The sequence below is a fragment of the Dunckerocampus dactyliophorus genome, chromosome 13, assembly GCF_027744805.1.
Source record: "Dunckerocampus dactyliophorus isolate RoL2022-P2 chromosome 13, RoL_Ddac_1.1, whole genome shotgun sequence".
NCBI classification, from domain to species: Eukaryota; Metazoa; Chordata; class Actinopteri; order Syngnathiformes; family Syngnathidae; genus Dunckerocampus; species Dunckerocampus dactyliophorus.
The window spans coordinates 8,001,619-8,145,797 of record NC_072831.1 but is presented as its reverse complement, the minus strand read 5'-3'; the positions used below and the strand labels follow the sequence as shown (position 1 = coordinate 8,145,797).

Genomic DNA, 144,179 nt, shown 5'->3' with positions numbered 1-144,179 from the left:
CATCATTGTCCCCTTCATGGAGTTCCTGCTTCCTGTCGTTCTCAAGCTCTTCCCCAACATGCTGCCGTCCACCTTCGAGACACAGTCAAAGAAGGTACTCTGAATAGAACTACAAGTACAGAGTTGGATCTCCCATATAATGTCTTAAGAATCAGTTTGATCCATTTTCATGACATGAACTCTTGCTTGACGAGGTGCTCAGACTGTTGACGAGCTTTAGTCCAATTAGTTGTCTAATCTTTGTTGAACCCCATGACCTTTTGTTTTCGTGCGTCTGAATAATAACACGGAATGTAGGTTTACAACTTGCACATTATGTTAGTGATATTAAACATTGCCTGAACTCATGTATAAAGGAAGATGGCCATCAAAGCATGCTAAAACGGTACTCAGTGAGCAGACTGATCGACACCAAATTGTACACCTACATAGCCATCTTCTTACTGGGCTGCATTTTGTCATTTAGATCCCTGCATTATATGCAGAAATTTTAACATAATAATGACTCTGTTGTGGTTCTGTCAGATAATGTAGTCAGTCTGGCCATGATTCAAAATTGTAAACTTTTAAACTGTTACAGGAGGAGAGGTTGAAAAAGGAGCTGCGGGTCAAACTGGAGATGGCCAAGTTCTTACAGGACACAATCGAGGAGATCGCTCTGAGGAACAAGGCAGCCCAAGGCAACGTGACTGAAGAGTTCTCCACCTTTTTTCAGAAGGTCTGAGAATGTGCTGGAATGTGGCTAAAACGGGCAGACTGCTGCCCTCTGGTGGCGTTTAATATACTTAATATAATTGTCCAGTACAAGATTGTTGCGTTAGATCAGGAGTCCTCAATTACCGTAATTTCTAGTGTATAAGCCACTACTTTTTTCTTCAACTTTAAACCCTGCGGTTTGTACAGTGGTGCGGCTGGTTTATGGCCATGTTCTAATCTCATGACATCTCCTTTACTTCAGAACTACTACTAATCGGTTAAATACTTTGGTTCCTGTTAAAGAAAGAGCTACTGTTTCCTCACTGACTCGCGAGCGTTATTTAACAGTATTTAAACTATATATATATATGTGTATATATATATATATATTTATATTTATAAGGGAACTCACAACAAGCTTGTCAACCCAGTGGATCACGGTGCTTAGAAAGAACGCAAAAATTATCATGCAGCAACTTAACACTCAATATACAAGACAAGTAGCAATACGAGTTTAGAATAAAAAACAACAACTATTTTAACTTCTTCCCAGCAAGGCAGTTCATTGGCCATGGGTGTCGGAGCGCTCAAATGATTCATTCAGCGGTCTGTGTCTGCCAGCGGGAGCTCCAGAGGGAGCCAATCAAGCCCTCTGGTGGACATTTTATGACAGACGGACAGACAGCCAATATTAAATTTAGTGGGTGTGGCTTAAACACCAGTGCATCTTATACACAGGAAAGTCTGGTACATTTCTCCAAGGGTCAGGCGCTATCATAAAATTGTGCAATCGTAAAAAAAAAAAAAAAAAAAAAATTAACGCATGCGTATCATTTCAAGTCACACCTCTCTGTTTTGATCGCAGACAGAAGCATAGTGTAGTGTCCCCACACAGTCACACAGAGTCTGACGCTTTTTTGTAATTTTATTCTGACCTCTACACAGCAGTGCAATCCCAACACCATATATGCATCTCCAACTCATAAACACGTCTCTAGTCCTCTACGGAAGGACACTTCCTCATTGTCACTAGACGAGTGCGAGATGCATTCTTGGACACTCCGGAAATCACAATAATGTTTTTATAATGCGTGTATGTCTGGGCTAAATAAACAGAAAGACAAAGAAAAACAATAAGTGGATGTTCTTGTGACTCACTAACGTAACTCTTACTGCAGAAGTACAATTAGATGCATTTAACTATGCTCGGAAATCCCAGAAAATACATCCACTGTACACTCAAAACATGGCAATTCAACTTAAATTACGTGGTGTTTTTGAATGCAACCCTTCATAGCTCATAATAACACGGTTAAAGTATGATTCAAATGTTTAATACTATATAATTATAATACCATAATACAATATATATGCGTGTGTGTGTGTCAGTGTTAACAGACTCATATTACTTGTACTGCAGCAAGCCACTAAACTCCTAGAGGCCTGCACGGGTGCAATTTAAAAATCCAAAGCCACCACAGCCCTCAATAATCAGGGGGAATGGAGAGATGGACTGCACCAAAGTTGTGATGTTTTTTCTTAAAGTGCCTCCAAACAAAGGAAACAAATCGGCATTCCCTCTGCATTTTTGGTAAATGCTTATTTTGTAGTCCAGTTGCTGTTAAAAGTCCAACTTCCAGTGTTCTTTTTCCTTTGTTTTTTTGATAGCACCATATTTGTTAAATGTGAGCATTCTTCTTCTACTGCAGAGCTTAGGAAGTACTGTATGAATGAGCACTTTCTCGTGGGACTGAATGGTTTGCATTGTTTGGTTGATGTTTGGTGGGCTAAATGAAAAGCTTTGGCGGCCGGATGTGGTCTGCTGGCTGCCTATTGCAAACCACTGTGTTAGATTATCCAAAGAGTGCGTTTCTAAATCTTTTCACTCTTCCAGATCCGAAACTCAGGAGAACGTCCCAGCAATGAGCAGATCTTGCGTTTCTCCAAACTCTTTGAGGATGAGCTGACTCTGGACAACCTGACGCGACCCCAGCTGGTGGCGCTCTGCCGCCTCCTGGAGCTCCAGTCCATTGGGACCAACAACTTCCTGCGCTTCCAGCTCATCATGAAGCTGAGGAACATCCGTGCCGATGACAAGGTGGACAACTTTGTGCATTTAAGTTTTAATTGTCTGTTTAATGAAGTGAGTTTGTTAGTGTAAACTTGGTGTTCCTTCTTCTAGCTGATAGCGGAGGAGGGCGTGGAGAGCCTCAATGTGAATGAGGTGCAGGCTGCATGTCGGGTTCGAGGGATGAGATCTCTCGGTGTCACAGAGGATAGACTCCGGGAGCAGCTCAGCCAGGTAACAGCAGACTGCATTTATTGATATCCCACAATGATACACTGGATTTGTAGTGGCTGAGCTGCATCTGTGTTTTCTAGTGGCTGGAGCTGCATCTCACCCAGCAGATTCCCACCTCCCTGCTGCTGCTCTCTCGAGCCATGTACCTCCCTGACACCCTGTCCCCTGCCGACCAGCTGAAGACCACCCTGCAGACACTTCCTGAGATGGCGGTATGAACAGTATGACGTCAAAACATGTCTTTAGCAGTAAATCAAAAGAACGGCTTCAGGGTTCAGTCTTGACTGTGCTGCTGTTTGTCACCAGACGAAGGAGGCTCAGTTAATGGTGGCCGAAATGGAGTTGTCTAAAGTGGACAATAAGACCAAAGTGGAGACCACGCTGCAGGAGGAAGCGGCCATACGTCAGGACAACAAGGACAGGGAGATGGAGAGACTGGCTGATGCTGCTGAGAAGGCTGCCAGAGTATGCATACTTCACTTCAAACCGCTTGCTAGTTCTAGACACAAAAACATGTACAGTAGCGATACATGCGTCAAATCAAAGTCAAGCTGCAATGATTAAATTGATTAATTTGATTACTTTGATTAGAAAAAAGCTTTGATTTCTATTCTGTTGCTTTGATTTGTTGAATGGGCGTAACTAATACAAATTGATAAAATCCTGACAGCACGGAGTGGCCGTAACTTAAAATATGTGGATATTGATTCCGCACGGCTGGGAACAGTGTGCGGCAGAGAGTGGTGATGGAGAGAGGCGGCTCAAACGGAAACAGCGACGAGGGGGAAAGAGACGAAAGGGCCCAAAGGAAATGACAGAAGCTGTCAAAAGTCTGGGATCATTTCAAACTCAAAAAGACAGACAACGTAATGCAATGTTTGCAATGTGGAACCGGCATTCCACAACAGTATTACATCGAAGCTGCAGCATATTACCAGAAAGCACCCCGTGTATTTACAGAGCAAACAACGAGAAACAATATATTTTTCATCATTAATGCTGTCATGTTAGAAGTGCAATTTTAATATTGATGATTTGCATTTACAGTATAAGAAAAAACAATAACTAGTTTCTCTATATTACACATTGAGGCTATGAAGGAGTGGTCAGACGAGCTATTGAGAACCACTCCACTATCATATAATATGAGTCTATTAACACTGACAAAGGCTAAAAAAAAAAAATACATTGTCAATTTTTTTTCTGTTTGTTTTTTTAACAATACCATTTGGTCCTCATGTTGTCTGCCAAGAAAAATTCTGGCCCTTGGAAAAATGTAATTGAGGACCCATGCTATAAAATGTGTTTTATCTCATTACTCGATTAATCGTGCATAATAATCTATAGATTACAAAGACATCAAAGTCATGACGTAGTACAAGCAGAAGCACAAATTTCCTTCATTGGCCCATGCAACAGACACCAGTGGATGTCCACTTGTTGCTCTCTCCTGCATGCGGGATGATTGCTAACTTTCATTGTTCTCTGCAGGACGACGAGTTGGAGCAGGAGGCCGAGCGAAGCAGACACCTCCAAGTAACATCTCAGGCTGCCCATTCCGACATGCTCAGGGACACAGCGCCGGTCGTTGAAGGAGTTAAAGTGAGTACAAATGGGGATAATTTTTCATAATCACTATTACTACAGTCATCTTTCTTTGTCCCTCTATTATGTAGTAGGGATGGGTATTAATAGGTTTTAATTGGGTTTGATACCGGTGCCCGACCCGTTACTTTTAAAAACGAAAACATCAATTTTGGCCAAAAGTAGTGCCTATTTATTATTTTGGAATTGCAAGTTGAACAGAACAGTAATTTCAGTACTTTAATAATAAAATTAAAATATATAAAAAAATGATAACTAATAATAATAATACAATTGTCAGTAAACAATATGTCATCATTATTACAGCAAAACCAGCAGCAATATAGAACACAGGGAATGGGCCAAAAACCCCTTGCTTGTGTTTCTGCTTGTGACGTTCAGAATTCCTTTGTTCGTGAATGCACCTCATTCGCCGTGACCATGACTGGTTGACATTGTAACGACCCAGAGGTTATGTCTAGTGTTTGGAGTTCTGTGTTGTCCGACTGTGGCCGTGACAGCAACAGCTAGTTGTTGCGGGAACAGCTCGAGTTGTTGCTGATGTTGCTTTGGTGTGGTTAAGGCCAACAGTTCCAGTTTTGCTCAATAAAGACATTGTTGATCAACCACCTACTTGTTCTCCTTACAGCGTCTGGGTAGACGCTACAATAATGAGGAAGTGTTGTGTTGCTGTTGTGGACACTGGAAATATGTGTGCGGTGTTGGAATTGAGCACTGCTGTTGGCATATTAAGGTATAAATCAAATTTAAAAAAAGCGTCAGACTCCGTGTTGCTCTGTCAAGACTGACAAGATGTTACTTGCACAAAATCACCTGGAAGCACTTGTTGCAGGTGGGTGAGACTGCGTACATTTAATGTAGCACCGAAATGCGGCACCGATAGCTATGTAGTTTTTTTTGGTTACTGCCGTTAATATTGGCACTGGTGCCAGTATGAAACTGAGTTTCGGAACCCATCGGAACCCATATTAGTAGCATGTATTTAACAATATGAAGTATGTCAGAAAAGTTCCATGACTGTTGACGATGGCGTTCTTGGCTTTGAGGGGCACCGTCCACTGCAGTTTCTTGCCACAAGGCTGGATTATTAACCAGTTTTGTCTGCAAAAAAATCCTGCAGCGTTGTCTCAGGACAACTCGTAGCTGCTTCACCTCAACACCATGCCTGCTCGTGAGCATCCGATGGTTCCTGGCTGAGTAGGACATCACCATGCTGGAGGAACCTGCCTACTCACCTGACCAAGCTCCACGGGGACATCAAGGGGACCTGTTTTGAAGACATGGATGACATCAAAATGGCCGTGACAAGGGAGCTGCGAAGGATGCATGAAGGCGTGGAAGAGAAGGCGGGGAAAGTGTGTGTAACTCCAGGGGGAAACTTAATACGCTGGTTTGGATTTGAAATATGTCTTTTGTGACACAAGTCCTGGAACTTTTCTGACACACCTCGTACATAGTGTCTCATTTTTTATGCGTTTCATGATGGCATGTCAGCTATCTTGTCTGCTTTAGCGACTCGCCTGTCACTTTTTCACGCTGTTACTTCTTCTTCTGCACCACACAGTATGAACAGTGGCAGACATTCCTGCGCTATCAGGTTAGCCTTGACAATGTTTCCTCCTCCTCCCAAGTTGTCTTCAAGGCCATGCTCGTGCTGGACCCAAATGACTCCCACACAGTCCTTCTTCTTCGTAGGCTTCCTGGCATTTGGTACAACCTTCTGAGATGTACAGTGGTGATTCAGCATTCATGACCCTGCAAATTTGTGGATTTTTTGCAACAAAAAAAAGAAGTTGTTTTTGTTTCCTTTCTCAGAAAAAAAGGCAGTTTTTGTTCCACAGAAAACACATCTCATTCACCATTAGTCAGTGATAATTTATAAATACAGTACATGTAAAATGTACAGCATATATGTGCGCAAATGTATGAGATGCAAAAGTGAAACTTGTACACCATGACCGTGATTCCATCTGTTCATGCATCATCTGACATTATCAGTCATTAGGTGTGAGTACCTGTACATGTTATAGTTTAAAATGCATTTAATAAGTGCGTGAGGCATATTGACAAGAGAAGGGGAGCAATTACAACAGTCACTCTTATTGTGAGCCATGTGTCAAAAATAGACAGGTTTATTTGTGTATTTTCCATATTGGAGAAAAGCGGGGATCTGCTGTACGCACCTATCTGGTGCTCTAAGAAGGTTATTAATGCTGATGCTAGCTATGACGTAGTACATCTAAGTTCATATTACATTCCTTTCCTTTCCAGTCCTTTCTCTTCCCTCTTCCCTTCTCTTCTCTTCTGTAATGATGTGTTGTTTGACCCCACCCACCTGGCTGCAGGTTTCTCACTTAGGCAAAACACAATGTAATCTGTGGATGTTTGAGGATAGTGGCAGCGGTAGGAATGTAAGAGAGAACGTGTTCTGGTGTGACCTTGGCCCCCATGGGCACTCTAGGCACAATGGATGGCACATTATTGAGAGAAGGAGAAGAGGTCTTCAGTACAGCCTAAAAGTTTTAAGGGTAGATGAGGATAGTGACAGAGCAGAAAGGTAAGAAAGAACATGATGTTACCATAGAGAGCTCAGTAATGATGTTTATGCTAAATATCAGTAAAGTAATCATTGCAGGTTTGAAGAAAAGTATAACTGGACCTTTTTCCTAAGTGATGGATTAAAAATAATCTCAAAAATACATAAGACTGTTTTTCACAAAAAAGATAAGATGCCAACTGTAGACCACTGAAAAGAACCTTGGTGGACTGCTTCAAGTCCATTCACTTTGCTGGTGCTGAGTTTGTTGTTCATTGTTTATGTTGCCTTTTCTTCTGTTAAAGGGTGAAGAGATCACCAAAGAGGAGATCGACATGATCAGCGACGCCTGCTCCAAGCTGAAGGAGCAGAAGAAGCTGCTGACTCTGGAGAAAGAGGAGTTGGAGGAGCTCAAGGATGACGTCCAGGAATACAACGAGGTTTGACAGTATTATATCGTGTTCTCTGCTTTGATGTCAAAACCCTCTGGCGCTCACCCAGCTATCCTTCCTTTGTCTGCAGGACCTGGAGGAGATCAAGAAGGAGCTCTCCAAGACAGGCCAAGAGAAGGCGGTGCAGGAGTCCAAGGCCAGCCAGCGTCTGTCCAAGAGAGTCAACCGCATGATAGGACGCATCGACAACATCATCCTGGAGCTGGAGAAGGACAAGGTGATCCTGGACGGACAGATGGACAGCGGAACCACTCCACCTGTCGGGTAAGAGACAGAACTTAGCTCATTATTAGCATTCATCAGTCAGACGTCGTCATTAAATGTGGCTTGCAGAACTGTTTTTCATCCTCATCATCATCGTGCTTGCATGGTAAAATGCTGGTGGAGATCAACGGAAATCTTGCAAATTGTTAATCTACCACGTTAATTAAATCCCTAATCCCTAATTGATTGATTCCAAACTTTCCAGATTGTTCTTGACTAAGTATAGAGATGCTTCCAGGTAAGCTAAAGTGCAGTAAACCACCTTTGTGCTGCTTGTGCTAACATGGCATCATGGTTGTCTGCTGTGACTGTGCTGTAAAAGTTCCGTCTTGCTTTCAAAATGCCACAGTCTCGCAAAATCTTTGATTTGTTTTATGAAATGACATCCCATGGATCAGAGATGTAGGAAAGCACCAATCATATGATGCTGCTAATGATTTTTAGCATGAATTAGCACGCAGGAAGCTTCTGGAAGCTTGCTGGGAAACGTATGATTGGTGTGATCGGGGGTGTCCGAACACAGCATGCTGATGCCCAGACAAAAACAAACCTCTCCACCACCTTTTACACACCGCCAAAGCCGGTAACCCGTTTCCTGTATACAGTCTCTTCTACACCTTCAGGGAGAACCTCATCAGCATTGACGAGCTCATTGGCGTCATGCGGCAGATCCAGAACATTCCAGAGCACAAGCTACAGAGCATCGCAGAGGCGCTCGATGACAACAAGGACGGCAAGATCGACATCGACGACGTCATTAAAGTACGTCCACTTGTTTCACTTCCATTGGATAACCGCTATCATTACAATAACACAAAAACATGTACAGGAGGTCCTCGGCCTATGAACGATTTCCATTCCTACGACGGTAATGTAAGAACTTCTACCTAAATAACAGCTAAATGAACACCTAAGTGACTAACGCTATTAGTGGTTTGGTCTGTGGCATATCAGAAAAGAGGCAAAAAGTCAAAGCTGAAGTGTATGAATATCTTGTTTTGTCTAAAACATGAGGATTTTTGCCTCTCATCCGAGCAGGTGTCATCAGTTCATGCTCAAAGACTACTGTAGGTGGGACGCATGGTTATCAGAAAAGTCTGCCTCATGCTTGGGAGAGATATGAAGGGAAAAAAGTTAACTAAAAAGAACGAAAGTGACGTTGTCCTTCCTCAAAGTAGCGACACGCGACGACGAAACATAACACGAGGACTGCCTGTAACCATTTTTTTCCTCACTAAATTGTGTTGCATTTGCCAAGGAAGAAACATTTTGGTGTGAATCCAGGATTAAAAAAAAAATCTATCATTGTGAAAGCTACAATCTATTGATGACGACAGCCATGTTTTCTTCTCTGTTGTCAAACACTACTGAATGCACTTTACCGGAAACGGTACCGACTTCTTAAGTTTCAACCAGGTTTAACCCACGTGTGTTTCGTCCAACAGGTGGTGGAGCTGATCGACAAGGAGGACATCGACATCTCCACCTCACAGGTGGCCGACATCATGGTGATGCTGCAGAAGGAGGAGAAGCTGATCGAGAAGGAGAAGGCCAAAGACAAGACGGAAAAAGAGCAGGCGGCCAAGCTGAACGGCTAGTGGTGCTGACGCCATCAGGAAGCAGTTAAACTGATAAGTGGTGAAAGCAAAAAAAAAAAAAAAAGGCAGAATGTAACAAAAAAATGCTTTCTGAAATGTTCTTTCACCACAAACTGACCTCGTGTAAATTCAACAAAAACAGACCTATTGCCTTTAAAAGGCAGCAAATAATGGACGTGATCACGTTAAATACACTTCAGTCTGGTGTTATTATTTATTGGACCAGGGGACACGGTCATCCCCAGCATGAAAACTAAGCAGGAACAATAGAGAACAAATGAATGAATGAATGGTGGTGCACTTAGATAAGTACAACTGTCTTGTACGTAATTATGACGCGTATCACTGGATGTTTCCACCAAAGACACTTACCAGCGTATGACTGTCACGTAGACAATGGCTTAAAGAGACGTTAACATCATTTCATTTTTCTACTGCGTCATCTCAGTTTGTTTGCTGATTACAGCCGCTCTCACCATTTCATAATCACACAAACTACTTTGGCTAGCAGCCAGACAGCTGTCAATCACTTCCCTGCTGTGGTGGAGGGTGTTCGCTCATTGACTTTCTGCGCAGGGGTTTGTTTCAGTGGCCTTAGTGGGGGACATCTTTCAGTTTATTTGGATGAGCGCTAGAGGGCAATCAAGAGGTTTTCTCCTCCGGCTGGAACTTGAAAGTTTCAGTTGAGCTAACTTTCATCAGCAGCTTGGATGAAATTCAGTGTGATGGTGATGGCTTACTTTGCAAACCATGTACTATTTGACTAATATTGACAATATAGTAGATCCCCACTTTTTGCAGGGGCTACATCCCAGGACCACCTGCGAACGGTAAAAAAACGTGTCTACTTTGATACTGCGTGCCTGTTGTAATTCCAGCACCGACTTACCGTCATATATTAACTTGGAATGCAAGTTTTGCAGACCAGATTGATTGTCAAAGCGAGTGTTTCCATAGCCGTCGCACAGCATGCAACTTTGGTGCGTTCAAGGACCGCCGAACAAAGTGAAAAATCTCTACACTTGACTAAAAAAAAGCATCAGTAAAGCAGTTGTGAATGTGCGGGGATCCACTGTATTTTGTGTCCGCTTGTCGGAGGAGCAGTCTCTGTTCCACTTGGCAGAGGGTGCCAGTGTTTACGGCCCAAAGGCTTCAGGCTGCATCCTGCACAGTAACAGCACCTAGGGTTCAGAGGTCAGAGGAAGGAATCACACAGTGTGTAGATGTCATTTTCACTTGATTTCCAGCATTAGTTTGAGCAAATTATGATACTTTTTTAGGTAGCCAAGTAAATGCACTATTTGATTACTGGGATGTGTTGGCAACCGTCCTCAATGTTGTACCATTGGGACAACGCACTGAGCATATAGGCATTTTTTTGGGTGGGGTGGGGGAATTTTTGCTTTCATTTCTTTCTTTCTCAGTGGCGTCAGAGGTGCTTTGTTTGGATTCACATAGTCGTTATTATGAAATATTTTGTGGGCACACGTGACCTATAGCAGCAGCTCTTCTTGTCACCAGATAAATAGAAGAATATTTATTTTTTCTGGTAGAAATGGACTTTAGAAAAGGCAGCTGGAGGCAGACAGGAAATGAACGAGCAGCTAAGGTCACTTGCTTTAGGATACTTGAAAAGAAAGGAGAGATCACAATCACAGTGCAAGCATCGTGTCACAGTGAGTAGTGATGGTTGATTGAATATTTGACGGCTGGTTGATTGTCACCACGTTGATTGTATTGCCACTAAACTGCTAAAAATTAACCAAAAAAAAGTGTGATGATAAAAAGAGCATTAGAATAAATCTTTAGATCCTATTAAAACCAAAAAATATATAGTAGCCATGTTTTTTTGCAGCACAATTTAGACTCTTTATTTTTGAATAATTGTTATTTATTTAACCTTTTTTTTCCTGATGCAAATTTGGTGATTTTAATTTTTGTTTTGAAGAAATTGAGCAGGTTCGAGTTTTAGTTGAGAATGGATGAAAAGCTTCAGTTTTCCCCCAATCAGAGTCATGTCATTGTACAGAAGGGAGCAAGACAAAGTGGAATAAACAGCTGAAGATCCTGGGGTTCTTTGTTTCTTTTTTTTGCCATCTTTTCTTTCTTCATGCTTTCTTTATCTTCACTCTGTCATCTTTCTGTTGCACCTTCATTCACGGCACCTGGCACCTGGTGATCACAGAGGAAGATTGGTCTTCTGGGGCCGAATCTAGTTCTCCGGACATGGAATATCACATTATGACCCAACATAGTCGGACTCACCTCGACCCACAGCTGGTGACTCCATAGTTCTTCTGAGAGACTTCAATGGCCATGTGGGCAATGACAATGGGAGCTGGGGGGCGTGACTGGGAGGAACGGCCTCCCTTATCTCAACCCGTGTGGTGTAATGTTGTTGGACTTCTTTGCGAACCACAGTTTGTCTATAACAAACACCTCACCTGGACTCACCCTAAGAGATGGTGAGGAGCTCGGTCATCCGGGAGGAACTCAGAGTAGAGCCGCTGAGCCAGTTGAGGTGGCTCAGGCATCTAGTGCGGATGCCTCCTGGACGCCTCCCTGGTCAGGTGTTCTGGGCCAGTCTGGCCTGTTTGCAAAAAAGATCAATTATTCTTGATTAATTCATCCCTTTTTAAAATATTGTCATGCTTTATGGTAGAAGTGGGCTAACAAATAGAAATGTTATACAAATTTAAACTGGAATGTTTTTTAAACAAAATATAGCATGTAATGTCATGGGGACGCAAATGGCGCCAAATTGTAGGAATGATCCAGTTGTCAACATAGACCACCAACGGCGATGGAGAAGGTGAACTTGGCTGCGAGCTGCAGCCTGTAATTGGCAACCACTTTGCTCCCGCCTCCTTCCTTCATCGCTGACAATCAAAAGACGTCTGCACCTTACTTCACTGGGTAGGCGGGGCTTGTCCGGTGCGTCCTGTCTGAGGCGTTTGGGCCTCTGGGTGAACACATTTGATGTCAGGAAGCGTCTCCTTGAGGGCCTTTGTGGTTAGAAGATGATGTGATGATGAGGTGCTGACTGAGGATGAGAGCGAGGAAACAAATAGATAATTTTTACACTTTAGGCATCCTTTTTATCTGAAGAAGATGACGACTGCTTCATTGCCTGCAGGCTCTTACTCACTGTTAATTATGTAGTAATTAAAGTTATTTGACATTAATATTATTTCCTGTCATTTCACCTAGCATTAGATGAGTAGTTTTTCTACTTAAATAATTTTATCCTTGGGATATATCCTTTAAAGTTACTGTAAAGTCAACTAGTATGTGTTGTAATATATGTTATACCTTTATTTACAGTTTAAATACATTTACAATATTTATTTTAACACGCAACTGTCATGAAAACATTGAGCTAGTATCGGTATATTGTTTCACATCTGGATCATCTCCGAGTGTGATTGCCTCCATTTGTATAAAACATCTGTTTTATTTTTTTAATCACATTAAACAATGCTGTAACATCTCCTTTGGTGGTTTTCAGTGTATTTACGTTAATATTGTTCACAGTATTGTTAGGTTTTTGAAGGCATTTTATGTAATGTTTTTTTCACGTCCGAATGGGATAAATGTGGAATTACATTTTTGGTAGTACACACGCCAAACCACCAGAGGGCAGTATCTTAGCTATAACGTTTCAAACAACAACTACCATAGCTGGATTTATACGGCGAAACTGACACTTTATGACCCAAGATCTCATTTAAATATGGTTTGTGAGTTAAATAGGCCAGATAGTATTTATTATTTACATTATTTTACCAGGCCGCACGGTGGTCTAGTGGTTAGCATGTTGGCCACACAGCCACAGTCTGGAGACCAAAATTAAATCTACATTGTCTATAGGTATGAATGTGAGTGTGAATGGTTGTTTGTCTATATGTGCCCTGCGATTGGCTGGCGACCAGTCCAGGGTGTACCCTGCCTGTCGCCCGAAGTCAGTTGGGATAGGCTCCAGCATACCCCCGCGACCCTAATGAGGAGAAGCGGCATAAAAAATGGATGGATGGATTATTTTACAAAACAGTTTCACCACCGTGACTCACTATCGCCTTCAGTGGAACAAATTGGTACTACAAAGTGCACATAGCAGTGTGTTCATTTCCCCCGACGTTATGATGTAAATGTTTGAATAATGCAAACTGCAGCAATCATGACTATCAGTAACTCAAAGATGTAAATATTACCATCACTGGTATGTTGCCTTCCACACAGTTGTTGAGATTCTTGTGGTTGCATTTAAATTACACCATAAGAGGATATTTGTTTTTCCTGGAGTATTAATAAGAAAGCAAAACATCTCACAAACTCCCTAAATGAGAACAAACTGTTGTCTGCTGTAGTGTGATGAAGACAAATACTGTCTCAATAAATGTTTATGACAAAATAACTCCATTAAATCTCTGCAACACAGCTCTTGATACACTTCATTTTATGATTTATTTGACGGATATATTTAATATTGAACATGTTCAACTGATGTCTACGATGTGTAAAAAAAATGAAGAAAAACTTTACCGAGTTAATAATGCTCAAATTTGAGAGCTGTTTCTACTATTTTGGAATGTCTAAATGTTAATTGTACTTGTAAATTAGAGAAGAATTCAACTGAGTTCTTCATTTTTTTAATGACTCGTGGAAACTATTATAAATTCAATCGCAACAAATAGAATTTGAACGTTCTGCAGCTTTACCACAAGAGGGCAGCACAGGACCGCTTTCAAATGACTGCGTATCTACGTTAATAGAAACAACAAATGGCATCTAAAACTCGATCCTGTTTACGTTTCTAACGCTCGCATGACGTCAGTAGAAAGGAAAATAAAAGAAAACACGATGTAAAACGTCTTAATTCATTTAAATACGGAAACACACGATATAGTTTGTTAAAACAACACATGCAGTCATCTGTGTTTAGTGCCAATGAAAACAAGGCTCATCTTGTTTTGTTAGGAATTTGCCGCTCCTGAAGAGTCCGACCTGTAATGTTGGTACACTTTAGCGGCTGGCATCCTCAGCTGGCGTCAGTGAGCGGCCTGGCTCTCCACCAGAGGCCACCCAGCTTCTGTAGGCCCTCCAAAGACTCAGCGTTAAGGGGAGAAGGGGTGGGGTGGGGTTGAGGTTAAGATGATGAATGTGCTGCTGAAGCAGGCCGCCAACACGGCCCGCAGCCACCGAGTGTACATTTTTAAGAGGTAATAAAACTCCCTGAGGGCCCAATGGGGCCGTCTGTGCTCCGCTCGGTGTACTTTCCATTCACACTTTGTTGAGATGTTGTCCAACCGCAGCCGCTGGAGCCTGCAGGTCAGTGAAGGCAGCACTGTGCTCACCGCCATGTTGCCTTGGAGGCGCTGTGAAAGATGTTCCTGTGGATTTCAACTCTGAAGAGGTCATTCCACCAAGCAGTACACTTTGGTACTGTATTTTAATTCTTATATTGTCACCAGTGATGTGGGGGTACCAAAATAAGTGTGCAGCACTACTTCCAAGAAGGTACCACCCTCAGTAGTGGGGTACCAAATCAACACACTCCACTTTGCCTGTTACTCTACTGAAGGGTGCCAAAAAGTGCTACCACAAGCTAATCTTCTTATAGCTCCTAATTGAGATGTTTGCAGCATCCTCTGACGGGCATTTCATGTTCTTGGAGGGTTCTGGTCTCTGCTGGACTAAACACCAAAAGAACAAGCTCTAAAAAAGGCAGTAAAATACCCATTGTCATATATTCAGGTAACAATGTTGATATGTATAATGACATACCGCTGCTAAAATGTCTCATGTCCTTCGCCACAGGCCGGCCACATACCGGCTAGAGGACGTGCTAACAGGCCTGTGTCAAAGCAGCACGGCAGGAGAACAAGACGCCGTCCCTCTCCAAGACAACTCTTGACGGGTCAGAGACGTCCAACTGTGCCGGCGCTCAATAGAAGCATTGACCGGAACACTTCCCGGAGGAGACGCGAGGACATGAAGACGAGAGGGTGCACGGAAGGAGACCGAGTCAGCCAAATAAGTCAATGATGACACACTGCTGATGCTAAAAAGCTTTCATTTGTGTTGTGCCGCTGCTCACTTCCTGCTAACGAGCCTTGCTGAAAGGATGCAAGCTTGTTAGGTTTTGTCGCTCCGTTCTTTTACCACTGGATCGCTCTTTGAATAATTCCATGGATGATTTCTCACGGCTGTTAGAGGACGGGAAGGAGGCAGAGGGGAGGCAATCCAGCAAAGGAAATGTTTCACCTAGGGGTGTCCAGAGTGCGGCCTGGGGGGCATTTTTGGCCCTCAGCTCATTCTATTGGCCCTCGGCATACTGTAAAAATAAAATGACATATTATTAATAAGATGTTTGTTCAGAAAGCTTAGCATGTATTCACCTACACTGGATAGCATTTAGCATCTTTAATGTAAAAAATGTATCAAAGTTTGGACACCTTTGATTTAAGCTTTTACCGCGCGTACAAGAGGAGGAAAACCACCTCCAACTGTGACGTGATGGTGAGGGCTGCTGTTGCTTAGCAACCCGCCGGTGCTGATGTTGGCGGGGATGAAAACACAGCTGCATTTTTAAAAAAAATGTTAAGATTCCAAAAGTTGAATAAAGTTTGATAATGTGGTGCGCTGCCACATATGGTCATGTTGTTTACACGTTTTATTTACTGTAGCTCACTTCCTGACCTTCCGTACCGTATGCTGAAGACAATACACATCTCACCGTGAACATTGTTGGTGCACTAGCGTGGCTATGAGTCACAGCAAACAGACTTCACTGCGATATAGCTAATATAAAACCCTACAACGTCACAGTACAGTTCAGGAATGTAGATTCCCCTCGCTAGCGAGTGATTTGCAAATCCAACTTACAATTAACAGGCTCATGTGGTTGCTACCTAATCATTGTCTGAGGGTTTAGGGTTAGGGTTTAGGGTTTCGGGTTGGGGACAGTGAGGAGTGTCGGCCGTCATGCCAAGCACAGTGCAGAATGAATCCTTGAGTAAAACGGCAGTGTTCCTTGTAATGCAGCTTGTACAGTAAAAAAAAAACAACCAAAAAACGAGGCCTCGATTATAAATTAGGTCACGTTGGTGCGAGGAGAGATTGCAATTTTTTTGTGCAGCCGTACTTCATGTATACATGCATACATAGTACATACAAGTGTTTGCCCCCTTCCTGGTTTCCTTTTTTTTTGCCGCCACACTTAAATGTTTCAGACCATCAAACAAATTGTAAAAAGTCATATTTTTAAAAATATTATGACTTAAACCTTTAAATCTTTTCTCTTTGGTATTTCAACTTTATGCTACTAAAATGGCGTTCTTTTTCTGCATAATATTACGTTATTCTCGTGAAACGATAACTTTTCGTTCGTTAGATTACAACTTTTTTCTCTTAATATTTTGAGTCTATCCTTTTAAAATTACTGATGACTTTTCTATTTTTGCTGTTGCTGTTTTTTTAAATTTATTTTCTTGTTAAATTATACTGCACTGCTGGCCACTCCCCCCACAGGTACTGAACATGTACCTGTAGATGAATAAATATGTAGAGAGTAGCCTGCAGTGACATCTTCTTTAATGCTAAGTCAGCCTCTCCTTCATCTGCTGCTCTGCCCAGGGAGGACAATGATGAGGGAAGACCCAGATGACATGTACAGATCACAAGGAACCTTTGAGGACACCCTCTATCCTTAAAGGACAACTAGGACCTCAATCTGCTGCATTCTATTAGAACACCGGCTATGAATGAGACTGAGTTTAAAGTAACCCTGGTGTCACCTTCATAACCTTCTAGTATATTCCAGCTGTTGGCTCGCTTGCTGCTGATGTCACAGCTTTTTGGGGTGGTTGGGATCAGGGGGTGTCCTGGTCAGGATTGGGTGTGGGGAGCGTGGTGCACAGCTGGGCAGCTGTCGGGGGGGATCGGTCCCTCAGGTCCTTTCTAAAGAGGGCGCCCACTTGAAGTCCTTGAGGACAAAGTGGACAAACACTGCAGTCGTTTAGTTTAAGTGTAAACTAGTAAGTGCTTCCTGCTTCTGAACGGTAAAGTGGATCACAGTCTTCTGGCAGGGGTCCAGTTTGACAGCATCTTTCATAGAGTGTCAAGTGAAAAAGAGTCCACTCACAACTTGAATGACAGCTGTGTTAGCACAGCTGTGGGCCCAAATTCATAATGTGAAATATGTGCAAGTCACTGGGGGGTCGAGCATGGGATCCAACGTGTGAGAATGTGAGGAGGTGAAGAGGAAGTCGAGATTACGTCCATGAAGCAGTCTCATTATGTAATCTTAGAGGAGCACAAAACAATCACTGGTCCAGAATCATTCCTGGAATCTTACACGGGACAACATGGCATCCAACGTTGCACCCGCCCAGCAGCTGTCGCCTGGGTCCGACCCGCGTGCTCGCTGATGAGGTGCTGCATTGTCGGGGCGAGTGAAACGCAAAACCCCTAAAATGTAACATCCCAGCATTAGCACAAAGGCCTTTTCGCTGCAAACTCTGTCCAAAGAAGCAGAAGACAGCAGCATTCAAGAGCTGCAGCCAAGCTGTGGTTTGTTGCGTTCTTACGACCCTGCTGGACTCAAAAGTATGGTCCGTTTACATGCACTAAAAAAGAATTTACAAAAAATTGCTCGAATTGGCGTAAAAGTAGCTTTTAAACACCATGTAAACACTTAATTAGATGGTGTTTGGCTTTTTCAAAGTCAGATTAACATTCCTACAGTAGGCTATGCGATTGGAAACTACTTCTCTCTGTGCTACTGGATCGGAGCTGGCGTTCTGCGCACGCACCAGTCCCCACAGCGGGATGCGACCCAAAATGAATCGTGGCCATGTGGGGTCATGATTGTGTAGAAACTGCTAAATGTTCACTGTACGCACATTGCTAGTAGCTGTTCAAGCTAATGCGTGTAAATGTTCAGTGGTTGTTGCTTGTAGCTGTTCATGCTAACATGTGTCCAGGTGGATGGAATTTTAGCTGTGATCTAAATTGTTACCAGGTAGCTCATGAATGTGGAGAAAAACAGACAACTGTGTCTACCGTTAGTGGCTATTAAATATACTACATATACTCTAGTACAGTACATATGAATGGCTATTAAATATACTAGATACAGTACAGTACATATGAATGGAGGAAGCCGATTGGTCGTACTCTGTGATGTAAAAAGTAGCCATCTCACGGTGGCGACCTGTATTGTTTCTGTGCAAACTGCTAGCCATCCAGTTTAAGATGTCCATGATATATTGAATAAAGGGCAATAGTTGTGCCTGGCAGGTAATTGTTTTGCGTCATCATGTCATGGAGACATAGAATTCCTTCTCATGCACATTTGCAGCTGAGACATGGAGACGCTGTTGCCAGGTCTCGCGAGAGAAACAAGTAACTAGCTCTCTGAAAACAAACCCAAAACCACAGCCCGAAACAACGGGAACTTGGGAATTTGCAAGCATGTGTACAAAAAAACGCGCTCAAAGTGGCTGCTAATAGGCAAATCTGGCAAAGCTGGCCAAGCTGCTATGTTTTAAATGTGACGTAACAGGTCAACTAGAAAAGCCTTACTCTTACCCGTGCTAAAAAAGATGGCTAAAAAGTGCCATCTAGCACTTTGGGAGGCACACAGCCTGGCCAATAATCGTAATGGTTATAAACAGGGATCTCACGCTGAGGTGTGAAAAATGGAGAAACCAAATTATTTTAGTAATGTGAGCAATTTAGTGCATGGAAACGTACTAACATATAGATGAGTCAGCAAAGGACTGAAGCTCTAACTTTTAACTCTATCATCTTAGGCTGGGCTTGAGGATAGGGTTTGGGTTAAGGTTAGGCTCAAACTAGAGCTAGGTTTAGAGTTAATAAGGCTAGAGATGGGGTTTGGGTTAGGATGAAACTAGAGCTAGGTTTAGAGTTAATAAGGCTAGAGATCGGGTTTGGGTTAGGGTGAAACTAGAGCTAGGTTTAGAGTGAGGGCTAGAGATGGGGTTTGGGTTAGGGTCAAACTAGAGCTAGGTTTAGAGTTAAGGCTAGAGATGGGGTTTGGGTTAAGGTTAGGATCAAACTAGAGCTAGGTTTAGAGTTAAGGCTAGAGATGGGGTTTGGGTTAGGATCAAACTAGAGCTAGGTTTAGAGCGAGGGCTAGAGATGGGGTTTGTGTTAAGGTTAGGGTGAAACTAGAGCTAGGTTTAGAGTTAAAGCTAGAGATGGGGTTTGGGTTAGGGTGAAACTAGAGCTAGGTTTAGAGCGAGGGCTAGAGATGGGGTTTGTGCTAGGGTGAGGGTTTGTGTTTGGAATAGAGCTAGGTTTAGGGTTTGGGTTTGAGTTTGGGTTAGTCTGTATGGTCCGCCCCTGCACACGAGTGACTCTTAAAGCATCAGGGGGTGGGGCATAGCCCCTAGCTGAACTCCGTAACACTAGGGTTAGGGATAGAGCTACGGTTAGAGTTTGGATTACGTACTCAAGTATTTTCTTTCATGCCCCCACTGGGGGACAGAAATGTTTTCGCGCCCCCCCCCCCATATGAAATACTATTGAGAAACTGCTAATATTTATTTATTTATCGGTACTGTACAGACTGAACTCGAAACTGAAACCAGCAAAACGCAAAAAAATGGAGAGCAGTGACGCATACAAGCGTATTCACGAGTCAAATTGCATGCTGAGTACGTCACATTCAGACATGTTGGCAGGACTGCACTAATATTGAAAGTCCTCCTTGCCCCCCTCCACTCTGTTAATGTAAACCCTGCCCTGCAGCTCCACGGCTGTGTGACCCCCTCCCTTCAGCTGTCCTCCTAATGATATAGCTAATGAGACTTTTGGTAGGTCTCACTGTCACTGTGGGACCGTGCGAGTTCCCACGTGTTCCAGTATAGCAGCAAGACTGTGACGCCTGTCATACATGTCATCAGGCGGTGCAGGGGGGCCGCTAGTGGCGTGACGAGGCAGTAGGGTAGCGATTAGCCGTGAAATGGAGCAACATTTAAATTCATGAGAGGACGAGCACTTGAAAGGATGGCCTGGGTCAAGTCATCACTTCTTTGCCTCAGGTTCTGCACAATGTCACGGCACATAAGGGAAGATTGGACCTTTTCTCCTCGCTGCACCTCAAATCTCACGTGAGGCTTGTCAGTGCAAAAGGGGAGTCGTTTATAAAAATATATTTATTGTTGTGGTTTATTTATTTATGTATTGCATAGCAAAGTGACACTGAAGCATCTCCACGAGCCAACATTCCTTAGGAACGTTACTTCATGGTCTTAAAATGCCTTCTTTTCTGGTTTAGACGAGAAGAATGTTGCCCTCTAGTGGACACAACTCTCTCAGCAGCCCGAGAGCAGGATAGCCTCACCTGTCTTTCATGTCCTTTGATTTGCATATGCAACCATCTCAATATATGCTACCAGCCAAGACATTCAAGTCCAGTAATGACAAACAATGCAACAACATGAAAATAAAAAAAACATGAGTTCTCCCTCATTAGCTATTATATCCTATTTTTGTGCCCTGGAGGCTTCAAGTTTTAGCACTTTTAGTCTATTTTAATCATCCTCAAACTGTAACAAGCTCAAACCACTGGTAAACATGACAAGTGAACACCTTTCTCTTTCTTTCAAACAAACGTGATGTATTTGTTGACTATGATAAGGGTAACGTCATTCAATTGTCTTTTTTAAAAAATTCGATAAGAAGCGGAAGAGAAGAAGCTAACACGCAGCTCTTAGAACAGAACCCTCGAATGACAAAATCAATAGGCTGACGAGTGTCATCTCTTGGAGCAGGAGTTGTAATAAAAGTGAAGATCAAAACATACATCTAGCTGCTCTTCATCCTGGAGGTGCTGCAGTAGGACGAGCCTCACGTGGAAGAGCACGCCCCCTCTCCCAGCCATCTTGCTGTCAAGGTTGAATCAGGTCATGGAGCTAGCAGTGTATTAAGTCACACACCTGCAGGGGGTGCAGTGGAAAATAAAAGAAGGGTGGATTTAAGTACAGAATTGCCAGCATTTTGCCATGTTGCAATTGGTTAAGAGATGTTGGTAAACACACTAATCCTAAACATACACATTATCAATGTAGAATATATTGAAAATGACCTTAGTAGGCATATATACACTACCTCAGCCCTCAACCATTTGTATTACACTGCATCTTTTCAAGGGAAAATACTAAAAATGAAGCTTGGGAAATACTTTAGAGTACTCAGTGTACAGCTGGTATAGAAAGTGTCATTTATGCAGTAATATCCCTTCAGAGTAGTTGAATGGTTTACTTGTATTCAGCATAAATTATTAAAACTGCAAAAGTCTTTCTTGTATTTTTTGAGATTTTAACATTTTAGGAATGCAGGTGTACTTTGTTAATAAATAATAACGCCTGTTTTGCAATTGTTTGTGTGCCATGTTGGTAAGATGCTGTTCTCAGTCTTTGTTGTTTAGATTTTTTAAATTAACGACTTATTCTTCAACAAATTTCCTTATTATAATTACACAGAGGGAATATCACAACCTTTGATAGCAACGTTCACTTTCTACTTCAATTTTATTGCAACTTCCATTGCCTTTTTTGGGGAAAACTCAAAAGAGGCCTGTGAGATCCTGTGGGATCAATTTTCAAAACTGTGCTCTGCCCTTGAGTTTCATATTTTGTTAGCGTTATCATGATTTTGTTAGATTTGTTGAACCCCTGTGCTTTTTGGGATTCATAAAATAAAAAAAAAATCACAAGCTAATGAAATATTATTGAAAAAAAATAAACAACTTTGGAACAAAGCCGCCATCAAATCACGGAACAATCACAAAAAAGCCAGCAAAATCCTGCAGGGACTGGATGCACATGCACACAGTGCTTATTTGTTTGACATATACTTTCATTTAGACTTAACCTTAACATTGAACACAATCCAGAATTGGAATTGGAGTTATTTTGCCGTAGCAAATAATGTACATAGAAATAATCTGTTCCAGGCTCAAACTGTGGCCATCACAAAAGCCTTATTACCTGCACAGGTAATGTTTAAGTCACACTGTAACATTCTCAACTGTCACACAAGTTAACCCCTGCTAATTCCAGAGTTTTGTGTGACTTTAAAGGCAGAATTTTAGAGGCTCCACTGTGTGTTACATCCAACTTGTGATTGGCAGTTTAGGCCAAAACATGAGACTCTCTGATGCTATCAGAAGATCTTGATCCTTTTTGTTTGATGTCGCATGGAGTGCTGTGGTTGTTATATTACACTTGGCTCATGTTGACACCTTCATCATTCTTTCCTTCCCACTTTGGAGCCAATGAGAACCATGAAAGCAGCCTTCTGTAACACACACACACACACACACACACACACACACACACACACACACACACACACACACACACACACACACACACATATTTAATCACACATTTGTTTCCCATTGGAGAGTCATGCTTTCATCAAATATGGAAATATCCATTCGGCAGTGTGTTGGTGTAACCACACCAGGCCAGGACCTCCAGATCCAGCATCTTCACCTCCAAGGTGGTCTGAGAACAACCGGTTTGCACAACCAAAGAATTTCTGCACAAACCTCATCTGCATGCCTGTCATCCTCATCGGGGTATCGACCTGACTGTAGTTTGTTGTAGTTTGAGTGGGCAAATGGTTGCATTTAATGGTGTCTGGCACTTTGGAGAAGTGTTCTCCACGGGTGAATCCCGGTTTTTCACTTTACGGGGCGGATGGCAGACGGCGTGTATGGCGTCATGTGCGTGAGCAGCTTGCTGATGTCAACATTGTGGATGAGTGGTCCATTGTGGTGGTGGGGTTATGGTATGGGCAGGCGTATACTATGGACACCAAACACAGGTGCATTTTATTGATGTCATTTGGAACGCAGGGCCACACGGTGGTCTAGTGGTTAGCACGTTGGCCAATACAGGAACAGCCTGGAGATCGATTCTCCCCTGGGCATTTCTGTGGCATTTCTCCAGCCACTCCTCCCACATGCATGTTAGGTTAATTGGTGACTCTAAATTGTCCATAGGTATATGTGTCTATATGTGCCCTGCGATTGGCTGGCGGTGTACCCCGCCTGTCGCCCAAAGTCAGCTGGGATAGGCTCCAGCATGCCCCCGCGACCCTAATGAGGATGAAGCGGTATAGAAAATGGATGGATGGATTTGGAACGCACAGAGATACCGTGGTTAGATCCTGAGGCCCATCGCCACTCATCTACGACCATCACCTTATGCTGTAGCATGGTAATGCAGTGCCCCATGTTGCAAGGATCTGTACACAATTGCTGAAAGATGAAAACATCCCAGCTCTTGCATGGCCAGCATACCCACCTGACATGCCACCCATTGGGCATGTTTAGGATGCTCTGGATCATGTTCCAGTTCCTGCCAATATCCAGCAACTTTGCACAGCCATCGAAGAGTAGTGGACCAACATTCCACAGGCCAAAATCAACAACCCGATCAACTCTATGCGAAGGAGAAGTGACAGAGAGTGGTCTTTTAATGCGGCCAACCTTAGGCACACCTGTGCAATAATCATGCTGTCTAATCAGCATCTTTTGTCTACGTAGGAAACCTTTAGATCTTTGAGTTCAGCTCATGAAAGACGGGAGCAAAAACCAAAGTGTTGTGTTTGTACAGTATTTTTGTTGAGTGTATATATATGCTGTACTGTATATATTTTTAAATGTGCGTTTGGTCATTTTTGATGTGGAAATCTTTCATTTAAAGGAGCCAGAAAAAAGCAAGCAGGAAGTCTATTACTGTCTGGGCACATAGCTATACTATAATTATACATTTAATGTATGGCTCCATGCTACATGATAAACATCTACTGACCTTCCTATATTGCAGACGTGTACCACTTGAGGCTTTATTTAATTTAAACTGCTTACACACACGTGTGTGTGTGTGTGTGTGTGTGTGTGTGTGTGTGTGTGTGTGTGCATACGACATGTCACAACTATGCCGCCAGCCACAGTTGCGGCCGCTGTTGCCGGGTAAAAAAAAAAAGAAGAAAGAACGAAGGGAGTCATTTGATTTGGAAACACGTAAGTGTACATGCGATACTTTAATTACAGCATGTAGATGCTATACTGTGCCATTACAGCGCCAACCACGCCAGGCACCAAGAAAGCAACTAAATGTTGACTTTGTTTTGTTTCAACCACACTGCTGCTGCCAGGAGGAAATGAAACGAGACCTTTGCTATCACTCAGTGTACACAATATGCATTTATTCTAGTCTACGCATCAAAGGATGGACGTTTAGAGAAGAAGAAGAATATAGACAGGAAGTTATGTGAAGTAAGCAGACTCGCATTCAGAGGCATCCATACGCTAACTCCCTTCATAGAATCAAACTTTATTGTCACTGAACAAAGAAAATCAGTTTGGCATCTCTTCATAACTACCAGCATTGAAGATAAAAATGAAATATAAAATCCACAACTATTTACAAGTTGGCAATATGTCCATATTTGCCTATAAACAGTATAAATAGTAGTCCACTGTGTGGACAAATTAACACTGCTTCATTTCTTTTTAAACTTGTGTGGCACATAAAAATGTGTCTCAAAACACTGCCTGACACACTCTATGACACGGGAGTCCGCATCGATACGTTGACTGGCCCGACTTGGCTGTGGGCGCACTCTAGTGTCGTTTAATCTTCCGTGCACATCATCCATCAACATGCTGACAGCAGAGGAGACTTTAATTACTTCTCTCCGAGGACGTTATTTTAAATTATTAATTTGAAGAACGTGTAGGCGCAGTTTAAAATCAATCGATATAGATGTAACGCCTGTGAGACAGTGACCTTACTGCAGGTCGCCATTCTACTGAGGCTCAAAGTCAAATTTGCCCGGCAACAGCAAAGCAAGGACACGCCCATTTAGCACACCATTACTTAGATTGCGAGCTACCGGTCGATCGCAAAGGTAGTTTGGGTCGATCGCATAAATGTCACTTTGTAGATGTCATATGACATCAGTCAGCTGACATTAAGGTCCCCTCCTGATTCGCTCTTGCTCCCCAGTGGCAAAGATTAAGTGGTGAACAGACATCTCTAACTACACATGGAGACACAACACAACTTTCGTTATTATTCTGATTACGGATAAACTAACTCAGCGTATGATGCCTATTTCTATAGCAAAAGTTATCCGTTCACGTTTAGTTATGTAGAAAAAAAAGTGAATTGTTTGATGGCTTTGACTGGCGTCATGAACTCCACTATAGAAATGTGTGTTTTCTACAAGTATATTTGTGAAAGTATTATTCCATGATTAATTGGAAAATGTGCCCATTGCTGAAACCTTTTCAATATGTTGCCTTGACGTCGGCTGCATTGTCTTTTGCATAATCATTTTCATTTCTTGTATATCGGTAATGTTTGATAGCAAATGCTAACTGGATGTAACACATGAACTCTGTGTCTAATGAACGTACGTAGCTATTTTGACTGACTTAATACCGGTACTCATGCTATGAGCACAACTACTGCTAAATTGTGTGTAATTATCTTTATCGCCATATTGAATTAAATTGTGAATTAATTGTGAATATACATACTGGGGGGGATAATCAATTCTTAGATGCAACGTGATACAGACATTAACGATTATTAATCGATTCATAAATGTCAATAATTGATGCTGATGAAACAAAAACAACGGAACAAAAAGACAGAAAGCGGAAGTGCCGCCCGGACAGTTTATGGTGGTGCACCTACAGTAAGTGTAAGACGCTACCAGAATGGCTGAGCGTAAACTCCAACCCGCACCCGCTGGATTTAAAGTGAGCATCTGGAAGCACTTTGGCTGCCACGTAGTTGAAGGTAATAATGAGCTGGACAAGAGCCAGACAATATGCAAGCTTTATCATACAAGCTTATGATGAGAAACCACATAGCATGTTTCTACCCAAACCAGGAGGAAAAACAGCCAGCTGAAGCTGCTGCCAACCAGACAACCATCAAGTAGGTGATAACTAATTTTCCACCCAACTCGGAAAAGGTGAAGCAAATCACAAAGTTGCAACTTTTATTGCAAAGGATTTGTGGCCGTATTCGATTGTTGGGAAGCAGTGGTTTCGTGCTTTGTTGTGCACTTTGGAACCCAGATACAACGTCCAATCGCAACGTTATTTCACTGGCACTGCAACTGTGAATAAGGGCAGCCTAGTTTATTTGGTTATTTATAATATACTGACGTCTGCAAGCATTATTCTTGTAAGAGAGCTGCTGCTACAGTCATCCATATTTTGTCTGAAAGCTGTTTTCACTTTGCTATACAGCAAAAATGTTATTTTGTCAGAGATTCTATGCTCAGGATTTTAGTTTGAATGAAGAAGTCTACTATTTATTTGTGAATAATGGCAGATTTTTTTTTTTTATCTTGGTTACTCAGAATATGCTGAAGTGTTAGTTTTAAAACTTAAATTGTATACATGCTGCTACTGGTGCACTTCACTTTTCCTGCTGGTTCTGTGCAATGGGAAATATGTTGGTAGATGTAACCTTCCAATTATTAAAACATAACGGAAGCAAATGAATCTGTTTCATGTTTATTTTAATTGTGGATGGTTACAAATATGCTTTGTTTTAGTAGCACACAGTGAGGAAAATGAAATTATACATAGGAAAAAAATATGCACAAAACACAAAAAAACACAAAAAAAGATGCATCGAGATGCATTGATAATCGTTTTATCATTCGCATCTCAGGCCTCTGAATCGTAATCGAATCGGATTGTGACGTGTCCAGAGATTCCCAGCCATAATATATCATTTGTATGTTTTATAGTAAGAGATGGATCATGTCCATTTGTAACTTGCAGGCTGAAAAAGTGCGTATATATTTATAAATATCGGAAATGTATAGTATATATATATATTGTTTTTCTATTTATAGTAGGAGGTACATCTTTGGGACTTGGTCATTTTAAAAGCAATGGTGCGTTTGACCACAGAACTGTATTCTTTAGAGATATATCTTTTGCTTTTGTTTAAAACTGACAGTCTTTACTTTCACCGGTTGACATAGCAAACGCTAGCCAGTGCACATTAAGCTCTTTATTTGTCCACTTGCGTATTTGTAAGAATCACAGGTTGTGGTGAGAGGTTTATACGAGGGCGTGCCCTTTGACCCCCGCCACGTACTGTATCATGCCAAATCAATACGTCTCTGTCTCCATATACACATACAACACACAAACATTTACAACGTGTCAAAGTTTGAAGAATTGCTTGACGAGACACTTTTACCCTCTCGTCCCCGCGCAAAGACCACCCCTGTGAAGTCAAATCTTCCAGTCAGCCACCCACATGACAGCCTGCCGCCATTTTAACTGATGATGTAATCAAATGGAAACTACTTATTTGGTCCTGACTGTCCGTCATTCGTGGAGGTGAGCTGTCGTCTCCACAGTGGCATCAGAGTTTCACGAGACGGCTTTAAATTCCAACTCTGCTACCTCAATGTGTGTGTGTGTGTGTGTGTGTGTGTGTGTGTTGTTTATCTTGAAAGTGAAATGAAAGTCTTGTCTTTCCACATATGGGAGAGTTTTCCCCGACTTAATGACGCGGTAACAATCAAGTCCTTGAATGACGCACTCCATCATGTTTATTTGAAATGTTCTGGTCTTATCTACCAACTGACCTGTGACTCCGTTTGATTTTGTTGGTTTTTTTGGCCTCTATAAAGTCACGACATCACGCAAGGCAGAAATATAGACTTTTTTTTTTAAAACTCTTTGTTGCAACATTTGAACTCATTTCAAATAAATCTTGTTGTGCAGTAGAACCTGATTATTTCACTTATGTCCACAACTGCTTATGTTGACGTAGGTCAGCCGGTAGCCGGAGCCGGAGGGGGATCGTCACAACCAAAATGGAAACCAAAGCTAGCCATTGCTTGCACAAATACTTGCAACTTGGGCCACAGACATACTGTATGGAAAATGGCAATGATAAAGATTTTTGTTTGTTGACACGGTTTTCCTCCATTTGTGCATATTTTTATTTAGATTCTTGTTTTCATGTGACATTTTATACTCTTATCTAACAGAGCTGTGGTAGGAATTTTGTTGTTCGTCTTGACTACAGTGACAGCAAAGATTTCGTACCTGCATAAAAAGAAGAAATGTGTACATTTTGTTAGTTGCTGTGGCAGAATCCATGTTAACACTGCCAGGCTTCTGCAACGTTACCTCGATTTTTACTCTGAATTTATTCTAAAAGGTCTGATGAAAAACGAAACATAAAAAATCCGAGGCAATTTTTCCCAGAAGAAATAATGTAAATCCAATTAATCCTTTCCAGGCACACACATTTTATAGAGTCAATTCTAGTTTTACATGCAGAAAACAATGTGAAAAGATTTAAATGACGAATGGATGGGACTTATTGCTGATGTGGACTTACTGTACCATACATCTTGGTGAGATTGAATTCCTTAGGTTTTTCTTACCTTCTTAATCAAATTGCTGGCACTCCCAACTTTTTTTCGGCCCTACGGCGGGTTGTTTAGCAGTCACAGTAAAAAAAAAAAATCAAAACTGCACGGACAGTGAGGCAGCAACATGTAGGGTGCTTTGAATGGGCCTGAGGAAAACGGGAGGGTTGACAGGTATGAAGTGAGAGGTCGGTAAACAGGAAGTAAGATGTGAATAATCAGGAAGTCAGATGGAAACAGGAAGCAAGGTGGAAACAGGAAGTCCATTATGGGTAAACAGGAACACTGTCAGTAAATAGGATGTTAGATGCAGGCAAATAGCAAGTATAATGTGGATAAACAGGAAGTGTATGTAAGTAGAAAAAGGGGGTATACTGGGATGCGGTGTGTGTTGAGTGTAAAGCCGGGCTTGCGTGTACAACGAAGGTAGCTCTCTTTTAAAGCAGCTATATCACCATGGTAACTTAGGCTAATCTCATAACCTCGTCCCGACCAGGTTATGTCCAGATTTTCAGATTTTCGCTGTTTCACTGTGCAATTCATTCGGAAATGGCGTCACCATTTACTTGAGAACCTGGTGGACGAAATCGGCTTAGACCCTCACATCTTCATCCACTGTAGAACACATACGTAAACAAGATGACTGCGACGCTCGCGGCGGATGCATCTTCATCGCATACACAACAATGCACAGCTGATTAGCACCACGTCAGCGAAAGTAAATGATTTTTTCGAGGAGGCATTTTTGTCATGCAAATGTATTACTCTTTCGAACGCATATTGTTTTGAGAAGCCAAACTCTTTACTTAAGTTGGCCCAGCAACTGACCGGAACTACGTTTCTCATCACCGAAATGTGACCAGAACTGTGCTCACTCACGGGATGATGCACTACACTGCTGATGGGGATGTCATACAACTTCACGTCAAAAACTCCAAACTATCCATTTAACTTTGTCTGGGGAACTTGGGTTTTGTTGACCTGCCTCTTGAGCACAAAGCCCAGGTTTGTTGAGTCACTTTTTCAGTATACCCCCCAAGTGAGCTTTGGTAAGGTGAGAAAAGGGGTGAGAAACAGGAAGTATGCTGCTGCATACAGTATAGTATAAGTGAACAGGGAGTACAACGTAGGAAAACAGGTGGTCAAATTTGAGAATGCGTGTACTTAAGTACTGGCCGGGAGTTTTCCCATGTTTTTAAATATTCTAAAAAGGTGAAGATAGGTTGTGTAGTGTCGCACGCTGTCACAGTGTGAGTCCCTCAACAACATGGCGGGGGTCTATTCCCGCCGCTCTTCTCCGAGGAGCGCTGAAAGACGGATTGTTTTACACACACCTGCTCTGAAACGTCACTCTGCTGCACGCCTGTCTTGCTCTTAATCGCTGATTTGGCACACTTACCCGGCTCCACTTTCTCACACACGCGCACAAACACAAGCACGCGCACGCACGCCTGCGCACAAATACATTCGCATAGAAAATGTGACGGGCCTCAGTGGCCATCTTCACACTGAAATGACTTGAAATCACACCACGCTACATGAACTCCCAAAAAGCAGAGATGTGTAATTGTGTACTTTGGAAGGCTTTGTAGTTCTCTCTGCTCTGAAGGAAAACAATGAAAGGACTTACTTGGAGGCAAGGTGACGATCAAAAATGGCGTTTGAAGAGCTGGAGCCCGTGTGGACTTCCACAACACTTTGGAGACTTTTTGTCTTTTCTCACCTGCTAGCTAGCATGAGTCAGCAGCCTGGAGCTTCTAGTGTCGCCCTCTAGTGGCTGTAAACTGCAAGTGCCTTTTATAACTTCTAATAGTGTTCATAAATGAGGTTTACTATTTACATAAATGATTCCTACATTCAGCGGAGCCTCTAATGTACACATGGAAAGAGAAGGAAGGCGTGGGGGGGGTGTCACTGGGCAATGGAAAAGGTTCACCAGCACAAACAGAAACATTCATTTAGCAGCGAAAAACAAGTCCCCCTCACAGGACCTCCATCAATGGAGCACTTGAGTCCGCTGAGGAAGTTCCATGGAGGGGCAGGATGTTCCCCTCAGAACGCACTTGAGACGGGACCAGAGCCAACAGTCCCCTCCCCCAGCCTCTCTTTCTTTCTTAGCTAACATGCTAACAGATGCTATTTTTTAACCACAATTTATGTGCTTTAGTAATAATGGTATTATAGCAAACTGGCGGTTATCTATAGTGTTAGACTTTGTGATTTCTTAAGGCTGAGTCCTGCATGCGTCTTTTGTATTTTATTGATAATTGTGAAGTGATAGTAGTGGTATTAAAGGACAACTGCAATTTTTTGAGAATTTTCCTTCGCAAGTATGTGAGATGCAAACACACGTCTTTCCCTTCTCTGTGTGTTTTAATGAGAGAAAAACAGCTAGCACGAGGTACTGTAAAGCCTTCTAAAAAAACCTAAAAAAACCGCCAGCAATGTTCCATTTACATAATGTGTCCTGCATATTAACCAAGCTACAGCAACATTGCTATTGTAGGAGCTAACACCAAAGAACTACTTTTCTGACATAGTGACACAGCACCTTGCTCACAGCGGCGTTCACAATGCCACTACCGAGAGGTAACGTTAGCGACTGGATCTGCTGCTGCTGCTGCTTAATGCTAATCCTAAAGTTAATGCTAGGTTACAAATCACACCTTGCACGTGTATAGTAGAAGATTGTGGCAATAAGCTGAAAGGTTGGTGAACTTTGAGATTCCACACGCTGCCAAGACTGAAGACAGAAGCAGTGGATTCTGACTCTACACACATGGGCTCTACACACGGGAGGCGACGTCGCCTCTAGTCGATTCATTTTCAATGGACAGGGCGATTGCGAGTCTCCATCTCGCCAAGCGACATGCGAAATTCATGCATGTTCAATTTTGTGCCCATCATCCACAATCTTATGCGAGACACGAACTAGGGCTGGGCGATATATCGATACTGTTAAAATATCGATATATCGTTTAAGCACGATATCAAAAACAAACATATCGTTCATATCGATATAGACTGGATTTTCCGCTGCCCTCTTGTATGTTGGCGTGGATGTCTCACTCCTGTGTGTGCGTCAGCGCACCTAAGCGGAGGCAACGAGCGGCTGTGACCAGCTACACCGGTGCTAGTATTGAAGATAAACCTACATAAATGTAAATTAATGTAAACTTACCCAATATGTTTAGTCTGGTGCCAACAAGCTTTTTTCTTTATATCTTTATATTGTTTTTAGAAATGTCAAATGGGAAAAAATCTGACACGGCGAGTGTAGCCTTTTCCTCAATGTTTACCTGCGAGAGAGTATTGATTAGCATCCTGTCCGTTCACTGGTCAGTCAATGAAACGCCTGCTGATTGGTTCTCGTCTGGGCGACAGCGATGAAAAGTTGAACATTTTTCAAGCAAGCCAGCACGTGCACGATGACATGCACGAGCACAAACTTTCACACGCACGATTTGAGCACCACTAAAGGTTTGTTACAAAGAAGGTCGATGATTTTATTTTACTTTTTCATTACTTATTTCAAAAACAAAAAGAGAATGGACTTAATTTTAGCGGCTATTTTTCTATAAGAGAATGGCGTAGTGTTTCACTACAGCTGGATCTGCTCAGCAAGTAAAAATAATACGTAGTATTAATCGTCGGCTTTCACGAAGTCTGCCATGATGAGTAACAACACATGCTCTGTCAATGTTGCTAAGTAGTGTTCATTGCTTTGGGCTCTGTGAAATCAGTGCGCTAAGGAAGGACGTTCCGGTGATGCTTAAAATGACCAAAATATGGCAAAATACTGTGAGTATTACATGTTAATACAAAATATCATGAATGTGCCACAAGAGGTATATAAAACGATGAAACACGGTTGCGGGTTTTTGGAGGTGTTTCAGTAAAGGGCTTTATGGGTGGACCAGGTGAATCCCATTGCGTGCATTGTTAGCTGCCTCGTGCTGGCAGTTTTTCTCTATTTAGAACGCACAGAAAAGAGCAAGACGTGTGTTCATGCCTCACATAAGGATTGTGGACGATGGGCAAAGTTCCCAAAAAAGAAGAGCAATATTCCTTTAAGAGGTGGATCAAGAACCTACTGAAGGACCAGGTACCAAGTGCACCGCCCGACACTGTAAAAATGTCGTCCCTGTTGGCTCTTTTTGGCTGTCCAAATAAAAATAAAGCAAAAATAAAAATTCCAAATGTGGCGACACCACAAGCTAAGACGGGAGGCAAAGAAACATACAGTCATGGTGAAAATGATTAGACCACCCTTGTTTCTTGTTCATGTTAATGCCTGATACAACCAAAGGTACCTTTGTTTGGACAACGAGGAAAAGGCTTCTTGAGACGTCATCTGTACTTCTGTGTAGAAGGTGTCGGACGTTTCGCTCCTCATCCGAAGAGCTTCGTCAGCAAACTAATAAGTGCTGGTAGCTTAGGCCTTAAATACAGTAAGAGTGGGCGGAATTGGTGTGCCAACACCCTCCTCCTATTGGTTCGTTACACTAAGCCTGGGCGGAGCAGTGGTATAATCCTATCCTGTTATTCACACCTACGATAAAAGGGAAGTGTCGCTCCCTGAATTGGGTATGAACGACTCTGATACTGGCTTGTTAGCATCTATTGTTCTGGCTCGGCCCTGCCTTCACCTCATTTGCAAGACTAAGAGCTGTGGGTTTTGGTCTCAGTAACCTGCTGAACACAGGGTCCAAATTAAACCTCAAACCCCCATTCCGATTCAATGATGGGTTCTGTTGTTTGACAAAAATAGCTTCCTTTACTCCTCTTTCAAACCATCTGTTTTCTTTGGCCAAAATCTTAACCTCGCTGCCCTGAAAAGAGTGATTGGTAGCTTTCAGGTGTAGATGTACTGCTGATTGAGGACCACTAGCATTGTCCCTGCGATGTTGATAAAGCCTTTTTTGGAGCATTTGCTTAGTTTCCCCAATGTAGTGCTCTTTGCATTCCTCATCTTTACAGTGGATGGAATAGACCACATTGCTCTGTTTCTGGTTTGGAGCCTTGTCTTTAGGATGCACTAATTTTTGTCTCAGGGTATTTACTGGTTTGAAATAGGTAGGAATTTTGTGTTGCCATAAGATCCTCTGGAGTTTTTCGGAGACCCCCGCTACATAAGGGACTACCACTCCTCTCCTTTTTGCTTCTGTGGGCTTTTGGGTTTCTTTCCCTACTCTCTTCTTTTGACATTTGTTAAAAGCCCACCGTGGGTACCCACAGGTTGAGAGCGCTCTCTGGACATGTTGTGTCTCCTTTTTCTTTCCCTCAGCACTAGTTGGTATTTGTTCCGCTCTATGTTGGAGGGTCCTAATAACCCCTAGTTTATGTTGTAGTGGATGGTTTGATTCAAAAAGCAGGTATTGGTCAGTGTGTGTGGCCTTTCTAAAGACCTCTGTAAGTAGCTGTCTGTCCTTTCCTATAATTACCTTGCAGTCTAAGAAGGCTAGTTGGTTTTCTTTAGTGTCCTCGCGAGTAAATTTGATATTGGTGTCCACCGCATTGATGTGATCTGTGAAAGACTGAATTTCTTGTTTTTTGATTATGACAAAGGTGTCATCCACGTATCTAAACCAGTGCCTTGGTTTTGTCCCTGAGAAGGATGTGAGAGCCTGTTTCTCCATCTCTTCCATGTACAGATTCACCACTATGGGTGAGACTGGTGAGCCCATAGCACAACCATGAATTTGTCTGTAGAATTTCCCTCTAAACTGAAAATATGTGGTGTTAAGGCAAATTTCCAGTAATTGGCAGATGTGGTCAGCACTGAGTTTTGTTCTCCGATGCAGAGTTGAGTCCTCGAGCAGTCTCTTCCTCACCACCGAGACTGCTGCTGAGGTGGGGACAGATGTGAAAAGTGAAGTCACATCATAAGACACCAAAGTTTCCTCTGGCTCCAATCTGAGGTCTTTGATGCTCGCCACAAACCCTTTTGTGTTCTCTATATGATGATCAGTGTTGCCTACCAATGGGGATAAGACTGTTTTTACATATTTCGCTACATTGTACGTGGTAGAGTCAATGCTACAGACAATGGGTCTGAGGGGAAACCCTTCCTTGTGGATTTTTGGAAGGCCATAGATACATGGTACATAGATACAGAAGCAAAAAGGAGAGGAGTGGTAGTCCCTTATGTAGCGGGGGTCTCCGAAAAACTCCAGAGGATCTTATGGCAACACAAAATTCCTACCTATTTCAAACCAGTAAATACCCTGAGACAAAAATTAGTGCATCCTAAAGACAAGGCTCCAAACCAGAAACAGAGCAATGTGGTCTATTCCATCCACTGTAAAGATGAGGAATGCAAAGAGCACTACATTGGGGAAACTAAGCAAATGCTCCAAAAAAGGCTTTATCAACATCGCAGGGACAATGCTAGTGGTCCTCAATCAGCAGTACATCTACACCTGAAAGCTACCAATCACTCTTTTCAGGACAGCGAGGTTAAGATTTTGGCCAAAGAAAACAGATGGTTTGAAAGAGGAGTAAAGGAAGCTATTTTTGTCAAACAACAGAACCCATCATTGAATCGGAATGGGGGTTTGAGGTTTAATTTGGACCCTGTGTTCAGCAGGTTACTGAGACCAAAACCCACAGCTCTTAGTCTTGCAAATGAGGTGAAGGCAGGGCCGAGCCAGAACAATAGATGCTAACAAGCCAGTATCAGAGTCGTTCATACCCAATTCAGGGAGCGACACTTCCCTTTTATCGTAGGTGTGAATAACAGGATAGGATTATACCACTGCTCCGCCCAGGCTTAGTGTAACGAACCAATAGGAGGAGGGTGTTGGCACACCAATTCCGCCCACTCTTACTGTATTTAAGGCCTAAGCTACCAGCACTTATTAGTTTGCTGACGAAGCTCTTCGGATGAGGAGCGAAACGTCCGACACCTTCTACACAGAAGTACAGATGACGTCTCAAGAAGCCTTTTCCTCGATGGACAACTCCTGTACGACTGAGAGCCTACACAGACGCTTTGTTTGGACAAATATAACAATGACAACAAAAATAACTAAAATAACTAAAAATAGCTTTTTTGGCAGTACAATGCTATAGCTATTCATGTAAGAACTGAAGTGATTTTGGTTATTATCAAGAAAACCATGGAAGTTGCTAGATATCAGCTCTTAAATTAAACTCTTATGAGCTATATTTGTTATCATCACTACAGTATATTTGTCCAAACAAATGTACCTTTAGTTGTACCAGGCATTAAAATGGATCAATAAACTGTAGAAACAAGGGTGGTCTAATCATTTTTTCCATGACTGTATGTGTACTTCGTGTTATTTTGCTTTCAGTCTGATGCGCTCATTGTTGCTTGGCCGCACGGTGACTGAGTGGTTAGCATGCTGGCCACACAGTCAGGAGATCAGGAAGACCTGGGTTGGAATCTCCATTTGGACATTTCTGTGTGGAGTTTGCATGTTCTCCCCATGCGTGGGTTTTCTTCGGGTACTCCGGTTTCCTCCCACATTCCAAAAACATGCATGTTAGGTTAATTGGAGACTCGAAATTGGAAGTGAATGAATGTGAGTGTGAACGTTTGTCTATATGTGCCCTGCGATTGGCTAGCGACCAGTCCAGGGTGTACCCCGCCTCTCGCCCGAAGTCAGCTGGGATAGGCTCCAGCATACCCCCGCGACCCTAATGAAGAAAAGCGGCATAGAAAATAGATGGATGGATGGAAAAAGAGTCTCCATTCATATTACAACATATAAGATGTTTATTGAAAACAGCATAGTTCGTCAGAGAGAAGAAGATGCGTGACGTGAACGTGAACGTGGTGGAATGTTCCGGAGCCTCCATCATCATCATCATCCTCATCATCACAAGCGACATGTTATGAAACAAACGGTTAGTTCCGCTTCTCTATGTTAGACAGACGGGGGAAATCAAATAAATTATGTGGCTATTGTTGTTGTAGAACACCTGAAGTGGAATGCAAAATAAAAAAAAGAAATAGCTCATACGGCTACATAAAACTCTAAAAAAACAAAGTCTAATGTCTCTTATGTACATCAGCAAGCACGTTTCAAACTATAAATTAATCTGATGAAGAGAATACAAATCAATGCATGAGGAAGACAAAAATAAAAAAAGACAAAATTCCAGCATGGAAAATAAAAAGCAACAATAAAACAAGAAGTCATAAATGCTCTATGAGTCGTTTTTAAAAAGTGTGCATCACCCAAACGTAAACATATCAGACAAGTTGCGCTCATTTTCAAATTTTCTCACAAAAAAAACCCACATTCGTTCACATCGGGGTTGTAATGCTATGGTTTGCCTGCTAGCTTCTCGTGTTAGCATCCGATCTACAGCCAAATTGCCTATTTAGGATGAAAAACGTGACAACACCGACGATTCGTACAAATTCACTCAGAGTGCTAATTTTTTTTTTTTTTACGTTCGCTCTTGGTCGACACATCACGAGCATTCCGGAACATGCGCTAACAACGTCACGCACAAGTGAAAAACAACACATCCAGTTTGAAAGCGCCAGACAACAAATTAGCTTGAGTGAGCGTGGAGGATGCTGCAACAGTGGATGACAGATAGGGGGCAGTAACGAGTGAGGTGATCATCTGGCTCTTCTATCAACGAATGAAAAAACAAACAAACAAAAAAATCCCCCCCAAAAAAGCAGTTAGCTTGAATAAAAACGCTCTCACCATAGGGAAAGCTTTGACACAGCATGGAAGAATAAATAAAAATAAGCAACCCAACGTCTTTTTTTTCTTCACGTCTTTAAGTGCCTTTCATTCTGCTTCTTTTCCTTACATTCAAAACCAATCATTTGCTAGCGTTTTGCAGGAAGACTCGCTTGTTTAATACTACTATTTGATTTATTTAGTGATTCAAAAGTCTCCCAGCATGAATTAAATAAAAGTACTTTGCGAAAAAAGGGGGTACAATTCATTAAGTACTCACACAGTCTTGTTGGGAATTTTAGCAGCGCGTGAACACCACTTCTTTTCTCTTTTTTTGTTGTTGTTTTTTTTTACTTTTTGTCATCCCATGATGCTTTGCTGCACTTTCAGAGACGAAGCAGACTTTTAAGACTCTTTTGGCACCGTGACGGAATATTAATCATAATAATAACTTGCGAGACTTCATGTCATTTTTAATACTGAAGAGCAACGTGTTAGCTTCTTCACACACACAAACAAACGTCCACCTGCTGGCCACTGGAAGTATTGCTTTGTTGGACTGCTCAGGTGCAAAGCACGATGGGACTTTCGTGTTGCGTGAAGGTTCTCCACTTAAAGGCCTCTCAGGTTAATAAAAGTCTCTTGGCCAGCAAAGACTTGATGAACGTCTCTTCCGTATTGCAAAGCACAACGCCAGCTCGGCTAGCATGAGCCTTCACACTGGCGTTTTGAGCCAAAAGTAAGATGGCCGCCTTCTTGTCTTGTGGAACGTTCTGGCTTCTTCTCTTTATTTAAAACACACCAGACAGAAGCTAACCACCACAACGACTATGAGGGAGATACCGAAAAGAAAAACATACTACTACGAGAAGAAAGAGCGAGCATTATGAGTTTTTTTTTTTTTCTTTCGAATTTTCTTTCATAACTTTATTATTTCAGTACAACTTTAATATTTAATTTTTGGACTTTTTTCCAGCATTGTTCCGATTGTATTATTTGATCAAACTTTAGTTGATGTACTTTGTGACTTTTAATCTTAATGTTGGTATTTTATTTTTTTACACTTTTTTCCTGTAATTTAATAACTTTTTTCTCCGTCAACTTTTCCAAGTAACTTTTAAAGCCTGATCTTTTCTTTTCTTTTCTTTTTTATTATAATGTGACAATTTGATCTTTTCCATGTGTTTGTTGCAATTTAGCTTTTTTTCCATCTGACCTTTTCCAAGTGACTTTATGAAACTTTTTGATCTTTTTGCCGTGTTTAATGTAACTTTACCACTTTCTTCTCATTTTTTTTTTTACAACTTTTTATGACCTTTTTTCCTTGTAACATTTTTAAACGCGAAAAGATAAAACATTATTTTTGCCATTTTTATTGTAAATTTAAATGCTTTCTTCCCGTAAGCATTTTTGAATGCTTCTTTGGTAAATGTATCGCTTTGTTCACACGACTTCACTTTTTTATTGCTCCGACTTTCTTCTCTGAAAATGACATTTTTCTCATAGCTTTGAGTTTTTTTCTCATAATGTTCTGCCTGTTTCCTCGTCCCTGTCCTTTGTCATCTTTTCAGTGCGTAAAATAAGTTACAACATTGGAAATAAAATCACGTTCTTTCTTAATTAAGCAGACCTGGCCGTGTTCATCTATAAATATCTTTACAAATATACACCTTAATGAATCTATAAACCTTTTTTCAGCGTGGCCTTTTCGTGATTTTCCATGACAGTGTCGTCTAGATTGCTTCCGTCCAAAACAAAAACAAATTTTGTTGAAGGTAAATGACAATAAAACACTAATATTTGCATGTACTGTACGTATTTACAATAGATTCTTTTCTAAAGTGTGCTGGTCACCTCACACGTACGCGTGACGATGACGCTCGCTAGCGGCAGTTGAGGGACTTTGGAAGACTGTTGCCATGATGGATGTGACTTTACCCTGGCAGGAGAGCGTCCTAAACCTTTGGCACAGTCTCAAGACCGAAAGATTTTGTGCTTCCTGCTCCAGCATCCGGAAGCTTCTTTCCCAGTAGGCACAGAATGGTCCCCCCCCCCCCCACCCTCCCTCCTCAGATTGTCCATAAGAAAAGACTGGCCTGAATATAAAAATAGACTTTGTGAAAATCCTTCAAATTTCGTCCAGTTAAAGACTCGATTCCTTCGTCCCGCCTTCCCTCCAGCTGGGGTCTTACGTCCGAATGACGCCGTTGCTGGGAAGCTGCTTGGGAAGACAGGGCTCGTCTGGAAGCGGGTCATGGGCGAAGACGGAGTCGTCCCCCGAGGAGCAGGTGCTGCTGGAGTCCTGGCAGGTGGGCGAGTACTGCTCGAACGGCACCGACAGGTCCAGGTACTCCTGTGGCAGCACGGGACACAGGTCATAAGGGAAAAGTTGGACGTGTGTGTGTGTGTGTGTGCGTGTGTGTGCAGTCTTACATCAGTTGAGGTCATGGATAAAACACGGTCGTGGTCTTCTACCAGCTGCCTGAAGGTTGGCCTCTGAGACGGCACCGCATGCCAGCACTCCCTCATGATCATGTACCTGCAACACACACATTAGCACGTTAGCTTTAGCTCAACGCTGACCCAACAAAAGCGAGAAATGCATGATTTACACTAGACATACCCCACGAGACATCTACTTCAGTATGTGGAATCAAATGATGGAATGGATAGAGAAAGGAACTCAAACAAAGCACTAAGATGAGCGATTTCAAGAAACAGTACAAGCAGTTGATGTTTGCAAAATACAAGGAAGAAGAGTCTTGAACTTGTTCTGTCTATTTGTATTTATTATTATATTGATTATTATATATGATTATTATTTATTATGATTGCGAGAAAACCCTGACATTTTTATTACAACATTGATACTTTATCATTTTTGTGTGTATAAAAAAAAATCACATGAAATACAGGAAGTGAGGAAATGTACTCCAATAGATGTGGAACGGATGGGGGGTAGGATCAAATAAGCTTTGCTTCTTCCTGTTCCTGTTGGACATGTGGAACTGCAAATTGAACTATGTGATGTATTCCATTGAAACTTGTATGCACGTTCAAATAAAATTAAAGCATTACCAATTCAACCAGAGAGGAGTTGCTCTACCTAGCGGCCAAGTTGGTGAATTAGAGTTTCATCAACACGTCAACCCTCTGAGCAAAAAAAAAATAATAAATTCAGCAACAAGACTCTCAGTTCTGTTCCACAATGCTAATTGAGCTAATTTGTTAATCTTTTTTGTTTACCTTCCGATCACAAATGTAAAAGCCATGTATTTAGTAGGATTTCGTAAGAAACAAATTAACACAGGTGACACTGATATAAAAATCAATAAAACACTAATGACAATGAAACTGGCGTATCATTTTGGCGTGACATGGCAGATGATTCTTTTCTGGGGAACCCCCCAGCAACCTGTCAAGGAACCCTTGGCTGACCTCACTGTTGGGTTTGGAAAGTCATGTTATTTTTAAACCAACCAAACTTGATGCTATTCGAACTTTTTGTCCTCCTTTTTTCCAAATGAGAATCGATAAGCAGAATAATAAAAAACCTTATCAATTCCCACCCCTCACTATAGGTAATATCAATAAGTGTGAAGGCTAGGTCTTGTTTTTTTTATTATCATTCTTAACTCTTTTGAAAGTGTAAAAATAAGTTGGGCACATAAAACAAAGGTTTTCTCCGGGTACTCCGGTTTCCTCCCACATTCCAAAAACATGCATGTTAGGTTAATTGGTGACTCTAAATTGTCCATAGGTATGAATGTGAGTGTGAATGGTTGTTTGTCTATATGTGCCCTCTGATTGGCTGGCGAACAGTCCAGGGTGTACCCCGCCTCTCGCCCGACGTCAGCTGGGATAGGCTCCAGCATATCCTAGTGAGAATAAGCGGCATAGAAGATGGATGGATGGACATAAAACAAAGGTGTACTGAAATGTTGTGCACCTTAAATGCATTTAAAACTAACATTATGTTCTGTTTATGAATTGTACAACTTCAGGGGTGAGTTCAGAAGTTCAGTACAACCACAGCACAGACCCAAAAACTGTCCCTCTGGATTTCTGGAGGTCTTCCACCACCTCCACCTGCTATATCACTTACAGCTCATGTGTGCAGTTAGCAGGCTTGTCCATGCGGTGTCCCTCCTTCAGCAGCTTAAAGAGTTCCTCCACGGGGATGCCCGGGTACGGCGAGCCCCCAAGGGTGAAGATCTCCCACAGTAACACGCCGTAGGACCACCTGATGATAAACACAATACACATTAGAGGTCAAACCACAGTGAAGCCGCCTGCATCCCTCAGAGGACGACAATCAATACAAATATTGACCTTCAATAACTTACTGTGAAAGTCAACATGCTTCACACATTAGACACATAGAGGAACACTGCGGTGATGCTGTTGCAAAGACGCAGCTCTTGCTAGGTGACTGGATGTGTGTAAGAGTGTGAAGTTATAAGCTGAGTCATGTCTCCTTTCACTGTAAGTAGCCAAGTAAGTGCTGCATTATTCCTGAACGCCAGAGAGACGAAGGACGCTAACGAGATAATGTGCAGTCTATTAGCCTGCTGCGCTATTGTTGTGCTGCCCCCGTCCTCTCCTGGCGGCACTTTAATCTAATTATGCATGCTTGGGTCAAGAGAGGGCAGAGGACAGCAGCTACCGGGCCGAGTCCAAACAGAGGAGGGAGAAATGAAGACGTTAAAATTCAGGACATTGAGCTGCTGAATAAACAGCTAATCATCATCATCGTCATTATTATGTGCTGGAAGGAAGCCAGGGAGGTTTTTTTTTTAGGGTCACGCTGAGTTCACTCACATTTTTAGGAGGAATGAGCAAGTTTAAGTCAGTCTGATGTGAATATTTTCAAGCAAGCTGCTTGCTGCATGTAAATGGAGGCAAAGTAAATAAGAGAAATGACAATGGAGGTACTGTTTACTCTCAATGCTACTTTACACTCAAACAAGATTAATGATGTGGCTGATGGAGAAGACCAGCACCAATACTCTAGTATTGCACTATGGAGTTGTGTAAAGTTGAGTTTTTATTGGACGTAAGCAATTTGTGCATTTGTGTGAGGAGGGGGTGCGTGTTCTAAATAGATCAACACCCTATACATTTTACGACCTTTCCTGTTACGTTAACGTTTTTCCCTTCATGATGTCTCCCAAGCGTGAGGCAGACTCTTCTGAATGCAGTACATCAACAAAAAGGAAAGTGAAAGTGAAAAGTGAAGTGAAATTAGACTGTCAGAAAGTGGAGAAACACTAGTCCAAGCCGCTCAAACGTCGCAACAATCATGAAGGACAAAGATGGCACCTTTGAACATGTGACAGTATCTGCTCCTATGAAATGGATGATAACTAAGCAGTGTGGGCGTCTCATTATTGAGACTTCCTTCTCCCAAACAGCTTGTCTATCCCCTCCTTGCAACGCCTCTTCCAGTGTGCCAGACAACCACAGGAATAAAAGTAAGGAATTGTTCTCTTTTTTTATTACTTTCATTTTGTTCTTGTATTTGATCTTTTTACTGCAGTATTTTATATGTCCTTCATGCGTCCTGTGTACGATGTGAATGACCTAGGAGTAGGGATGTAGGAGTAGGATATCGGCCCACCGGTATTATCGGCCCGATATTGGCTTAAAAATGTAATATCGGTCAATACTGTTATAGGGATTTTTCCCTATAATGAAGCCGATAATAAACACAATGCTGTATATAGGCCTATGGGCTCCCACGGAAATGATAACCTCATCAAACCGCCTCTCAAGCGTGGAAACAAACGTGGGTGGCCAGTAGCAAGCTAGCTTGCTCCTTCCTTCCATCCATCTTCTAGATATGCCGACCTATCCTCACTAGTAGGAATGTTACAATTCCCGGAAGTAAGCGGCTGTAAAATCTGAGACTGTGTGTGCTCGCTCTATTAGGAGAGTCTGTGGGGACGTCCGTGAAAATGTCGCTTTTTCATATGATATCGGGTGTATTTTCATTCATATACATCTTTGTTAGGTAGACTATTTCTTCCTCTTCAATTTTGCATCGGATTTATACTGAGTGTTGGACCACATGTAGTCATCCAAGTGCTTTGAAAGTTAAGTCCAACTTTCAGCCTTTCAAATTCAGGGATCAGATCTTGAGGACAAGACAAAAGGTATGTAGGATATAAATTCACTGTAATGTAATTAAAATCTGATGGTGCGAAATATGTTAATTTTGGCACGGAATTACTGTGTACATGCAATTTGTAGTGTGCCGTGGAAACCAATGCAGCGTGCTGCTGCAAAGTGGCAGAGTGGTGGTCACTCCCCACTGGCCATCTAGACATTTCAGGTATCAACTTATTGCCACCCCATGTGAGTAATGGTCTCACCAAACGAAAAATTTCTGGCTCCGTCACTACTGCCGCACTAAGAGTGCTAGGACAACATGAAAATTATGACACTTGATTTTCGTCACTGGACTTGTTGATGAATGTAAAAACAAAAAAAAATGTAAATGGCTACTCTGTTGACTTTTAAAACAAATGTCACAGCCTAAGCCTAATCACAAGTATTTCTCAGATGTTGTACAGTGATTTTTACAGCCACGTTGAGAAGCTAATTGTTGATGCTGTATCCATTAGCTTAACAACAGATATGTGTTAATTTCACGACAGGATATATGTGATTTTACACATATCGGTATCGTCTGATATCGGTATCGGAAATTGAGAGTTGGACAATATCGGCATATCGGCTGTTGGCAAAAAAGCCAATATCGAACATCCCTACCTAGAAGTTAATTTAGGCATAAGTTCCCAGGGGAGTAGCGTGAAATGAAATGTATAAAAATAAAGAAGTGATAAAATGTTTACATCTTGCACATAATTGTTACATAATTGTGCACACAAGTATTAAGGTTTGAGTTTTAACATTTTGGATTGACTCAGAGCACCGTAGTTATTTAATAACATTCATTCTTGACTCATCATTGTGCACCCAGTGAAGTAAATAGGTACACTAATGTAAACCTTAAAAATTGTTTTTTAAGGATGTAAATATTTGCATTAATGTTGTAGTGTTGCCATTGTGTGCTATTATTCTGAACTTTAACAGCCACATTACAGCAATAACATCATCAGCTTTTTACCACCTAAAAAACATTGCCATAATGAAGGGAATAGTGTCTAAGCCAGATTTAGAGAGACTAATCCATGCCTTTGTCTCCAGCAGACTACTTTAACAGCCTTCTCACTGAGCTCTATAAAGGAGTTGTAAAACAGCTGCAGTACATCCAGAATGCTGCTGCTCGAGTCCTGACGAGAACCAGGAAATATGACCATATTAGTCCAGTACTCAGGTGTCTGCAATGGCTTCCTGTGCCAGAATAGACTTTAAAACAGCTCTGCTTGTGTACAAGTCCTGTCATGATCTTGCACCAAAGTACATCTCTGACATGTTCGAGCCACATAAACCATCTCGGGCTCTGAGAAGCTCAGGGAGTGGTCTCCTGTGGGTGCCCAGAGTCAGGACTATAACATGGTGAGGCTGCATTTCAGTTTTATGCTGCCAAAATCTTGAGCAGTCTTCCAGAAGATGTGCGACAATCCTCAACTTTGGCAATGTTCAAATCCAGGCTGAAAACACTTCTATTCAACTGTGCATATGACAACTGACTGTATTTTATCTGCACTCTTCAATTTGAATTCATTATTACTTTTGTTTGTTTTTCTGGAATGATTTTAATGAATTTAATGTAATGATTTTATAGTGATTTTATGTTTTATGGAATGATTTTATGTCGTGATTTTACCCTTCTTTTCTGTAAAGCACTTTGAATTACCAATTGCGCTCTATAAATAAACTTGCCTTGCCTCCTCTATTATTGTAGCGCCTTGATGAAAAAGCCTAGGGAGATAAAGGGAAGTCGGTGTGAGAGTGACCTGGCTGCAGAGGTTCTACGACTGCACACAGTAAGGTCTGGCTGCAGGATCCACTTTGTAAATGTAGAGCTGCTGAAAAAACACGGCGGCTTGATTCTCGTCTCAGCTTGTTCCCAGTCTGGTGTAATCACACGGGGGAGCCGCTGTTGACGGGGGCCCGTGTTTGCCTTGGATGGCTGTGCTGGGGGATACAGCGCTGAGGGGTGGGGGATTCCTTGCTACTACAAGACAACCTTCCTTTGTGACCTCCAACCTTAGTGAGCTGCGATAGAGCCACGGTGAGAGCCATGAGAGGTGCTTAAAGGTGTCTTTTTCTTTGAATCCTAATGGAAAAACACCCTGAGGGAAGGATGGGACTAAGTCTGCTGACCCTCTTATCTCCCCCTCTCTCTCGGGCCAGATTGGATTTGCGTTGTTAAAACATGGCTAAGACGCTGAGGCACCGCTGTGGTTCCGTCTCTCTGATGTCGTGTCGGAGATTACGAAACAAACGCGGCGAGGAATGCGGCGCTGCTGATACAGGAGGAGCTCGGGATCATGGTTTTCATTCCGTATTCACACGCGGGTGCTGAGCGTCTGACGCTAACATGCTCCGTCGTGAGATTTCAACAGCATACAGGAGCTCCACATGAGCGGACGGTCGGCATGCGACGCTTGGTTAGCAAAGGACACTCACACGTCGCTCTGGTGCGTGTAGACGCGGTCAAAGAGAGCCTCTGGAGCCATCCATTTCACGGGCAGACGGCCCTGCAACAACACAGACACAACAGCACCGCTTTGGTCAACACACAGCTGAGCCAGCACAAATATCATGTATGTACAATGGCGGCCATTTTGACTCCATCACTGATCCTCTCCCCAAAACCAAACACAACAAAAACACGTCCAACAACAATTCATGAGTTTACAACCTTTTGACCAGTATTTTTATAATGTGAATAAAAGAAAAAAACACTCACATTTGTGGTCTTTTTGTAGTAGTCTATATTGTGCACGTCTCTGGCGAGACCAAAGTCAGCAATCTTCATCACGTTGTCCTCTGTCACAAGGACGTTCCTGGCTGCCAGGTCTCTGTGGATACACTGGGGAAGTACAAACACATCAAACACATCAGGAATAGTAATTGTTCAGTGTGTTACATGTGAAAAGCATGGGGTTCTAAGGTTGTGCCTTGTGGAATTCCCAAAATAGAGATGTTGAAAGTTGCTAGTTGGTGCAGTTTACTGTAGAGTGTAAGGACAATTGGAAGTCCAGACACACACACGACTGACCTTCTGTGAGGCAAGGTACTCCATGCCTCGGGCCACCTGGTAGGCGCAGGACACGAGGTCTTTGAAGGTCAGCTGCTCGTCTGGGATTTTACACGTATCAAAGGAATAGTCCATGCCCGGTGGCCGGCGCGCCCGCAGGTACTCCCTCAGGTTGCCTTTGGAGGCGTACTCCACCAGGACGTACAGAGGACCTGCAGGCGCAACAAAGCACAGTCACTTCCGGGACACGTTGCACCACTAACATGCTAGCGACTTTGTTGTCTTCACTGCACTGTGGCCTCACCGTCCTGTGTGCAGGCTCCCAGCAGGTTGATGATGTTTTTGTGCTTTCCGATCATCTTCATCATCTCCATCTCAGACACCAGGTCTGACAGATCTTTATCTGTGGCATCATCTGAAAGACAGTAGACCGATCAGAGAAGAACAGAAGCAATACTAGCAAGCAAAACGTAAACACAGAAAAAAAACAAAATAACATCATCATCATGCGTCTTAACACCTTAAAAGCTCCCAAGTCCAATCAACAGTAAAATACCCCACAGGACTAATTGTTGGACTACTAGATGGGACGGGTATATTCTCATAGTGTAAACAGCAAGACTCAGTGGTTCAAAATCTATATCTTTCAGGTATTCAAAGGTAATATCAAAAGAAAATAGCAAAGTCAGGGTTGAGTAATCATCATAGACGTGGACTGGTTCTCACCTTTTAGCATCTTCACAGCAACAGTTAGCGGTTTGTTGGGCTTCTCCTTGTCGATGCCGATAGCCTCGGCCATCACCACCTGACCGAAGCAGCCCTCGCCCAGCGGTTTGCCCAAAGTGAGCCTGAAACACGAGCGAGCAAAAAACCTCACTACCTGGATGCAGCAATGGCCTACATGTTTGTACCCAATCTAAGGTCTAATGACAGGAAATATGCTGAAGGACAAGCTTACCGGGCACGAGGAAACTCCCACTTAGGGTCAGAGGGCAGCTCCAGCTCAGAGACGTTGGCCAACATGGGTCCGTCGCTTGACGACAGGCGGGCGATCCTGACCAGCGGCGTGTTGGAGTTCATGGAGGAGTTGGAATCCAAGGACACCTGCTTGGGTGCAAAACAAAAGAAGGTTGTTATCGTCTCTGAAAGGAAACAATGGCGCTTGAGAAAGGTCAAAGGGGGAGGACAGAGGACATGCATTCAAAGAAATTCATTGATATCTTCTGATAGTGACCTTAATAAAGTTTGGCTTTAATGTGATGGGATGTTTAGTTCTTCATGTTAGTTACTTCATTTTTCAAGGAGCAACTCTTGATAATCCTACCGCTCTATCAATAAGGTGACTATAAATACTGCAAAAGAGGGGGGTATGGATAGTCTCCAGCTTCTCGTGACCCTACACAAGGATATGCGGTAAAAACTGGATGGATGGAGAACAGCATGGAATGCAATGTAAACAATACTGAAACAATCTTGGATAACTAACATTTAATGGGTTTTTCCCTTTGCCCGTGTCCTGCCCCTCTACAAAGAACTGTGAAAATCAGTTATGTTGTTTTGGTAATGCTGCGTGCTAACAATGATAAAAACACTTAATGTTGTACTGTATAAATAGAGCCACGCTATTCGCGAACGTTAGTCCCAAAACAACTTGAGAATAGTGAAAGAGACGCCCATAAAAATGTCTATTTTTGACTGTAATGAAGCACTATGGCTCAGTCCTCCCCCTCCAAAACCTCCTATATTGAAAAAAAACCCCCTACCAATGAATGATAATGAAATATGACAGAACAAATGGAATCGGAGGTACGGTCCACCCTTTAGCCTGGTCGTTAGGTCAGCACTACAACCCCGTTTCTGTCTGTTATTGGGCCTCTTCCAGCAGCTCACAGTGGAAGACGGCTCTGCTGGGTCATCCTGCGAGCTTAGCAGCCTGGGAAGGCATTTCTCCGATACCCCATCTACATAATCCATACTGCTTGTCTGTTGCAATTCCACTTACCATCTTATAGTAACTTGTGTTCATCTTGCTGAAACTTATGAGGCCCGATTATAATGAAGTTGACAGTCGAAGCTAGTGCTTTCATAGCCAGGATGTCACGTTGTTAATCATCCATGTATGTTGTATTACTATCCTGTACATTTTATGCTTTGTTATCACGTATTTATAAATTATTACCAATTTAGGATGAATGAAATGTGTTTTCGGCAAAAAATGCTTTATTTTCAGAGAGAAAAAGCACAAATGAGTGGGTATTCCCCCAAATTGACTAAAATCCACAAATTTGCAGGGACAGGAATGCAAAAATCACAAATATGCGGGGATCCACTGCAGTAATAGTGAGAAATTGTCTTTGTACTTGTTATTTCTTTACACTAACATTAAACATCACTATGTCAGAGCTCCTTTCCAAACGCTAACACGAGTGGCGACTTCAACGAAGTGTGGAAGCTGGATGTAACAAAGACAAATGTAGGAAGAAGTGAAGAAGGAGCGATGGACGTCATCCATCAGCAAAGTCAGTTTCCTCTTCCTGCGAGCGCTGTGATGAATTGTGTTTGTGTGGACGCCTGGCAAACAACTTCTCCACTGGAGCAAAATGAGAAAAATGTTGTGAAGCTCCAGAGAGGGGAAAAAAAAAGAGACCGGCCCCAAATTTGGGAGGCATGAAAAGTAATATGTGATAGAAGATGCCAGCAGGTTTATGGGAGATTTAGTCGCTTATGAAAAAAGAAGGAGAGAAGCGGGAAATTAGTTTCACCAAAAGCGAGCAAAGATTACAGAAAAATGCAATAAGATCGTTGCCTTATAAGCACGGCCAGAGGAGAGATGTGAATTCTTGCTGCAGCAAGGAATCATTAGCAAAATCAACTTTTTGATGTGAGAGATTGTATTAGCTTGAAGGGCGAGGCAGGAAAGTCCACGCGTGTCTCTCAAAGTGTTCAAATGTTCATTAGTCAACCGTACTTGAACCTGCTTTTGACCTGAACTAAACCAACGTTTTTCTTGACGTTTCCGTGCAGCTGCTCCTTGTTTTTTTTTTTTTTTTTTTGAGGGCGGGGGTGTTTCTCTCCAAGTAGCCGAAGGGGCGAGTGAAACGTAAAACTAGCACTGACAGTCGGCGGAGGGCATAAATACCCCCCTGAGGTGCGAGCGCTCCAAGATAAATGTGAACACATGTCAGCAAACAGCAGAGAGATATAACAACCTTTGCTGCTTATTTATATTCTACACTGTTTCATTTTATTCATAATTCACTTTGGTTACTTAGGATTTTTCTCACAGCAGCAATTTTATGGCTTAATTTTACCGTTACAGATCCGATATATTGAAATATTAACAATATACAAGTTAACTAACACAAGATGCCTAAAAGGAACGCTAGACTATCTTGTATACTTTGGACCAACATCTTCATAGATTCAGCATTGAAATTCATGTATTATTCGCTTAGAAATTATACATTTATAAGGCAGGAAATAATATTCAATACGTTAAACATCAAAAGTGTAAATTAACACCACACAACTCACTATAAGGCAGTGCAACTATGTCACGTCTCCCAGCCAACTGACAAAAAACGTTGATGATACTAACTTTAGAATGAAAAGTGTCATGTATTTATTACGAGTAGTATTACAGTTATTTTTTAGAAGTTACTGGAGTAAAAATGTTTAATGCACTATAATAATTTTTCTCAGGCTATTTAGAAACCTTATAAAAAAACAAAAAATGTAAGTGCTGCATCCTTGAAAGTAAACATCTTAAAAAAAAAGAGTGAAGAGTAATAAAAACATCAGTGGTATTTGGGTATAAGTAATCATATTTGTGTCACATTTAGGGCAGGGTTTCCAAAGTACGGCTTGGGGCACATTTTCCACCTGAAACTTGTTTTTTAATTGGCTAGTGTTAATTCTAAAAATAAATCAGCACATTACAATGGATTATATATTACGACCACACTGAAAAATACAAAAGGTACCAAAGGTTGCCAGACATTATGAGAAAAAAGTTTAAATGTTAAATACGGAAGATCTCATACTTGTACAAATAGCAGTGTAAATCGGAATTGGCGTTTTGTGACATGTATTTTCTCACATACAACGGTTTTCAGTATTTCTTGAAATTCTGGCTTTTCAACTGTATTAAGATGACTTTCTGTGAACGCACACAATTTTTTGCTGTTTTTTTTGTATTTATTTTGTCGACCCAACGTCTCAAGTCATGTTGACTGTTGGGATGAAGGCTCTACATATCGATATGTAGTTTTTTTTCCCCAGATCGGAAAACTGGGTTAGGTGGATATGTTTGATGTGGGCAAATTTGTTTTGTTGCCTTTTATGTTGCTACCACTTTCAAATAAATTGACCAAATTGTTTGTGTTGATGGGCTCAGCTTGCTCATTATTAATATTGTCACACAGATGCTGTGGCATTTGGCTTTGCAAGCAACTTTTTCCCTCACGTTACCTTCCATTGCTCCTCACGAAGCTCCACGCTTTTGCTGTGTGTCAGTGTGTGTATGCTAGCGGCCCCGCCTCTCCCCACAGAGACAAAACGACTGTATGACTGACAAGAGGTCGCACTCTGTTTGCCGGTGAATATACAGTATGTATGAAGGGTATCAAGCGTCTGGGTGCTGAACCAATTCACAGAGTGAACACTCTTCCTGAATGAGGCCAGAGACGTGGAAAACAAACACGCATGCACATGGCAATATAGTATATGGAGACCAGCAAAATTATCTGGTTCATTTTCATTTATCGTTCATTTTTATCATCACAAGACAGTTTTTTTCTAAACAAACACCCCTAAAATACAGTAATGAAAACATGAAATACAAGAAGAAATGAAACAAATAAAAAACGAAAGAACAACTCCTAATGATTGCAGGGGGAGGGGTTTACAGGGTTGTGCAAATCTTGTATCTACTTTCTGTTACCTGTCTCTTGAGGGGGAACTTGGACAGCTTTTGGACGGGCGGCGTGGGCAGCGTCTTCTGCGTGGTCATCCTCATGCGACAAAGAACCACGATGACCACTGCCAGGATGAAGAGCACGCAGCCCGTTACGTAGATGAGGATGTCTGCATAATAGTCCTCTTTCTCCGGACTCACTGATTTTGTTTTGGGGAGATGGGAGAACAATTAGAGGTACTTTTACTGTGTAACATGCATTAATCCACATGTAAACAACACAACTAATAGCGCAGTGAAAAGAGACTTTATCTTGTAAAGTAGGTGGTGTTGGCCTGCAACAGGTAATTGCATCTGTGAGGTGTTTCTCTCCAGGGAGGCAATTATCATGGTGCACAACAAACACAATAGAAAACATCTTCACAGCAGCCTCATGGTCAAAGCGGTGTATTTGTCCAATTAGAGGAACAATAACACATGTACAGTACCTCACTAAAGTGAGTACACCCCTCACAATTTTGCTAATATTTAATAATATTTTTTTCATGGGACAACACTGAGACACGACACTTCAAAACAATGTAAAGCAGTCAGTGTACAACTTGCAAATTTACTGTCCCCTCAAAATAATGACAAACACAACCATTAATGTCTACACCGCTGGTAACAAAAGTCAGTACACCCTGAAGTGAAAATGTCCCAATTGGGCCCAGTTAGCCATTTTCCATCCCTGTTGTCATGTGACTCATTCGTGTCACAAGGTCTCAGGTGTGATGAGGGAGCAGGTGTGTTAAATTCCTGTTCATACTGGTCACTGGAAGTTCAACATGAAACCTCATGGCAGAAAACTCTGAGGATGTGAATAAAAGAATTGTTGCTCTACATAAAGATGTTTTAGACTATAAGAAGTTTGCCAACACCCTGAAACTGAGCTGCTGTGAAGCTCAGGTCAACTCCATGCCCAAGAGACTCAAGGCAGTGTTAAAACAATGGTGGTCACGCAAAATAGTCACACTTTTGGCCCAATTTGGACATTTTTACTTCATTTTTACTTTTGTTGCCAGTGGTTCAGACATTAATGGTTGTGTGTTGAGTTATTTTGAGGGGACCATAAATTTACACTGTTATCCAAGCTGTAGACTGACTGTCGTCCCATGAAAAGATGTCATAAAATATTTGCAGAAATGTGAGGTGTGTACTAACCTTAGTGAGGTACTGTATCTGTAAAGGTCTATACTACTACACATATTTGATCATTTTGAAACAAATTCTTTTACACTAACTTGTACAGCATTAGACATAGTCCACACATGGTTTGGACGTGTACCTGGGAGCACCGTGAGCCAAGCAGAGTGGTGAGCAAAGCCAATAGAGTTCCCTGCCAGGCAAGTGTACTCGCCCGCATCCTCAAAAGACACATTGGCCAAGAAGAGAACCTCTAGCTCCTTATCGGTAGTGTTAATACCGGCCGTCTGTGGAGGATGACAGAGGGACACCATGAAGGAGGGACAGAGAGCATGGACAGAACCCAAGAACCTTTAAAAAAAAAAAGACACCCTGCAGAAAATAAAGAGGAAAGCGGTCCAGAGAAGACACCCAAGCAGACCCTTGACCACATTGAGAGAGAAACATGAAACACACTGAAGAACAGCAACGCAAAACATGACTGATTCTACACCATCGCAACTCACTGTCACGTGTACGTGACATGAACAACATGATGCTTGCCGCTTTCTAACTGCAATTTGACTTTACAACACATGCTTTTACATCTACTCACAAAAAGCAGCTGTAATGTAAATTATACAACAGGTATTTGAGGAGAAATCGTGAATTTAGTGGCATAAATGGCAGCAAATTTCAAAATAAAATACTCTCAGAGTTTGTACAAATAATTTAAAGGGTCCTATCCTGCTCATTCCAGGGGCTTTTAAAATTATATTGGATCTCACTGGGACACTATACACGCGCTCAGATTTTGCAGTCTCCTCTACTCAGTTGCAATTGGCCAGGGGTTGAGGGTCAGGTCCGGTCCCCCATCAACCCGACAATATACGAGATTTAGGAGTGGCATAAAAATGAAACCAGTGATAACTTAAAAACGCACTAACGTCATGATATGGCATAACATATAAAACAAGAGTACAACATTGGCTTTTAAGGAGCATTTGGTGGACATTGGAATTTTATACAGCATTTACAAAGATTGTCAACTCACTAGCAGAACCAACCCAGCAGCTAATGAAATCATTGCGAGCAAAGCAGAGCCCAAGAGGAGCCCCCGCAGAGAGGACGAGACACAACAAGGTGAGCTCAGCCTTTTTACCTTCTTGGCGTATTTTGAGCCAGAACGCATTTTCCGACTTGCCTACAAAGTTAGTAGCACGGCACCAGTACTTGCCGGCGTCTTTGTCTGTCACATTGGACAGTTTGAGAGTGAGCCGGGCCTCAGTGTTCTGGCTGACAACACTCTGCAGAGGGAACAATGACACGATGGGCGTTTAAACATGCACGACACACACACACGCACACACACGCACATATGTATATTTCAGAATAGATCAGACATATTTCTTCTTGCTAAGCTAATTAGCACATGGCTGTTAGCAAATGTTACACATTCATTCTCCTTGTCTGGTGTAAATAAGTTCTTTGGTATTTTTGATGCTGTTATTCTCGTGTGCCGCAACTGTTGGGAAACGAGTATTTCTCCCATTGCGGAACTAATCAAGTCTTCTTCTTCTTTATGAAACGGCAAAAACAGGATTAGATACCTCAAATCAAATGAAAAAAATGCGTATTTTCGAATTAAAAGGCAATTTTTTTACCAAGCACTTTCTTTGTTAGACTTTACGTGTTAAGTGTTTTGGCAATTCTTATTATTGTGCTTATAGTATATAGGACGTTGGTCTACGAACACATTTTTTAATTTGTAATTTTTTTAGTTCAGTACATACTGTATAACATAAAATTAGCAAATTGGTCTAACATAATAAGAAAAAAATATCCTGTTAAAATAGGTATTTTGACCATGATTTCAGATATGTAATCTTGCTTAGATTGCTCTTTCTGCAGTGTATAAGAACATTCTATAAAAGAGAAAATATACACACAAAACATGATTTCCTTCAGTAAAATATCAACAGTATCTGTGCATTACTACACCTTTAGTATTGGATCTCTTGTATTGTATTGCATTGTATACCTAATTAAGTGGTCTGTGACTTTGTGTATGATCGAGTGTGTATATTTGCAAGCATCCCAACCAGTGTGTATGACTACACAAACACAGCACAGTGAAACCGTATGCGTGCATTGCAGCATTAAACACATTACAGAATGACGTTTTCTAGAAAGTGCTGTATAGAAAAACTCCTGATGAATAATTAAAAAGGCACAGAGCAGCAAACATTTTGTGTTTTCTCCTTTGCTCATGAACATTGAGGGCTGGGCTACAGACGCTGGGCAACTTGCTCATCATTAAACCCCCGTTTTTTTTTTTTAAACACCCCCGTCCCCTCCCCCAGCCATCAAAGAAGACCTCCTCCTCTTCCTCCCACCCTGGCCTCGACTTAACTATACAGTAGAGGCCGCACACGAGATGACGGCTCAATGAATGAACTGTAGTGCGCCACACACACAAACACAAACACAGACTCACGCGCACGCACACACATGCTAAATACTGTTTCAATTATGTAGTGTTCCAAAAGAGAGCGAGGAGACGCGGTTTTGGGTTGATAGGCTTCCCTCTCTCCTCCCTCCATTTTCCATCCTTCTCTTTTCTTCCCTTGCTATCACAGTTGGCATGCTCGCTACAGTCGCCCATGATATGGTGGTGGGAATCGCAACGATACCGTCAAAGATATTTAAACCACAATAACAGAAAGTATCACACTATGGTCAATTGAGGGAAAACTACAGTACAAAAATTCTTGCTTATTGGACAATATAATACACAGAAATGTCATACTGTAGTACTCTCCTCATTCTTAAAAGGTGGGGGCATATGTGAGCTGGAAGGTGCTTGTCACTGCCGTCCTTCCATGGAGCGGAAAAGTCAGTGGGTGTTTTTTGGACAGCAGCAAGTCAAATGAATTCAATATAATTTTATGCTCTGCTGAATGAATACATGACAGAATTTGATTGCCAAGATGGACGATTATAAATCCAAGCTCACCAGAAGGTGATCAGACTTTTACAACAAAGTATCCGAGCTTTTGCTGGAGAAAGATAGGGTGCATGTATTTCATATACAAATAAAAAGTAAGACCACAAATGCTTTTCAGTTAATAAAAAAAAATGAATGGGACTAAGAAGTATTTGAAAACAACATTTTTGACAAAAGTGAATTCTCATCTTTTTCCTGTTGTCCTCTTAATGAGCAACCTCTATTAACAGAAAAAATAACTCACAGCATCTCACTGGTAATATTGAATAATATACTGTAGCTATCTCTAAGGAATGAATTGTTTTTGGTCTCTGGGCCAAACTTTGGACACATGATTGAATCCACCATTAAGAATGGCTTCTGTGATTGTGTGAAATTGATTGATTGAGTGTAGGTCTGCTTGAGGTTTCCTGTCTAAAGAAGTTACAAGTTATGCTTTAAAAACTCTCCAGAAGCATTATCTGCTAAATCAAGCATTAATTTCATCAACCGGTCAAGGAGATGTCGTTGAATGCTCATCCCCTGCCAATATTTGTTGATATAGACTGTTTTGTCAATGTGTCAGCTGCAGATGTTTCACCTAAATCCAAACCTACATCTCCATCCTCCCTGCTCTCTGTCACACTTTTGTCTCTGCTGACTCTGCCCTTCCTCGTGCTCCTCCGCTCATTTTTTCCGTGGCTTTTTTGGGTTTCTCCTCCTCCTCCTGCTCATGAAACCACGCGACGCAGGACATCTGACGGCAGCGGCGGTTAGCAGAGGCCGTCTCTCTCCCTGCGCTGCCGCCACCGCAGCAGTTAACTTAGTCTAAACCAGATGTTTGTTTAATTCCCCTCGCTTGCTCGGCAGGCAGGCGGGTTTTTAAAAAAATAATAAAAAAAATGGAGGCGGCCGAATGAGAAAGTGTGGGAGTCTTTTCTCAAAAAACAAAAAAAACAAAAAAGAAAACACGCCTCCCAGCAGGGTTAGGGTGTTGTCCTCAGGGTGGTGAAGAAGTAATTTTGACTATTCTTGGTAAGACCTTCAAAAGTCCACAAGTTAAACACAGAGCACACACACACACGCACACACACACACACACACACACACACACACACACACACACATATGCACACAAGAGTAATGAATTCATATGTGGCTACACTGTCGATGTCATCACGACCTTGTCATTATATGTCATCTTGGCCCTGCAGACAGTTCATTAGCTGGGACAATTTAACGAGCAGTCAAACATAAACTGACTACATGAAGGGGCGGGAGCAGGGCGGCCATGGCGACTGGTTACCTTCAGGATGCTGACGTAGGGGACGCCGTCAGGGCCGTAGCGGCTGCCGTTGACCTCAATGTGTTTGAGCCACTGGATGTGCGGCTGAGCGTCGCTGTAGACTTTACAGTGGAACTCAACGTCGCTGCCCACCACCACCGTCTGATTGGCGGGGAGGCCGGCCTGCAGGATGGGCCTGTGAGGCGAGCGCTCTGAAATCAGACACAGCAGCTTTACAAATTAGCTGCTTTGCCCCCTATACAGGCTCTTATCGTTGTCGTTCGGCCCGACATAAAGACGTACCGAGCACATCCAGCTGGTAGGTGTGCGTGATGGTGCCGTACTTGTTGTGCACCACGCACGTGTAGTTCCCGCGGTCCGACGGCACGGCACTCTCCATCACCAGACTCCACTGCTGGTGCCTCAACTGAGAAAGAAAAAGCGTTGTCAAGTTAGCAATTGCTTAGCTTGTTGTCATGCATACATATGGATACATAAGGATCTGCTGTGTAGTCTTGGACCATTGTAAACCTAATGGACTTCACAAGCAGAAGGAGCAATTCATTCAAGCCTGGCTAGCATGATGAATCGATGGGCTACCATAGAACTTCAACATAAAAAGAGCGAGGCAAAGTTTCATGTAAGAACACTTTGAACCAGTTCAATCATTGTAAGAAATGGAGTGAGGTAAAGTTGGTCAAGTTTGCATGATGCATTGACGGACTAGCATATACAGTATTATAATGTACATATAATGTATGACACGCTCTCCCAACTTGCAAAGATATTAACAAAGACCTTCTATTCTATGTATATTTTGCAATTGTTGTGTGCATAGGTCGTATGTGAAATGGAAATTCCATGGTTGTAACTGTTACATTATTGAGTAGGGGTGTGACGATACACTCAGCTCACAAGACGAGACAATGCACGATACTGAGTTAGATGAGATGATAATTTAACATTAATTTGAAGAAAACTCCAATGACAAAATATAGGACTGGACAAACAGACTTTTTTTGAGTGACGAGTGACGCTGGGAGCACCGAGGTAGGTTGGACTGCAAAGTTTACAGTGTGTGTTCCAATCCTGCCTCAGGCACTGCCACTTACATTTTACGTGTATTCATTCACAGTAGCGATGCCATAGTTCACAGTTTGATAGACTTCTGGATGACCTGTTCCCGTGAGACATCTTTTCTCTAAACGACAAAATATCATCACGTGTAAAGCTTGTGAGACACTCCTATTATTGAGGTATAGTAATGATAAAATTAATCTTGGATAACGGTCCTTTCTTGATTGATCGTTTAATCCTGGATATTGAAAAAAAAAAGACAAAAAACCTGACAGGAATATCATGGTTGTACTGAGCGGCTCTGATATTAATTGTAATTTCATCCTGTAAAATTTGTAGTGGAAGTTATCAATGATGCCCTGTTGCAAAATACACACACCATTTCTGCTACACAGATAATATTAATGAAGTACAGGAACTAACTCTAATAACGATTGTTACCTTTTGTGTCTGCCGCCGCTATGCTCGTTATTAAGCGTGGAAAGTGCATTGAACGCCTTCTGTTTTGTGTGCAACACACACCAGCTGCAACGCAAGAAGCTAGGCTATACTGTAGTTGCAGGGCCAAATAAGTACAAATAAAACATTGTGTATTATGTATTGATATCTAAAAATGATGTGTTGTTCAAATCATCACGATTGTTATCACTGATATATGTTTAGATAAGTGCAAGGTTTTGTATACCACTATTTTTCATGAACATGTTTGTTATGATGTGGCTGTGATTGAACAACAGGCAAGTTTTGCGTGCACTTCAACTTTTAATTGTGACTTCCTTATCAGGTTTTTTAGTCAGCAGGTTCGGAGAACGTGTATTGTTTGTAAATATTGTTCATATTTTTCAACAACAATAATTCTTAGACTGGACTTTATTTTTGCTACACTTGGCTTATTTGAAGGCACGGTGGTGGTTAGCATGTCTGTTTCACAGTCCAGTGTTCGAATATTTGTTGGAACATCTCTGTGCGGAGTTTGCATGTTCTCCCCATGCGTGTCTGGGTTTTCTCCGGGTACTCCGGCTTCCTCCCACATCCCAAAAACATGCATGCTATGCTAACTGCCCGCTCTAAATTGTCCATAGGTATGAATGTGTGTGTGTATGCTTGTTTGTCTGTCTGTGATTTGTGATTGACTGATGATGTCCTCGGTTTACCCTGCCTCTCGACTCCAAAGTCAGCTTGAGTAGGCTCTAGTTCAAGAATTAAACATGAAAAGACCAAGGTTAAGTTTCATGGGTTAAGAACATTTTGAACATTTTGTTCATTGCAAATATTGCTGAATTTGATGAACTGAGTAAGGTTCCCAACACTGGTAAAGTTAGCATGATGCATTTAAGTACTGGCTTATATGATACTGTATATTTCTCAACAACAAAACTCAGTAGACTTTCCTTTATTTTGTTACATGTGGCTTATTTGAATGTGGGAGATGCTTTGCTCAGAGCCTCAGCTTTCATTGCCTTTACGAGTGTTACGTTTTTTCCCGGAAATTTCATTGAAAATTGGTAATAATTGTTTATTTTCCTTCTGACTGATTATGGGAAAACACATCCTTATCTGAAAGCGCTACAACTTCAGAGAAAAGTTTTCTGTATTTGTATGTTTTAAAATCAGATTAAGTTAGAGGACATAAAATCAGACAGGATAGCTAAGCGAGGCTGACATGATTTAAAAATAGCGTGAGAAGTCAATCCAAGCGAGATGAAGACACAAAGCTTGCTTCATCTGGGCTTGATTAACTCAAAAGATGAGTCAAGCTGCTTCTGGAGCACCTTCTTCTCGTCAGCCGTGGCAGAATGCTTCTTATTTTTCTTAGCCAAGCACTTGTGAAGACTGGCTCAACTGTGCCAGTCCGTGGCTAACACAAACCAGGTGTGACGGGGGCCCGCCAGCAGACACCGAGCTGACATATTCAGAAGCCGGGGCGGCGGGAACACACAAGGTGAACTTTGCACGGAGGGTGAGCGTGAGTGACGTCAAGCGGGATGCTTTTCTGGGTGGAAGACTCGGCATCACCTGCGTAGGAAAAAGTGCCGACCCACAGCATGTTTGCACAAACGTTTAACCCCACGCGTAAGTCAGAAAGTAGCGGGCCGCCTCAAGCTCCTCCCCTCCATCTCTCAGTCTAGCACGCTCTCTTGGACGGGCAAATGGAAAATAACGTCCCAGTATAAATATTATGCCTGTGTGTGCTTAGCAGAGCAGTTGCGTGGTAACACGGACTAGGCGGCCTGCTCAAAAGCGAGCTGGCTCCGCCCCGTCTACTCCCGGGTTCGTACGAGCGACGCCTCATGCTGCGGTCGAAGAAGAAGTAGAAAAAAAACATCACGAGGAGCTGAGAGCTGGTGAAACGGTGGCGTCCAAGACCACCAACAGAGAGAGAGAGCGAGAGAGAGAGAGGGATGTGGCGTCTTGTTTCATATTTGTGACTCAGAAGAGCTAACAAGCTGAAAAAATGTAAACTGTCTTTTTGCTCCAGCTCAATGACTGCTACATTTGATAGGCACATGTTGCAATTTTATGTGTTTATCTAACTGATGTTGTTACACACTGCTGTCATTTACAATATTGGAGTTTGAACTAAAATGTCATTCAGCACACGTTCACGTGAAAAAAGTCAACAACGGGAACTTTTTTCTTAGCCATCCCTGCTGACACAGACCGCCATAAACAACGCTGTAATTTGCATGCCAACCCAGTACTTTGACTGGACACGTTAGCGCTGTGGTCCTTCGTTGTTGTTTTGGATGTGACGTACTGAACGCGTCATGGGCATGCACTGTTATCAACATTTAGGGATGGACAGTTTTTTTTGGACATTTTCTTCATAATGCACCTAAAAATTATGCTTTATTGTCTGCTTGATAGATTATTCTATAATAAAGGCGCTCCTCGATTTACAATGTTGTTTCGTTACGTTTCGTGGACACGGCGCACTCCCATAAATTATTATTACTGTGCAACTACATGCGCGCGGCGGAAGAGTGCGTAAGCAGAAAATATGTAGTCGACAATGTCACTTTTGTTGTTTTTTCAACAACTTTTTTTGAACTTTAAGCTCCATTACGTATGCCTCCCAAGGGTGAGGCAGACTCTTCTGACTTCAGTGCGTCAAAGAAAAATAAAGAGAAAGTGAAAAGTGAAGTGAAATTAGACCTGGTAAAATGCTCAGAAAGTGGATAAATTCCGACCAACATTGGCTGCTGCCATGAAGGATAAAGATGGTATCTTTGGACATGTGAAAGGATCTGCTCCTCTGAAATGGACAGTAATAACTCAGCAGTGTAGTGGTCTCGTTATTGAGAGCTCATCCTCCAAATAAGACTTACACAAAAAATCTCCACTTACAATGACGTCATAGGAATGGAACTCGTATGCAGACTTAGGATCCCCTGTATAGATATTATTATTCATTCTTAATTCTTTTTATTAACTAAGATATTGTTTATCATATACTCTGGGCTTATTTATTTCTGCACAATGTTTCTGTCAACTTTCACTACTTTATTATTTATTTTTCATTACTGAATAAGCTATCTGCAAACTGTATTAATTTTACAGTTTTGAATTTTTAGACACATATTAAACACAGAACGTGAACAAACTACCTGTGATTTCTGAGATATGGAGAAAGAGTAGAATTAAATAAACTCTGCTTCTTCCTACTCCTTTTCATACATGTTGTATTGTGCAAGTGTAAAACATGTGATGTGCTTCAATGTATGCATTGTTAAGCATGTTGGACAGGTTGGACATAACCTAAACTTTAACCTAAACAATTAAATGACTCAAATCAGCTAATTTTAATTTATTCTGATGCGGATGTTGCAAAATTTACATCCTTACTCTTGCTTCTTCTAGGACGACTTTTCCGACTCCTTTGAATGACACTGTCTCGTTTAAATGATACTTCCCACCTGCGTCCTATTATCGTGCTACTTCAGGCAGGCTAACCCTGTGTGCAAACAGCGGAATTAGTTCCTCAACTCGATAATCTCTTCCATTCCAATCACGCAGGATTCCAAACAGAATTAAATTATTAAGAAGCTTACGCTGGAGTCATACGAGGTGCGTGTAAAGAAAGGCCATGGGAATGTGCCACATAGCCTCTCACCGGCCACCACATTGGAGGACATCTAATGTGAGCATTGTGGTCTTTGTAGATGTCGCCAGTCGATGTGTCTGCACATAGCGTCCTTTATGTATTCATGAAACTGCCTCCTTCAATAAATCATAGAAGCATACTTTGCAGTGCAGCCAAACAGAGGATGCTCTGCCCCATTTATAGTCCAAACCCTGCATCTTCACCTTGCAGCTAGCAACTAGCCACAAAGAAGGTGGAAAAAGCTGAAGATGCTCTTAAAAACAAATGAAATAATAAGAATGTTTTCCCGTGTGGTGAGTCACAGGGGGAGATTATCTTCCTGTAATCTGGCGACATGAAATTCAACACAAAGTCTGTGCTACAATCTGAAAAATGTGGAGTGCAAGTGCTGAAAGTCTTAAAAGTTAAGCATGTGCAGTCAGTTAGAGAGTGAGATGCCAACACAATAACTACTTTGTCATCCTACTTTAACGACAACACAATAAATATGTGGACGCACACAACAGCCTCCACTTTGGCTGTCACGGTTTGTCTCGATGGAGTGGGGCGACACGCCCATTGCCCCCTACCTCCTTCTGATGGCTCAATATAGGAGCAACCCCTCAACGTCAGGCCCCTCCAAGGGCCAGGGTTGTCTGGGAAGGCGCTCGAGTCAATGTTGCTTGCTTGTTGTTTTGCGTGCTATAAATAAGCCATATATTGTATTTAGTGTCTCATTTAGTGCAATAACAGCAAAAATCTGTCGTAGTCCTCTACCGGGGTCGTGAACCTTTTTGGCTAAGAGAGCCATGAAAGCCACATACTGTATTTTAAAACGTATTTCCGTGAGAGCCATTTTTTTAACATTGAATACTAAATGCGTGCATTTTTAAGGTAAGGCCAACAATTTTATCTCTGAATTATATTTTTTTAATAACATTGTTATACTGAAGCTATCCAATCATATATAAAATACTCTACCATTAATGCAACTTCTGGTGCTGCATGGTATCTTTCTTTCTTTTCGCCATCTTCTTTGTGAAAATGGTTTGCTCGGCAGAATTAACTAGCTGACTATTTGATTAAAGAAGGGAAGTTTTGGCATCTCGATGACCCGGGTAGGCTACCATATTAGCCAGTAATAATCAAGTTTTGGTGTCTGACCCGGCAAATTGGAAGAACAGCAGGCATTGGCTCCGGCCACCCGCATTGCAGTAGAAAATGGATGGATGGATTAAAATGCAAGAAGAAAGTTTTATATTTTGAACGTTATTTTTAACATGCCTGTGAATATTCTCATTCATCCAAGTCACTGTATTCTCAGGGCATTCAATCGACCGCAACAGGACTGCTCAGTTGCGATCGATTGAACGCCCTGAGAAGTTATTTTTAACACTGTGATTTCTGTAGTGTTTTACTTTAAAATGTCAGCCCAAAAAAATAAAAATATAAAAATATTATCATGTTAAAAAATGCCTGAGAACCAGATGCAGTCATCAGTGGCAGCGAGACACCTCAAAACTTGTTTTGTGTTAAGAATTTTGGTATTCTGGAACCGATTAATTGGATTTACATGATTGATTCTGTTAGCATCGATTTCAGCTAGAGTCAGACTAAATGAATAACGCTAACCAAGGTTTCACTGTATAACACGAGTGATAGAGGTGTGGCATACCAGACTCAGTCAGAAATCTTCTGAAGATCTTGTACCCAACTGTTCACAAGATTTAGGACTGGACTAAAAATAAAACTTAAAAACTGCATCAACCTCATGATATGGCACTTCCACATCATGTAAAACAAGGGCACAACATTTTAAACATATACATCAATCTGAACAATTGAAATGTAGGAGAGGGCCCCTTTAAGGCCCTCGAGATCCACTAAAGCTTAGCCATGGTCAATCAATCCAAATCTGGTACACTTTAAACGCCATCTAGGCATACATTGTGCCAATCAAGATGGTTTCAAGACCGTTTCAGATTCGCCAGTTTACACTCAAGACTGCCTGGGTGTGTAACCCTGTAGAAACATGTTGAGCAGTGATGTTACACAGTTAGCTTTCCCAAATGCAGAGCTACACTTTCCAGTCAGGAAGTGTCACATAGACATCTCTAGCTTCTTTATGTCTATTGAGGTGTCAATTAAGTGCAAATCGAATCAAGGCTCATTCAAAGGAGATTAAGCACGGCTGTCAGATCTGGAATGATGATGTCAGTTGAATCGTCAGGGTGAAGATGGCTTCACCTCCAAGACCAAGCTGGGGGGTAGGGAGAGCACAGGGTCCCCATGAGGTCATTGTGGGCCTGTCATCGTGCTTTGTGCCCACCAACAACCCAATCATGACCAGATTACGTTGTTAAATGGATGTGGATGACAATCTGTGTTTCGATTCAGTGTCAGTTTTGTGAGGTAAGTGAAGGTAAAAGTTGCGTGAGCGACATGTGGGATTTCTCTTTGTTGATTTTTTTTGCAGCATTCAGGGGTCACGGGTCGTATCAGAGGCTTGTCACTTCGCTGGCAGGAACGGAAGGGGCTGACAGCTTCTTAATGAGCCTCCAGTAGGTCAAATTGAAACAAATTTAAAACACAACTGATGTACTAAATGTGCACTTTGACATCCACCGCCATCACAAACTCTTTCCAGCGTGTTCTCCAACTCAACACAGGTGATTTGGTGGAGCCACTTGTCGAGCTGATGAAATGCAAGCGCTCAATGTGGGATTAGCGTGCTCCAAACACACAAACTTTAGCTCAGCACTGCTTGGTGTCGGTTGCGCCACCGGACTGGGTTGGCCCGGACCATCCTGAGCACTGGTGACAGGTGCGTGCGAGGGAGGGAGGGAATTGGGGGCGGACAACTGCTGCCGGGCCTGCTGGGAGCAGATGTTGGAGATCTCCGTAAACTGTTAATAGCGACAGGATCTCCTTACTGTTAACCCTTTAAAGGCCAATGCAGAGCCTTTTCACACCACTAAAGGAAGAAACAATGATTGCTGAATGTAAGACCGTAAGAATAATCCTAAAATTGGATTGGAATTTGGAAGTAGAGGACGTATTGGTACTGTTTGGTTGTTCTGACACAAGGAGCGCATGGGAGCGCTGGGCGATCCTACAGCGCTGAGAGTGGCAATGATGACAAAATGCAGCACAGCAGCTGTTTTCAGCGCTGCCTCGCTGTCAACGCCAGCATTCAAGTATCCCAGCACCACTCCGGTTTCAACACGGCATTATTTATTTCGGTGGTCTTAGCAGCAGGAGGGGGAAGGCGGAATCCTGCCGAGGGCGTGCGGCCCAGCGGGGTGATTCTGACCTTTATCCACCGTGAGAAGATGACCAGGATCACTTTCTGCTGTGCTATCCTCCACTTATAGACACTCCCACAACGCTCGCTCTCGCTGATGGACTGTGGCTCACCAAGCAATGCACCCCAACGCCCCCGCAAAACCTCCCCCCCTCGGCTGCGAGGGATTAAAATGCTTTGCTAAAAGGCTCCTGAAGGGTGCTCAGGTAGGCGGAGCCTCATGCATCACACACACGCACGCACGCACAGACACACAGAGCTCTTGATTAAGAAGACTCCCTCTCACCTTGATGCCGCCCATGCGCTGCTCCCCCTTGAACTCTTTGCCGTTCTTCAGCCAGTGGATGCTCGGCGTTGGGTTGCCAGACGCAGCGCAACGGAACTTGACGGTGTTGGCGGCTGGGACTGCTAGAAGCTTCTTGTCCATCCGGTCCGGCCTGGTCCAGTACGGCGCTTCTGATGGGAAATCACGAAAGAATGAATGAAGAAAAAGGGCCACATACATAGAGTGAAACCTTGGTTAGCATCATTAATCCGTTCTAGAAGGTCCGACTCTAACCGAAACGTACGCAAAGTGAATACATTTTTCCTATAAGAAATGTAAATCCAAATAATCAGTTCCAGAAAGCCAAAACTGTTAACACAAAACATGTTTTTATATTTTTTTTACAATTAGTTTTACATGCAGAAAACAATTCAAAACATATATATGTATGTATATATGATGTATATGTATGTATATGTATATATATGATGAATGACAGGGATAAATGACAAGCAGAACTACTGATGAATTTTGTGTAATTTTCTTTATTACCATGTTGAATTGAATTTGGACTATTATTATTTATTTAATATTGATTTTATTATTATTTGCTGTTTTTGTTTTATATGGTTTTAAGTGGGGCCGCACGGTGGTCTAGTGGTTAGCATGTTGGCCAACACAGGAACAGCCTGGAGATCGGAAAGACCTGGGTTCGATTCTCCCTTGGAGTTTGCATGTTCTGCCTGTGCGTGCGTGGGTTTTCTCCGGCTTCCTCCCACATTCCAAAAACATGCATGTTAGGTTAATTGGCGACTCTAAATTGTCCATAGGTATGAATGTGAGTGTGAATGGTTGTTTGTCTATATGTGCCCGGCGATTGACTGGCGACCAGTCCAGGGTGTACCCCGCCTGTCGTCCAAAGTCAGCTGGGATAGGCTCCAGCATGCCCCCCCTGACCCTAATGAGGATGAAGCGGTATAGAAAATGGATGGATGGATGGTTTTAAGTGTACGCACTGGAGAACATGTGGCAGTTATAGCTGCACCAGGCACATTTCATTTAAAAACTGTACTTTTTAAACAAAGGTTGGAAACTCATTCAATCCCAGCCATTTTTTCAAAAGACAACCAACGCCTTTAGTACAAGCCATTTAGACAGAATATTGTGTTGTAGGCTATATAAACATGGAAGACTCCCATCTTTCATCAGAAAAAAAGTTTGTTTCTATCTTTTTCCGTTCTTTAGTAATCAGAAGTAGAACATAAGCAAATTTCAGGATAATATCAGTTCCTGACTAGAAAAGGAAGAAAACCAGCTTTTTGTGAAAAGGTACATTTCAAGCATAACTTTTACTTTGACACAAATATTTTTTGCTTTTGTGACAGCTTAACTGTCTAAACAACTATACCAACATAAACACCACTAAAAATGTGTTGATGTTGGAGGTTTTCACAGATGTTAGAAGGGGGCCAGCATCCCAAATATTTGCCCGCTAACTGACGTCAAGAAAATGTCTGTCTTGCCTTTTAACATTATTATTATTATTATTATTATTATTATGAGAGTAAATGTGGCTATTCTGTAGTTGTACATGTTGCGGTAATTGTTCAAAGATGTCACAGATGCTCTCGCCCCGCCGTCAAACTGCTCCGTCTTGGATCACTTATATGCTTCAGTACAACAGATGTGAGGTGTGCTCATTTACAAACTATACAGGAGCGTATGCAACATTTACACACACTAACAGAGGATTTGATTCAAATGAACAGCTTTATGACACAAACACACACACACAAACACAGGGCTGGAAGTTTGTTGAGGACAATAATGGACGCTGTCTACAGTGTTAAACACAGTTTGACATAGCTTTCTAGAATGCAAAACAGCCACTGGAACATGTCAGACGGACCAAATAGTTCTTCTCATCCTCTTTTCCTCCATAACAATCCTTCAATTCAGAAAGCTGTCAGGGTGATTTATTGAGTTGTTCTCACACGCCGGTGGACAATGAAGGTGGAGAAACCAGGACAGCACCATTGTCCATCTGTGCGTGTGTGTGTGTGTGTGTGGAGGGGGGTTGAAAGTACTGGTGGGTGGTTCTGTATATGGGTGTGTGAATCAGAGTGGACAAAAGTAGAGGAGGTGGTTGACCGCTCATCAGATGTCTCTTTTACTTTTTGCAAGCAGAGGGAGTGAGAGGAGCTAATTAGCATCTCAATGTGTGTGTGTGTATGTCTGTGTGCGCTAGAAATAATCCTTAGCGTCCAGCAGGGTGTGGGCGGACGTCTGTGTCGGCTCTACTCAACACAGATATCACTGTTAAACGTGTTGGACACACCTGTCTCTGATCGACAGTTTCTTGGCGTGTCCTTGTCATAAAAATAATACAAGTGGCGGAGGAATTAAAGCTGCAATAGATTAGAGCTTCAACATGTCTTCTAGAAGCTCTGATGAATGAACATAACCGCACCCAGTGGTGTATACAGTGGCGAAAATAAGTATTTGATCCCCTGCAGATTTTGCAAGCTTTGCTTCATATGAAGATATGAACAGTTTTTATTTTATTTATTTTTCTGGTAGCTTTATTTGAACAGAGGCAGACTCTAAAACACAACATTAAATAAAGATTCTACATTAATTTGACTTTCCAGAATGTTACCACCTTCATGTTTGACAGTAGGGATGGTGCTTTTGGTATCATGTTCAGCATTTCTCTGCCTCCAAACATGTCGAGTCGAGTTGATGCCAAAAAGCTCAATTTTGATGTCATGTGACCACATCACACTCTTAATTCGTTGCATCAAAGTGTCTTACTAAAGCTTGCTGACTGTGTTCCGAACACCCTTGACATCATGATCCAGCTCCTCCCTTGTCATTCTGGGCTCGTCCCTCACCTTTCTCACATCATTCTTACCCCACCAGGTGAAATTTAAATCTTGCATGGAGGTCTAGAGTGACAGTGGTTGACTGCCATCTTGAATTTCATCCATTTATCAATTTTTGCACCAATAGTGCTCTCTTTCTCACCAAGGTTCTTGATGATGCTCTTGTAGCCTATTACAGTCTTGTGCATGTCTACAATCTTATCCAGGAGGTCCTTTGACAACTCCTTGGTCTTCCCCATGGTGGTGGAGAGGTTTGAATGGAAGATACATGTGTGACTTGTGTCTTTTATCCACATAATAAGTTGAGATAAGCGGTACTTTCCAAAAGGGACAGGACTAATTTGTGTCGTTCATGGACACATACACAGTAAGTCTATTTGGGTCAGAATGCTTCCTGGTTGCTTAATTTTCTCAGTCAAATACAGATTAATTTATAATCTTTACTGAATGTTTCTTCTGGATTTTTTTTTTACATGTCTCTCTCTGTTAAGATAAACCTACCATGAAAATTCAAGACTGTTCATAGCTTTACATGAGGTTAAACTTACAGAATCAGCACGGGATCGAATACTTATGTTCCCCACTGTATACCTAAAAGTTGTCCTACAGGTCAGTGAGTGATGCAACATGGAAGTGTCACATAAGAACACCAAGAATGTGACTTAACAACCTGCAGTGGAGCAGCAAAAGCCATCCGTGCAGTACTGAGAACTCCCCAGCTCTTCAAAACAAACACGGTGGACTCGTGCAAACCTCACACACGCAAACAGCTTCCACCTTAAAAGGGAAATGAGCTGCTGGATTTCATTATTTCCTTCTCGGTGCATTTGGAGCGACAAGCCTGCAAAGAAGAGGAGGAGACGCCTTCGCCTCTGCCGTCGCCGCACTTTGTTTTCTTGGCGTGGCCATCAGCCACACACACTTTTTATAGCCTCTTGATGTGTGGTCCTCCTCCTCTGATGCTTCTCATGTATGCAGGACGCCTCTCCTGCTACTCACCCAAAACTACACAATCCTCTCTCTGTTACATCTGCTGTATTTTGCCCCCCAAAATCACACACAGGTTGTTTTATTTGTTGACCTATAGCTGGTAACTGTTCCCTGCTATGTTTGTTCACATGGATGATGTTGGGCAACATCGAATTATGGACTGGAAGTTCACATTTAAGATGTGTGATTACTTCTGACGGAAAATTTGTAGGACAACACAGCTGATTAATCTGGTTTGAAGTGTAGGAGTCATTATTGCAGCATGTACACAGCTAATCTGACCATGCTTCTGCACAGTTGGTAGACCATACGAGATGTACAATGGAATGATGAAAATCCAGTGGATCCCCATGCATTGACGATTCAGCATTCACAGCCTGGCAAAATCATTCACCCTAAGTTGGTAATAATTTATAAATGCGGTCAAATGTACACCATACATGTCCCACTGTTGAAAAAGTCCAACATGTTTTTATGCCACACAGATAATGTCTTCCTGTCAAGTGTGAAGATGTCGCACTTTGTTCGGCAGTCCTTGAATGCACATAGTTGTGTGCTGTGACTGACAATTTTTTCTGCATGTTTGTCACACTTACTGTAAATGTTTCAGATCATCAATCAAATTAAATATTAGTCAATGATAACACAACTGAACACAAAGTGCAGTTTTTAAATTAAACTTGTTATTCATAAGGTAGAAAAAAATCCAAACCTATATGGCCCTGTGTGAAAAAGTGATAAACCTAAAACTTACACCTAATAACTGGTTGGGCGTTTGCAATAACTTGCAATGAGTCTCTTATAGCGCTGTGGAGGAATTTTGGCCCACTCATCTTTGCAGAATTGTTGTAATTCAGCCACATTGGAGGGTTTTCCAGCATGAAGCGCCCTTTTAAGGTCATGCCACAGCATCTCAATAGGATTCAGGTCAGGACTTGACGAGGCCACTCCAAAGTCTTCATTTTGTTTTTCTTCAGGCATTCAGGTGGACTTGCTGGTGTGTTTTGTCCTGCTGCAGAACCCAAGTTGGTTTCAGCTTGAGGTCACCAACAGATGGCCGGACATTCTCCTTCAGGATTTTTCGGTAGACAGCAGAATTGATTCCATGATTCCATTTATCACAGCAAGTCTTCCAGGTCCTGAAGCAGCAAAACAGTCCCAGACCATCTCACTACCACCACCATATTTTATTGTTGGTATGATGTTCTTTTTCTGAAATGTGGTGTTACTTTTATATCAGATGTAATGGGACACACACCTTCCAAGAAGTTCAACTTTTGTCTCGTCAGAACACAGTGTATTTTCCCAAAGGCCTTAGGGATCATCAAGATGTTTTCTGGAAAAACTGAGACAAGCCTTAATGTTTTTTTTGTTCAGCAGTGGTTTAGGTCTTGGAACTCTGCCATGCAAACCGTTTTTGCCCAGTGTCTTCTTATGGTGGAGTCATGAACACTGACTTTAACTGAGGCAAGTGAAGCCTGCAGTTCTTGTTGTGGGGTCTTTTGTGACCTCTTGGATGCGTCGTCGCTGCACTCTTGGGGAAATTTTGGTTGGCTGGCAACTCCTAGGAAAGTTTACCATTGTTCCGGGTTTTCGCCATTTGTGGATAATGGCTGTCACTGCGGTTTGCTGGAGTCCTAAAGCTTTACAAATGGCTTGATAACTTTTTTTAGACAGATCTCAATTAATCTCAGTTATGTTTTAACAAAGGGGGCAGTCACTTTTCACACAGGGCCATGTAGGGTTAGACTGTTTTTTATCCATCTATTTTCTATGCCGCTTATCCTAGTTAGGGTACACCCTGGACTGGTCGCCAGCCAATCGCAGGGCACATATAGACAAACAATCACTCACGCTCATATTCATCCCGATGGACAATTTAGAGACGCCATGCATGTTTTTGGAATGTGGGAGGAAACCGGAGTCGCCGCAAGCACGCACGCACGCACGCACGCACGAGGAGAACATGCAAACTCCACACAGAGATGCCCAAGCAGAGAAACTCAGGTCTTTCCGATCTCCTGACTGTGTGGCGAACATGCTAACCACTAACATGCAGAAAAAAAAAGAAATCAGGAAGGGGGCAAACACTTTTTCACACTACTGTATATGATATATTATACATTAGATTTTATACTTTAGATGTGCTTAATGTGTGAGGCATAATTAGGGTTTAAACCTGGATTGTGCATTTAGCTTGTTAGTTTCCGTGAACAATGGCAATTAAAGAGAAAGGTTATGGAGCTGAATCTAATGTAATAATTACAGCAGGAAGAGAACGTCAACGTCAAGCTAGCAGGAGGGTTTGAAGGTTGCAGGAGCAAGCTGTGTGTTACAAATAGATATCGTTATGGGCGTCTCAATTACGCGCTGTATTTTTTTGCAGAATAGACAATGGCCTTACAAGTGTCAAAAGAAGCTATATAAGTCATAAGTGTTGTTATACTGGTACTGTTCATGGCAGTATTATACATAGCAAAAAATCACAAACTTTGATGAGTACAGATTTTGATGTGTAGCTCCTTTTTCAGTCGACATTACCACATTCCTCTTGCCTTTCTGTCACTTATACACACAAATACAATCGCAGTGTTATTGATATTAACATTTCAACTTTTTGTTGTTACATTACTCCTTTTTGGTCTTTAAAAAAAACTTTTGCTGTTGTTTTTTTTGTTGTTTTCTTGTTTCCTTGTACTTTTAGAATGTGCCATGGGCCAATAAACAAGTTGCCTTAAAATAACTATCCTTTGAGTGGGTGGTGTTTGACAGTATGTACGGGAATGAGCCACAGTTGGATAACGCTGTGGTTTTCTCTGCAAGTGACCATAAAAAAGGGGTATTAGCAGGTAGATACTGTCAAAATAAAGATTTCATATTCATATTTCATGCTAAAAAAAGTAGTTACCAGCTATGGAGCAGCAGCTGATATTCAAATGTGTGTACACCCCTCACAGAAACTTCATCCCGTGTCTAATTGGTGGGATGGTATTTCCTCAGCATGGGGGCAACATTCAGATACTTTCAGCCCCCCAGGGAGCTTGCGGTCCGCTGATAACCCCGCAGAGCTATGTGGTGGTCCTAATGGGAACGGGTGCAGCACCTCATCCCAGCACTACCAAGTCACGTCCACCTGTCAGCGGGCCGGGGGTGTGGGGTTAATTGGAGAGGAAATCCCAGCGGCGGACTAAAAATACACAACTTGTTTTGGCAGAGCGAGATTCACACACGTATCTGATGACTAAAACACAAACGCGTGCACTTAGTATGCTTAGTGGGAGGAGCTTGGTCTACTTTTCCATGATGAGATCCTTAAACCTCACATGATAAGGCTGCGTTCACACTTGTCACGTTTGATCTGGTTTAAATGAATTCTGGTGTGATTTGTCTTATAAACAGTCTCAATACAGCACTTCAATCAGTGCTTTCTTGCAAGCAAATCCCTGTATTCTAATATTTGAATGAATCGTAGAAGATTTTCGTGATTAGTTTCAACCAGTGACAATAGCAATACAGAGGATCCTTGGTTTCTGTCATGAATTTGTTCCACAAGGTCAGACGAAAACCGAAACGTACAAAAACCGAAACAATTTAGGAAATAATGTAAATTCAATTAATTAATTCCATACATCCAAAATGCTCACAAAAGTACATTTTATAGAGAATAATTATAGGTTTACAAACACAAAACAATATGAAATAATTATAACTGACGAGGGATGTCACAAGTAGGGTTGGGCATCGTTTCCGTTTCCGGTTCCGGTTCCTAAGGATTCTCGATTTCGATGCTTTTTAGAGGCAGGGTCATAAAAGTTTGCATGGTTTAAATGACGCCGCTAACCAGGGTTCTTTTTGGATGGAATGTCTGAACTTCTCCATGAAATGTTTAATAATATGAACTTTACTATGACTTTCTTACAGGGCTATTTTCAACCACTATATAAATATAAAACCATTCCACTTGACTATAAATGTTATAAGGTTTGGTGTTCGCGGCTCGTTCTTCCGGTTGGTGAAGTGCGCATTGAATCTAGGAATCAAAATAAATACATTTGAACGATCCCGGGAGAATGGGAATGTTAGTTGGACACTATATATATATCTATATATATATATCTCTCTCTCTCTGCAAAAGTGGCCGCTATAGACAGGTGGCCTCTATAGACAGGTTGGCGTCCAGTTTGAATGTTGACCAGTAGAGGAAAAAAAAGAAAAAAAGGGGAAAAAAAAATAATAATGTTGACCAGTAGCGGGCACTGCGGACTGCGGATAAAAGTTGTACAGCACTATTAGGCTTGTTATTATCATGGTTCATGGTTTTAATTCATCCTGAACATGCATATGAGTCAAACAGTAGCACATCACATCGTACAATTCAGAATTTTGCATGTCCAAAAAGGAGTAGGAAGAAGCAAAGCTTATTTAATCCTACCCCTCATCAGTTTCACATCAGTTGCAATACATTTATTCACCTCTTGTTCGTCCAAGTGTACTTTGTAGGTCTACGTGACAATGTAGTGCAATCATAGCCAAGGTTTTTACTTACTAAAAGGAAGCTAGAGGCTTAATAATAACTGATAGAATATATCCACGACCCACAGAACAAAGCTGTGCTAGTAATGTCTTACGCTTGTTTTTAATATTTTACTTTTTATACGGCAGAGTTGTCATTACAGCTTTAGTTCATCAGGAAGTGACGGGAAGTGACGGTGGGCGTCCCGAGCAGGAGAGCTAGGCTCAGTGCTAGCTGTGAGTTTGGAGAGAGTTGGGAAGTGTGTTTATGTTGGCGTGGATGTAAAGTCCTGCAGTGTTCTCCGCTGTTAATAAAGCCATTAAAGTGCATCGGCGACGTGAGTCTCTCCTTCCCCACAACAAGCGGCATTACAGTATTGACCAGTGCGCACCAGGAAATAAGCGGTATCATTTCTTACAGGCATTGGCTGGACAGCTATGTAGTGGGGCTTGTTTAACCTTTGCCTTGTGGGCAAGCAGGAAGGAGAGACAATGCTGAGAGATGTGTGTGTGTTCTGAGCTGCTGTCTGGTGGCCGCGTTCAAGAAATAAAGTTGGCAGAAGCAACAGGAGAAGTTTCCTTCTTTGCTTCGGAGCTGAATAACACTGACAAGTTAACAGACTAGTAGCGAACGGAAAAGAAGACGGCTTTGTTTGTGTCGAATACAGAAGATGAGGACTTTGATGGATTTGTGGATGAGGATTGATCAAAAATAACGTGAGTACATTCTAAACTAATTCAAATAAGTACAAACAAACAAACTCAGTTTTGCTCCCGCTGCCGCATGCATGCTAGCGTATGTTTTTTTTTTTTGTAGCGTCGCTGGGAGCACGTCCTGTTCCCAGTCTACTTTGCGGTAATGTTTTGGTGCAAATGCTCTTAAAGTAACATGTTTGACCAGGAAATAGCAACCTCAAAAGAAGACGGCTTTTTTATGTGGAACAACTGACAGTTTGTGTGTATCTTGTGAATGATTGTCACTGAGCTAGGACTCAGTGATTAAAGTCTACACACGACGGCTTCATTGATTGAAAAACCAAACTTTTTCGTGCATGAAGCTTCTACTTGAGTTGGTATTTTGGCCGCTATATGCAGTCAGATATTGACCAAGGGAGACAAAATGGGTGGCCGCTGGCCGCGTTGGACAGGTGACTGCTATACACAGGGTCTATAACATGTAAAATTGCTGGGGGGGATTTTTCAGTGGCTGCTATAGGCAGGTGGCCGTTCTATACAGGTGGCCGCTAAGACAGGTTTGACTGTATATATATATATATATGTATATATGTATCATAATAATGCAATAGTTTCTTTAATATGTTTATATTACGTGTGTAATATGTCACACGTTTCCAGCATTTCTTGAAATGCTGGCTTTTCAACTGTATTAAAGAGCAGCATCGCTACACTAAAACAACACTTTCTGCGAGTGCACACCATTTGTGCTGTTCCGTTTGCATTTACTTTGTCAACCAAATGTCTCAGTGAGTGTTGACTGTCAGAACAAAGGCTCTGACATTTGTATGACATGAATTTTAGCAAAAAATTTAGATAAAATCAGAATAATACAAAAACTGGGGCATACGCAAACCGATGTTTGACTTTAACATCAACTCTGTGGGATCCATCAGTTTGTGACTTAATGCATAACGTGCTTTACACTGGTCTACTTTTGGCCTGATGTTAAAGATGCCAGTGTGAACGCTAAGTGAACCACGACCTAATGCGTGATTCATGTGTCATCTTCTGCTTCGATTTGGATCTACAGTACAGTGTGAATGCATCCATGAGCTTCTCACGTACACAGTGATATTAACTGAAACTATTTAAGGAAAAAGCATTCATGTCCATGCTATATGTCATTAGTCATGTTGCTGACTGACGATGCTGTGAGCACCTCCAGCAGGACTTTTCAGTGTGATGAAGCTAACCGAAGCTAACCACAGCAATTAACATGAGCATGAGGACGTGCAGCGTGCAGGTCAACACGCCATGCAGTGGTTCATTGGTCAGGCAGCGATCTGGGCAGAGGGGGTGATGGAGGTGGATAATTGTGTAATTGTATAATTTGTTCCCTACGACGCCTGCGACACACAACACTGGCAGATCTGAGCGAAGATTGTACCGGCACTCTTTGAAGGTGTGCTGCTCCCCGGGGCCTTGACGGGGCCGGGTCAAAAGAATGGCGGCCAGCAAGCGGCGTACCGTGGCCTGGCGACCGGCGCTCTGCTCGGCTGCCAGGGTAAACAGGGGCCCAGGCACAGATTAGGCTCTGTTCACATTCTTCACCCCTCCCTACACATACACACACACTACTACTTTACGCAAGCTTACAGCGTGCACGCCACATTCCACACTACACAAATATCTTTAAGAAATATCTTCTGATGGAGGATGAGGGTTTGGTCTGTAACCTCATTAAGATGCCCCTCATTAGAAACATTAATTTGACATTTCTTCTACTGTGTCTAAGCTTGTTTACGCCAACGTTTGCTCTTATTTCTTGAAAACATGTGTTTTTAACAGTTCATTTAGTTTGGAAACACCTCCATTAAAGGCTTGGCTGTGGCAAATAAGTTGTCAAGGCCGCTAATGGTGCAGCTTCAACATGCCACAAAGGATCCAGTCAGCCATTTTCCATCCTAATCTTGAGTTCATTTGCAAGTTTTGCAAATGTTCCAACATTCTAGCTTTATTACTATGCTTTTTCCGAACAACAATAAGGACTGACTTGTAAAACGTGTATGGAGAGCCCCTAAAAGTCAAACTGAGGTCCTAAAATTCTAAATTCGACCAAGATTTGACCCATGTGTCGCCTCTTGAAACAATGGTACAACTTGTTAAAAATGGTAAAGCTTATCGGCAATAAAACACTTGGTGTTGACGTTAACAACTAATATCAAAGGTGATTTGCGATGCAGCTAATTCTTTAACGTTCTTAACTGTCAAAAAAGCGTAAAAAGAAGTTAGCACTGTTAGTAATAAAAGTCTTAAGTGGCTCCACCAACTAACCGGAACTATGTTTCTCAACACCGAAATACGACCAGAACTCGGCTCACGGGACGAGATGGCCAGTAAGTCACTGTTGATGCACTACACTGCTGATGGGGATGTCATACAACTTAATGTAAAAAAATCCAATCTATCCCTTTAATGTTAACACCGAGAGTTTTATTGTGTTCATACAGTATTTCACGGTTGGTTCATATTTGACTGTGATGGTTAACTTCTTTTCATACCCGTACACTTAAGAACGTTAAAATGGGACTAAAAGCATTGCCTGTACACCTAATAAAGGTTTTTCCTTTTACCATGGAACAAATTATTTCTATTTCCAGCCCTGAACTAATATTTTTCAAACTTTGGTTCCACTGTAATTTATTCTCAACAAGTTTTCAGGCTAAAAAAGGAAGACGAAAAAACAACAAACATGGCTGCCGTCCTCCATCAATCTAACAAATAGCCCAATCAATATTGTTTGCTGCTGGGCCGGCGTCCATCTTCTGAGCTCTGGCGGCAGGACGGGATCAAGATGACAATGACGATGGTGGCGTCATTAAGCCCCCCGCCCCTCACCCTCCAGTCTTCAGTTTGTCTTTCCCGCCCCGTTGTCTCTCACTCTGCAGCTCTCAGCGCCAGTCAGCAAATATTTTCCACGGCCTTGTCGCCATCAAACCGCTTGACTCTTTCCTCTACATGCTCGTAAAATGGCCAGTGGGAGGCGCTGTGTTGTATTAGGCCACGTGGTCACATGGCTGTCTCCTTCCTTACTGCAGGCTAATTAGCGTTGGCTTAGCGGACATTAAGCAGCGATACGTGCTTTCTGGGCTAATCCCTCTGCTTTTGGCCAGGGCCTTGCATGTCATGAGGTGGACTTACTTGGCCAGATTAAGTGTGTTTTGTCACATCGAGGGCGCTGCACTCTGCTGCTCCATTCACACAGTCTTTGTGCACATATATAGAGACTGAAGGAGTAGCAGAGTGGCTTTAAGAGTACAGTGGAACCTTGGTTAGCGTTAATTAGCTCCTGAAGGTCCGACTCTGACCAAAATGTACGTTAATAGACGTTAATGGACGTCAATTTTTCCCATAAGAAATGATGTATAATCCCATTAATCCGTTCCAGAAAGCCAAAAATGTTATGTGTTAACTAAAATGTTTATAGTTTTACAATTATAGTTTTACGCATAGAAAACAATTCTAAATGCATATATAATATAAATACATCTAAATGCTGAACGAAAGGGATAAATGAACACTTAAGGTTACTTTTACCTTCATTGTAGACGTGATTTTGACTGACAACAGGAAGTGTGGTGGTGGTTGATCTCGCTGCCACATCGTGTCTTTGGGAATAGTCTCATCTTCAGTGAATGTAAAAGTAACCTTAAATGTTCACTTATCATTCATTCGTCATTTATATGCATTTAGAATAGTGTACAGTATTAACAACGCAGTGTATTAACAACACAACAAGACGTGCACCATATTGTACGCTAACCAAAGAATGCACACAAACAGAAGCAAAATTGTGGCGTAAATTTTCGACGTTAACTACGCTAACCGGGGCAGACGCTAAACGAGGTTCCACCGTATTTTATGCTTTTACTTTGAAGCGATGCAGCATCAGTAGCAAGTTCAGGTTAAATGTGCTTCAATGTGTGTTGAAAGTGCAATCAGACATTCTATAGCACGACTACTGAAAGAAAAGAAAATTAGAATTCACCATTGTCATTACCTGCATCTTCTGGATCTTCATCGTAATCTTCATCATCACCGGACGACAGAGAATCTAAAAAAAAACACAGAGAGAAGAGGAATTGTTACTGATGTTTGCATCACTGAAACCTGACGCCAAAGTCAAATTGAATCTCATCAACCTCTTCTTTTGAAATGAGATTTATTCATCTTATCTACATTGACAAATGTAAAATAATGAGAAAGAACAAAGAAACTCTAGCGGGAATGTTGTGAACGAGGTGGAGATGAACTTGCATGTGTGGCACAAACGTTAGCTTGATGCTAAGTTAGCCACAAAAGCGCCTCTGTATCTTATTATGGTTTACATAGTGGTGAAATGAATCAATAATGTTATGTTGGACGCAGTTAGCCATGTTAGACAACACCAATGGCCTCTGCTCTTTAGCAGTGTCGCTAATGCAAAAATACTAGTCACTCTAGACACTTTTGTCTGGTTAAAAGAGGGAAAGTTGTCATAAATTATGGCATTTTTTTGAATGAAGGAAACATCAATTAGGTAAAGGACAGTGTGACGTGTAAAAAAAAGTTGATGATTTGTAAGATACAACTACCATGGCAGCCATCTTTGTTATCATGTTATCATGAATGCTAAATTGCTGAAAAATGTACTCCTTTGGTAAACATATAGGGTTATATAACACAGTTCAGTAGAAAACTTTTGTAGAAAAGTGATCATGTCAATGTATTTGTATTTCATTAATGTATTCATATCATTTGCTTCATTTATTTAGATTTTAAGAAAGACAACCTACATTTGTGTGTGGGCGAGAGGCCAAAATGCACAGAAAAATGTGCATTTTTAAAATACCCATGTACATTCGAGTAGACATGGCTTTATTATTCTTTCACCTTCACAAGTCCCTCATTTGCACACTTCAAGTGTTTAATCTCTCCATTTCACAACATTTGTGTACAGTATGACCACTTAGCGCTGTCTGGGCGCCATGCAGGTGCTAGAGCTGATACGCACGCTACATATCTAACACCTTACTCAAACATTTGAGCAAAAACACAACGGTGCATGTGTGTGTTGTTTGGAGTGGAGTGTGGACACAGGGCAGGACAGGAAGCGGCCTGCGCACACCGCACAAAGTCTCACTTCACTCGTCATTTAAACACGTAGCCGCGCTAAAACGACACCAAGAGATGAAAACAGGCAGTCACGACCTTGTTTCCTGCGCGGATTGGATTCCTGGAAGACGAAGCAAGCTGGATGCTAAATCACGCTGCATAAAGTACATTTAACGGCCCAATATGATGATTTGATGTCTACTTGAAATGAAAAATGTGGGGAGTGTGTTAGCGGATCAACCGGAGTTGATTTGTGGATCCCGGAGGAGAAGTTGTCCACCTCTGATCATCACGGTGAAAAAAAAAGGCAATTTCCTTGCCCTTGTGTGTATGTGTGTGTGTGTGTGTTTGTGTGTGCGCTGGGGGTTGAGAGTGGGTGTACTCTCTCATTTCTTGCCACTCCATCTGTTCCCATTGATGAAATATTTCAAGCTAATTAGTGAATTCGTTAGTCAATATGACACTCAGCTGGTATGCACCACTTCTGGAGGAAGAAGGTGCTTCACATTTATTTACTACTGGCAGCTCTCTCTCTACCCCCCCCCCCCCCCCCCCCCCCCACACACACACACACACACGCATGCAGATATACACTCCCCTTCACCTTCTGTTTACAATCTATACCTATTAATTAATTTGTGTGTGTTTGTTTGGCAGGGTGCTAGCCTGGCAGTTGTGACCAAAACAAGGGCAAAAAAGTAATATTAAGATTTTCTGCAAGGTTTCAGCTGTTTTTCTGTGAACAAATATATTGATTATGAGTTGGCATTGGGACAAAAAAAATTCTACAGTCATGTGACCTTTTGCTTGATGGTGGCTATGTCTTTCAACCAATCTTGCTAATATTTTTCATCTACTTGCCAGTCCCCGAAAGGTGTGTACCAAATTTGGTGCTAATTTGGCTAACCACCCTAAGGTTACGGTGGACGTAGTGCTGTGTGAGAAATTTCAAGTCAAATTTCAACTCTTCTCTGCGCATCGGTTCAAGAGCATTTAGCAACAGGTGACGCTATAAGCCCAAACCATGAGGACATTTTGGTTTTGGCTTCAGCTTCAGCTTTGGCAAAGTAGAAGCCAGAAAAATGCATTTTCTGGAAAATGCACAATAACAACAACGCTTAATTGAGGAAAGGTTTTGACAAGAAGTCAAAACACAAAATATACTGAGGAGAAGTAGCATAGAGCACATAAAATGGATGGATGGGTATAGCCTTAGATTAGCATCTTTGTAGCACTCTGGGTTTTCTCACCTGTCACCCTGATGGTGTAGTTGCTGAGCAGCTTGTTACTGAGGGCGAGTCGACATGCGTACACGCCCGAGTCCTCGTACGACACGTTGATGATGCGCAGCATCCTATGGCCCACCCGTGTGCGGTTGCTAGACACCATCCCGGCGCCATCTTTGTACCAGACCACTGGCCGGGAGGAGGAGCCCTCTGGGTCACATGACATTTCCAGGGTGTCCCCCACGCCAAGAACGAAGTCCTCCAGGAATGCTGCCTCGCTGGACACAGCGTCTGATCAAAAGAAATCAAATTGTCCATTTTTCATGACAACGTTCATTACAACATAACTGTCTTCTCTGATTGGCTGGGAGAAATCACATGCTCTACTGCCACATAGTAAGCCTCCACCAGGGGCATCCAAAAGTGCAGCCTGGGGGCACTGAATCAGCTTGATATTTACACCCTTTATCACACATCACAAAAAAACAGGCGCAACCCACCTCACTCATGGTGCAACCAAAAATAACACAACACTATTTTATACTAACAACAATGTAGGAAGTTACCCAGCATGCCTTGGGGTTATAAATTACTATAAAATAGTATTGTGTTGCATGTATATTAGTGTGTAAGTGCTGTGATTGGCGGGCGACGAGTCCAGGGTGTACTCTGCCTCTCGCCCAAAGTCAGCTGGGATAGACTCCAGCATACCCCCGTAACCCTAACGAGGACAAGCGGCAAAGAAAATGGATGGATACATTAGAGTGTAAGTGTTTATTTCCATACCTGCATAGTCCATGCAATTACATTGTGTGGTGCACATGTGTTACTTGTGTTATTTGAGGCGTTTGGTTTGATGACCTTTTGTTGGTTTGTGTTAGAGTCCATCCAACTATCTATTTTCAATGCCACTTATCCTCATTAGGGTTGCAGGGGTATGCTGTAGCCTAACCCAGCTGAAGCGGGGTACACCGCGGACTGGTTGCCAGCCAATCGCAGGGCAACAAGTAAACTAAATAAACAAAACAGCATTAAAAACAAACACAAAGGTGTAAAGTTATCCTAAAACTAATGACACTAACAATACGCTTTGTCACCTACAACACAAAGCTGACATGCAGGCTGTTTTTTCTTTAAATATAAAACTAATTCCTATCTACATGGGTGGTTTTAGCTGTTTTAGAAAATCAAAAATAGCAAAATACTCCTTCAAATCCTGACATTGTTTATTTTGGATGCAGTCCTCGGTGGATAAAGTTTGAACACCCCTGTCCTACTCCAATAGAGTTCTACTTTTCTTGACTTAAATAACATAACATTTTCTAACTAAAATGTTGTGCGTCAGTAAAAGGCTGCAAGAGCTGAATGGTAAAGTACAATAAGAGTAATAGAAAATATTCCAAACATGATGAATAAAATGTTAAATATTGAAAGCAGTGATGCAGACGTTGCCCGCCGGGTCATTAAACACTTGGACGCGGCCAAGCAGTGGACTCGGCCCGAGAGAGAAATATCAACCCGCAATGGCGAGTCTTTAAATCAGAGCCGTCCTCTCAATTCCAGACCTCCAGCACACACGGTCGCTGAGGTAACCATTCAAGGGAACTCCATGACGAGCACAAGCGCACGCTTTCACACACATATAAAAACACCTACTGGGAGCGAGCTGGGATCGGGAAACAACGCACACTTGTTTGCGCACACACATGCACCATGGGAAAGGGGTGGGGGGTTTTTAGTGGTGGGGGGTATGATCTATGACGGCCGTCACACCCACTGGTGACCCGGCTGAAAGGGTGGTAGGGGAATTGGCATTGCAGCTCAATAACGTGCAGCAAACAAGAAGTTCAACACAAACTTATTTGCTTTTAGCATCATTGTTATAATAAAACGCTATAGCGTTACACCTCCCAAAATAAAACAGCTTGATTCATCTACATACCTGTCAATATACCTGTCAACCCTCTTGTTACGTATTTTCTGCTTCTTTCCCGGCGCCCTTCCGTTTTAATAGTTTCCCCTATTTTTCCCGTAAATTGGAAATTCTTGTGAAAGATCCGAATTTCCCTTACTTTCCCTGGAAAACTGACCTTATTGTCTAATGCTAATATTGACAGGTATGTGCATCTATCACAATTAGACAAATCATCTGGAATTGTAATGTAAAAACCAACAAGGTAATGTATGTATGCCTGTTATGTAGCAGCAACACGCTAAAGGTGCGTAGACGGGCTGCAGTAGTAATTAAAAGGGAGTAAAATTAGCCTAACCTCTCCCAATTTGGATTTCACAAGCTGACGTGCTCACTTAAAGGACTACACACCTACACTTTGTTATAAAACGTCTTGTTCATACATCATAAATGACATCACATCCTGTCAATGTGTCAGTTTAGTATTAGTATGATAGCCACTTAGCATGTGTCTTGTCGTGACTCTTTGTCTAACTGCAAATATGAGCACATTGACGGAGGTTTAAAGAAGCAATACGGCGCTCAAGGCTGCCAGGTTGTTCTCACTGAGGCCTCTGGCGCTACAAACAAGTTTTTTTTTTTATATTCCCAAACAAAAAGGTCCATTCAGAAAAAGGAAAACACTGAGGCGCCGGTGCTGAGAGGAGAACGTCAAAGCCAGCATGAATGGCTCACTGACTGACTGACTTGGTGTATTGGCAGTGACCTCTGTGCAAGCGAATGAGAACATATGTCTTAAAATGTCTTAAACACGCAGTGGGGGGTCATGTTACAGAGTACATATAATCATCTCAGGAGATTCACAATTCACTTTCTGCAGCACAGGGCCTTGACACTTCCTTAAAGGGTTGCTGCAGCTACATTAGGAAGACATTCGCTCTCATGTCACAGACCATGAACCACCATGATGACTAACAAGCATGTACTGATGAAGGCCTTTTTTGGATCGAGAAATACATTTTGCAGCATGTGTGGATGCAGCACAGACTAATTGGCAGAAAGATTAACCACTCCCACTGTGAAGAATCAGATTAAAACCCAAAACAATAAATCATCGATAGCAAACAGTGTACCTTTAGCCAGATCTGCACCAAAATGTACGTCATGTATGTGCTCTTCATTGGCCTCTAGGACATCACTATGGCGCTTTTGCAGCTAACTAAATAGTAACCTTTTTCATTGTTAATATGACGTACAACCACTGTAATAAACAAATAGTTAAATTAATACCATCACTGACTAAGTACAGGAGAAACTCCATCTACATACGAGTTCCGTTCTTATCACTAACATTTTTAATGTAAGTGGAAACTGAACCAAAAGTGTCACATGATCTCAGGAGACCAAACCATGACAAGATTTCTTGGGCACAAGGCCTGGGACAACACTAAATAAATGAAATAATCACACAATGAATGAAAAGTCAATCATTTTGCCAGCCTCAATAAATTGCCATGTGGCATATAGTACTGTATGTGTCTGTTTTTCTCATCTCCCGCCTCCAAACAGGCAGGAATAGGGTTCACTGGTTTCAGCACCTTCACGTGTTGTTCCATAAAACAACATTTTCATTTTACTTTTCTCAAAACTAAAGTTAAAATCTCGTCTCCTTTCGTTCTCGTAGACCCAATCTCATGTATCGTCTCGTCTCATGAAATCAGTGTCTCGTGACTTTAAATACAGTAATAAAAGACGAAATACAAGCATTATATGTATCAGTAATAAAAAAAATAGAAATACAGCAATAAAAAGATAAAATACAAACATTAAATGAAACCGAAGTCTGAATAATAAGACCACCACACTGCTTAGTTATCACTGCCCATTTTATAAGAGCTGATCCTTTCACATGTTCAAAGATCCGCCGCATGCCTAACTAGTTCTCTTTTTCCTTTCGTACAGTGTTAATAATTTACGAGAATGCATCGTAACCACAAAACGTCATTACACTGCATGTTGTAAGACATGGCTTGTCTGTATGAGCTTGTGGTGCAACACAGAGAAATAAGTCTTGCCCATCATCCATGAAGGTGCAGGTCACAAACGCTAAGACTGGCAGGCTGAATAAGGAAGAATAAGGAAGAACAATTTGCAACATTTTAGTGTTGTTGTAGCTATTATCAGCACCAAATGTTGCCACTTGCTCTCCCCGTGCTCACTATCAGCAGCACTTTCTCCAGAACATGAGTCCAGATGGATGTGTGTGTGTGTGAGAGCACCCCAAGGTGGACAGTCACTCCATAAATTTGGAGGCCCGCCCCCGCCCCACGTGGCCCCGCCCTCCCTCTCAGCTCAGTATCATAACAAACAGTCCTTCAGAATAGCATAGGCCCTCTCATTGAGATGCGGCGGCATGCGGCTCAAGAACGGCCCGCTCACAGACTCCATCTTTTTTCTGTGTGAAGAGGTTTATTTATCCTCCACAAACTCGCACGGAGGCCGGCGTGCGGGCTGTCGCCCGGAGGAAGAAAAGGCCTCTTTATGTGGAAGTCTGTCCACGCCCGCTACTCAATCACTCCTTAACACACTCACACACTCATGCTCAGTTAGGACTGACGGAGAGATGTGAAGCACCAGACGGAGCGTAGACTGGGATCAGGGATACTTTCCTATCCTGCCACAGGATGGTCTTACGCTACGTAAACCCTCTCACTACAGCATCACAATCCACCCGAAAGCTGAGACACTTTGGTTTAGAGTCCTTAGTCGTCCCTGAATCTTTATTCTTCATCTTAGCAAGACATTTTGGACAATTGTATCAAGGTCTCTGCAGGTTTCAACAAGTCAAATTTAAGACTTTTAAAGACTTTTTAAAAAACCATAATGATTACAATTTAAAACCCATTTCACTTAGTTTTTCTGCCATTTGCCATACGATTTCAATGCCTTGATGCACAATGTTCCAAGTTTCAAAATGACCTTCCGGTGTGCGTCATATGTTTCCATCTACCGGCTTCAATCATACATTAAATCATTCATTCTGGAGCCATCATTCAACTTGCACATACGGATCTTATATAAGTCATTTGCTTATGCTGTGGGCTTTTGTTAAGTTTCCTCCGCTGCTAGTAGTGAAAAGTGACGTGAAGTGAAATTAGACATTGTGAATGATCAGGAAGTGGAGAAACGGTGAAGAGCATTGTCCAGACCGCTCAAATGCAGCGACCATCATTATGCATAAAGATGGTATCTTTGAACATGCAAAAGAATTTGCTCCTGTGAAACGGACAGTGGTAACTAAGCAGTGTACTCGTCCCATTATTGAGACTTCCTCCTCCTAATAAGCCTGACTTTTCCTCCCTTTCAGGGATAAAAGGAGTTGTTTTGTTTTTTTATTACGGTTTCATTTAATGTTTGTTTTTGTTGCTGTATTTTATATGTCCTTTATGCATTCTGTGTATAGTGTGAGTGACTTAGGTAAAATTAAAATATAAGTTCCGACTTAAATAAAATTTCGACCTGCATCGCCTTGGTAGGAAGGGAACTCACATGTGAACCAAAGACCTCATGTACTCAAGTTATGATGGTATTAATTTAACGATATGTTTATTATAGTGCTTGTATGTCATATCGAGAGTAAAGAAGTAATTACACGTAATAAAATCTGACCAGGCTGCACAGGTACTTCAGCTTTGTTTTGTACTTATGTTGCAGCGTCCCTTAAAAACATTTAAAAAAGAGACAGAATTGTTTTTGTTTTAAATAAGAGTAACTAATACATATTTAAGACCTTTTAATATTGTATTTTACGATAGACATAAACATTTTACAATATTTTATAATTTTAGACATTTAAGCCCTTAAATTCACATGATTGCATTTTAGACTTTAAGATTTTTTCCTGATTTCCTGCGTATGCTTCTAACTTTGTGGAGACACTCTGGGGAAGACCCTTTTTTGTTTGTGCTGCATAAGGCAAGTTCCATAAAGGCATGCTTGGAGGGGTTTGGTGAGGAAGGACAACAACAGGTCCAACTTCAGTAACCCATGATCTGAAATATGGCCAAATGCACTCCAAGATCTTGTAGAAAGTCTTCCTGGAAGAGTGGAAGCAGTGAAGGCTCCACATTTTCTTCATTTTTCACTGCCTGTAGCTGTCCCAACACTTTCGTCCATCAAGCATTCAGCTCCTAAAACCGTAATTATTGATTACAAATCAGAAAAATCTCTGACTGAATGCATCTTTTAACTTCACGGACAAAGGATTGTCTTTCTGGAACCTTCTGCGCGTCGGTGTCACAGCACTAGTCTGACAGCATGTTGACGATGTTCATTTGTGGTGGAGGAAAATAGGAGGAAATACAAAGGGTTTAAAGAGTTTCATCTCCTGCTGCTTGGCAACAACACAACCTGCAGGTCATCCATAACAGCAGTGGATGTGTTCATAAATACATCTCAGCAGCCATGCATCCTTCCTGAAGACCCTCTGGGCTGATAAATGCTGCTGCTGCTGCTCCAATCATTCCACCAATACCAGGCTAATATCTGCACAATATCACCAACACCTTATCCACAAAGACAATATAGCAATTCGGGTTTTTTTTTACACTCTATTACACAAACTTTTCCAACTTGAGGCCCAAATTAGAAGTTTGAATTCTCCTCAGGACTTAAAACTGAAAACATATATATCATTGTATTAAGTTCCCACTTACACTAAAAGTCCACTTGCATTGCCATTGTAGGAACTTGTTTGTAGTCCAAGGACCTCCTTTATACACAAATTGCACAAATAGCCTCTGGTGTACAAATGGGGGGAATGCAGAAAATTGTAAATTAAGTTTTCACCAGTGTAAAATAAATGCAGGATGAGTTCAAACACATGCAAATGTGAATGATTTACCAAAAGCAAAAAAAAACAACAACAACAAAAAAAAAACCATAATTTACCATAATTTAAACATAATGCAATAAGACTGTACTGTTTAAATTGTATTCAAGCAGAAAACCTGAATAAATAGCAGCTACTTTCCATGGAGGGCAAACTGACAAAGAGCATAAAAAAAAACAAAGCATTGATAATCAAATGTTCCGAGGCTCTCTGGGGAGTTGAGCAGGTGATTTTATACAACAAGCTCACAGCGTTTTAAAGCATTAGTGTGCCTTTTCAGAGAGATGGATTCCAGATGGAGACATTCATCTTTATCATGCTTCTTCCCCTCCCTCCTCTTCATCAGCTGGCCTAATAATGGAACGTGGCCGAGCTGCTCACATCTGCAGGCCCAGCTGATTCCGGACCAGCAGCCAACAAATGGCCTCTTTTATTCAACCAAACTGTTTGTCTGCTTCTACTGCAAGGAAAACTAAAGCGTTGATATAACACTTTGCTTTTTCTGGAACTGAACGCCGTCTTCACCATACGGCGAGGACATATCAAGGCGGTCCAGACGGTGATCCACAGCAGCCCGTCTGCTTGCTGATTCTTTTACTCGCGCTTCCTGTGAAAAAGCATCCCGGCTGCCAACGTTTGGCACACTCAGACGCGCCAGGATCACATGACCTTCACACAGGAACTGTGGCGTCCCCCCAAATCGCCTCAACCTTCACCTCCTCCATCTACACACATTTCTCTCCCTTCACTTCACAGCTATGCCAACGGTACCCTTCTTTTCTCTTAACCCCCTCCAGTGTGCATCAAGGAGCCTTAATGTCACTTTAATGTGCTTTGGCCGGATGTAAATACCTCTGTACAATGCTCTTAATCAAGGAAGTCCGGACAAGCTCTCACCGTGGCGGGGGCAGCCTGTCGGGAGGGGGACGTGGCGAGAAGAGCAATGGCCTGCCAGAGATCAGGGAAGGCTTTCCCCAGCTTGATGCTGCTATTCTTTCAGCCCTGACAACAAGTTAAAGATAGACGTTAGCTTCCAAACAAGCCACCGACGACCCTGCCAACTACCCCCCTCCAAGACTCTTGCCAAAAACGCTTGGCTGTGCTTGCTAACGAGCATCGGAAGCTAACGTACGTCCAGCGCGTCCTGGCACCGTCCTGACGTCTTTGCTCCTTTTATAGCCTCATGAGTACAAGGGACGGCCCCCCCTTGCCCCCCTCCAGCACGCCTTCAACACACCGCCAACAGCCTCTCAGTGGCGGGCCGCCGCTAATTGTCATTCCAAAGACAAACTGTCCTACATTCCATTGAGCACAAGACACATGGATGGTCCACAAGAAGACAGGATGTGATGACATCACGTTGTGATCCACTTGTTGATGTCACAGAACATTATTTAAATTCATACAAAAGTGACTTCTTAACGATGTTTTAACAGTATTTCGTGTCCAGAGAGCCTGTTTATGAGCACCAAACATGATAAAAATCTATCATCGACCTCACGTGTGTGCTCCAGTTTGGAGAGAAGAGGCGTACAAATGCTCACTTTTGAAATTTGAAGGCTTTTCATGAAGGAAAAACCTCCTCCTGGTGGACATGATACCACCTCGCTGACGCTCCCCTGGCTAGACGAGAGTGCTCCGTGTACAAACCACTTACACCACTTTTAATAAAGTGTAAGGGCTGTATGAAACTTGTTTTAGAATAGGTGATATGTGTATGCTGACATGTTTTACGTGATCTTTTCCATTGGATGACCACATGTGTACTATTGATATCCTGTAACCCCATTTAAATGCTTTAATAATCACAAATACCTAATAAATGTTAGCCTACAACACCCGGATGGCCTTATAAAAAAAAAAAAGAGGCTTGATTATTTCGCTTTTCTTCAGCGAATAGGCTCGTTTAGTTGCTGTTAAAATGTATGTGTAATTCTTGTACTGTAGCACACATAATGATGCTAGTGTTGACGTTTGTGTCCTCCTGTCCCACTCCTTAATATTTAATGTTACGTTGTTGTATGGGCTATATGGCATCTATTAAGGCTGGACAAGTGCAGAGTTACAGTGCATTTATAAAAAGAGGATAACATGCACAACTGCGTTTCTTGGAGACAACAGCTTATTAGCATTAAAGCTACATACTCACAATAGAAGGGCTTATTAAAAGTACTTTTAAACATCTACATTCCTGCATTAGGTCTAGATTTTGTACAACACACTTCCAGTACGCTATTGTGGCACCTCACTTATTTACAATTGTCGAAAAATACTATGAGCTTTAAAGCGTCCCTGACATGAACTTTGCTTAAATATGTTATATATTGTTTGTAATTATGTTCCACATTGCTCGATTTTTGAAAGGGAATGGTAAATTAGCAAAAATTACATTTATAGCTCATGGCACCAGCAATGAGCCAGCCATGACAAACTAGCTTGCAGCTCAGCCTCATTTCCGGAAGTGACGCCATCCCGGTAACACCTCTCAGCTAAACCAGAATAAACAAATGCTTCTCGAGGTTGATCGTCTACCAGGTTCAGTATATTTGTCATCAAAACAGTAGTCATGCCAAAATGTTGTGTTGCTGCTGGATGTCCATATCTGAGCGATGCTGTAAGTTTGTTTCCTTTTGCAAAAGAAACAATGGACAAAGCAAGTGCAGAGAACAAGAGACAGATGCATGCAAAACTCGAGTTCTGCTCTTTGCAGTGATCATTTCACTGATGACTGCTTCTCTACAAGAAGTATTTGCCTTGAAAGTACGGTATAAATATATTTTGAAAAAAGATGCTATTCCACCGGTACACAGAAAAAAAGCAAAACAACAAAGAACGACCACTACATCAAAGTTGGCACAAGAGAGTAAGTCATATCTTGTTTACATAATGTCTTCTAAACACTATTCCATGATAGCGACAAGGCTGAAAAGCATTATAAATGTTATATAAACATCTTTTGACAGCGATATGTTTACTGTGTGGCTACATATACAATCAGGCTAAAGAAAAACCTTTATGCTCGTTAAGAAGCCAATTTAAAACAATAATTTAAGGATAAGCACTTCCAGAGTAATTTACACTTACCATTCTGTGTTTTGAAGGCGACCAATCTTCATCTCCATGTCTTAAGGCTTAAGTCCATGTTCTACAACTTCTCTATTTCAACTCGAAATCTTTCTTCCTCAGATCTGGGTTAGAATCTCTGCTGGGCATCTCTGTGTGGAGTTTGCATGTTCTGCCTGTACGTGGTGGGTTTTCTACGGGTACTCAGGTTTCCTCCCACATTCCAAAAACATGTATGTTAGGTTAACTGACGACTCTAAATTGTCCATAGGTATGAATGTGAGAGTGAATGGTTGTTTGTCTACATGTGCCCTGCGATTGGCTGGCAACCAGTCCAGGGTGTACCCCGCTTCCCGCCCGAAGTCAGCTGGGATAGGCTCCAGCATACCCCCGCCACCCTAATTAGGATTAGCGGCATAGAAAATGGATGGATGGATGGATATTTCTACCTCTTCGAAAACTATTCACATCGCTTAAATCTTCACAAACATCGCCATGGTTGTTTACCTGAGTGATAGTACCCCGGATGGCGTCACTTCCAGAAATGAGCCTGAGCTGCGACAGCTGGATCGTCATGGCTGGCACCATGAACTATAAATGTAATTTTTGCGAATTTACCATTCGCATTCAAAAATCCAACAATGTAGAACATAATTAAAAACAATGTATAACAGCAATAATAGCAAATAGCAAATTTAATAGCAAAGTTGCCGAATCATGTCAGGGACCGTTTAAGTTCCAAGCTGAGGTTATTTGTGTAACTTCTTGACTGAAAGGAAACAAATGATGCTGGCTCAGCACTTCTTTATCATAGCACAGGCAGATATTTGTGCTGAAGTCCTAGAAACATGTGCTCTTGTTTCCTCAACACACTGAGTTTTCTAAGATGAAAATGTCTAACCAAAAACAGGAAGCAGCTGATGGAGAGCGTCCATGATGGCATGAGGAGAAGCCTGATGGAAATGTTACCTTTTGCTGACCCCGACACAACCTCTGCTCTGGTCACTCACTCGCACACACACACACACACACACACACACATTCAAAACAAGCCAAAAGCCGCGACTGTTCAGCACTGTCACCGTGGTAACGCCTCACCATGCTTTCATCCTACAAGAAAAACAAGCCTTGTAATGGTGTTTATACACTTTGGTGTTGGAAGAGATGCTTTAAAGCGACTTTCTTAATGACTCCGTCGAGCATTATTAAGACTCAAGCTGACCGCATGCTCACGTCAGAGTGGGCGGAGCCTCAGTTGGACTAAGTGTGGGCTAAATGTGCTAATGGCTCCATTTATGATGCTGCTTATTGGCCCAGTGGGACAGAGTTGTTACATAAGCAGGGTTCAGCTTTTTAAGGTCAGATTGTAGCGCTTTTCAAGCAATTGCAGGACACAGTTTTAGACATTTCTCGTCCTTATAATTATATGGGTTTGGTTATCCTAGAAACATCTTATTTCAAAATAGATAATAATATAATAAGACATTTAATAGTACATTTTTGTTTATTTCGGCATCTAACGAACCAACGATTCAGTCAAAATTTCTTGTGTTGCAACAGAAATTGTCACAATTAAGGTAGTTTAAAGCATAAAATACACATTTAAATTGCTCATGACACCACAGGGGTTGTGGGGGGGGGGGGGCGTGAAAACATTTTTGTCGCCCACTGGGGGCATGACAGAAAATAACTGAGAACCACTGATATATGGCAACTTGCCAGGTGTCCAGTGGTCTGCAGAGTACTGTTTGTCACTTTTTCTTGACAATGGCAATATTTTATAAAAAAAACAAGACTTACTAAACTAAACTTACTAAAGTGCTCCACTGGGATCCCATACCATTTAACAGCCCCTGAAATGAGCAGGATAGGACCCCTTTAAGGAGGTTTAGAAAAAGCAAAATGCTGGAATGAGAAAGTTCAAATCCCCCTGCTTGATAAAACCACCACACGGGTGATGCAGGGGAAAGTTGGCACTGCAGCCAATTACAAGACGCACTGCACTCCCAAATAAAATTCCATGGGAATTTTGAAACAGTTCTAGCGTGGTTTATTTAAAAAGCCGCCATTGCGCCGCACGCTGCCCAAAAGACGTCGTCGTCGTCGCTGTCTCCTTTCCAGGCCGAGGATTCCATTACGCTGTGCAGGCGGCATAAGGCTTTATTATTTTTGCTCTCCTGGCAGAATCACACCAGAATGGGGGGAAGGGGAAAATAAAAAGAAGAGGAGGGAGAAAAGGAAGAAGGCCGGTTTGGTTTCAGCATGGGATGTGTCAGTTGGTCTGATGGAGCAAGGCTGAAGGCGGGATGAGGACGCACAAACACGCTGTGCTCTGTCAGCTTTGTGTTTCCATTCATAGAAATGTTCATGCTGCCGGGCCAGACGGGACGGTTCTGGTTCTGATTAACGCTCAGGACTGCCACGGAGCACACACACAGAAGCACTGGGATCAAATCGCGTTGAATAAAACGTAAATACATCACGACACGTGAACACAGCATTCTGACCATATGAATTGTTGGCTTACAATGATATAGGGCAGGGGTCACCAACGTGGTGCCCGCGGGCACCAGGTAGCCCCCCACGACCACATGAGGTGCCTGCAAGCCTGCTTTTCATTCAGGCTTTCAGTTAATAATGTGAGAACACTAGAAAGAAAAGTATTCTGAAACACAAAATGAGAGTTGTGGATACCAGCATTTTGTGAATGTTTTGGTAAAACAAGCATATTTGATCTGTTTGGGTTGAAATAAGGTACGAAAATCATTTCTACAAAAATGAGTAGCTCATGGCCATTTTCATTTTCTAAAAGTAGCTCTCGCAAGTAAAAACGTTGGTAACCCCTGATATAGGGTGTCCCTGTATTGTAGTTTGGACACAAAAATGCATTATTACACAATTAGATATTTTTAAAGAATTTATACAGTGGTGTGAAAAGTATTTGCCCCCGTCCTGATTTCTTTGTCATATTTAAATGTTTCAGATCATCAAACAAATTTAAACACAAAATGCAGTTTTTAAATGAAACTTTTTTTTATTAAGGGAGAAAAAAAACAAACCTACATGGCCCTGTGTGAAAAAGTCATTGCCGCCTAAACCTAATAATGGTTGGGCCATCCTTAACTTGCAATGAGTCTCTTACAGCGCTGTGGAGGAGTTTTGGCCCACTCATCTTTGCAGAATTGTTGTAATTCAGCCATATTGGAGGGTTTTCCAGCATGAAGCGCATTTTTAAAGTCATGCCACAGCATCTCAATAGGATTCAGGTCAGGACTTTGACGAGGCCACTCCAAAGGCTTCATTTTGTTTTTCTTGGTGTATTTTGGATCATTGTCCTGCTTCAGAACCCAAGTTCCTTCAGCTCGAGGTCACAAACAGAGGGACACATATTCTCCTTCAGGATTCTTTGGGAGACAAACTGCATTTTGTGTTCAGGTGTGTTGTCACTGACTAATATTTAATTTTGGTTGATGATCTGAAATATTTAAGTGTGAGAAACATGCAAAAAAATAAGAAATCAGGAGGGGCCAAACACTTTTTCACACCACTCTATCCATCCATCCATCTTCTATGCAGCTTATCCTTATCCTAGGGTTGCGGGTATGCTGGAGCCTATCCCAGCTGACTTTGGGCGAGAGGCAGCCATTCACACTCACATTCATACCTATGGACAATTTAGAGTCGCCAATTAACCTAACATGCATGTTTTTGGAATGTGGGAGGAAACCAGACTACCCGGAGAAAACTTCCAAACTGCATTACTGATTGCATTTTTAAGAATGTGCCCAGGGCCAATGAAAAAATGAGCCCAAAGGGGCCCCATCGTGTACTTTGGACATCACTGCAGTAAAGGAACAAAAACATACCGTTTTTTTTTTGGTCAGATATTACTCAAAATTAAGAGGATCCTTTCTCTTTTACATAAACCTCAAAATGAAAACAAACCTGAGAATGAACAACACACAATTTGACCAGGATTTTGAGGGGAAACATTCTTCTAGGCTGATATTTTTTTTTAGAAGGTCCACTATATTTTCACACTTGTAGTCTTGTAGTTACACAAAGTAAAAACTGTTCATAAGCATTTAAAGTACGGTTTTAGGATGGCCACAGTTTATTATTTCTTTGTAGATTATTTCCTATGGGGATCGTTTCTAAATAAAAAAAACATCCTTGACTCAGTCCTAAGCTGCAAAGTCACACATAAACATTTAGACATAAATCAGTGAATGTCCTGCGCTGTACCTACGGCGTTTGTTCAAGTTGGGTCGTGGCCCGCCACCTGACAACGCCGTTGACGTGCGGCGCCTTTTTAATTTGCAAGCTCCCCTTAAGGAAATTGTTGAGATACTTATCAGATAAGTTAGAGCGGAGAGCCTGACAACAAAGAAGCTCATTGTGAGGATCGTATTGGGCCCTGGGAGGCCAGTGCAGGTATGAGGGGGCGGGGCTCCACAGCACTTAAATCTATCTACCAAAGCGATGATGGCTTGATAGTGAAAGCTTCTTATTCTTATCAGTGCACTGACATGTGAATTCATGAAGACAACTGGCACTAGCACACATTTTTATACTGTGATTGATTGCAAACACAGCCAGTTCCCTACATGTGTGTGCGTGTGTGTGCGTGTCTGTGCGCGTGCGTGAGCAGTGTAGCTTGTAGCCGGCAGAGGCAAACAGATGGCAGCTTGTGTGCCAACAACACTCACTCACACCCACACTCTTTGAGCTTCTGTTGCTTGTCTCTCTTGTACGGGTGATGTTTTTGAAGCTTGAGCAGGATTTCAGGCTCACTTCCAGTCAAAGTGTTGTGTCGTCTCATCGCACAACAAACAACAAACGTTATTCATTTTTGTTTTGAAATCACACTTTCATGTCACCACCATTGCCCAGTCTGAGGATTTTCGGAGGAACAGCAATACAGACAAAGAAGCCTATTGATTTTGACTGATATAAAGCGTGTGTACAATGATTAGTCATGTTGTATTTTTTGTATTAATAAGTACAGTGCTCTGGCTCTATTTACGTGTTAATAAAGCTCAAAGACGAATGTTTAAGAAAGAAAAAGTGACATTTTGTCCTTCTTAAGAGAATATCTGCATGCACTAGGGCTGCAACTAATTACTAGGCTAGGGTCAGCAACTCGTGGCTCCGGAGCTGCATGCAGCCTTCAGCCTCCTTGTTGTGGCTGAAGGTTCTAGGTTGATTTCTTTTGTAAACACCGATGTAGGGGACATGTCCATTTTTTAAAAGAATGTGAAATATCCGACTCACCGCAAGTCTGTGAATGCATCTAGACTGCTGATTGGAGGAGCAAGGAAGGGGGGAGGTACACTAGTGTATGCAGTGAATCTCACTGCGCGGGAGAGGAAAATAATGAATAATGTCAATTTCAAAAGGTTTGTGACAACGACAATGAAATAAATAATACAAAACCGTGCAACTTAAGTTTCATTGGTTGTTTAGCACAGTTTTACACGCTTGTAACAGTACAGTAGGTATCTCAGCATGTTAAAAAGTCATCCTAAAGTGGAGATACAGCGTGAAAATATAGATTTATATATTTCACCGTTCACTCAAGCAAGCGTAGGAACATTGCAGGTGACAGCTTTTAAACGTAGAGCTACAGATGTGCTGACTGTGCTCAATACAATACATGCTGACGCATGACTGACACACACACAGTATGATCAAAGCATTACCAGAGAAGTCTTCTAAATTGTGAGAGTGAAGTGTGTGTGTGTGTGTGTGTGTGAAAAGAACCAAGGAGAGAAAGATAGGGTGTGATCGCAGTGCAGTGAGTGTGTGCGCATCAGTGGCGTTGAAAGGGAGGATGGCGTGGCTTTAACAAGTCAGGTAATGACCCAAACACACTTTGGCAACATTTAATGACGGCAACCTGGGGATGTAACTAACACACACACAGACACACACACGCACACAGAGTCCACAACGTGCACACACAGAGTAATGCAAAGGCAAAAGTGCAGGTGTTGAATGTGCTGCTTCTAAACGTCAAGAGCGGAGGAGCCACATTAATCATGGAGGCTTAAGAGAGGGGGGTTAGTACAGTAAATATAGGACACACACACATAGACACACACACACTGGTCAGAATCTGCACATGCACACACAGTGTCTCGCACAGTCATGCGTAGCAGCCAAACTACTTACTCATTTGGCCGCTGTCAGATGACGTGCTGCGTTCAAGGACGTGTCTGTCTGTTGTGCCAACTACTTTATGACCCACATATACACACTCCTATGCACAACCACGCCACACACTCACCCACACACACACCATGCACAGGTAAGTGGTGGCTGGTGGGAAATGGAGCCATCTGCTAGTAAACAACAGTCATTTTATCCCTACTGTTTGTCCATATGTGGATGTCTGCTGGGAGCCAGAGCGCCACAAGGTAGACGAGGAAGATGGGGAAGTCGGTGGAGATAAGATGTATGTGCGTATGTGCCTACATTATATATACACAACAGGAGGGTCTCGGTTTAGGTACGACTTCCATTCCTATGACATCGTTGTAAGTTTTAAGTCTAAGACGGAACTTACACCTAAATTACAGCTAAATAAACAATTAAACATATAAAATACAATAATAAAAAGATTAAATACAAGAATTACATGAAACAACTCCTTTCTTTTATCTCTGTGGTTGGGAAGGGGCCACTGGAAGGGGCCATGTGAGGGAAAGAAAGCCTTATTAGGAGGAGGAAGTCTCAATGAGACCACTACGCTGCTTAATTATCACTGTCCATTTCATAGGAGCAGATCCTTCCACATGTTCAAGAATACAATCTCACTCTAAGTACTTAACGATGTTTAACTTCACTTTTCACTTTCAAGTTCCTTTTCTTTGACACACCACACCATCAGAAGCTCTGGAGACAAAACGAACAAATGTAACATGGTTATGTCTCAAATGGAATAAATCAGTACACTTCAGTAAGTATACTGTACTGTGTACACTGTGGTACTTTCTGAAGGCGTACATTTTGACAATGTAGTGGTGATTTTGGGAGCAGCCCGAAAGCAAGTTTCCTTGTATTGTGTTTCATATTTACAGTGCACTCCTATAAATTGTTAATAATGTACAAAAAGAAAAAGAGAACTAGTTACATACGCGCGGCGGAAGAAACCGTACTCCTGCATTGCTACACTGAGGAAGGACAACGTCACTTTTGTACTGCTTCATTAACTTTTCCCCCTGCATTATGCCTCCCAAGCGTGAGGCAGGCTCTTCTGATCGCGGTGCGTCAAAGAAAAGGATTCATTGACTGATTAAGAGCTGTGTGTCCGCAAAAATGAAAACTATCTTACAAACGCTCCAAAATGTGTTTCTCAAGTCTCACACACTGTCAGAAAAACTGCTGAGCTCATCGTGTCTCACACACGGCGCGGTGTCTCGCGTGGAGACCTAAAAGAAAAAGAAACAAGACTTGGCTCAGGCCTCAAACAAAAGATTATTCCTCTCCATTTGTTGTTCTTCTCTCTCTCCCCACAATACGGAATGATTAAAGCAAACATGTTCCACGTTTGCTTTGGATTGATCCTCGCTTGTTTCTCTGCCTGGGGGACATGCAGGATGAAAAAAAAAACACGCTCAGCAAAGCGAGAAGAGTCCAATTAAATGCTAAAAGAAGACGTCTTCGTTCAAACAATACATGCATGCTTTGAAATCTGCTATTGTGTTAAAGTGATGAGTACGCATTCTATAGTCACATGAAAACTGGAAAACGCAAGGAAGAAATGTAAACAAGCCGCCTCCTTTCACACCTTTTGATGTTCATTTTACATTCTGATGAAATACTTCACAATTCCACTTTTGTTTCGTCAAGTTATTCACTTATAATCTTCTCACCTTTCCTGCTTCTCAACTGCGCCTTTTGTCATCATTAGCCCAAAGGTGTCCAAAGTAGAGGCGGGCGGATTGATCCAAATATCAATGTTATCAATACCAGGGTAGTATCGATATATCGGATCACTATTAGGGTGATGAGAGTGATACTTTTCCTTTCTTTTTTACGTTTATTTTCACAAATACATGTGTGTTTTTTGTGTTGCTAAAATATTGTATATATTGCATATATTGTTTACAAAATCAGGGAATACATTCTTGGACATAGGAGGGCCAAGAGCAGCTTTTCTTTACCTAATTTGCACTAGGTGTTCAGGGCACGTCTGACCGCTAGGAGGCCTCGGGGAAGACCCAGGACACGTTGTGGAGAGACTATGTCTCTAAATTAGACTGGGAACGCCTCGAGATCCACTGAGAGGAGCTGGATGAAGTAGCCGGAAGAGAAAAGTCTGGGCTTCCCTGCTTAGGCTGCTGCCCCCGCAACCTGACCTCAGATAAGCGGAAGAAGATGGATGGATGGATTTTGCTTTTGTATTTTTATAACAGTTGTATGTGATAAGAGGGAATAATTGTATCATTTAAGACATTTTTGCTAGTAATGGTGTTAATGGGGCCGCACGGTGGTCTAGTGGTTAGCACGTTGGCCAATACAGTAACAGCCTGGAGATCGGGAAGACCTGTGTTCGATTCTCCCTTAGGCATTTCTGTGTGGAGTTTGCATGTTCTCCCTGTGTGCGCGTGGGTTTTCTCCGGGTACTCCGGCTTCCTCCCACATTCCCAAAAACATGCAGGTGAGGTTAATCTAAATTGTCCATAGGTATGAATGTGAGTGTGAGTGTGAATGGTTGTTTGTCTATATGTGCCCTGTGAATGGCTGGCGACCAGTCCAGGGTGTACCCCGCCTGTCGCCCGAAGTCAGCTGGGATAGGCTCCAGCATGCCCCTGCGACCCTAATGAGGATAAAGCGGTATAAAAAATGGATGGATGGTGTTAATGGAGTTATTACCGGCGTTTTATTGTAGCGTGCCGACACACACGGAGTCTGACGCTCTTTTTTAACTTAATCCTGACCTGAACACATCAACAGTACAAGTAGTGCTCAGTCCCGTCAACGTATATCTCTCCAACTTGCACAACCCCGTCCATCTCTGCGTCCTCTCCATACTCACAAAACAAGGTGCATTCACAGACATCGGCACTCAACACAACACAAAACACAAGCAGGTCATTCCATTATGCACGCTACATTATTGTATTCTACAAGTATGTCCAGTGTTGTTTATGATTATAATCACAATCAACAAATTTAAGGCAAAAATCATAAAATCACTCAGTGAGCTTGAAAAATGTAAAAAGTATCAGTGTTGATACCGCCACTAGTCCAAAGTGTTTCCCAGGGGCCAACTTGTTTATAGGCCCTCTGCATATTGTATAAATAAAATGAATTGATTATTAATGTGATATATTATTAGATATGACACTAATTTGCTTTGTCAGCTATGACATAAACCTAAGATCTGTATGTTTTGTTCAGATAGGTTAGCAGGATCTACATTGGATGCCAAACAGCTCCTTTGCCTATCCTCCACTGCGAAGGAACCCAGGCATTAATCAAACTTGTCACAAGGGAGGGCACCAAAAAGAAGACTAAAGTTGTAGTCTTTTCTAGGACCGGTCAGTCACGGGCCCTTTGGATCATCATCACTTTTTAACATCGTTTCTTACGCCATCAAGGTCTAACGTGGTGCGTCCTACCTGTGGGCTCAACGATGGGCAGCCTGGCCGCCACCACGCAGACGGGCAGCAGGACACAAAGCCAGAGCGAGCGCAACGTGGCCGTCATCCCTCTGGGCAGCGAGGCAAGGCGCACAGCAGTGAGGCCCGACTCAGGCGACATCCTCCTTTCGCATGACGTCCGGCGGAACGGCGACCTGGGGACGCCGCGAGAAGCTTCCTTCTGACCTGGAAGACCAAAAAAACACAACCAGTCAGTCACATGACACCACAGAGAACATGTGACCGTCGACATGTGACCAAAGATGACATGACAGTTGAAGGTGATCATCAAGCAGCTCATCAATCAAGAGGGATGAGGTTGTAACCAGGAGAATGACACAACATGGTGGATCTCCTTTTAGACAAATGGCCCTGCCTGCTTTAGTAAAAGATCTTCCATCAGGAGGAGCAGGAATGAGGCTGTGGACCAACGTGCCCGGCGGCGTGCATGCACAAGGAGCGAGCGGCGGCCCAGTACTGTTTGCTCACGTTGGGAAAGACGCTGGAATGTGAGGGAAAGCTCCAAGCAAGGGGTCCACACACATGCGCGCGCGCGCGCACACACATACACACACGCACATTACTTTAAACTCTGGCATTTCTATTCAGCCTCAGGCCAAGTCCATTAGAACATGTCGAGTTTTATAATCTGTATTTTTCTGTGCGTTTTGTCTTTTTCTCCCCATTCTATTCTTTAGGTGAATGAAAAAGTGGCTTTTTGGAAAATCGGTTATGAGCGTGTCGACGTGAAAACCAACGTATTTTATTTGGCCTGTCGCCTTTGTATGACATCACGGTGTGTGTCCTTGTCTCTGTAAATTGGCCGCCTAAATTGTGTTTGTTTTATTGAGTGTTCAAATGTTTCTGTTCACTTTATATTCATTTGTGACAATCAGGAGTAATTCCACTTTAGTCCACATGTTTTGAGTCTCCTTTTCCTCGACATTGCTACTAAATTTTGTGTCTTTTCCAAAAATTACGATCTTCAAGCTTCTGATTGGCTAAAAAAAAACATAACCTTGCCAACTGTTGCTTTGGCACACAATTAACAACCTGGAACGATATTGTTTTTTATGTCAAAGTAGAGAAAAATACATGGGAACATATTTTTCCCCACAGGAAATAATGTAAAATATAAATAATCTGTTCCAGGGCCGCACGGTGGTCTAGTGGTTAGCATGTTGGCCACACAGTCACAGTCAGGAGATCGGGAAGACCTGAGTTCCCCCCACATTCCAAAAACATGCATGTTAGGTTAACCGGCGACCCTAAATTGTCCATAGGTATGAATGTGAGTGTGAATGGTTGTTAGTCTATATGTGCCCTGTGATTGCCAGTCCAGGGTGTACCCCGCCTGTCGCCCAAAGTCAGCTGGGATAGGCTCCAGCATACCCCTGCGACCCTAATGAGGAGAAGCGGCATAGAAAATGGATGGATGGATGTTCCAGGGCTAAACTGTGGCCATTTAAAAACTTTTAAACTGCACAGAATTTTTTTAAGTCACATTTTAAGTGTAAAAAAAGTGAACCACTATAAAAAGTAAAAACAATAAAAGAAAGAACAGTTTGAAATATTTAGTTTTATTGTTCAACTTTTCAAATGTGCACAACCTGCTGTTTGACTTCAGAGGTTCAACTGTAAGTTTTTTTCAAATGTATATGTGGACGTAACCTTGGAATAGCCTTGTCTGTGAGACGCCCACCACCACTAACAACACACACACACACACACACACACAAAGGTTAGGAGTGGTGTTGGCTGGCACACAGGGGTGTATTGTGCGTCCACAGAGAGGTTGTGTTGTCTTAACAGTGCTGCTTTTCTTCCCCCTGCAAGGACCTCGCGACACACACGCCTCGCTCAGCATCGCTCTGTTCGCACATTTCCAGCACGGCGGGACACACAGGCGGCAGATAACACAGCGCAGTGCAGACATACACCAACGGTTTAATACTGAAGCCTTTCATGTCGGCCTTGCCGCCTTGGTGCCGCCTCGCCTGGGCGTGTTTGGTCAGCGCGGCCGTGAGGCCGTTCCGCCCACATCCAAGGATCTATGGCGACCACACGCCGCCAGGCGCTAACTTTTTACCCAAGATGAGAAAAGCGGATTTCAGGTCACTAATTAGCCGATGCAGACCCTTTCATTTCGTTTTGCGTCCTTAAGGATTCCTTGTCAGGGCACTACTGGCAGCAACCCTCATTTCATTGATCCTTCAGGGATTATTTCTGTGAGCAAGAACCCTATTGATTTTGAACGGTATCTGACACATGATAGCCTCAGGTATTAGTCCACACGCCACGTTGGCATTTCCCCCCCACCCGTTGACACACTGTTCACTTTGAATGATATCCAATTCAGGACACTGAGGTCCAAAGTGTTTGCAAGCATTACATCAGTGAAACCTTTGCACTGCTAGTCAATAGTCCCTTTTACACAGACAACCATTTCCCTGCCTTTATTGCTGCTCTGTTTAAGAGGCACCGACGCGGAATGAAGTCGGGGATGATGTCAACGCTGCAATTTTATGCCTTTGTACATCAGGGAAGTGACGGATTGTGCCTGTGTGAAAGGCACAATATTTAACTGCAGCGTATTTTGACCTGCATTGAATTGGTTTTCAGTTGACTTTTGATTTTTGGGGAAAGGCCGAAATGGGGATGTGAAGATTGACACTCAATTCCCCCGCTTTGTTGTATTGAAAGTAATAGTCACAGTATGCAGTACATGACAGCAGAGTCAGTGTTTCCCAGACATGAATTCATTTGTGGCAGCCCGAAACAAATACATTTGGAATGCCACAAATAGATTTTCCGCTATTCTCGCTCAAAAACCCATTATAATGGGACTGTCTGTGTAGCTTGCCATTACAACAGTATACAGAAGATGGCGTTGTACCATTGCTTCTAAACACACCTCATACGCACATACCACAATTGACATGGTCGTGCATTAGTGCATTATAACACACCTGTTCATAAATATAGTGAAATATCAGATGCACAATGATGTATACATTATCTTTACAATCAGCACACACTTCCGTGGAGCCCAGGAAACATTGTGAATTATTTTTTTGTAATGCCCCCATGTGATAAGGCATACACACACACGTCTACCACTGCATGACATGAATAAAACACTCATCAATCAATAAATTCATGTTCTGTTGTTAAATAAGGTTTGAAAACATGATATGCTGTACTCCCCCAACACCACAACCCAGCACCACAGATGGATCGCGTCCCTGTGGGAAACACTGAGACTATTAACATAGTGTGAAAGTGTGCACAACTGTGACAATACCCCGCTTCTTGTGTGTGCTGTGTGAAAGGCACTGGCAAAAAAAAGTCAGCTCAGCTGTGTTGTGGCTACTTTTCAGTGTGAAAGAGCCAACTGACGTTTGACACAGGATAAGCAACATTTAAAGGCGTGACAAAAAGGGCCGTAACCCTCCTCATAAACGCTCAATCTTTCCGAGCATTGCCCGACGGCGCTGCTCTGGTTCTTGCTGGCATAGTGGACAGGAGCCAACTCCAAAGGCTTTAATGTCATTGAGCGAGCGCGCCAGGCGCACCGGGCGGACCGAACGAGAGGCTCAAAGGCTCCGACGTGTTTTTCATGCTAATATTTTCTTAAAAGCATGAAAGGCAACAGCGGTGAATAATACATGATGAGCATAAATCTTGCATGGCCCCGCACGTGCACAATGGAGTGGCTCGAAGGCAGAAGAGCGCGGGTTCAAACTCCCGACACGGCTCTCCCCCGGTGAGGAGGATGATCAGTGCAAGGTCAGATGGGACGACATCAATCCCTTTAGCAGGCCTGTGATAGTGGAGTGCACGGGTGTCAAAGTGCAAAGTGTTAATAGTGTATTATAGTTTGCTTTGTCACCTAACACAAAGTTAAGATGTTTTGTTCAGATAACTTAACATGTATGGACCTACGATACACTGGATTGCATTTAGCATCTTTAAATACACAAAATGTATCAAAGTGGCCCCTGCATCCTTCAACTGTTCCGCATGCAGCCCCCAGTGGAAAACGTGTAGACAGCCCTGGTGTAGTGGTTCACGGGGCTGGGATAAGCCCCAGCTTCCCTTGAATTCTAAACAAAAATGGATGGATTTATCTCGTTTTTCTTTACTCTTTCACTCGTCACCTTCTACACCACTCAAACACACCCTCAAGTGAGAGAAGATAGTGATCAGTTGGCGGGGAGGCAAGAAGAGCTCCACGTGGTGTACAGTGTCGACGCAGGTCTCAGAGTCGGAGTCGCTATACGGGCTGATGGACACACAGGGCAGCTTGTCATTGGACCGGACAGGACGGATCCAATATGATGTAAAAACATGTTATTGCAAAATAACACACAGTTGATTCCTGAAAAGTAGAACGTGAATACTAGATGTTTACAGTGGGGCATCTTAACTTTTTCCACTGAGGGCTGCATACTAAAAAAAAGCATCCAGGATGTCAGTTTTGTGTTACAGGTGACAAAGTATATTATTATTAACTTTATTAGAATAAATATCTCAGCCTTTTCTCATTACATTTACACCTTTTTGTGCTAATTTTTCAACTTTTTCTTGTTGTTTAATTGTATTTTTAGAATGTGTCGCCGAGGGCCAATAAAAAACAAGCCTTGGGCCTCAGTCGGCCCCCAGCACCCCAATTTGGATGGCCCTGGATTAAATGATGTAACTGTCCAATGCCTTATATGACCATGTAGGACAGTAGACTAAAAACACGTTGATGACAGGGCTAGTACATCTGTACTCTGTCATACTGACAAATATCTCATACCCTCACCCACACAACTCCAAATATGAATTGTAGGGTTACATTAACTCCTTTTGTGACTGTGTCAACAGCATTAGAGGATTTAAAAAATATATCTATATCTATTTCCTAGGTGTTACAGGCAATAAAGCTGAATTATAGATGATAAAGTGCGTCCCATTTGACGCCTATTTTCTTTTTCCTCTGGAATTCTGACAGACGGCAGCTTTAGAGTGATTTCAAGAGCGGAGAGGATGAGAGAGAAAAGATGTGAGCCGTTTGGAGCTGATGTGTAATTCATATTTCATCTTAAACAGAAGACGTCAGCGATGCAGCGGGAAGGAGCGGGGGCACACAGGCGTGTTCTGCTTCAATCGGGGGTAAAAATTACAACATATTGATGTTTACACCAACATAAATGATTTCACATCTTATATATGTTTTTCTTTAAAATCTGAGTTTAAAAAAAATATGCTTTTTTCTCATCCTGGCACCAAAATGCAGCATCAAAGAGAGAGAGGATAACAACATGAACTTTGATATATGGAGAAATAAATTGCAAAAAAACGGCAGAACCTCAGATTGCATGCACGGACTTGGACACGCACACGCGCACACCAGTCAACCTGTTCGACTGTAGCATACAAGGAAGTGAATGCACTCCTCATTGAATAAGGATAAACTTACCCAATGTACGTCTTTCACTGTGCACACTTTATGTCTTCAGGTGTCCCCAAATGGAATTCCAGCTTAAAAAAAACTCCCAAAAAGTACTTTGGAAACCATCCACACGTCTTCTCTCTCTGAGGAGAAAAAAAACAACCAAAAGAAAAGTCACAAATCCTTTTTCTCCATTCAAAGAGCGTCCACTTGTCCACTGCTACTACTAACAGGTCCCCCCGGTCCGGTCCACGGCGCGCTGCGGTCCACAGAGCCCGAACCTGGCGCCCTCGTTCATGTTGTCTCCACAGCGCCCAGCCGGTACCGCTCGGCTCAGCAAGTGAGTCGGACTGGCGGCGCTGCTCCGCTCAGACTGGGTCAAGAAGACCCGAGGCATGGAGACAGACGTCAAGTTAGCAGGGCTGAGTCGAGCGTGACGGCTACACTTCCGCTTGGCTCTTTCAAAGTAAGAGCAATGCTTGTGCCGATAAGCTTCATTAAGTACAGAGCCTTAATGCAAAAAAACATTTTTAAAAATCAGCCTTTACAAACATAAAAACGCTGTCAGGGATGTATCCATTTTACATCATGTTTATTATTGTGCTTTTTAGCTACATGAAAGGTTCAAAATATTAAGAGACATTTCAATGCAGTGCAGTGCCTTCATCCTTGTAATGTCCACTGCCAATGTGCTGTTTCTCAAGCGTGGATATGTCATCACTGCTTTAACTTAAAATAAGGGACATTTACGGGAAATTATTTAAACGGGAGGCCAATAGACCGTTTGGACTGATATTTAATTGGTTCGTCTGAAAAAAGGATGAATTCGTTCATCAATGTGCTAATTAGTCATTATTGTCGTTGTTTTCTGTTATTGGCATAGTTTTCGATGAAACAGGTGTCAAAGAGTCAAAGATGGCGCTCATGGAGTGACAGCGAGAATGCGGGGATGGCCAATCACACGCTAGCAAAAAAATGTCTGAGCCAATTCATGAGCTTGTGGGCGGTCTAAAGGGAAACAGGCTTCAGCTTGAGCGTACGCTTTCTGGTCGTTTCTGGTGCTTGATCAGTCACTTTTTAATATAGCGTGATAATGTTTTTGGAGGACAAAAACTACAGGGGACCCATTTCATTTGTCATTTATAATTATTTCGTATTGTTTTGTGCATGTAAAACTGTAATTATCTCTAGAAAATTTATTTTATGTTGATATTTCTGGGAGTCTGGAAGGGATTCATTGGATTTACATGATTCCCTGTGGGAAAAATTGCTTTGGATTTTGTACTTTTGAGTGTTTTCTTAGTATGCAGTGGCAGCTGAGTGCAAAGCTTGTCATGCACATGTTTTCCGTGGCGGCAGAGAAACCTCATTTCCTGTTTGAAGCAGTATCACAAAACAACGCATGAGGATTCGGGTCAGTTTTTCTCATACCTACTGTTGCTGACTATTGCTCTATGTCTGAGTAATATCTCTTGATTAAGACTTGATCAAGATCTAACATTCCACACTACTAAATAAGTCATAAAAGTATGTATGATTTGTACTGATATCGGATCAATATCGGTATTGGCTGATACTCAAGACTGCAATATTGGTAACGTATCAAAAGTGCAAAAATTGTAATGGAACGCCCCTATATACTGTACTGTACACCAGGACTTTCTACAGCCTGTGTCGTGTCTTTAATGTAAGTGTGACATCAATATTCTTGCTAACTGGACTATAAAGTGCAGAGTAACTGCACTTTGTGAATATATAGGCTATATATACAATACATACAGTCAAAGCTGTCTATAGCGGCCACTAAAGGGAAACGGCAAAAGTGGCCGCTATAGACAAGTGGCCATTATAGACAGGTTGGCGGCCATTTTGAATTTGTGGCGCACATATTAACATGTCTGTGATTAGAAGCTTCTTGTGTTTGCAGATACATAGAATTATACTGTTACATGTTGACCAGTAGAGGGCACTGTGGGACTGCGGATAAAAGTTGTAAAGAACTACTATAAAGCAATTAAAGTGCACTGGCAACGTGAGTCTCTCCTTCCCCACAACAAGGGGCATTACAGTATTGACCAGTGCACATTGTCTCACACCAGGAAATAAATGGTGTCACTGTCTGCAACAAGCTCAAAAGAAGACGGCTTCTTTTATGTGGAACAACTGACAGTTTGTGTGGATCTTGTGAATGATTGTGACTGAGCTAGGACTCAGTAATTAAAGTCTACACACGACAGCTTCATTGCTTAAAAAACGAAACTTTTTCGTGCATGAAGCTTCTGCTTGAGTCTGCATTTTGGCCGCTATATGCGGTCAGAGTTTGACCAAGGGATACAAAATGGGTGGCCGCTGGCTGCGTTCGACAGGTGACCGCTATACACAGGGTCTACAACACGTACATTTTCTGCGGGGGATTTTTTTTTTCAGTGGCCGCTATAGGCAGGTGGGCGTTCTATACAGGTGGCCTATATGTATTATACTGTATCTATATTATATATTGATATAATAGACCCTATTAAAAATGGATGGGTGAAGATACACATACGCAAAACATATGGAAGCGCTCATCCTCCATCACCCACTGAGGATGAAGAGGTGCAGTCCTCTTTAAAAGTGGACTTGATCCTCTTAGCTGGTTTTCATCAGAGGTGGAAAGATGCATGGCGACGATCTGGAGTACTTATGCTAACAATGCTAATGACATCTGGAGGTGAAGTCATGTACAGTAGACCCAATATATATTCCAAATATATATGTATGTATACAGTATACACAGGTATTTTCAAAAGAGTATAAGCAGTTCCTAAAGCATGTCTATTTGCAGACAAGATAACTTATGTGAATGTACAGTAACATCAGGCGAGTCCCAGCGTTCACATGCTCTTATTTTGGAGGAGAGCTGCTCTTGGTTCAGTGTGTCTTGCAGACATGATTGTTTGCTCCTCTTAAGAGGGGGTGTGGAGATCAGATTTCCCTGTGGGGCTGCTGGAGGCAGCAAGCAAGTGACTGATGGTCCATCTTGCACCTCCCACATCTCCCCACACATGTCTGATCCACTGAACCACTGAGCCTCAGGCTTCGTTGCACTTTTCTCAGTTTAAAATCCACTAGAGACATACCGTGCAGCTTTGAGAGGGGGGCACAAGACCACCGGGACCGTTGTACAGTTTGAAACTCACAAAACGATTCATGTCTCTTGTCTTATATTACACCTTTTAAAGTCATATTGCACTTCTTACCTCCTTTCTTCCACAAGAAGTCAGGTGAATATAAATAATCTGTTCCAGGGTCAAACTGTGGCCATCATAGAAGCGTTATCAAGTGGACAGGCAATGCTTGAAGTCACATTTTAACATGTTAACTGTCACACAAGTGTAGAAATACGTTAATCCCTGTTTATTGAAACAAAATTAAACAAAAATAAAGCCACTCACCCTTTAAATACATTATATTTCATTCCATTTCCATCCAGCATCTGCTTAGTAATTGCTTTTGTGTGTGTGTGTCATTGATATTTAATTATTTGTATTGCTCACATTGTACTGAGCAGCCAGATCCTTTCCTTGCACAGTCGCCCCTCGCTATATTGCAGTTCAAATATTGCTCCTTCACTAAATCGCGTTTAAAATACTACTAATAATAAATGAATCCTGTTTTTCGTGAGTGACTATTAGTCAAAAATATTGAAAGACAAGTGATACGTAGTATTCTGGTCACGAGGCATCAGTAATGTTATGCGACATGTTATGGAGACTGGCTACTGAGCCAGAAGAGCACAGCTGACATGCCATGGCTGAGATCGAGTGAAAAAAAGGTTTTCCTCTCATTACATGTGGAAGTGGTAGGATTTTGACTTCTTTGTCCTTGTTCTCCACTCTGTTTGAAACACTTTCTTACGTTTAAAATAAATTGGAAAGGCTAACTAGTTAGCTCGCTAGCTTGCTTTGCTAGCGGTGTCCCGTCTGTTACGCCCTTGCAGTGATCCCGTAGCCTATGAAATGTGATGTAGATAAAGAATAATAGGAGTGTAAGAGTGACTATTGGGGTGTTATTTCATGTCTACAGGGCTCTAATAATGTTAAAGTCCGTATTTAGAAAGCCACAAACAGGTGTTAAGTGCTCGAACTATGAAAATGTTCCATTTACTAATATTGAATCCTACTTCGCGGAATTTCACTTATCGCAGTCGGGTATGGAACCAATTAACCGCGATAAATGAGGCACGACTGTGCTTGGCAAGTTCCATTTCCTGTTCTGTGGTCATCATCACATCTTTCCAATTTGACCGTTCCTAGCAGTTTACTGTAGCGATGTCCTGTAAGTGAAAGCAAGGGTCCCCCAGCTGTCCAACAGATGCTAATGCTAAGCTGTCTTGGAGCGGGCGGCTGCTGGAGGCCTAAAGGGACGTTTGACAGTATGCAACGTTTAACTGCCCATTTAATCTGCAACAACACGCGGGCTCTAATTGGCGCAGACAGGCCACCGCTTTAAAACAACACGTCGGCTGCTGACATGTCCTAAGTGCTGTTTTGAGAGGGCGTCTTTATGACGCCATAAAGCGTATCAGTGATACCCCCCTCAGGCTGGGAGGAGTGTGCCGCTGTTGTCCTTCTCTGTTTGTCCACCTCTTCACTTGATTTGTAGCAATCAGCACGCCATAAATAACAGAGCAACAGCCAATGCATGGGCGTACTGTATATACTGTACAATATACTGTACCTGTAACTATTATGCAAATTATATTTTTTTCCCTGATTTTGTTAAATAGTCAATATCAAATACAGTGGTCATAATTTTCAAGTCATCAACCTTTAGTGTGCAATTTGAATGCTATTGAACAAACCTACCAATGATAACAGTATTTTTTTCAAAAATAAAAACTTAAAATGCACTGCTCCACATTATTATGCACAACAAAGTTTGAAAGCATTACACTGGTTGTTAAGAACCAAAAATGGTCATTTGTTGAATTGGCAGCATAAGGTCATATTCACTGAAAGCAAAAGGCCAAGTTGCATGTTAACATAAGATCCCTTCTTTGATACAACCTTCACAGTTCTTACATTGAACTGAGTTTTTGGAGCGTTTCTGCTTGAATTTCTTTGCAAGATGTCAGAATACCCTCCCACAGCTGCTGTTTTGTTGTGATCTGCCCCCCACCCTCATAGATTTTTTGCTTGACGATGTTCCATAGGTTCTCAATTGGGTTGAGGTCTGGAGAAATAAGGGGGCCAAACCATAAGTTTCTCTCCTTTTATGCCCATAACAGCCAATGACAGAGAAGTATGTATTCTTTGCATCATCAGATGGTGCGTTGTCATGCATGAAGGTCATTTTGCTACAGAAGGTACGGTACTTCATATTGTATCATGGAAGAAAGTGGTCAGTCAGAAACGTTTCATACTTTGCTGAGGTCATTTTCACACCTTCAATGACGATAAAGAGCCTAGCAGCTCTCTCCCGTTGATTCCGATCCAAAACATGACTCAACCACCTCCTTGCTGACATCACAGCCTTGTTGAGATATGCTGGCCATACTCATACTTCATCTATCCGGACCACCGAAGGTTGCACGGCCCTCATCAGTAAAACAGGATTGTTTGAAAATTCAACTTCATGAATGCATAACTGCAAGCCTCTGGAGGATCCTACACCTTGAGGTTCATGGGACTTCAGAGGCACCAGAGGCTTCAAATACCACTTTGTTGCTTTGTAATGGCTTTTTAGCAGGTGCTCTCTTGATTCGATAAATTTGTCTGGCAGAAACCTTTCTCATTATGGCTTTATCAGCACAATCCCTTGCTGAAATATTACTGAAAACCTTATAATATGTATTTATTTATCTGTACAAACCACTGTATGAGTTGCTGGCACTAGCATTCTGCATACAATCACCTGATTATCAACATAGACTAATAAAATGAGCTGCGCTAACAACTTATAGCAAATAAAACACAATTTGAGAAGCACTGCTATACGTACATGACACAACCACTTTACACTTCATCAGGCACACCAGCCAGTTACATCCAAAAATGCAAAAATTCAGCCTTAAAAATGATAATAATCGAGCAATTAAAGCTGTCAACATGTATAGTATTGAGACTTCATTAGTAACTCTCAGGATACATACAGATACAAATACGTCATTTTATTAGGTATCAGTTTGTTTTGGTATGCTTTTTATTTGACTTTTGAGATTATGCATTAAAAAAGCATGTTTGATTACTGAAAGTGCAATTATTCACTCAATAATGCCCACTATAAATTTAACAACAAATGAACCCTCGCCACCGGTTTGTCATGGTAGAGACATTTATCATGATGCAAGAAAAACGTCAGGTTTGAAAACTAACAAGAAGTTGTCCCTTCCCTTCAAGTTGGACCCTTCATTTTGAGCAAAAGCTTAGATAAACTCCTCCACTTTTCCCAAATGAGCCCAAATCCAAATCATGGATACTAGGCGGATGGCAGATGACAAATTGTGAAGGATTTTAGAGTGTCCCATAAGATGTAGGAGGAGCTTTTGATGACTTACTTGCTATGCAACATGAAACCCAAATGACCCACAAGAGGGACAGACTTTGATAATAATTGAAGTGTATGATGAAGATGACACGCTGAAGAGCTCCATATGTTACTTCCTGAAATACCTACACTGACTTTCTTTCTTTAAATAATTTGCCAGCAAAACAGTGGCATGTTTAATCACCCACCCCCGCTGAATACTTGGTATTACCCAACCCGCTTTCTCTGCCTAATGTTCACTATTTGCTGTATGTTTGGCATGGATGGAGACAGCAGAACCGCGGAAAAAATGAAAAGCGCACTAAAAGGCGGAGAGACAACAATATTTCATTGTTGGTCGACACCTAAACCTAATAAAAAAAGAACAAGTCCTGACCAAAAAGAGGCAAATACCCGTATTGTTAAGTTAGGAGATTATTTGTGACTGGAGTTGGCAAGCTAGTTGTTCGATTGCCAGTGTCCTGTGAGGTGAAGCCGGAGGGTGTCAGGGATGTACTGCATAGGACCAATGTTAGTTTGTACACAGTGTTGGGTAGCGGCGTTACTAGTTTAACTACATTTCTCAGTCGAGTGATCGTAACGTCGCTGTTTTCCACATCAAATATCTTGTCGGTAGTGAAGGTATTTTACTGATCAAATAACGTGATAGCCTACACAGAAGCTACATTTAACCTGGCATTTCTACATTTTAAATGCAGCGGAGTTTCTGCTGCGGTCGCAGCGGTAACCATGGTGATGACAGACGCTTCTTCAAGTGACATTACGGACCAGTCCTGACTCCTGGAAGGAAGCAGAAACGAGAAAACACCAAAACATCGCACACTGGACAGAAGAGCTGTGTGCCAATGACAGTTCATGGACAGTAAAATAATAAAACACAACAATAAAAAACTATGAATAAGATAAAACATTAAGATCTGGCTCCTCTTAAGAGATTGGTTTTAAATGTATTAAAGGTAGTAGAGTCTCTTATAGCAGCTTGGATTTCTGTACCCTTGTCTGCTAACACCTGTTGACTTAATGTTGTGCGTATGTAAAGTAATACACGATCACTTCTGGTACGGGCTATTGTTACCTTTTCACTCGTGGTAGAGTTTAGCATTATGAACTCACCCAAAGGTGGTGGAGTGAGTCCGTTTAAAACCTTATACATTAAGCAGGCTAGTTTAATTTTTCAAAAACGTCTCAAAACTAGGCCACACGAGGCCTAGTGGTTAGCACGTTGGCCTCAGAGTTAGGAGATCGTGGGCTCGTATCTCCGACTCTGTGTGGAGTTTGCACGTGGGTTTTGTCCGAGTACTGCGGCTTCCTCCCACATTTCAAAAATATGCATGCTAAGCTAATTTGAGACTCTAAATTGTCTATACGTGTGCATGTGAGCGTGAATGGTTGTTTGTCTATATGTGGCCTGCGATTGGCTGGAAACCAGTTCAGAGTGTACCCCGCCCCTCGCCCGAAGCAGGGATAGTCTCCAGCATACCTGCGACCCTAGTGAGGACAAGCAGTATAGAAGTCTATTGTATTTATGAGACAATGCTGAAAATACTTTTTGCCAATATAACTTAAATATTTGATCATGTCTCTTGCTTAATTTATTGGTATTAATGTTTCTTATGTTCTTATTCATTTTCTTGTGTTTTTCTTTCTGTTTTTGGGAGAATGAACAGAACAAGAATTTCATTGCATTGCAGAACTACCTGTTTTACTGTGCATATGACAATAAAACTCTTGAATCTTGAATCTTTGTTCTAGATGATAAAAAGTTCAGATGTTTGGTGTATTTTTAATTTTGTGGACTATTTTCATGAGTTTGTGAAGATTCTTCTTAATTGTATTGACCAGATATGGCAATAGGATGACAAATACCTTCAAATCTAACAATAAACTTAATGAAACATTATTTGCTTTCAGGGAGACAGTGTTGTTCACTTTTGTACATCGAGCAAAATGACTTTTTTCGAGCAGCACTGCTTAAAGAGTATTAAACTACTCAATGTTGTTGGAACTAAAGTGAAGAAGAAGAGGAGGGTGTAATGATGAAGGCTGGCAGTGACGCTACAGTGAAGTGTGAGAAAGGTTGGAAGAACAAAAGCCAGTCGGCCGGGAGAGGAGGTCGTGCAGATGGTGAGAATGCTCAGTCAGACAGCTCCAGTACTGATGGGCCACATGACCAGATGACCCCTCACACACACACACACACACACGCACGCACACACACGCACGCACGCAAACGCACGCACGCACACACCCCTCAGATGTTGGCAGGGAAAACAAAACTCCTCCTCGCACCCCCACAACACACTAATTTGAAATGAAACTCTGCCTGTCTCACACACACTTACCTGTATAAGCTAATGTTGTACAGCAATACATGTCTGTCTGTCTGTCTGTCTATCTATCTGTCTATCTATCTATCTATCTATCTATCCATCCATAGTGTCTAGCTATCCTGTTTCTAATAAAGTGGCCAATGAGAATGCATTTTTCACATTTGTGAAAAATGCATTCAAACAAACTGCTAATTGTCCTGCAGTTACTCTTATATTCACCGAAAAAATATTAAAAACATGTTTTAATGGAAATTTAATGTTCCTGCAACACAGGAATACCTGCAACACACACACACACACACACACGCACACCCCCACACACACACACATGCACACCCCCCCCGAGGGGGCAGATGAGCGTGGGATGAACAATGAGGCCTTTTCATTTAGAATGGAGTTAACAATTAAACTTCAGAGTTCATTGGGGTGGCAAAGCTTCAACAGGTTCAAACAAGAAAACATCCACAGCATCAAAGATCTTCTTTATGACAGGAGCGCTCTGCTGTTTTTAGGGATCTGCTGCAAAAACGTCAGTCAAAGATGTTTCATAAGGGAGGAGCACTGTGCAGTTTTTAAGGATCTACTGCAAAAATGCCAGTCAAAGATGTTTTGTAAGAGAGGAGCGCTCTGCTGTTTTCAGGAATCTGCTGCAAAAACACCAGTCAGAGATCCTCTATATGACCGATCCCAAATGTTCTTAGGGAATCAAGTGTGTTTTTGTGTACTAACTAATCCAGTGAGGACAATTAGAGCAAGATGAAGTTGCGAACTAGCTAATGTAGCGTTTAGCATCATAAAAGTGGCGTTTGGGAGCGTCGGGCGCGTGTCCACATTATGCAATGTCTGCTTTCACACCAGAGAAGAAGCCAAGCTCACTTTCTCCACAGACCAATTTAGCAGATTGCTGCTTGGAGGACATCCAGAAGCTGGAAGTCTTCCACTTGGATCTTCAGTGCAAAGCATGAGTAAGTAAGTAAGCATTATTTTTACTGTGAAGAGAAAAAAAACCAACAAATCATACGCCCGGGGACAGAAAAACAGTAGGAGCAAAAGCAACTAAACAAATATGAGTCAACGTCTCGGATGAATGACAAGTAACACATGAGAAGAAGTGATGAGATGGAAATAAACACGTTGTAACGTGCTGAGAACAACGCTGAAGCAAGCTGGAAGGAACTTTGCAGGACATGCGGACAACCTGGGTAATGTGTTGCCCTTTTTCATCGTAGACTGTACCTTAAAGGGCTTAAATATGTTCTATATTGTTTGTAATTATCTTCTACATTGTTAAATTTTTTTAAAGCCGCCGCTAAATTAGCATAAATCACATTTATAGTTGATGGTGCCACCCATGGAAAACTAGCTCGCAGCTCAGCTTCATTTCCGGAAGTGACGTCATCATGGTAACACCTCTCAGCTAAAGCAGTAAACAACACTGAGTAAACAAAGGCTTCTCGATTGTCGACTTGGTTTGGTATATTTTTTTATCAAAACTATAGTCATGCCAAAATGTTGTGTTGCTGCTGGATGTTAACAGTATTCGAGTGATACTGTAAGTTTGTTTTTCCAAAAGAGGAAGGTTTAAGACAAGAACGGACAAAGCAAGTGCTGAGAATGAGAGAGACACTCATCTCGTGTTTTGTCCTTTGCAGTGGTCATTTCACTGATGACTGCTTCGAAGGAACACGTTTACAAGAAGCATTTGGCTTGAAAGTATGATATAAACGCATATTGAAAAAGGATGCTTTTAAGCCAGTACACACAAAAAAAAAACCAAGACAATGAAGAACGACCACTACATCAAAGTTGGCACAAGAGACAAGTCATGTCTTGTTTACATAATGTCTTTACTATTCCATGTTAGCGACAAATTCAAAGAAGATCTAGAGGGCAAGTGTGCTGACAAGACCAACCGTTTGTGCCACACCAGACAGGGTAAACAGTTGGCTCGTGGGTGGAGTGAGGTTTCAGTCAAAAGTTTAAAACGTCGGTGTCGTTTCGGTAGCACGGTGTGGCTAAAGGATCCTGGCTAACTGAACTTCCGATCGCCAATAAGTGGAAAATACACTCGTCTGACAAAAATGAAAGCCTGCAGCAGCAGTTAGTGTGTCTTCATGAATGCAACGCTCAGTGTGGACTAATTTCAGTGGAATCTCGGGTCTCATCTATCTGTTGCAAAAGGTCAGACGAAAACCGAAACGTACAAAAACCGGAGCAATTTTTAAAATAATGATTGAGAATTATTAACAATGATAATGTAAATTCAATTAATCTGTTCAAGACAGCCAAACATTAACAAAAGTCACATTTTACATAAATACATACTGTATAAATGACTAATGAAATGGATAAATGAACATTTAACATCACTGTTGCTGTTATTAAAGACTAGTTGGTGAACACGGTGATGAGTGGAGGGCACGGAATAGCTGTTTCACACTAGTCCGTTACAAACTGAACTTTAAAGAGGGGATGGTTAGAGCTGCATACTTGCTCACTTTAACGTTACTGTAAACTTCAGCAGCAGGTACAATCATGATGACGCACACTGGCCCGGCTCACTATCTGTTATATGTCCCGCTTAAACCATTCCACCTGCAACCTGTGTTAACTAAGTGTTTAACTGTGTTTACACAACAAATAAAGCACCCACACATTCATAATAACGATGATTAAAGGATCCCCTGCATGGAATCAGTCTACAGTGTAAAATAACCACTATCCATTCTTTACAGAGACTGAGTCACCAACACGTGGGAGCTGTGTTTGTGCACTTGACTAGTTTGTTACAGGGCGCACTGTTTGGCAGTTCAAAAACCGAGACAGTGTACAAAAACCGAGACACAACTGTGGCAATCATTTTTGCCAGAAAACGAAACTAAGGTTCCACTGTACATCTAACTGACGTAACAGGTCCATTTTTACCCGCCGTTGGAAGACTGAGTTGCATTCATGTGTATGTTTGCAACTGGTCTAATGTTAGTGTTTACCGAGCCTGCAGTTATGATTGTATCCTGGAATGATGTATATCAGTCCAATTTCAACAAACTAAGCTTTCCAGCGACGTATGACATGCTCAGGCACACAAACAAGGAGCGCTTCAGTGTTTACACGAGAACGATAACACCAGTGTTTTAAAAAATGACCACTTTGTGACCCATTTTAGGTTTTTCGTCACAAAAACACTGTTGGGATGTAAAGGAGCGGCCAAGACAACAACACTTTATACGATTTTATTATGTAAGCAGCCTCTGAAAGCTAAAGTCTGCAGTGAAGGTTTGTCAGTGTCAAGTTTAGCATGCTACTTGTTTGTTCCACATAAAAGCCAAATACTGTTGACAGTTTTCACTCAAATGAGCTCCGACGAGCTAACTTTTCCATCTGCAGTAAACACGTCTCCCTCCTCCAGCAACAAGCTCTGTTGGGATGCCGCCAACGAATGAAAAGATTATTAGCTGCAATTCACCCCCACTTTGGGCACAGAGCAGGCCGAGGATGTTAAATCTTTCCTCTGTTGTCCCGGCCGCACACTGGCCGCTTGTTCCGGGCCTTGGCACGCTCCCGCGGGCTGCCTCGCCAACGTGGACCTACGATTGGGAGCTGAGGTGTCAAAGAAGCGAGAGTCAAACAAACACAAACAAAAGCAGCCTTCAGCTGTGCTTGCCATTGCGCTCGCCACAAAAAAACAACAAAACAAAGACGCTTCTTTTGTTTTCTCACATGACTCAGAGAGTTCCAAGTTCCAAAAGTCAGAAACAACTGAAGCTTATTCATGTTTTCATGTCAGCTCGATCCTCACTTGGATATTTGTTACTAAAAGATAAGTAACAACAGCAAGTACAGTAAGTCAACTAGAATATCCCTCTGGAGTAACGTAGACTTCTGCTACTGTTTAGCTCCATATTTGTCTTTGTTTGTCCAATCAAATGTTAGCAGCCTACTTCCTGGTACGGACAACAACGGGTACGGTTTGGTATGGTTTATTTATTAATGTTCAGGGTTTATTTATTAATGTTCAGACATGCTTAACGGAACATCACATGGTTACATTTACACAATTCAACATGTCTGAAAAGGACTAAGTAGAAGCAGAGCTTATGTAATCCTTACCCCTTTTTTTTACCCCATTTTTATAGTTTTGCAATTATGGTTTTACATGTCAGAAAACAATTCCAAATTCAAATAAGTAAATACATATACATGATGAATGAAATGGATGCATGAGCATCTAAAGTTACTTTTACATTCATTGAAGAAGTGATTCTTGACACGACTGTCCCCAAAGACACAATTTCCTCTTCAACACCACCTTCCTGTTTTGCCATGAGTTATTTCTTGAATTCAATAGTGTTTCTCACCTCAACAACCCATAATGGAGCCAACAAAAGTTGCAAGTGCCAGCATTCTGATAAAAAAGGTGAGCGTAATGCATGAGAAAACAGGGAGGTGGTGTTGAAGAGGAAGGTGTTGATCTTGCTGCCACAAGGTGTCTTTGGGAACAGTCTTCGATGAAGGTATTGATGGTGCTATTATTGTAAAACTGTAAAAATGTGTTTGTGCTAACATTTTTACAGTCGGTGTCAATGTCATGACATCATAGACAGGCGACATAGCTGACTTCCGGTTGCCATTTTGTTAGCAAAGCTCAGGATGCTAACAGGACATTTTGTGATAAGAATACATTAAGAACACAGTTGGACTCACACAGTGTATTACAGTTTTTCTCTATTGGTTTGGCTCATTTCTTGAAACAGAAATTACATTCACAAAACGATACGGGCAAACCTCCAAACAATTTGGCAATTGTTCACAACAGAATTGAATTTCTCATTCATTTCATCAAATTGCCAATCAGTTAGTACATGTCTCAATGTCTGAGTCCATCTTTGCAAATGATTAAATTCAGGTAGCTACAGTGAGCACAGTTAGCCTACATTTAGCACAATTTTCAATTGAATTGATCTAAACTGACTGACATACCGATTCTCAGATCTAAAAACATGCTCTCCAAAACATGTCAGCATCATTTCATTGTATAAGTCATCACATGCACAATGGTCTGTTCAATTCTCAAAATTTGTCAAGATTATACTATAATGGGGCCGCACGCTGGTCTAGTGGTTAGCATGTTGACCAACACAGTAACAGTCTGGAGATCGGGAAGACCTGGGTTCGATTCTCCTTTGGGCGTTTCTGTGTGGAGTTTGCATGTTCTCAGTTACGGTAACGGTTACAGGTTTTTGTTTCTGTGTTTATATTACAGTATGTTATACTAAACACATTTTCTCATTACACTGATCCCTCGCTCTATCGCGGTTCACCTTTCGCAGATTTGCTGTTGCGCAGATTTTTTTTAGTGGTTCTTATTTATATTACAGCGTATGAATGCTGTTACAGGCCCTCTAAGAAGAATTGCATTTTGGGAAGTTGAGTGTCTATCTCTTCCCTCTCTTGTCTCTGTCTGCACCTCCTATTGTTTTCTGCGTCTTGATTGGCTGTACACCATTGTCAATCAATCTCCTTTGTGACGTTCTGCTTTGTCTTTGCTTGCTAGCTTGTAAATGAATCTTCGGTTCCTCTGCAGCAATATGTTTAACAAGGATACAAAATCGCTAGAGTACAGAGGAACGGCGCCAGGAAAAAAGGCACGGTCACAGGAGTGAAATATGTGTGAGTGACTTAATCCTTTCTTGTGCTGATTATTAAGGTTGATTATTAAAATTCAAACAAAGGTTTGAACTTTTTTGAGAGCGTTAAACAAGAAAGAAATTTGAGAAAATGTTATTGCCTGTCTGAGAAAAGTGTATAAAGTGTATGGTGAGGGATTTTACAGCCTTAAAACATATAAAATAATTGTAAAAAAATGAAGTTGACTATTTTGCGGATTTCACTTATTGCAGGCTATTTTGGGAACCTATCCCCCACAATAAACGAGGGAACACTGTACTCTGATGTATGGATGTTCTTTCGTGTTTGCAAATAAAAATAGTACAATTTTCATAGCAGTTTGAGCGCATATCTAAAATCCAAAGTGTTTTCAGTTTCATACACAATTTTCTGTTACACAGTCAAAAAACTGCAGTAACCATTGCCAATGAATGACTGAGCTAAGACTGAGAGGTGGACATGAGGGATATTTCAGTGGTCCTCTGCCATAGTGACAAAACACCCAAACATTTTGACTTGCAGTGCCTGCATGATGCCAAATAGGTGGTGCATTTTGGGGCCACTGATAACTTATATGGCAAAGGAATTGAGTTTTGACACATAAGTGTTTTGGGAGAGATTTGAGCTTTTGCAGGTGAACCATTGTGCTGTGCTGAACCATCCGAGTTTATTTTGCTAAAAGAACCAAGAGTGTTGAGAAAGTCTGATCTGTTTCAGGAAATGAGCCAAAGCGATTGAGAAGGATTTTTGCATTATGGTGGCACTGACTATTTACATGGGAAAGGAAGTAGCTTTGAAGCATGAGGACAGTTTCAGGAGCGATATGAGATTTTGCAAGTAAGCTTTAGTGTTGTGCTAAACTGTAAGACTGTTTGGCCAAATGATCTGAAAAGGTTTGACAATAAAAATGAGCCAAACCAATGGAGAAAAACTTTATTAATACGGCAAAAAGCGTTCCGTTTTGTACGCTAACCGGAAAATGTACGCAAACCAGGGCAAAATTTCGCCCTCATTTTCGAACGCTACCCGAGGTTCCGCTGTGTTTCTATTTGCATTACTTTGTCTGGTTGTTTGCAATGTTGGCAAATCAAAACCAAATCAGTCAAGTTGAGTTAATTCAGAATGAAGTGTAGTTTAATGCGTGTGTATCTTTGAGTTAGCCTATATAACAGCACATACATGCAGTTCATTTACATTTTTAGAGCTAAAGCTTTAATATGAGGTTGGAATATGAGGTTCCTGCAACTTTCTCAGCAATCCCCCATGGCGGCCTGTAATCTATTATCTATTATCATCCCCCTTGTCAGCTCCACGTTTCATTTTCTGTGCATGGAGGAGCGCAAAAAGAAAGAAAAAAAAGTGCGTTGCAGAAGCAGATGAAAGGCGACTTTCTGCCCGTTTTTCATCCACAGGCTATTTTTATCCTGCTCTCGCTTTCATAAGGCCGCCTGCTTCTTGGCCACATCACACAGGAAAAAAGAAAGCACATGAAAGACGGCGCCCGGCCACAGCGTTGCACTGCTATAATACATCTGTGCATGTATGTGGAGCAGGTTTAGATGTGATGTAATGGACACTACTACTTTCTCTCACAATGCAACACCAACGCACTAGACAACCTTCCCTGTCTTCTGACTTGTAACGAGTGTGTGTGTGTGTGTGTGTGGGCGGACAGAAGCGCCTCACGCGGCCTGTTAGACCTGTTGGTGAAGTCCAGGTGGAAAGCAGCCAGCTGTCAATCAAAGCAGGTGTTATTGTTAGGTCACCTGCACAAAATGTTGAGTTGAAACTGTTGACAAAATTTTCTTTGGCTTTTTTTGCGACAGTTGGTTCCTAATGAAGGTTAACAAGCCTGAGCTAGGGGTGTATTCTGATATATAGATATCATAAATACCATGGTAGCATTATTATCAAATCATGATGTGATGCTTATTTTCACAAATATCTGTGCTTTTTTGTTGTATTGTGTGAATTTGTTGCATATGCTAAGAAAGTCTGGGAATAAGTTAAGAAAAAAACAAGAAAAGAACACTGAAGAATATGAATGAAAGCCAATAGTAGTTTTTGCTTTTTTTTGCACTATTGACTTAAAAGAATGTTATTCATTTGTTGATATTGTTACATTGTTCTTATATTGTTGTATGTTTATATATTGTAACTTTTATTACCGTTACTTAGTGTTCTGTTATTTCTATGTTGGTAAATTGTTCACAAATTAATCTGTTGATACTTTGTGTTGGCCTAAAATATTTGCCGTCTTTTATTCTGAGGGTCATGATCAGCATTTAAAGGGGCGGGTGAGGAGTCGGAGCCAGGAGTGCTCCGACATTGACGTGAGATGCTTCATGGACACAGGTTTTAAAAATCATTTTTGGATGATGGAAGATGATGGAAGCCCACGTCCGTGAGCACCTTTCCCCAACTCGCCTTTCAATGAGGTACAGGTATAAGTCAGACAGACGCGAGCCAAATGTTCAGACCGCAGTAGCATTGGATGCATATTACCATGCATGTGACCGCATACGAAAAGAGGAATGGGTCGCATTTGAAAAAATCTGAATCGTACCGCTCACACTGACCTGAAACAAAACACAAACAAGTCACACATGAGTAAAAAAATCAAAATTGACCTGAGTAAAATGTTTCCCTACTGAAAATATTTAACTAATGTGATTGTAATGTCATTTGCAATAGTGTATGACTTGTACTTCCAGTATATGCAGTATTGCAGTGAGCATATGATTACATTGTATACAGTGTCTGCGCTTTAAACCTTTTAGGTCCACATTAGAGCTTGCTAAAAAGAGCATCATGTTCCATTTGGACGTGCAGTCCAGTGGACCCTGATGGAGGTCCTGTTTGAAGACAAACTGACAGTTTGTCCATTTGACTAATTCTGCCCCCCCCCCCTCTCAAACACACACACACACACGCACACACACACACACACACCGACGAGGACGGTTAGTTTGATCCTCCGCTCTCTCCGGGATCATGAGCGAGCAGTGAATGTTGGTGGTGGGGGGATGGAGGGTGGGGGTGGTCTTCTAAGGCTATTAGCTGTCTCTCTTTCCACCTGTCACACATTGGTGACTTTATTTCCACTGCCCCCCCCCGCTGATATCACAGGGATCATCTGCGTCTTAAGCTAAACTACTCCAACAAGCGTCGCGAACCCGACCCCGCCCCCTCGCACCATGATCCCCGCACCTCCCTCCTCATGTGACCCCCGCAACCCCTGCGGCACCGTGGGGGTACAAGGAGCAGAGGTCTGGAGGACTGACCACTGCTGGGGAGGCCAATGGACTCTGTCATGCAGAAAACTGTGAAGGATGGAGGAGGGAAGGAGGGGGTAAACCCCCCCCCCAACACACACACACAAATGCATACACAGCTGGGACAAACACACACACACAGCTGTGACAAAGCCTCGGCAGGATTAGCCAGCCTTTGTTGGCAAAACACAAATTACATCTTTGAACGCACACTTCACTCCTCCGATAGTGTGTGGGTGTGTGTGTGTGTGTGTGTGTGTGTGTGTGTGTGTGTGTGTGTGTGCGTGTGCGCATGAGACATAGAATATTAATGTGTGTGTGTCCCTGTCAATATAATGCATTACAATGTTTTATCCCATGGTGTCTATAGGACTCCATGCCTTTGTGAAGCAATGTGTGTGTGTTCATAGTGTTTTAAAGAGGGAGGGGTTGACAACGGCGGGTGGAGGGGTGGTCTTATTAAGAGCTCCAAGCCCGGGAGACAAAACAGGCGTGACGAAGGGCCCTCAAGGAGCAAGTTGTCAGCTCGCAACGTCTCTTTTAAAAAGAGGTTTATGTTGCATGTTTCAAATGATATACGCCCCCTTAAATATTGCTGTCATGAACACACACTCAAAGCGCACAGGAAGGAGGCTTTTCCAGCCTCAACTTGTTGGATCCCGCTCATTCCGTCTGTGTCGACCAACTGGTCATGTCCTCGTCCACGGTGTTCTTCTTATTACTAAACAGCGCCAGCTGACGTCAACGTTGGCATACATGGCCGACTGCTGGTGTCGGCACGGAATTTGTGAGCCAAAGCGATCACTTCTGTGAAAAATGGTCCGTTTATGTCGACAGGTGTTGTAGTATTATTAACTTAATCCTTATCACAAAGCAGCGTGAAACCACAACCACAACTACTGTGTACATTCACAGCATTAAAACGTGCACAGTGACTTCCTGTGCGGTGCAAAGGCACCTTCAAAATAAAAACATGGCTGTATTAACCTGCATTCTACCACAGCAACTAAAAAAATGCACACATTTTATTTGATTGCATTTTTAGCCACCAGAAGAAAGATTTGCACATGAAAGCTTTGTCAGTGCAGTCAAAAAATGACCATAGCAGCTCTGTTCGATGAGAGTACAGTATAAAATACCCTGCGAAACAAAACAAATTTAAATAAAAATATGCATAAATGGAGTAAAACCACTGCGATTTGCTGGCAACAAGTCCAGGGTGTACCCAGCCTCTCCCTCGCCCAATGACAGCTAGGATAGGCTCCAGCATACCCGCGACCCTAGTGAGGACAAGCGGTCAAGAAAATGGATGGATGGATGGATGGATGGATGGAGGAAAACCATGTCAACAAACTGCCGTAGGTTGAAAAATTCTTTCTTACCATCCCCGCACGATTCTCCTGATGTCTCTGGATCAGTAAATGTGTAAGCAATGGCTAGTGTCTGTTTCGGTTTCAGCTATGTCAACAACCGCTTATGTCGATGTCCGTCAGCCAGTCCGAAGGGCGTTGAGATAAGCGGAAGTGGATAAGCGTCCACTGTAAAAACAAAAACTAGCAAGTAAACCAGCAAAGATTCAACTCAATTCAACTTTAGAGGAGAATCTTGGTTTTCTTTATTAATCTGTTCCAAAGCATCCGTCCAAAACCAAATCATACAAAAAAATGAATCATTTATATACTGTAAAATAATATACTGTAAATAAAAATATATAAACAAAAAACTCTTTTTATAGAAAACATTGATTGTTTTACAAGCAGAAGACAATGACTGATGAAACATATAAGAGAGGGTTGGGCTATTCTTACGAAGCACCAAATGACCATAACAGTATGTTAGCACAACAGTAATGTAAGTCACGAATCTGCAGCAAAAAACGTGAGTCAAAGGTCCTCTACATGACAGTAGCGCTCTGCTCTTTTTAAGGACTTGCCACAAACACACTGATTAAAGATCCTCTAACACAGGGGTGCCCAAACTACACCCCTTGAGCTAAACGCGGCCCGCCATTACGAACCAAAGAAACGCAAGTGAGTGCTATATGTAAGGCCCTATAATTTTTCCGTGGCCAATTAAAATGGAATCATGTTAGTGAAATGCTGTCATTGTGAGAGGGAACGTTTGTGTGGGGAAATATTTCCCCAGCGGACTGTTCATTCATGGTGGTATTTCCTCACAAACACTAACCTGCCCCCTCCCTGAAGCAGCCACAGAAATAACTGGAAAGTTATCTTACTCTTCAGCCAGCGTGAGTGGAATTTGCCCGGTTTAGCAGAGCATGCTAGTTTGACCCAGGCTGTATGAGTGTGTTGTCAACGTGTTGTCTTGGCCGCTTGACAATGAAGCGATTGGAACTGCATGGCGTCTATGTCTTCTTAACCACAAGTACAGGCATTACAGTTTGTTGAGTTATTTCGTAGCGTTTCTGAAATACCAGGCTTTATTGTCCATTGATGTATTGCATCAATAAATGTAAGGATTTTTGTATTTAATTAAAGAACATTTTGTTCACTGACACAAAAATCTCACACTTTATGCTGGTGAAATAAGCGTAAAAGGGCCGTATGTGCGTGGAGATGCTTGTCTGAGGCTGAATCAGCGGACAACATTACTCCCATTCCACCGGGCGATGGCTCAAGCTTAGTAGTAGGACCGCGGCATCATTAGCCTGAATAGAGGGGCTTGGCTTGGAGCTAATTAGCTGAGCTAACGTTCTGCACCTTAGCTGTTGCTGTAACTGGCACCACGCAACATTGACAAGTTGCATGCTTTGAGGAACAAAAGCAACACGTCCACTTTTTTATGTAAATTGCTCGTCATTCAATAACTTGTACTTCAATAAATGCTTAACAGTTACAAACCAAAGCACAGATTTTAGTACAACACATTTTTTCCGTCTTTCTTTTAGATCAGTGGTGTCCAAAGTGCGGTATGGGGGGGGGGATTGCACAGTCAAAATGGGTACGAGTTTATCGCCATCTAAAAGTCAAAGTTGACAGTTGAAGAGCTCACACTGTATGTTGCTGTTCCAGTTACGCCATTGCTGTTGACAATCTACACTAATCAAGAAGAAGACAACGGTTCGACAGTCTTTTTTATTTTAGTCTTAAAGGTCAGGTGAAGCAAAAGTAACATGTGTCACCACAGCCTTTTTATGAACACCAAAGGTGAGGAAAACCCTATAATCCCATAAACCTAATGTTGCTGTTAAAATGTGACTAATGTTAGCATTGTAGCTCACATACAGTAGCTGTGATAGTGTTGCTAACGTTTGTGTCCTTTAATTGGTAATAAAATACACCCTTGTTTCTTCAGTTTCTTGTTCATTTTAATGTCTGATACAACTAAAGGTACCTTTGTTTGGACAAATACAACAATGACAACAAAAATAGCTCATATGAGTTAAAGTTTTTGGCAGTACAATGCTATAGCTATTCATGTGGTAACTTAAGCGATTTTGGTTATTATCAAGAAAACCACGGAAGTTGCTAGATATCAGCTCTTAAATTAAACTCTTATGAGCTATATTTGTTATCATCATTATATTTGTCCAAACAAATGTAGCTTTAGTTGTACCAGGCATTAAAATGGATCGATAAACTGAAGAAACAAGGGTGGTCTAATCATTTTTTCCATGAATGTACTATAATGTGGGTCCTTCCGTTACTTTTGTGAATGGAAGCATCGCAATGAATGAAAATTCCTTCAGTCTGACTGATGCACAAAGTGCAGTGAAAGCTTCCAGATGTTTTACTTTCTCCGATCAGATGGAGCTCTACGTGCGCATGAAACATGTCTCCAGCTGAACATTACTTTAAACATCGCTTCGCTTCAAGATGTTATAGATTTTTGAGGAGAATTTATTCCTCTTTGCTGCCAGCGGTCTTTGTCCTTCCGAGACCTCAAAGCGGAGGAGGATTGAGTATTGATTGTCTTTGATGACCGGAGCAGCAATCAGCTGTCACGAGGGCCCAGAGGTCAGTTAAGAAAGAAATGTTGTAGTGATCATTGTAAGGATGTTTTTCACCGGTGCAAAGATGGAATGTGGTGGATGGAAAAAGCTTAAAGTCCGCACACGTCAATATTTAATAATCTTTTTTTTTTTTTTAAACCTTTAACATCAGCAGATTTATGCTAGGACGTAAAGTTGGATATGTACAAAAGTCTTGGTAATTTATTTCTATACTGTATATTTAGGGCAGACTGACAGGAGTAGTCCTTCCGACCTACTTGTAAAAAAATAGAATTGTTGTGGCAGAAAAAAGCCTACAAAGTAAATAGCTTAAATTAGTTACTAAATGCAAGTAATAAAATAATAAAATAATTGTATGACTCCCTATATTAAATTACATGAAATGCCATTTAAAGTTAAAATGGGATACTGTTTTAGTATAAAATGTAGAATTAAAAACTTAAAATATAAAAAATATTCACATTGAAACAAAAGTAAATAAATACATTTGAACATTTAAACAGAGAATTGTTAAATAAAGTGATAAAAGAAAAAAAAATAGTGGTAAAAAAATCAGAGAAACCGCCTTACATTTTGACTGAATGAAATCTGTCATTAAAAATCTGGGTTATTCCGCCAAATCTTGATTTCTGAGTTAAACTATTAGTATTGGGTTGTTTAAAAATGAAAATGGTTTTGACTATTTCTCATTTTATGCTGTAAATGACAATATTTTTACTTAGAATGTGGGTGTGATGTTGTCCGGGGTTTATAGAAACAAAGAAACGCTCATTGCTTGTCAAATGAAAATTGATAATTGGGCAGTGGTCTTTCAGATTTTGCCAGAGCTGTATATTAAACAAGCGTGGAAACGCGCTGCTAGTTGTGAAAGCTTTAAAAGATGAAAAAACACCCATTAAAATAGCTACCAGATACTGTAAAAGCTGTCTAATGTGAAGACATGGTGGTTGCATGAAACAGTGCATTACATAAATAGGAAGATCTTTTTTTCCTGTGAATATCATTAAGAATAAACGAGGCCAACTGAGAGAACCTGAGAAGATCCACCTGACAACGCAAAGAAAGAACAACGTGACCTTAGCAGCGACAAATCAATCAACGACAAATTGTTGTGATTAAAAAGGACAACTGTGTTTGTTTGCAGAGGGTGTCCTATCTTACTGAGCTTTAAGATTTGCTGTGTTTAAAGGAACCTGACCAAAGGTACTTCTCACCAGACAAGATGTTTTGCCACTGCCAGGACAGTGATGGATGCTGACGAAGATGCTTTGTCCAATCACCTGCTGGGATCGTCTATCATCTACCATCTTATCATCTTACGCCATTAAGTGTCATCACTTTTCCACACAGGGATATGTAGGTTTGGATTTTTTTCTCTCCCTTAAAAAGTTTCATTTAAAAACTGCATTTTGTGTTCAGTTGTGTTGTCATTGACTAATATTTACATTTGCTTGATGATCTGAAACATTTATGTGTGACCAACATGCAAAAAATAAGTACTCAGGAAGAGAGCAAACACTTTTTCACACCACTGTACATACACAACAATAATATAAATAGTCGTATAGAATAATCGTGTACATGCAGTGGACCTTTGTCAATTGGTTCCACAGGTGAAAAACTGTAAGGAGATACTGTATGTTCCAAAAGTTCTCACGTGCTCACTTTTGAATAGTGATAATGTGGTCTGAATGGCTGCACATGAGTATTAGCATTAGATAGTTCACCGTAGCATTAAACAAGGATCTGCACATTTAGACTAAGGTGGTCATGTGACAGTCAAGTAAGCGATGGCAGGAATCCAACAAATGCTACAGGATGACAGCTCAGCACTCGGACTGGATACGTGGCAGTCTTGACATTGTTCAGTACCGGTCCAGCAAGGTACAAGCTTCCCAACATCCACTCAGCCACCGCCCACACAAAAGCAGCTTTGTTCACGTTATCACCGAGGAATCACTTCCATTGCATGAAATGATGTTTAGTGAAGAAGCATGGCATCACCGCCATGAAATCAATGCTGCTTATATTCATTTGCAGCTTTCTTTTCAACTATCGAATGAGAGTTGTTACAAAAGCGCCTCATTAAAGCGATCCCGCCAACAACGCACAGAATCAATTTCCCAGGAGTCTCCTGGGAGTCGGGATCATTAACGGCAGCTAAGCTTAATTGGAAATCCATACAAAGACAACGCATACATACGCGTTAGCCGTGTTTATGTAGCATTAGTGCACTGTTATGCCAGCTGCTGGTTACCATGGAAACAGCTGAGGCTAAGACTGTAAAACCATGAGCCTACTGCTTGCATATGCAATGGTAAGGAATAATTACTGTATGCTAATAATGTCAAGATAAACAATGATGCCAACATTAATTGACTGGGTACACCATCTAATGGGATTTAGTCTTATTATTGTGCTTCTACTACTCTACTGTACTGTACTGTATCATACTGTCATATTTTTGTTAGCCTGTTAGCCAGGATAGGTTTAAAATAGTAGGAATAGCTCTTACACACGTTCTAACAGCCACACATTCACTGTACATTATTTATGTCATTTTATTCACTAAAAATGTGTTTTTACATATATTTTTTATTATTTCATATTTTTGGTGGGCGGCGAGTATCGACCACAGTCTGTGAGCGTGATGTCGTAACTATGTGTGGGCAGGGCTTGGCGCTTGCCTGGAGGATGATTGACACGTCAGCTCCTGCTGATCAAGGAGCCTACTGGCTGTCTCTGGGTCAGCGTTTGCCACTCAGCATCGTAAAAGTCATAAACAATGTTCAAACACGCTCTTTGATCTTTAAGAGCTGGTTTGTAGATCAAAAGACCATTGCTGTCTTTTGCAGAAATTTTCTGTATCAGCTTTGCTACAATGTTTTTGTCGTCAATTCTCTGCAATGGAGACAGTCCTGGTATTACTTCACCCACTCCTCTCTCCAACCTCAGAAAGCGTTGGTCGCTAATCTTCCTCAGTGCCCCCCAACCCTTTCACCTCATCTTCATTGCTGCCCCCCTTTACCCAGACTCAGCTCCTTGCTTTTTAGCATTTAGTGGCGTCATGCTCGCAGTGTTTGGGCAGCTTGGCCGAGCACCAGAAAGGATAGCTCGGCTATGTCCACCACTCAAGAACACTAGAAGACTGATGGACAGGAAGTGTCGCCAGTGCCACTTGGTTTGTTCCTGACTAAACCCAATGATTTTTACCTTGAAATCCTACTGGATTTACAGAACCTTCAGACTGTGATAGTGCTGACTTGAAGGTTCACTGTCCTCTACAAAAACTAGATTGTTCAAAGAGATTGTTTTGTGTCCACAGTGTGAGTTAAGGTTCTCCTATTTTGACCAAATTCCTGGCTGAGTTAGGAATGGCATCCCTTGAGTAAACATTCATCTCAGGTGTTTCCCACCATCACCACAAAGACAATCATCTCCTCAACTCCTGTCCACCTGGATCTGGTCTTTGGGATTAGGTTTTACTTTCACCTCAGTCTTATCAGATCCAAGGATTTCCCCCCACGATAAGACTTCTTGTTTGTTCTTGAGGTGCCGTCAAACACAGTAGGTATGGAGTTAAAGTCTTGTCAACAACAATCAAAGTGAGTCCAGCTGGTGTTACTTGGTAGCTAACCAAGCTTGCATGACAGGAAATCAGGAAAACAGAATCGACCCTTATTTGGAAACTACGCGTCCCGTATTGAGCCTAAAGGTAACACACTAGTTGTGGTCCAGTGTGCTGACTTGTAATGTTTTGTCACTCTTGAATTCTTTTTATAATACAAGTATAATGGGCTGCGGTAACAAAATGAGTAATATTTATTTGCTATTGTTTGCAGGGTGTGTCTTTATAAACTCACTTTCAATCTAATGGTAAAGTACCTCACAAAACGCACACCCCTCACATTTCTGCAAATATTTGATCATATCTTTTCATGGGACAACAGTTGGCGATCTTCTCGTAGCCTACAACATCTTTATGTAGAGCAACAATTCTTTGTTTCACATCTTCAGAGAGTTCTTTGCCACGAGGTGCCATGTTGAACTTTCTGTGACGAGTATGAAAAAGTGTGTCAATTTAACAAACCTGCTCCCAATTCCCACCTCAGACCTTCTAACACTAACGACTAACGTGACCACAGGGAGAAAAAACGGCCAACTGGGCCCAATTTGTGCAGTTCAACATAGTGTGTACAAAGCTTTACTGCCTGCTATTTTGACAATAATGGATGTGTGGTGACTGTGTTGAGAAGACAGCAAATTTACACTGTCATACAAGCCGCGCAACCACTACTTTACATTGTATAACTGTGTCATTTGTCAGTGTTGTCCCATGAAGGATAGAACAAAATATTTGCTGACATGTGATGTCCCAGTGTGCACTCACTCGTGTCACATACTGTATCCAATAGAAGAGCAGCATGACTACCTGAACACCTAACTGCAGAGCTTCCTTTCGGTGGACCTCAACTGTATCGTTCTGCTAGGGAAAGAGCAAAAGTTGCCAAAGGAATGCAACAAGATTGATTATCTCCTTGATTATACTTCATCCATCATTTTGGCAGTACAACGATCACTACAACACAAGGAAAGTCCTTTAGATGGATTGTCAAAAGAAATGTTATTTTTTTATTAGTACTGTGACAAACGAGCTCGACGTATGTAATGCTAAACCCGAAAGATTAGCATTAGCTTTCTCGTCTCGTAGAGAATGTACTCAGTCTCATAGAAGTACTTACCGCCAGTCTGTTTGTACGTTCTAATATAAATTCATCATAAGATGCTAACTGCATGTACCTGTACGTTGCAAAATGAAAAGACACTCACTTGAAACATCTGTTTGCCTTCAGCTTCAAACTTGCCTAGGCATGTTCGGTGGGTGGAGGGAGGAGAAATTCCGTCAAGGTGGAAAACTTCATTTTCCACCTGAAATTTTAGCAAGTTTCTTCAACAGGATTTTTTGGGTTAACTAATAAATGCAGAAAATGTATTTAAATTAGGGATGTTCCGATTGATCAGTATCGACCGAATTCCGTGAAAAATCATGTGATTGACATATGCCAATAATGCCTTTCAACACCGACCACAAAAGCCGATTGCAGCCACAGCGGTCCATGCGTGCAGTGTGGTGTCTTGGCCTAACTACCGTCTTGGGCAGCGTGCTCCTCCCTCCCACTTTGCTTCACAGTGCGCAGGCATGCTATGGAGAAGTCAACTCATCTTGCAGGGGTAGCACGTTAAAAAGCTTTAATTTAATACGGCATTTGAGGAACAAACACTTGACGGAGTATGATGAGTTTTGGAGACTCACGGTGTGATCATCAGTCAAACGGCGACTAACGCTGCGATGTGGCTAACACTCGCCCGTATCTGCCTGACAGTCAGAAGGCTAAGCTAATAACCTGAAAAATAATTGAATTCATGGGACGAGATGACCAGTCTTTCTCAGCAGTGCTGCTCCAGCTCCACCAATGTGCTCTCACATCCAAAGTCTCCTTAAAGAAGGCGTATCATCCTCTGCAAGTTTCACCAGTGATATACTGTATGTTCTCTTGAAAAAGTCAGTCAAATATGTTTTGGTCTAAATTAAAGTGATTTTATGGTTGCTTGTTTCATATCAAATGGCCAATAGCACTTACAAATAAATAAAAAAACTGAAAAATGTGTGATTAATCCATGTGATCTGTATCAGTACTGGCAGCATAAAACCCTGATCGGAGCAATTCAAATTAATTTTAACTATGAAGTTCATGCAATTACCAGCATTATTAAGCTAACACAACTGATAATAATAAAGTTCTCAACATAGTAGTTTAATTGAAATCATTAGAATTGTTTTTTTTCGTAAGGATGTATTTAATGAAGTTACAATAATAGAGACGCTGCATTCGTTTTTAGAGTGTGTAAATCGAGGAAGCTAATGTTGTGGAAGGGGTAAAGGTGTTAACAAAATACAAAATAGACGATGCAAGATGGTTGAGAAGTTGTTGTTGGTATTGATCCCCACCTCTTTCTCCCCACCCGTCCTCTCTCCCGGCTCCTCGCCGGCTTCGCCATTCAAGAGTCGATAAAGGACAACGCAACGTTAAATGTTTTCCATTTGTCATTTCGAATTACTTTGCATTGTTTTTCTGCATATAAATCTATAATTACTCTCTCTAAAATGCATTTTTTTCTTCATATTTGTGGGCGTCTGGAAAAGATTATTGGATTTACAATATTTCTTACAGGAAAAGTTGCTTTGGTTTTCGTACGATTCACTTTTTGTCGAACGTTTTGGAACAAATTAATAACAAAAACTGAGGTACTGCACCACTGTGTTTGTATTACTCCAAGACATGCCTCTAATTAAATTCAGGTTTGATTCAAATAGTATAAAAATCATTTTGCACATAAAATTCCCCATGTTGGTAGGGTGCCTGCCCTGCCAACAAGGTGTCCCTTATTTATTTTTCAGGGATTTGGCCGCCCTAATTGGCTTGCAACAGGAGGCCTATTAGCCCGCATGAGTTCATTCTTGTGAGCTCCAGAAACATCCTTTGATTATCTGGTGATGTTTCCATCCTGTGTTCTTGTACAGCTGTATTTCCCCACAAAAACTGTAAGCGCAAAGATAATAATATTTTCACTTACTTCCTTACAGTCCTCACATTACGTTCTAAGATTGAAAAAAAGCAGACTTTTACATGTTTTCTTTTTGTGCGAACCCTACAACCAGGAGTGCCAAAACTGGGCCGTAGCTGTTTGTTTCCAGCCATACACAACATGCTTGTCACCTGAGCTAAAGTCATGTGATGTTGTACGCCCATGACATCCCAAAACACTCCAATGATGCCAACATGCTGGACGGAGAATGATTGGCGAATGTAATGAAACATTTGTATGCTTTACATAAAGATATCACATCATTGCGACATTTTGTGGGTACGAGAGTGCTAGACTACAGTTTTTGCTATAGGTGCTTGGTTGTTTGCTTGATTGTTTGGGGCAGGAAGCCCCGCCCCAACAGGCTGAGCAGTGATGCAATAATGTAATCATGTAATATTGTACGCAGTATTATGTGTTGTATGAATGAAACATATTTTTCATTTAATGGCAGGGAGATGAGTTGATGAAAATGTTTTTTTTAAAGCTTGCCTTCAGATAAGAAGAACATGATTGATTTTGGACGACCTGTAGGGTACTGATGCGGAGCCAGACCACGTCCCAAAAACCACAACGCCTCCACAGCTCTGCTTATCTGTGCAACACACACACACACACACACACACACACACACACACACACACACACACACACGTGGTGTTGTTGTGTTGTTGCTAAAAGGACGTGTTAAAGTGGACTCTATGATGGATGTCCTGTAGGTGAAGACCTCACTTCACTCTCAGCGCTAATGGCGTCTCCATGCTGCCATTCCACACCTGGCGGGGAGTGTCAGCGTGATTGATGCGTGTGGTTATTTTAATCTGTCGCTTCTTCGCCTGGAGGCGGGCGGCACTGCACAATCAGCTTCTTCTTCTCATTCTGCTTGTCTACTGCACGTGTTGCTGTAATTCTTTTCTGCTGATTTGACGCACCTTGAATGCTGCAGGGAAGACTGCGAGGGCGTGCACCAGCGTTAACGTGCAATTGTCCTAATCATCAAAAACCTAAAGTTCAGAAGGGTTAGGTTATGTATCAATATTACCAATCAACTTCATAGATACACCTGATGGTCCTTAAAAACAGCAGAAGGTGCTCCTATCATATACAGGATCTTTGATAAGCATATTTTTGTAGTAGAACCTCAAAAACAGCAGGAAGTTCCTATGAAATAGATGATCTCTGACTGGCATTTTTGCAGCAGGTTCCCAAAAACAGCAGAACCGTCCTGTCATACAGAGGATCTTTGACTAGCATTTTTGCATTAGAGCCTCAAAAACAGCAGGAGCCTCCTGTGAAATAGAGGATCTTTTACTGGTATTTTTGCAGTAGTTCCTTAACAACAGCTGAGGGTTCCAGTCATATACAGGATCTTTGACTAGCATTTTTGACGCATCTCCTCAAAAAGAGCAGAGTACTCCTGATATTTGACTAGCATTTTTAGGGTAGATGCAGAAAAACATGAAATCATTGGATCTTTGATTTGCATTTTTGCTGTAAGTCCCTAAAAACAGCTGAGTGCTCCTGTCATATAGAGGTTCTTTGACTAGCATTTTTGCAGTATTTCCTCAGCGCTCCTGTCATGTAGAGAATCTTTAAATAGCATCCTTGGAAACAGCAGAGCGCTCCTATCATATATAGAGGATCTTTGCTCACCATTTTTGCAGTAGATCCAGAAAAACAGCAGGAGTCTCCTGCCTAATATATGATCTTTAACTTGCATTTTTGCAGTAGGTTCTTACAAATAGCTGAGCACTCCTGTCATATAGAGAATCTTTGCATAGTCTTTTTGCAGTATCTCCTCAAAAAGATAGGTAAGTAGATACTTTATTGATCTCCAAGAGAGAGATCAATACAGATCAATCTAGAGCACAGTGCTCCTGTCATATATAAAGGATCTTTGACAAGCATTTTTAAAAACAGCTAAGCGCACCGTCATGTTGAGAAACTTTAAATAGTGTCCTTGAAAACAGAGCGCTTTGGTTACGTATAGAGGATCTTTGACTACTATTACAGTAGAGCCAGAAAAAACAGCAGGAGTCTCCTGTCAAATAGAGGATCTTTGACTTGCATTTTTGCCGTATATCCTTAAAACAGCTGAGTGCTCCTGTCATGGAGAGAATCTCTGACGAGCGTCCTTGAAAATAGGCAGGGAGCTCCTGTCATGTATAGAGGATCTTTGACTGCCATTTTTGCAGTACATCCAGAAAAAATGAGCCTCCTGTCAAGTACAGGATCTTTGACAACCATTATTGCAGCTTGTTGTTGAAAATAGCACCGTGATCCTGCCAAACAGAGGATCTTTGACTAGCATTTTTGCAGTTGGTCCTTGAAACTAGCAAAGCGCTCCCGTCACACAGGATCTTTGACTAGCGTCCTTGAAAACAAAAAAACACTCCTGTCACATATAGAAGATTTTTAGCCAGCATTTTTGCAGTAGATCCTCAAAGACAGCAGGAATCTTCGGTGAAATAGAGGCTCTTTGACAGGGATTTTTGCAGTAGGTCCTTAAAAACAGGATTCTTGACTAGCGTCCTTGAAAACAGAGGCTCTTTGACAACCGTTATCGCAATCGATCCTTAAAAACAGCAGAGCAATGCTGTTACATAGAGGATCTTTGACCAGTGTTCACACCGCGTATGACTTTATTGCTTCATTAGCGACTAAGTGAGTCATTTGGTGAAGCTGTAGCTTTGTGTGATGAAAAGTGTTCTTAATATGTTTATGCTTACAGTAGCTAGAGCAGGTAGCCAAAATGCACATTTAATGATAGAGTGTGTTAAAGTAAGTGTTAACATATGTCTCTCTCCATGGATTATTTCACATAAAACACAACTTTCTTAAGCTCTTTGTGTCCTCTTAGCGAGGCGACTTTTTAATTCGTCTCGCTCCACCTGCTGTCTGGCGGTGTGTTAATGATTGAACAGTAACGACGGCCCCGTTTAATAGCAGAGAATGAACTTCATTACATCAGGGCGTGGGGGGGGAGTTGGCATTGAGGCCTGTGCGGCAGAGTGATAACTGCAGTGACGAGGCGTCTGCTTAGACAGGCAGCTGTCAGCCAGGTCCACACAAGCAGACGCTCTCCACTGTAAAGTCACAGGAACTTCTGGGGGGAAAAAAAGAGGCACCGCTGCATGCTCGTAAAGAGACGGCGAAAACGTGCAATGGACTTAACAATGGCTGGAAAGAGTCCAGCTGTTTCCGCACATTGTTTTATTGTGTGACTCGACGGGCCTGAAATCTACTCCTATTGTGTCCGCTGCATGAGTCAATACAACGCCATATAAAAACACATGTACATGGGAAATATCTGACAAAGTGGAAGCAAATACGTTAGTCAGCATGCACATGGTACGCACCGTAATACAACAATGTTTTCAGTGTATGAATGACTCACATTTTGGGTCAAGCAATTACTTACCTGTTTTGTTTACTTTTACAGTCAAACATGACGTTTTCCTCACCAATTCTAAATTAGTATATTGGTAATAATTAACAAAAAAAATGTTTTCAAGTTGTCTCCAATTTAAACGGATGAATAAATGATTCTTGCTTATCCAAACGCTACTAGCGTACATAACTCAATGCATTTTCTCTGGGATTTTATAAATATAATAATAGTTGGCCAATGTTTAACCCATCCATCCTTCCGTTTTCTATCCTCACTAGGGTCACGGGTATGCTGGAGTCTATCCCAGCTGACTTCAGGCGAGAGGCGGGGTACACCCTGGACTGGTCAACTTGTTTAATAAATGAACAAATAGAGATTTTGATTGGCAGTGACAGCTTTTTCAAAATGTTGATTAATTTGCCATTTTAATTACATTATTGACTATACAAGCCAATACTACTAATATGGTTGCATTTAAAAAGTGTTGTGTGTTTGTTTTTATTGTGACCCTAACTCTCTTAGGTACTGTTCTGATGCAAAGCCATGCCTTATTTTGTGTTTATAAAAAGCCACGGCCTAATAAAAGTTCAGCTGCAGGCTACCTTCGCCCCCGGGCCGGGCTTTGGACACCCTGGTCCAGATGTTGCTTCTATGGGTCAACTTGACACCCACAGATTATCATTCTATATGCTCATGGCCTTAAGCACTCTATAGCTTTGGGACGCCCTCCCTCACAGGGGGAGGAGAAAGCTCCAAAAAGACCCAGAAGAACAATAAGAAGGTTGTGGTTCTGGTCCAGACTAAGTCCACTTAGAGGCAGACTGTAGGTCTTTGAGCAGTGGCATTGGTTCTGTGTTGATGGAAAATGTCCCAATAAAAGCAGCTTTAGTCCAGACTAGACGAGACGAGACCAGAGTGTATTTATATCTGCGAAAACACACAAGGAGGCCATGTTTTTACTTCTTACATTGGCTGACACACGCTTGCTTCCAGCACACCACATGGACAAAAGTACTGGGACACCTAAATGTGGAGTCTTTGCAGCTCGAACAGCTTCCACTCTTTTAGAAAGACTGTAGGGCTGGGCGATATATCGATATTTTTCAAATACCCTTCTTGGCGACATCATTTCTCAAAAGCGGCTAGCCACAAATATAGCCACTTTTTCTGGCATCGTTGGAGAGTTTCCGGTATTTGGGAACTTAAACGTGAAAGTAAAGTTCCCGCTGCACACCGCATAGTGGAGATCCACGCTTCCTCGAGGCGCGATGCCACCGGGGTGGATCTCGTCCTGTTTTACAGAGCGGGATCTTATGTTTCTTAATCTTCATGAAATGACTACTCATTACACTCAAGCCTTCGGACCTGGTCACTTACCCGTCAGTGTGTCAGAACGTGTGATGGAAGAATGATGCGTGATAAATAAACAGCTAGTCCTGACTACAAGGTGGAGTCTGGATGTAATTATTACGCTGTCTAGACTTTGAGAGGTGCTTGCCAAGATAAAATATTACAATTATTTTTATTTTGATGAAGGGATGGCCAATTTGAAATGAACAAACTAAGTATCAAGTTTATTTGTAGTTGTAAATGTAATTCTAACATGTTTTTGCTCACTTGTTTGTCTCTCCTACGAGGTTCTGCTTTCTAAAAAAAATAATAGTTCAAAGTAAAGTATTTTTGAGTTATTCCCTCTTACAAGGGCCACTTTATTTCATATGCTGTTCTTTTGTGCTTTTGGTATTAGCTGGGGATTAGAGCATAGCTGAAGGTTTGTTATGAAGAAGGTTGATTATATTTTATCTGTTTTATATTTATTTCAAAAAGAGAATGGACTGTTTTATTTTAGTGGCTGTTTTTCTATGAGACTTTTTGAAATTTTCATGAAGCAACTGCAAACGCATAGTTGACCTTGGCTCTGTCTAAACTCACTTTGTGGGAAAAATATCCGGGTATATATCGTATATCGATATTCAACATAAATATATCGGGATATGAGTTTTGGTCCATATCGCCCATCCCTGAGGACTGTCTACAATATTTTGTAGACAACCCCTGCTTTTCATTCAGGTTTTCAGTTAATAATGTGAGAACACTAGAAAGAAAAGTATTCTGAAACATAAAATGTGAGTTGTGGATACCAGCATTTTGTGAATGTTTTGGTAAAACAAGCATATTTGATCTGTTTGGGTTGAAATAAGGTATGAAAATCATTTCTACAAAAATTCATTTCCTAAAAGTAGCTCTCGCAAGAAAAAACGTTGGTGACCCCTGTTCTAGACCATACTCGTCCCTTTTTGGAGCTTGCTTTGTGTACTGGGAACAGATAAAGATCTTCCCCAATGTGTTCCCATAAAGTTGTAAGCATACAATTGTCCAAAATGTCTTTCTAAGATGAAGAATGAAGATGTCCATTGTCCAACTGCTCATTCGTTCGTTCATTAAGAGCTGCTTCTCAGTACTTTAGTCCACATGGCAAGGGTGTCCAAACTTTTTCCAGTGGGGGCCGCATATAGAAAAATCGGGCATCTCTGTGTAGAGTTTGCATGTTCTCCCCGTGCGTGCGTGGGTTTTCTCCGGGTACATTCCAAAAAACATGCATGTTAATTGGCGACTCTAAATTGTCCATAGGTATGAATGTGAGTGGGAATTGTTGTTTGTCCATATGTGCCCTGCGATTGGCTGGCGGCAAGGCCAGGGTGTACGCCGCCTCCCGCTCGAAGTCAGCTGGGATAAACTCCAGCATGCCCCCATGTCCCTCGTGAGGATAAGCAGCGTAGAAGATGGCTGGATGGGGCACTTTCATACATTTTGTACATTAAAGGTAGTAAAAGCAAGCCGGTGTAGGGTAATATATGCTAAACTATATGAACAAAACATACACGTTAGCTTTGTGTTACAGCTGACAAAGCAAATCAATTATCAATGTCATATATCTCTATCTAATTCTAATAATCAAGTCATATTGTAGGGCCAAAAAAATCAAGCGGCGGGCACATAATGGTCCCCGTCCGCACTTTGGCCACCCCTGCTTTATGGCGTACTTGATAGAAGCTTAAAGGCACATGGCCCAGAGGGAGGCGGTCAGGTCCAAACTGGTCTTCACAAACAACCACAAACGACACAGCTGCCTTGACCCAAAATAAATGAGTAAAAAAAAAAAAATGTCATTGGTTTTTGCATGAAAGCCGCACGAAGCTAACCTTGCCTGCTGTGTGTGTGTGTGTGTGTGTGAGTGTGTGTGTGTGCACATTTAGCATGTTATTCTGGTTAGCGGGGCTATAAAAGTCAGAGCGCTCGTTTACGGTAAGTGCTGACCAGCACACTGGCACAACAACAACAACATGGCAGCCGCCTCGCCGTAGAACTGCATCACATAGATCAGTAGCAGTTCCTTTTGAAATAGCGAGGCTGCGTACATATTTGGTTGCAGTTCTCAGTTCACTTGTTTACTTATTGCACTTATGACTAACTCTTCATTTCTTTGCGAGTACGTTGTCTGGACTTGCTTATCATCCAACTATGTTTCTGTCAACTAATAACCTTTCCATCACTTATTACACATATATATGTATTATTATTATGAATGTTATGTAATTGATTTACAACGATTATAAATCTTGACCTTACCTTATCATTTTCCCATGTATTTGAGTACATTTGGAATACAGGTGAACAAATGTATTGTGATTGATGTGAAACAGAAAAGGGAAGGATTAAATAAGATTTGCGTCTTCCTACGCCTGTTTGGACATGTGCAACTGTGACTTGTACGATGTGACGTATTCTATAACTTGTATGCATGTTCAAAATAAATTACACCATTACCATAAAGAAATCCTAAATGTACACACACATATACTGAAAGGGAAGCGTGACATAGTAAGCAAAAATTGAAGTGGTTATTTTCTAACTACAGTTTTCTCTCGTTTATCGCAGGGGATAGGTTCCCAAAATAGCCAGCAATAAATGAAATCCGCGAAGTAGCCAACATTGTTTGTTTACAGTTGTTATGTATGTTTTAAGGCTGTAAAACCCCTCCCCATACACTTTATTCACTTTTCTCAGACAGGCAATAACATTTTCCCACATTTTAAACACCCTCAAAGTTTACATTTCATTTGAATTTTAACGATCAATCTACTGGGTTGGACATAATAAATTGACTCACGTGTCTTCACTCCTCTGACCGTCCTTCGTCCTGGCATCCTCCTCCTCCTCGTCCTCCTCTTTGAACCAAAGATTCATTTGGTTAGCTGCTGCTGCTTCTTCTTCTGTTGTTTATTGGTGGTTAGCCAACAGCTCACGCATTTAGCTAGTTTACTAGCGACGGCACAAAGGAGACTGATTGACAATGGTCAGGAAGCAGAACACAATGGGCGGGTTCTCCCTTAGCCAATAAGGACTGTCGTGGCTCTATATTTAGCCGGTTATTGTCTACTACGGGTTCCTCATATGCTCGTAAAGACACTGAGAGGAGGTGGAGCCACACATGTCTTCAACATGAGTGTACAGCACCCTCTACTGGTAGCAGTAGTAAATACAATAACAGACACATACAACAGAGCACCGATAGATTGCTCTAACACACCACAAGGATGCACAACACAATCCACGTTCATACGCTGTTAAAAAACATATGCAAAATTGCACTTAAAAAATCTGTGAAACAGCGCATCCGTGGAAGCTGAACCGCGGTGTAGCGAGGGAACAATGCCATTTCCATATTAAAATAAAGTATCACTTGTTCTGTTTCAGTTTATGAAGAAACGCCTGCAATAAAATACGACATTTTGGTATATTTCATGGCAGCAGGGCACTGTTTACTGAAATCTCAATTGTAAACATTTACATAAAAAATGCTGTAACTTATTTACTTATTATAATTTTTAAACGAAATGCTGGGTTTGCACTTTGCACGCGTAAATAAGTTTTAAGTCAACGCAATTTTAACATTTTTACATGTGTGTCTCAAATTTTTTTTAGTTTTTCTGTGCATACTCATAAACAGTATTGGAAAAATAATATTGTGCACTCTATTTATTGCAATTTATGATGGTGAGGCTTTTCTGTGAAGTTTTTTTTCATAGCTTACCATTTTCTGTGTTGTTGGGCTGACCAGGACGTGACGTGTATTTCACATAACACAGAGCTAGTGGATGGACACTGCTTCAAACTACGAGACACCGAAACTGACGTCAGCTCGTGTTTTATAAGCAAAACAGATCCGAAGAAAGTATTCAACACTGTTCCCCTCTTTATTCAATGTGTTTGCAGTATATTTTTATTTGGTTATAGCTTCAAATTACTGTAGTCTGTGCGTCATGCTCCTCAAAGTGACGGCACCTTCTCTGGTACCCCTTTCAGGAAAATCATAGAATCATATATCATAGAATCAACACAGCTGAACAAAACATGCAGCTTTTAAATAAAAAAAAAACTTATCATTAAGGGAGTGTGAAAACATAAAAGAGTAATTGATATCTATCAGTGTGGAAAAGGTTATAAAGCCATTTCTAAAGCTTTGGGACTCCAGCGAACCACAGTGAGAGCCATTATCCACAAATGGATAATGAATGGCGAAAACATGGAACAGTGGTGAACCTTCCCAGGAGTGGCCGGCCAACCAAAATCACCCCAAGAGTGCAGCGACCACTCTTAGAGGTCACAAAAGACCCCACAACAACATCCAAAGAACTGCAGGCCTCACTTGCCTCAGTTAAGGTCAGTGTTCATGACTCCACCATAAGAAAGACACTGGGCAAAAACAGCCTGCATGGCAGAGTTCCAAGACCAAAACCACAGCTGAACAAAAATAACATTAAGGCTCGTCTCAATTTTACCAGAAAATATCTTGATGATCCCTCTGTGGTCTGACGAGACAAAAGTTGAACTTTTTGGAAGGTGTGTGTCCCATTACATCAAGGTAAACGTAATGCCACACTTCAGAAAAAAGAATATCACATCAACAGTAAAATATGGTGGTGGCAGTGTGATGGTCTGGGGCTGTTTTGCTGCTTCAGGACCTGGAAGACTTGCTGTGATAAATGGAACCATGAATTCTGCTGTCTACCAAAAAAAAAATGAAGGAGAATGTCCAGCCAAACCTCAAA

The 144,179-nt window shown here is 41.8% G+C and overlaps 2 protein-coding genes and 1 long non-coding RNA gene across 13 annotated transcripts in view; 1 reads left to right on the top strand and 2 right to left on the bottom strand.

Annotated features, from left to right (window-relative positions):
• Positions 1–13,848, top strand: part of letm1 (leucine zipper-EF-hand containing transmembrane protein 1) — a 24,105-nt gene extending 10,257 nt beyond the window's left edge. The window contains exons 4-15 of one of the 5 annotated variants that reach the window (XM_054796756.1): positions 1–94; positions 581–718; positions 2,591–2,794; positions 2,879–2,998; positions 3,079–3,210; positions 3,305–3,463; positions 4,490–4,600; positions 6,168–6,200; positions 7,445–7,579; positions 7,662–7,855; positions 8,461–8,617; positions 9,301–13,848. The exon at positions 1–94 is cut by the window's left edge and continues 50 nt beyond it. In XM_054796756.1, coding sequence (XP_054652731.1) covers positions 1–94; positions 581–718; positions 2,591–2,794; positions 2,879–2,998; positions 3,079–3,210; positions 3,305–3,463; positions 4,490–4,600; positions 6,168–6,200; positions 7,445–7,579; positions 7,662–7,855; positions 8,461–8,617; positions 9,301–9,453 — 1,630 coding nt within the window. In that variant the 3' untranslated portion in view covers positions 9,454–13,848. The remainder of the gene's footprint in view (positions 95–580; positions 719–2,590; positions 2,795–2,878; positions 2,999–3,078; positions 3,211–3,304; positions 3,464–4,489; positions 4,601–6,167; positions 6,201–7,444; positions 7,580–7,661; positions 7,856–8,460; positions 8,618–9,300) is intronic. The other 4 variants (XM_054796753.1, XM_054796751.1, XM_054796755.1 and 1 more) reach the window with 4 other exon arrangements.
• A 617-nt stretch (positions 13,849–14,465) lies between these two features.
• LOC129192582 (uncharacterized) lies at positions 14,466–30,642 on the bottom strand. Its single transcript, XR_008573448.1, has 3 exons — positions 30,557–30,642; positions 21,287–21,419; positions 14,466–15,787 (listed from the first exon to the last, which is right to left on the bottom strand). It is a non-coding gene; the product is annotated as an uncharacterized LOC129192582 (long non-coding RNA).
• A 6,010-nt stretch (positions 30,643–36,652) lies between these two features.
• Positions 36,653–106,660, bottom strand: fgfr3 (fibroblast growth factor receptor 3). Of its 7 annotated transcripts, none has more exons than XM_054795680.1 (18): positions 106,282–106,660; positions 100,794–101,000; positions 81,323–81,589; positions 78,967–79,032; positions 65,875–66,044; positions 57,427–57,550; positions 57,145–57,335; positions 53,016–53,160; positions 51,710–51,888; positions 47,732–47,877; positions 47,500–47,621; positions 47,078–47,188; positions 46,795–46,985; positions 46,483–46,605; positions 46,200–46,270; positions 41,704–41,841; positions 40,032–40,137; positions 36,653–39,951 (listed from the first exon to the last, which is right to left on the bottom strand). In XM_054795680.1, the coding sequence occupies exons 2-18, from the start codon at positions 100,933–100,935 to the stop codon at positions 39,787–39,789; spliced, it is 2,457 nt and encodes an 818-aa protein (XP_054651655.1). In that variant the 5' UTR covers positions 100,936–101,000; positions 106,282–106,660; the 3' UTR covers positions 36,653–39,786. The 7 variants fall into 7 exon arrangements, with proteins under 7 accessions (XP_054651655.1, XP_054651654.1, XP_054651656.1 ...); XM_054795679.1 differs by lacking the exon at positions 53,016–53,160 and adding an exon at positions 54,015–54,159 and having other exon boundaries at positions 106,282–106,627; XM_054795681.1 differs by having other exon boundaries at positions 47,732–47,880; positions 51,716–51,888; positions 106,282–106,627.
• Between the last annotated feature and the right edge of the window lie 37,519 nt (positions 106,661–144,179).

What these genes read in the sequence shown, in the direction of transcription:
- fgfr3 (XM_054795680.1), bottom strand. Translation starts at nt 100,935, where the DNA reads ATGTCGCCTGAGTCGGGCCTCACTGCTGTGCGCCTTGCCTCGCTGCCC. An exon ending in CCTACGTCAGCATCCTGAAG is followed by an intron (nt 53,161 to 57,144) that starts GTAACCAGTCGC and finishes CATCCTCCACAG; the next exon opens with ACGGCCGGTATTAACACTAC. An exon ending in GCTAACTGCACACATGAGCT is followed by an intron (nt 40,138 to 41,703) that starts GTAAGTGATATA and finishes TGTGTGTTGCAG; the next exon opens with GTACATGATCATGAGGGAGT.